Here is a 140716-nt window from a genome sequence, read left to right as displayed (position 1 = left end):
TGAATACCTGTTCCCAGCTGAGACTTCCAGGGTGATCGCAGGATGGGGGAGGGCCAGCTCCAACCCTAACAAAGCTCCAGCAGTCACTCCCACACCCCCAAAGTGACCACCATAGCTCTGGCCAGACCCCAGTTAAATATTCTGGAATTTTCTGGTTCACATATTTTGAATTTTTGGAATGAAGAGATGGAGAATGTACACTTAGAACATAGAGTGAGTTCATGTTGGGTGAGTCCTCTGCCCATTGAGAGGGCTTTTATGACAGAGTAATATTCCCCTTTATTAAATTAATACATAAAAGTTAGGGAGATGGAGATATAGAACAGTGGGTAGGGCAATTGCCTTACATGCAGCAGACCCCTGATCAATCCCCAGTACCCTATCCAGTCCCCCCGAATACCTCCAGGAGTGATCCTTGAGTGCAGAGCCAGGAATAAGCTCTGAGCACCATTGGGTGTGATCCTCAAAACAAAACAAATTATTGCCATATTCTAGAAGAAGTTTAAGAAACTAGAGATATTGTAAAGATTTTAAATTTGTGAGGGTGGGTACCCCAAAACCATGCTGATTAAGGTCTTTAAATGACTTACGGGTGAGAACAGAGCTTGGAGATTTCAAAGAATTGTAATTAATAGCCACATGGCAGTTCCAATTCTAGCTGCCAAATTCAATATTGACCTTATGGGTGGTTTTCAGTTTGTTATCAATAAGCAGAAGTCTCCAGAAGCTATTTGGTTCAACTTGGCAGTTGTATCTTCACTGACCCGCCTCTGAGTCACATCATGTCTAGCTTAGAACACAGTTTAGCCGACAGGGACCATGACCATCCACTCACAGGTGCTAGGATGTGCCTATGTGTTGAGAGACTGTTGGTGGTCCATGAGACCAACATTTTTATAAAGAAAATATAAAAAGTAAACAGACTAGCCTAACCATAGCAATAATAATGTGAATGTGAGCAGACTAAATCATCTAGTCAAAAAGCAGGAGTTGTTGCCCTGGGTGTGAAAACAACATCTTGTTTTTGGTCATTCGATTCAAATAGCCAAACAGATAAACAATAAAGGATGGGAAAAGATATATCGTACAAACAACCACAAAAAACTGGCTAAACCTAGGCAAAAATCCTTTATGTTTTAATAAATGTTTAACAGACATACTAGCTTTAAAGAGGAACATTTTATTATTAAAAATAGTAAATTGTCAGGAAGAAGTACTAAGTATAAACTTATATGCACCGAATACAGCACCAAGTACATCTAAGTTTGAGAGAAACAAAAATAGAGCACTAAGAGCAGGAGAGTTCAACACCCCGGTTTTAGTAATAATAGAACTGGAAAGAAAACAAGGAAACAAAGGACTTGAGCAACACTCTCAACTAGACGAACACTTAAAGTGTGCTCCATCCTCTCAGGGCACACCTTCTCAGGGGCATGCACAGCTCTCTCTAGGACAGAACATATGCTAGACCATAAAACAAACATCATTAGTAACAAGCAAAAAAAAAAAGCCATGTACTCCCCCTCAAAGCCAAAAGGGTCAAATAAATCAAGTGAGAAGAGGAAAAAAGTATATATGTATTTGGATTTGAAGGTACTGCATGAAGGTACCAGCAGAGGAACAAAAGCATGTGGGTCCCGGGGCTGAGATCTCCAAGCCTGCTTGGATCGGGGCTGAGCATCCTCCACCCAGATCCTCCATCTTCCAGTAGGCAGGGGTCACACCCACCAACTGCCCCCCCTGGTGCCGTGTAATCCCATCAATGGCCAAGACCCAGAGACTATAAAACCCAGCTCTCGGAAGCGCGCGGCCGCAAATGCGGCTGCGCGACATCTTATTATCTCATTCTTACTTTGGACCCGATGTGAAGTTCTTCAGCTGATCTTCTCGGTCCTATCTTGGCATTAAAATCACCCACAATGATCTTGTAGAAGGTGTGGTCTTCTTTATAGAACTTCTCGATTTCTCTTTCATCATAATGAGATGTTGGTGCGTAGACAACGAAGATAGAAACTGCAGGCAGTGAGCCACATCTATTCAAATGTAAACGTCCGATTCGGGTTGTTAGGCATTCGAATGAATCAATGCTCTTGGCCAAGTTTGTGTTGACAAGGACACCGACGCCTCCAACACCTCTTTTATCGCATGTTCCGAGGAACAATTCTTCTCCAGTGTCGAAAACGGCATGGTGAGATTCCTGTCTTCTTGTCTCGGTCAGACCAATGATGTCGTACTTGATCATTCGCGCTTGTACCATTAGGTCCTCGATGGATGCATCTGATGCTAGCGTACGTGCATTGAAAGTACAGACGATCATTTTTGTCTTCCTTCGTTGTGGCAGCCTAGGTCGGCCTTGAGATTTTGTCGGCCTCTCCTTTCTCATCCTTCTCAGTGCTGCCATGTCGGTGAAGCCTTCAGGGTCAGGTGAATGAGACCAGTTGTAGTTACTGGTTTTGGCATATCGAATACACAGCGGATAGCTTGCCAGGCTCTTCCGTGCGGGCGGAATACTCTCGGTAGCTTGCCAGTCTTTCCGAGAGGTATAGAGGCTTTTGGGGTGACCTCTAATCACCCTTGTAGGTGTTACCATATTTGAACCCTATCAAATATGGTACGACAATTCCAGAAGACGGGTATTTAGTGTCTTATGATGTGTCCGGAAAGCGTCCTGGAGTGTGGCGACGGCTGGGTAGTGGAAGTAGTGTCGAGAGTGGAAGTCTGCCAGTGGGATATTTATCTGGGTAGGGTGGGTCTCCTGTGCACAATTCGATCCCTGGGTGGTTGATGGAAGCAGACAGGGCAGGGTAGGGTGGGGCTCCTAATTAGAATCCCTTTGTCACCTGTGGTGGTGGGAGCAAGCAGAGAAGCTCTGTCCCTGGGTCCGCCGAGCCTGGAGTCCAAGGTCTCAGAGAGTTCCGCTTACCTTGTTCTGTGGGTCTTCAGTTGTGCGTGGGTCTCGGCCGGAGCTGCCGCGCGGGTCCGGAAAGCGTCCTGGAGTGTGGCGACGGCTGGGTAGTGGAAGTCACATCGGGACCCATGGCCTAGAATGGAACGAACAGGGTGAGAGACTGTCTGAGTTCATCATGTCGACCAAGACCATTCATGGTAACTCACAGTTCCAGAAGGCAGAATCTAAACGATGGACATGGGAGTCTCCCGGTGGACGATTCCACAACGAAATAGACCACATCATATTCAATCGACGGTTTTGCCTGACTGATGTCGCTGTTGTCCCAAAATTTCGAACGGGATCGGACCACCGTCTCCTTCGTGCAAAATTCTACTTCACAGAGCGGGGAGAAAGGGCTGCAAAGTTCAAAAAGAGAACTCCCAGAACGACCACCAACTGGGAACTCTTTGGTACTATTGCGGCAACATGGGAAGATGCCATTGTTGACAACATTGACGAGGAATACGATCGACTGGTTCAGCACCTCCATGAATGTGCGAGGAACGCCAAGAGAGAGATAGCCACAAAAAGTCGCCTATCTTCAAAAACTCTGGAGCTAATTCGCCAGCGTGGTTTGGCGCATGCCCCAGGCAACCGCAAGCTAACGTCCGAGCTTGCAAAGCAGTGCAGAGATGCGATCAAGGAAGACCTCAAAGAGAGAAGAGCAGAAGTACTGGTAGATGCGGCAGAAGCCGGGAAAAGTATTCGTAACGCCCGCCTGTCCTTCGCCAACTATAAGACCAAGATGACTGCCCTCCGACGTCCTGATGGATCCATCACATCCTCCAGAACGGCAATGGAGAAGATTATCCATGACTTCTACTCAAATCTCTTCGATAGCCATGTCCACTTGCCGACATACCAAATTCCACAGGATGGGTATGTCGTTCCCAACGTTCTCCCTTCCGAAATCCGACACGCCATTTCGTCAGTAAAGAAGCAAACAGCACCCGGCCCAGACAAGGTCAGACCTGAACACCTGAAGAACCTGCCGTCAGTACTCATCAATACACTGGCTCGGCTCTTCACTCGCTACCTGTCTGAATGCAAGGTTCCATCTCAATGGAAAACCAGCAGGACCGTACTACTGTTCAAGAAGGGAGACATCCATGACATTGGCAACTATCGCCCGATCTGCCTATTGTCTGTCATCTACAAGTTGTTCACTCGAGTCATCCTGAATAGGATTGGCAGAACACTAGATGAAGGACAACCATGTGAGCAAGCAGGGTTCCGCAAAGGATTCAGCACCATTGACCATATCCACACGATAACCAAACTCATTGAGGTTTCTCGGGAGTTCAAGATGCCGCTCTGCTTAACGTTCATTGATTTAAAGAAGGCCTTTGATTCTGTTGAGACGGAAGCGGTCATTGAAGCCCTAGCCAATCAGGGCATTCAAGCCCAATACATCAGGATCCTCCGTGAGCTGTATTGCGGATTCACTACCAGGATCTCACCATTCTACAAAGAAGTGATCGTTGATGTCAAGAGAGGGGTGCGGCAGGGTGATACCATTTCACCAAAACTCTTCAGTGCCACCCTCGAGAACATCATGCGACGACTGGAATGGGAAGGAATGGGAGTGAAGATAGATGGTCGGCAACTACACCACCTCCGCTTTGCTGATGACATTGTCTTAATAACACCAAACATCAGCCAAGCGGCACAAATGCTGGCCGACTTTGACCGTGAGTGTGGAAAGGTAGGACTACAGCTGAATCTTACGAAGACAATGTTTATGAGAAACAGCCTTGTTCCTGACGCCCCATTCGCTCTCAATGGAACGACCATCTCCGAATGCAACAGCTATGTGTACCTAGGTCGAGAGGTCAACATGAGAAATGACCTGGCACCCGAGCTGCGCAGGAGGAAGAGAGCGGCTTGGAACGCCTTCAAGAACGTCGAAGAAATAGCTAAGAGGACGAAGAACCTCCGGGTCCGGGCACATCTCTTTGATTCCACTGTTCTTCCTGCATTAACATATGCCTCAGAGACCTGGGCCCTACGCAAACAAGATGAGAACGCCATTCAGGTCTCCCAAAGAAGAATAGAAAGAGCTATGCTTGGAATATCACGTTTCACTCAAATGAGAGAACGAATCCGGAGTTCTGACATCCGTCGACGATCAAGGATCAGGGACGCTGTCTCATTTGCCAAGGTGTCGAAAATCAGATGGGCTGGTCACGTAATGAGATTTAAAGACGACCGTTGGACTAGAGCTGTTACTGATTGGATTCCACGGGATGTCAAGAGACCGCGTGGCCGCCCACCTACCAGATGGTCAGACTTCTTTGTCAAGGTCATGAACGATCGGTTTGAGGCCCTCCATGTTCCCGGAGCGAAGAGATGCCATTGGGCTACACTAGCACGCGACAGGGACAAATGGAGACGTTACTGGCGCCCGCTCGAGCAAATCGACGACTAACGGGAAGTTAAGTGATTAAGTGATTAAGTGACTTTGGACAACCTGGTAGACTACCGAATGTAACCTGCCCACACGACAGAGTCTGGCAGACTCCCCGTGGCATACCCAATATGTCAAATACCAGTAACAATGATGGGTCTCATTCTCCTAATTCTGAAAGAGCTTTGAATATGGCACTTTTTAAAATCTCAAGGCTAGGGCGAAGGAGATGATACTGGGTTCTGCTCGAGGCAATCGACGAACAACAGGATGATCGTGATCATAATTTGGATTTTGGGTCACACCTGGCGATACTCAGGAGCTCCTCCTGGTTTTTCTCTCAGAAATTACTCGTCAGTGCTCAGGGGACCATATGAGGTGTCAGGGAGTGAATTCACAGTGACTATGTGCAAAAGGCAAACAACCTACCCACTGTACCATCATCTCTCCAGCCCCATGAAAATATTTTTATATGAAGATAAAAAGTAATACAGAGTATATAAAAACATAGGAGATGTAGCTAAAATAGTGTGCCGGGAGGGAAATTGTTAGCTTTAAGAAAGAAGAAAATTCTCAAGTAACTTTTCACCTAAAGACACCCATATTAGAAGAGCACGCTAAACTTCGAGCAGGCAGAAGATGCAAATACTAAAAGCTACAGCAGAAGGTTAAGCATGAAGTTCGTGCATTTATGGCAAGTTCCTGATGGTGCTGATGCACTGGCCTAGGGAACCACCTGACAGGCGTCTCTCTGAGCTATGGAGCCATCAGCTGGAGCACGGTGGGAGCTGTCCCTTCCGGAGGAAGTGGGGGCTGCTCTTCCCAGCGGGATGCTGTAACACACAGGTAGGTCATCCCAGTGGCTGACAGCCTCCGGGTGCCTGCCCTGCCTCCTCACCTCCTGTCCCAGCCCCACAACCAGTTGGCTGAGACAGATCATTTGAGCCTGTTTCTAGTTGACTGGGGACGAGCTGATGGTGATTTTTGGTTTTTGTTTTAGTTTTGTTTTTAGGCGGGGTGGACAACTAACTCTGCTGGAAGAGGAGATGGACTAGAAGTTTGTGTGGATTCAGAGTCATTGGTTTTAACTGATTCTTTGGGGGGTGGGGGTGAGGAGGGAGAAGTTTGCTTAGCATGAAGGTGGAGGGAGTTGAGCTATTCAGAATTATTTTTTTCTTTTTGGGCCACACCACACGGGTTTCTCCTGGGTTTGTACTCAGGAATTACTCCTGGCGGTGTTCAGGGGACCATATGGGATGCTGGGAATTGAACCTGGGTTGGCCACATGTAAGGCAAACACCCTACCTACTGTACTATTGCTCCAGCCCTGAGCCATCAGAATTTTTTTTTAAATTGTTTTTTTGCTGGCGGGCCATATCTGGGGGTGTTCAGGGGTTTATCTTGACTCTGCACTCAGGAATCACTCCTGTTGGGCTTGGGGGACCATGTGAGGTGCCCAGGATTGAGCCCAAGGCAAGCGCCTACCCACTATACTATCATTTTGGCCTCCAGAATTATTTTTAAAAAGTACAGTTGAGCTCATGCTCAGCATAAGGGCCTCAACTCAGGAAAGACTCCATAAGCAAGCATCTAACGTGACCCCCAGTGGGGCATCCTAGGACCCTGTGCAGTGTCCCCTCCCCCCACCCAAACTTAGTCAATGTGCTCAGGGCCCGGACTTCAGACATGGAGGTTAAGAACCTGCCTAACCAAACAGATATGGCCTCACCCAGGGGAACCTGCTGTCCACCGAGGACGGGAGCTTGACTTTCCCATTGCATCCCCTGACCTCAAGGTGCCTCAGATTCTCTGCCTGCCTTTGGCACTCAGCAACAAGGTGGCCAGCTGGGAACAATGCTTTGTTCTTCCTGGAATACGTACTTGAACTTAGACTCCAGTTTTAAAGCAACTGTCCGGGGCCAGAGAGCTGGTCCCTCAGGTGGAGAGCTGGCCTTGCGTGTGGCTGGGCCCAGTCAGTCCCTGGTACCACACATGGTTCCCTAAGACCTCCCAGGAGTGATCCCGGAGCATCCCGGGGTGTGCTTCAATGGCCCCCACCACCCCCCGCAAAAAAAAAAAAAAAGAAATCAAAGTGAACGTGTTACCTGAATGTTAAAGGACAGAGAAGAGTCAACTAACTGCCTGTGAGAGAAAATAACCCCCCTCCTGCCCTCTCCCCCACAAATAAGCCCCCTCTGGGGCCCCCACACACCTTGTGGGTCTCTGAGCTCTCCACGGTTCCCCAACCAGAAGCTCAGGATGCCAGTTCCCAGACCCTGAGGTTAATGTCCTTTGTCTAAATTCTGGGCATCATCAGCTTATTTTGGAAGGACCTGCGAGTGGTGTGTGTTTGTGTGTGTGTGTGTGTGTGTGTGTGTGTGTGTGTGTGTGTGTGCCGGCTCCCCAAGGCGGGGCAGGAGAAGAGAGATCTCTGTCCCGCAGAGTCCTGGCCTTCCTCTCGGCCTCCTGGGGATCTGCCCAGGATCGCTGGGGCCAGCCTTAGACCAGGGTCTGACCAGGGCGTGGACAGTGTGATGCTGAGAGGCCGGGGGGCGGCTACCTGCCAGGCGCAGGCGTTGGGGGCGTCTTATTCTCAGATGGGGAGGAGGGCGGGTTCCTTCCCCGAGACTGGACAGGGCCCATCAGATTCTCCGAGACTGGACAGGGGCCATCAGACAAGCCGGGCCCGGCGCTCCAGGGCTGGCTGGCGGGAGAGTGGACACGGGCGAGGCGGGCCGGAAGCGGCTGGAACCCGAGGACGTCACGGCTGGCGTGGGAGTGGACGGCACAAAGGAGGTTCCGAGGCCCCCGCAGCCAGGCAGGGGGCGTAGCTCAGGGGAATGAGCGCTTGCCTGCGGGTCAAGAGGTCCCCAGCCCAAGTCGGGGTGCCCCCTGCCTGGTTTTTTTTTTTGACTGTTTTGCAGTCGTGCCGGACCCCAGAGACCCTGGGTCTCCGCTGCCCGCTCGAGGACGCTGTGCGTTATATTGGTTTTTAATTGCTGGATCTAGGAAGCCTCCGGCTCCACGCATCCCCCCCCCCCCCCCCCCCCGGCCTTGTTAGCTTCTTTTTCTTACCGGGGGTACAGTGGGGCCCCGACAGATCCCGTGGGGGTCTTCTCCTTGGGGGGGCCCCGTGCCTTTATGACACTTGCCTGCTCCCCGGGCCCCAGTGCTCTGCACCACATACTCTGGGCATCCCCTGGCCAGCAGGAGCCTGACCCCACTCGACGGGGCCGTCGGGTTGCAGGGGTCCCCGCTGTGCGAGGTCCGGGAGCAGGTGCCGGGCCGACCCCAGACCCCATCGGGGAAGGTGGGGTCTCTCCCACCGCCCCAGTCCTATTCACACCCCAAGGGCCAGAGCAGACCTGGGAGGCCGGTGGACGGGAGCGTCCTACGTGCGCGTGTGCAGGGCAGAGGCAAGAAGGGGGCGGCCCCAGGGGGGCTCACCAAGATCGGGGGCAGGAGGTAAGAGCCTGCAGGAGGCTTCTCCCCGGGCGGGGTCGGGGAGAGAAGCCCCCGCAGCTAGGCAACTGGCTCCAGCGCGCCCTCTACCGGCAAGCCTGGGTATCGCGCCCACTCGGGCGGGACCCCACCTGGTAGCAAAGGGCAGGGCAGAAGGATGAGCTTGATTGATGCTCAGGATACTGGTACCCGAGGACCGTCTAGCGCGGCAGGATGATGGTCGCCGTACTGCAGGCAGGCACGTAAGATCTGCTTGCCACCTGATTTGCCGTCTGACCCTTCCCTAGGTTGCTGCCAGAAGCTTCCTGAAGCAGCACCTCTTCAGCCCCCACCCCAGAATGAGCACACCCAGGCCAGCCAGAGGCAGGAGACTCGCGGCAGGCAGCCCAGACTCCACCCCTGCCCTGTCACTGTCTGCCACTGGTTTGGGACAGGCTCCTGACACCACACTGGTGTAAGACTGGAAAATTCTGTTGTCTGTACAGAAGAGAACGAGACTCTGATACCTCAAAGGCCAGAAGTGCACTGCATGGTTTCAGGATGTTGCAGTGAACTGGCAAGGAGCTGGTAAAATAGCGAGAAATCTAAAAAAAAAATTAAAAATAGATTTACACAGACATACTGAGAGAGTGAGAAAACAGTTACGAGGGCAGGAAAAATGGAGGCTCGTGATAGCCTGGCAGGTGCTGAGGATTTGGCGTGCGGCCACATAGGAAGCTGCCCCGGGTGCAGGCAAGGACTCCAGAGAATGGAGAGGGGACTCCTGCTGGGAAGGTCTCTGCTGTCTAGGTGAGTGGTTGTTTTCCCAGGCTGAGTAGGAGTGACCAGGAAAGACAATGCTGGAATCCATAGGTGTGGCAACCAAGATAAAAGAGGCTGAAGAGGAAGTTCTTCCATGCTTGGGGGTATAGCTCAGGGGTAGAGCATTTGACTGCAGATCAAGAGGTCCCTGGTTCAAATCCGGGTGCCCCCTCCTAACTTTTGCCCATTTGACTTGACCTTCCTGTTTACTACTTCCTGTACAATTCTCTTCCTGTTTACAGCTACTTCCTGTATAGTTCTCTTCCTGTTTGCTGTTACTTCCTGTACAGTTCTCTTCCTGTTCACTTCCTGTTGTCTTTTTCCTGGCACAGTGGTCTCACTCTGCATGTTTCCGTTTTGTGCGGAGATCCCCATGCAAGGTTACTCAGCAAGTCTATCCCAGAATCACTTACTGTTTATTAAACTGACAGATCAGCCCTAGAAATATGATTTTTGGGCTGAGGGGTGGCGGTGGAGGCTGGAGAGGCACACTCTTCTGCTTACCTGAGAAGTATCCTCAGTGGTTGTCCAGCCCTGTGTAACTCTCCCAACTTTCTGGGAGATTATTGGGGCTCACAGCCCTGTGTAATTCTCATAATCTCCCTGGGAAGTTATTTGGGATCACAGCTGTGTGTGATTCTCACAACATCCGGGGGGCAGATGGCAATGATTTCCATGGAGCTGCTGCCTGCAGCCAGGACCAAGGGGATTGGGGAGGCTTTGGATGTAGAGACCAGGGACGTCGATAAGGGAAATAGACCCTTGATCCCCCCAATGATGAGGGAAATAGGCCTCTGGTTTCCCACCTTCATCACCGACAGTCAAGGAGTCAGAGAAATAGGAACTACCAAAAACAGATGTTATTCCTGACTACGAGATGCTCACAGGACATGCTTGAGATACTCCTTCTCCTTTGGTCACAGAATGAGCTCAGAATTCCTTGGGGTGGTCCAGACTCTGCTTTATATACTAATGTGCTGGGGAATTTCTGCTTCTGTCCTCTCCTGCCAGCTGCCTGAAAATGCCCCGTATGTCAGTAGAAGATATTTGATAAAATGGAACTCTTCCTTTTCTTCGGGGCCCAGTCTTCGGAGCATGAGTTCAACTGGGTCTGTCCTGGGGCCAGAGAGACAGCACAGCGGGTAGGACATTTGCCTTGCACACCGGGGTCCATCCCCAGCATCCCATATAGTTCTGAACGCCACCAGGAGTAATTCCTGAGTGCAGAGCCAGGAGTCACTCCTGAGTGTTGAAGAGTGTGACCCACAAAACAAAAAGACAAACACAAAGAATGCATTGGGTCTGCGGTGACAGACAGTGCTCTCTCACTTCTCCAATGTGCAGCTTGGTTTTCGCGGACTCTGTGGAATTTCCACAACAAGGTGGGCATGGGCATTGTGACATTACAGGAATGGGGCCTGTGAGGTGGGGGTCCAGCCCACAAGTGCATCAAGCTCAGGTTCAGGAGAGACACTCATGGGGCCTGGGGCAGTGGCGGCTGACCTCAGAGGCCCTCTCCAGTGCAGAGGCCTCTGCCCACATGGAGTTTTGCTGCTGAATGTGGTAAATAGGTCTTGTGGCTCCAGTGTCCTCTGCTACACTTCCTGCCAGGGGAAGAAGGGGTGTCCCCAGAGTCCCTCAATCCTCCTGATCCTTGCTCTCCTTCCCATTTATTCCCCACCTCTTCTCTTCCTTGGCCTCTTGTGGCTATTTCCCTTATTTCCTCCGGCATATGACCTTGTTTCCGGTCACCACATATGGTCCCCTGGGGCTGCCAGGAGTGAACCTGAGAACTGCAGGGTGTGGCCTCCAAATCCAAAACAAACATTTGGGACTGAAACGATAAGACATCACGTAGGGCATTTGCTTTGCCCACAGCCAACCCAGCACTGCATAAGATCCCCCGAGCACCACCAGGAGTAATTCCTGAGTGCAGAGCCAGGAGGGACCTCTGTGAATCGTCAGGTGTGACCCCAAATGCAAAACAAACAGTTGCCCGACAGAACCCCCTCTCAGAGTCTGGGCAGCCTGGGGTGGTGGCTGCAGAGCTCAGGCAAGGACCACAGATTCCCCCGACAGCAGAACTGAGAGGAGAGGCATTGAGGTCCCGGGGAGGCCCTGTTTTGCATCGCAACACGGGACCACGATGGCCTGATGGCCTCGTCTTTCTCAGCGTACAGAAGCAGCTTCTGTTTCTTGGATAACACACATGGCTGACCCACCCTCCATGTGGGCTATGGGAAAAGGCTGCAGGCAAGGTGGTGGGTGTATAGGCTTGTTTTTTGGTCCCATTTGGGGCTAAAGACAGTGGAAATCCAGCTGATTCTTTGGGACCAAGGATCCCCAAGGCTCTGGATAGTGAGGTGGCCAAGAATCTGATTAGGGAGACTCAGTGGAGGCCCGGCATTGTGACGGAGCAGCTGCCTGTGCTGGGCTCCTTCCCTGCAGCCAGCATCTGTGCAGTAGCCCCGGGGACATGGTGCTGGCTCCCCTTTCGGAAGGATGTGTAGGGTAACATTACTTTGTCCTTCTTCCACAAGAAGCTTAGGTTTATCTGGTTACACCCATCAATCTGGTTACACCCATCACAGTGCTCCTGAAGCAGTTCCACTTCCATTGTGTTTATCTGTAAACAGTCTTCCCTATGCTCTCCTTCCCACCCAGTTAATCAGCTTTCCCCTTAATCAGACTTTGTTAATTTGTAAGATCAGTTTCCCAGAAATCTATGATTTTATATGTATGAGTGAAATATTGCCTTTCTCCTCTCCTTATGCCTTATGAACAGTTTACCTTAAAGTAATATCCTTTTTGTATAGATACAGGAAGACCGTTAACATCATGCTTTGTAACTTAGGATTTGATTGGCTTTGAATATTATTCACTCCCAGGCATCTGCTTTCTCGACTTAAGCCTCAGTTGCCCTTAGTTCCTAACACCCCAAAAGCAGGGTCCCGATGAGGGACTGAATGGACCCTCATTCAGGGTCCCTCATCGGGTGAGCTACCCTGGCAGCGAAATGGGCCAGGCAAAAGTGCCACGATTCTTTTTTTTTTTTTTTTATTTATTTATTGAATCACTGTGGGAAAGGTTACAAAGCTTTCAGGTTTATGTCTCAGTCATGCAAATATCAAACACATTTCCCTTTACCAATACTTATTTTTTCCCATGAAGAACCCCAATAAAACCCCACCCCCCACCCCTCCCCGTCCCTGTGAGGCAGATGAATTCTAGTTAACACTCTATCCGCTTTGATTAGATTGTTTCAATAAAAGATTCACCACTATTATTTAGAGTTTACCCCCCCCCCCCCAAATCAGACATGCTGAAAAAGCATTGTGAAGTGATTTGCTTTCTCCAGCTGGGTTCAAGAATTAAATGTTGGTTTTGGATTTCTGCTATTTTACCTATTGACCCTGGAAGTATGTCTACTGAAAGTCAGATAGTTAAGAAATTGGTTTCTGTGTTCTGGAGTCGTGGCCGTGCTGGAGAGCCGCTCGTGGGGGGCAACTGGTGGCCTCGGTAGGGCGTGAAGGGCGGAGCGAAACGCCCCCCTTCCCATGAGGTTTTAGTCGCCCCCACACTCCCGGCTCATACCTGCTGTCCACAAGGCTCCCATGTGGCCGCCATCTTTCTTTCCAGAGAGGAGAGGGCGAATGGGGCAACACCCTTTCCCCTCCGGCAGACTTGATGGGCTGGATCAACGCATAGTCCGTTCACTTTTCTGCTCCAAGCTGCTGGGTTCTGCATTAAGTCCTTGTGCTTCTGGGGCCATGGCCGTGCTGGAGAGCCGCTCGCGGGGGGCGACTGGTGACCTCGGTAGGGCGTGAAGGACGGACCGGAACGCCCCCCGACCCATGAGGTTTTAGTCGCCCCCACTCCCCCGGCTCATACCTGCTGTCCACAAGGCTCCCATGTGGCCGCCATCTTTCTTTCCAGAGAGGAGAGGGCGAATGGGGCAACACCCTTTCCCCTCCGAGTGCCACGATTCTTAACTATAGGAGTTTGATCATAGACAAATGCTGTCATGATCCAAAGGTAACGACGAGACTAGGATCCTGCTAGGGGTGGGAAAGACTATCTGGCCTGAGCATTGAAGTCTAAGATCGAGATGGCCCTAGGAGAGCAGTTCTATAAGTTTAAGATATTTCTTACTGTATCCATACAAAATGATTTATATTATATATTCTTATATGCTTGTTGGACAAGGAGAGGAGAGAGACACACCCTTGGGATTCCGCTCTAGGGTGGGTCCTCCTGAGAAAAGATCTGTCTTAGGAGCGGCTTTCCCTGAGGCTAAGATTTCTACTCCTATTGATTTCTACCCCTATTGATTGTGACCGCACCTATGTGTAATTGTTCCCCCAATTCCTTTTGGAGAGAGATATAATGAGTCTGTAGAAGGGGCATAGGGAAGCAGAGACAGACAAGAGAGACTGGTATAGATGGAGAGAGGAATGAAATAAACTGCTACTAATACCAACCAGCCTGGCCCTCGTTTCCTTCCTCCGCCTGACCATCGCCATCGACCTCCCAGGGTGGGAGAAGGGTGAGACTACCAAACGCGGGCGGCGGGAGAGATAGAGCCACTGCCACTGAGTGTGTGCCCCCATTTGTGTGAGTTTATACAGGATGCTCCTAATGGTATTAGGGACATGCTGGCAGGATCCAACAGGGCAAGAAGTAAACCAAAGCCTGACAACTTGGAAAATTCAAAGACAGAAAAGCACCCGGAAAGCCCAGGTGTCTGCATTCTCTTCCAACACTGGTGGAATGGGCCAAGTCCCTTAGGTCTGGTCTTCACTGGTGAGAACCACCAGTGGCTCACATACGGATATCCCATGGATAGCTGGTCTAAGAAATGACCATCATGGGTGTGGCGGGAAGGATGAGAAGCCATGGTAATAAGGTCATCTGCATGCAGGCGGCTTGAGGCCAGAGAACTAACAAGGAAGTATCTGGATATGATGACAGCCAGGTGTGGTCCCACAAGATCAGGTACTTATTACACACCTGGATGCAGGTGGGGGTATAGCTCAGGGGTAGAGCATTTGACTGCAGATCAAGAGGTCCCTGGTTCAAATCCAGGTGCCCCCTGCCCGCATTCATTTTTATTATTCATCATACCATTTCCAGCTCTCCCCACCCCTCTAAACCTAGAAGGGGGGAGAGAAGGCAGTGGGGTGTTCCCCCTAAACCCCCAGGTACCTGCAGCCTCTCACAGTCAAGTCTCTGCTCCTTGGGTCTGGGTCACTCTTTTTTCCATGCCATGCATGTGAACCCTCTTATGATGATAGCCAGGTGGACAATGGGGTTCTGTTTTAGGTAGCAGGGGAATGCCAGGTTATTTCTCCTGAGTGTCGGTATATTTTCCAGTGTTTTCTGGAGAAAATAGAACCAATCGGGTATTCTGATGAGTGGCCTGATGACAGAGCTACACAGCTGTGTGTAGAGATGCACACACAGAGGCACCTGTATCTGTGGAGATTAAGGGAGGGCTTCAGGAGATGTGGGAGAATGGCATGCCCTGATTTTCCAGAGCACCAGGCTGGAGACCAGGGAAGAATTGTTGCAGCTTGGGGGCAGAATTACCTCAGTTTCTTTTAAGGCCTTCAACTGATTGGATAAGGCCCACCCTCTATTCTAAGAGCTTTTCAATGTGTAAAATGCTTGTAGGCCATCCGCTTGACCCCGAGTTTGCTATTTACCTATGAATTACATCTCAGGAAATATCTCCAGAAGTGCCCCTGAATGGGCACTGCATTGAAATCTGGATCCTAGAGACTGATCAAGTTGACACAGTTAAGCAGCCCAGTTGGTAATACTATATGCCCATAGGTGAGACTGTGAAGCTGAGTCACAAGCTGAGTGGGCTGTGTGAGCCCACTCTGTATGGCAGGGGGCAGAGGCGTCTGGCCAGTGACTTCCACTGTGGTGGCAGGAAGCTCCCAGCTGGGACCCGCTGACATCATGCTTCCATAAGAGACTTTCATGAGGGACTTTCTTCAGGACCTTAAGCTCCTTAAAACCTGGTGCCTCCAGGGTTCCCATTAGCCCAGGACAAGGTCTTCTTTAATTGTTTCTCTTTGTGTGTGTGTGTGTGTTTGGGGGGGGGGGGTTGGTATTGAGTCACATCTGGCTGTATTCAAGGCTTAACCTTGGTTCTGTGCTCAGGGATCACTCCTGGCATTGTTCTGTGGGGACTTATGGGGTGGGGGCAGGGGTCTCCTCAGAGGACCTCCAGTTACTAAATCAGACTTGGGGAAAGGCGCCTGGACATGTGTGCATGACTCCAGGTATGATGCCTCTGAGAACCTACAGTCCATTGGAGTGACCCTGCACCTGCGGACCTGCCTCCATCAGAGGCTTCCAGAGATGCTCTCTTAGGCTGACTCCCCTTTCTGGGCTACTTCCCCCTCAAGGGCTCACTGTGGGCCCCCAGCAAGGAGACCCTCCAGCAGGGGTGGGGGGTGGGGGGCTCATGAGTCCTGCCCCCTGCTTCTTCTGAGATGCCATGTGCTGCCTTATGGGTGCAGAATGCAGGAAATGCCCCCTTTGGCAATGGACCAGCATTCCAGGTCAGCCTCCCACTCTGGGCTGCCTTGGCCACTGTGCTGGCCACCCTAGAAGGAGGGACCTCTGTTCCCAGCATGTCCAGAGCAGCATCCTCAAGGGGGGGCCCCTGTCCTGTGCAGGCTCTCGGTCGTGACAGGGCTGGATGTGGTCCCGGGCCTCTCCCATGTTTGCCCAGCCTCCTTGGGACTGACCTTTGCCAAAGGCCTCGCCTCTTGGGTTCCGGCTGCTGCTTCAGATCTGCCAGCAAGAAGCAGTTGTGTAAGATCTGGACGGAGGGGGGGAGGAGGAACCATTCTTCCTTCGCAGCAGGAGCTCTGTGTGTGTGTGGGGGGGTGTGTGGTTAGGAACATTGAGGCTGCTGGACCACGCCAGTTTCTGGCTTGGCCACCAGTTCTGTGGGTCTGGGGGTTCTGTAAGGCCCTTGGAGACCCCCTCCCCTCAGAGCACAGCTGTGCAGGGAGCATTGGAAAACCTGACAATACTCCAACTTCTTTCTTCCTGCCACACTTCTTCATGATTTTGTAAGCACCTCCTGATATTTTGTGATAAATTCTGTTTTCATAAAATTCCTCCTGTGGTTTTAGATTCCTGAAATTGAAGATTGGGTGATAGAGTAATTGTTAGCCAGAGAGATTTTAAGAGTTAGACTCTCAGTGGTGGGAATCAGGAACTGACTCAGCATCTTGACTCTTTAATAAATCATTTTTATTTATTATCGTTTAGGTAGCTACGACAGTATTACAGTTTATGGTATTGGTGTAGGAAGTTTTCACTTGAATGAATGTTGTCATGTGTCACTGAATAACCTCAGACTTAGTCTGAACCTTCCTTCAGTGACAGGGAAGGCACTTGTCACCAAGTTGGAGTCGTGTCCCCAGCCAGGGTGGTGCCTGACTCTGCTGAGTTTAGGCCAACTCAGCCAGCTGGGCTGAGTCCTGGTGTGTCAATACAGGTAATAAGAATTAATGACACCACTCAGTCAAGGGAGGGGGCATAGCTCAGGGGTAGAGCATTTGACTGCAGATCAAGAGGTCCCCGGTTCAAATCCGGGTGCCCCCTCATTTTGTCTCAATTCTAGTCTTGAAGTGGACTCTGTATTGCCTACTCCCTCCAGGCCAGAATTCCTAACCATCTCCCCCGCAGCCTGCACTCAGAGCTCCTCTAAAAGGGGTCTCTAGCCCCTGCCGCCCCTCTGCTTCTCACATCTACCTTTCACAGGAGATCAGATCTTCCCAGATGCCTAAGATCTCACAGCCAGCCACTGAGTCTCCATGTCCAGCTGTGTGCTCCTGGGAACCCTCTTGGCTGTGCCCCCCTCATGGGTCGACCAGGAGAGGCATATGTCCCTACACTGGGAGAACTGCTGGGCTGCATGTCAGAGGCACTGGACTTCGCCTCTGTCCGCCCAAGTCCCGAAGTTCCTTTGGAACAACCTGTCCCAGACTCGTGGACCTACCTGCCGCACCCAGACCAGGGAAGGGTGGGATTTGGTGGGACAAACACCAAGGAGGGAAGAGTGAGTAGGTGAGAGTGGAAGAAGTGGGCTGCAGTTCCAAGAAGACCAGCCTGGCCCTTTCTGCTGCTGCCTCTCCTCGGTGAAGAATATTGGGCTCCAGTGAGCAAGAGGAAACTGGGATCCCATTTCAAAGTCGAGGAGTGAGGGTAAGTGGTGGGAGCATCTGTCCTTAAAAGCTCATCTCACTGCCTTGACCTAAAGCGATGATTTCTGACCTTGGTGGTGACATCGGAACACTCAACTGTCCCCTTACTTCTGCTGCTGCGCCTGTTGGCGGCATCACTGCTGACTGACCCTCCTGCACAGCCCCCTGCCTACACCTCACTTCCAGAGCCCAGGACTTTCATGCAAAACCCATGTCTGAGCCCATGGAAGTTCTCTGGACTAAACCAGGGTCCCCCACCAGGCTGTCCAGCATAGGTTCTGCTGTGACGTGTGCTTGGGAGCAGAGGGATGTTCCATGGAAACAAAACTCCCAGGCTCCAGGCAGAACCTCCTCAGAGCTGCCAAGGGACTCTGCACTTAACAAGCTCTTCAGATGATCCCAATGAAAAGTTGAAATTGGGCCTCACCAATGCCGCCCCATCTCACGGGATTGGAAAGAGGCCTAATTAAGAGGCGAGCCCAAGCTTACTCGCCTGATTAATAACAGGTTAGGGCTGGATCCACGGGGCTGGTCTGGGACCCTCCCACTCACTCTGGGGTGAGGCACCACCTGGCCAGCTGCCTGCCTCCTCGGCTTCCATTGCCCACAGGTGAGTCTGTGCAGCCCTGACGGAGGATTCTCTTAAGAAATGACCAAGCTCTTACATTTACACAATGGAGTACTATGTAGCTGTTAGAAAAGACGAAGTCATGAAATTTACATACAAGTGGTACTACATGGAAAGTATCATGTTAAGCGAAATGACTCAGAAAGAAAGGGATAGACATAGAAAGATTGCATTCATCTGGGGAACATAAAGTAACAAAATAGGAAACTAACACCCAAGAATGGCCGAGATTAGTACCAGAAATTTTACTCAATGACCTGGAGGCCAACCACACATGTTAGGGGAAAAGGGAGCTCAGAAAGAGAAGGGAACACCAAATAAAGGATGTTGGGAAGATCCTCCCAGGATGGGAGAAGCATGCTGAAAGTAGACTATCGACCAAACATGATTGCCACTCAATGCCTCTTTTGCAAACCACAGCACTCAAAAGGAGAGAGAGGGAAATGCCCTGCCACAGAGTCAGGGTGGAATGGGGCCTGGGGGGTGGGAGGGATACTGGGATCCGTGGTGGTGGGAAATGCGCACTGGTGGAGGGATGGGTGTTTGATCATTGTATAATTGAAACCCAAGCACAAAAATGTGTAAGTCTGCAACTGTACCTCATGATGTCTCACTATTAAAAAATAATTAAAAAAAAAAAAGAAATGACCAAGCTCTGTCCACCCTCTGTCTGGACATCCCTGTGATCAGCTCATGAGGGCTGGACTCTGACCCATAGACCTGACCTCAGGTAGGACGGCAATACCAGCGTTGTAAAGAGCATCAAGGAGAGGAAGTGGACCAAAAGCAGCTTCTCATCCCAGTGGGCAGCCTGGAGTCCTGGACCAGTCCACCAAAGGCTGCAGCCACGCCCCTCATTGTGATAACTGGGAACATTGAGAGGCTCTCTGTGGCCCGTCAGGGTCCTCGTGCTTCAGGGTTAGAACCAGGATCTGTACTGTCTTCAGTGCAGTCCTGAGTTTCCTGTGTCCCATTTCTCTGAGGATCTGTGGCTTTCAGATCACTCCTGTGTCACGTCCAGCTGTCGTGGGAGTCCCCAGCCCCTGACAACCGTGGGCCATCAGGCTGTAAAGAGTCCCACCCCTAGGGTGAGCCAGGCTCCAGGAGCCTGGTGGCAGAGTCACGGCTGAGACCATCCCAGCCAACAGCCCCTGCCTCCCCCACCAGGAGGAATCCGTCTCCTGCCCCTGTGGAACCCTCTCTAGAGCCTTGAGCATGATTGTTCAGTGCAGCCAGTGCCTGTGTGAGAGTCTCAACTTCTGTGGGTCACTGGTTAGGGATGAAGGAACATTCACAAGAGATCCACTGAAACCAACCATGGGAGGGACAGGTGGGCAGTGCAGCCCCTTGGCAGTGTATAGACATGGGACACAGGCCCATGGAGCCTGGGATGGATTTTGTGCTGGGCAAGTAACCATCTCCACAGCCATGGCCAGGGAATGGACTACATCACTGAGGTCCAATCTTAGGATGGATTTGAGGCCAGAGGGAAAAATCAAATAGGTTCTGAGTACTGGGGCAAAGACTAAACAATTTAAATATTGGGTGAGAGAGAGAGAGTACAGTGGGCAGGGCTCTTGGCTGACCTAGATTTGGTCCCTGAAACCCTGTGTGGTTCCACATTCCCCATCAGAAGATCCTGACCAGAGTCAGAGGAATCCCTGAGCGGCGCCGAGGGTGGCCCCAAAACCAAAATAAAAAGAATTTTAAGTAAAAAAAAAAAGCAAATGACTTGACAGCTATAATGTGTGAACTAATTGGGATTTTAAAAAGCTTCTATGGGTGCTGGAGAGATAGTACAGCAGGAAGGGCACTTGCCTTGCACACAGCTGACCTGAGTTAGAAACCCAGCATCCCATATGGTTCCCTGAGCACCTCCAGGAGTAATATCTGAGTGCAGAGCCAGGAGTGATCCTGAGCATCACCAGGTGTGACCCAAAAACTTTATTAAAAAGCTACTGTAATTATTATTCATCCAAACAACTGGGCATATACACACATGCACACACAGAGAGATTTGTTTATATATGTGAAAACTATGGAACCATATCAAATGGTTCATAATGTGAACTTTAGAAGTTGAATACAACACAATATTGTTCAAGGATTGCTACAAGCTGGTGACAGGCTTGAACATATTGCTCTTTTAGCCTCTGCAAACTCAGCCTGTAGGAGTCACCCTAGCCTCAGATCCTGAGCTCTAGTGTGAAATAGGCCATTTCATCTCTCCCTGAGTGAATGCCTGGATCAAAAGGGGAAAATGAGGGTGACTGAGAGCACTATTTCTGGGAAACACTCTCAATACAAGGATGAGCAAGAGGCGGTGAGGACACGGGCTGGGCTGACAATCTGCTCTGCCACTTGGTCTAGGAAGCTTCTGGAAGCTCGGCTGAAGTTTGTTCTCACCTTAGCAATGAACTTGAAGTTGGGCAGTCACCCTTGCATAGATCAACCACAGTCTGATGAATCGTTCTGGGGTAGCAGCTGAGAAATGGCGCTTCAAGAGACCTTTCAGGTGATTCTTGGGAACATTTGGTATGCGAGGCATCAACTACCGCATCACACGTGGCTCTACCACCACCTGTTTCCAGGGAAACAAATCTGTGCTAGAGGTTCAATCAACAGTAAGAAGTTGAAAGCAGGACCAATTCAACTTGGACGAAAGGGTCACTGCTAGTGTTTCTGGAGTGAATGACACAGGTGATCGTACGAGAGAGACACAGGGCAGGCAAGGTTGCCTGAGCCACACAAACATTTCAACCAGGGGAAAGGTCTTCATGGTATGAGGGATAATGATGTTAAATCCCCGCTTTTAGTTCCATAGGAAGAATTTGAGACACTATAGGCATACAAGGGCTTTAATTTTTTTTTTATTAAATCACTGAGATAGACCATTACAAAGCTGTTCATGATTGGGAATTATGTTACTTTATATTGTGGAATATAAAGTAACATAATGGGAGACTAACACCTAAGGATAGTAGAGGTAAGGACCGGGAAGATCGCTCCATGGCTTGGAAGCCAGCTACACAGGCAGGGGGCAAAGACAGCTGAGATAGAGAAGGGACCACCAAGTAAAGGATGCTTGGAGAGCCCGCTCGGGATGGGAGATGTGCGCTGAAAGTAGACTATGGACTACACATGATGGCTGCTTACTACCAGTATTGCAAACTGTAACACCCAAAAGGAGAGAGAGTAAAAGAGAATGTGCCTGCCACAGAGGTGGGGTTGGGGGGAATGGGAGGGGTGGTGGGAGGGATACTGGGAACATTGGTGGTAGAGAATGGGTACTGGTGGAGGGATGGGTACTTGATCATTTTATGACTGAAATGTAATCACGAAAGTTTGTAAGTCTGTAACTGTACCTCATGGTGATTCATTAAAAATTAAAAAAATATTTTTTTTTAAAAAGGAGCATTACAGACTTGGAATCCACAAAAGCAGGGTTTCCTTATGGGGGAGAGTGAGGAGAAAGGTCGGACCCATATAGTTCCTATATATGTTTAGGATCAGGCGGCTGTGGGCTGTAGAGAACAAGACATGGAAATGGTAATGACCCGAGAGTCCCCTCCCTATGGAAAAGTGTATTAAAGTATTTATGGCCTCGTTAACGGTTGTGGGAAATCTTGAGTATTGAAAGAGAACGAAGTCATTGAAACATAAAGTGATGACTAATTTCAGGTAAAACATAAAAGGTCTTCTATAAGTCTTCGTTTTTAATTAGTGCTATTAATGCATGTTGAAATGATAATCTAAGAAACATTGAAATAGTTCAACCAAAGACTGAGATGGGGCAGAGTCACATGAGTTAAATGTTTTATTCTAGGGGCCAGAGTGATAGTAAAGCAGGAAGGGCTCTTGCCTTGAATGTGGCCAGCCTGGGCTTAATCTCTGGCATCCCATATGATCCTCTGAGCACCAGCAGGAGTAATTCCTGAGCCTGAGCATTTCTGGGTAGGTGACCCCCACAAAATATGTTCATTCTACAGAAAATGATAGAAAATAGTGAATATTACCCTGTCATGGTAACTTAGAGCAGGTTATGAGATATCATGTTATTTTAAATCATGGAGGCAAATAGATAAGAAGAAAGAAAACACGTTTATTTGAGGGGAACAGGAGCAAGAGACAGAGAACTGATTTTCTGTTAATAGCCTAAAAACTAGAGTTAAAAATTATTGTTAGGGGCTGGAGCGATAGCACAGCAAGTAGGGCATTTGCCTTGCACGCGGTCGACCCGGGTTCAATTCCCAGCATCCCATATGGTCCCCTGAGCACTGCCAGGAGTAATTCCTGAGTGCAGAGCCAGGAGTGACCCTTAGCTTCGCCGGGTGTGACCCAAAAAGTAAAAAAAAAAAATTATTGTTTGGCTGAAGGACTGCTCAAATGGCTACTTCAGAGGGTTTTCAGGGTGGAGGTCGAGGCTTAACTCCAACAGTGCATAGTTCCCAGAGCACGACCAGTGGGGAGCCAGGAGCTGTCAGCAGGAATATCCCCACAGCACAGCCTGGTGAGACCTGGGGGAGGAATTTGTGGAGAATCACTGCTGGGTCCTTCCAGCCTGGAGGGATGAGAGGGAATTTATTCTGAGTCTCAGGAATGTGGGGCTGATTGGAATAAAAGGTGCTCAATAGACTCCCATGCCAGGTGTGGGGGTATAGCTCAGGGGTAGAGCATTTGACTGCAGATCAAGAGGTCCCCGGTTCAAATCCGGGTGCCCCCTGCCAGATCAGTTTTTCCTTCTCAGAAAAATGCCTGGAGGGCAGATCTAGGAGTGAGACTAGCCTGGCTCCACATGGGGACAGTGCTTCTGGGCATCTCTGTGACCCCCACAGCTCACAGGTCTCACCTCGAGGTCTGCTCAGCTCCTCACAGGGAGACAAGGATGTGCAGTGTGGCCCCCACAAACCCCACTCCTGGAGCTTGGGGACTCTGAGGGACAGAGAAAGGACTGGGTGTACAGAGGAGTGTGGAGTTATTTTGGAGCCCTGGGAAGACCCAGGCTCAAACTAAAAAGGCAAGGGAAAAGAAGGGGCTCACTGGGTCTCTTCCCCAAGCTCTCCAGTTTTCCAGTAGCTTGGCACACACAAACTGTCCCTGGCGCTGTGTAATCTCATCAACAGCCAAGACCAAGCGACTATGAAATAAAGCTCCCAGAAGAGAGTGACACAGACCTCCTGGAGCACGTGGCCTCATTTGTGGCTGCGCGTCCTCTTACACTCTAGCCCACTGACTACCAAAAGTAGCACACATTTATTTGGTTTTAATATACGAGCTTGTAATCTCTTATATAAGGGCTTAGATGGCTCCAGGGTAAAATACAACAATCTTCACAATCTTCACACACTTTCCTCTTATGGTGGTGGGAAGGTGCACAGTTGTGGAATTGGTGTTTGAACATTATTTGTAATGAATTTTTTTTTTTTTTTGCTTTTTGGGCCACAGTCAGCGATGCACAGGGATTACTCCCGGCTTTGCATTCAGGAATTACTCCTGGCAGTGCTCAGGGGACATATGGATTGCCAGGGATCGAACCCAAGTAGACCGCATGCAAGGCAAGGCAAATGCCCTACCCACTGTACTATCACTCCAGGATCTATTGTGAACAACTTTATAAATTTTTTTTTTTTTTGCTTTTTGTGTCACAACTGGCGATGCACAGGGGTTACTCCTGGCTCTTCACTCAGGAGTTACTCCTGGAGGTGCTCGGGGGACCATATGGGATGCTGGGAATCGAACCCGGGTTGGCCATGTGCAAGGCAAATGCCCTACCCGCTGTGCTATCACTCCAGCCCCAACTTTATAAATTTTTATAAAAATAAAAATTAAATAAAATGAAAAAAGAAAAAGAGGAGGGGCACAGAGACCCTTTCTCTGCCCTCTGCTGACCCCACCGCTCTGAGGCCAGCATCAAGAAGGCTCCTAGGAGACAGGTCTGGCAGCTTCTGAGAGTGGGCAGGGGATCGGTCTGACTCACCCATGACAGGAACTCACAGGGAAAGGTGCTCATCAGGACACATGGGCATGCCGGGGGGCATAGCTCAGGGGTAGAGCATTTGACTGCAGATCAAGAGGTCCCCGGTTCAAATCCGGGTGCCCCCTCCTTTTAGGTCCTAAGTCTCTCACTTGAAGTTTAAGGGCCCCACTGATGGCCAAAGAGTCCAATTCATGGCCTGTGCCCCCCTCCCCCCCCGAGCCTCCCAGGCTGCAGCAGCTCCTGCTGTCCCTCTCTGTGGAAGTGTCACCTCTCACCCATCTGCAGTCACTGAGGCCCAGGACTGCCTACCTGCGTCCCTCTTAATAGTACCCCAAAGAGCAGGTCTCAGAACACTCAGCTCCAGGCCCTGCTACATCTGTGGCCCTTCCCCCCACTCCCAGCAGGACGGAGGTTGCCTGGTGCTGCTCTTGCAGCAGATTTGCCTGCTCAGGTGTGGGAGGAAGGCGAGTGAGATCAGCCCGCCAGCACCACAGACCCTCCCCCTCACAGCTCTGCACCCCACAGCTCAAGTCGCAGCAATAACAGCAGCTGTCACACCCTCCGAGACAGCCCCTCACACCCACACAACGCACAACCCACAGTGACCTGTGCTTCTATAGGTTAAGCATCCCTCAACCTCCTCTGGATACTCACCCTTCATGCAAATGAGGGTGTGTGGGAATAACCAACCAGGCCGCACAGGCCTATGCATGGGGGTGAGGGGGGGTGAGGAGAGCTGACTGTGGGTCCTGGGCTGGAGGCCATGTGCCTCTCTCTCTGCTCAACAAAAATACATCTCAGGCCAATGATGGGGACAGAACAGGGAGGAAGTGGACACCGGGAGGCTCTGGTCCTACCCAGCAGGTGTGGCAGCCTCACGGAGCTGTGATACAGCCAGTGACTCTCTGTCCATCCTCCTGGGTGCTGTGTCCCCCATACGCTGTCCCCACCCAGCTGAGTGCAGTGGGAGGGATTTTCTCTCATTCCATCCTGCCTTCTGTCCACTCAGTCACACACTGACCATCATTCTCTCGTGTCCTCCCTGAGGCTCTGTGGCTCAACGGACACTTGTGGGTCCAGCAGCAGTGACCCAGGTGGAGGGACCCCGGGTCTCATCTGAGCGTCTCTGCCAAAAGAACACACAGAAGAAAGGTCACATCTGGAGACATAAGAGATCCGACATCGAGGGCTGGACCGGGGGCTCCGGGCTGGGAGTGGCTTTGGTGCAGGAGGCTCTGTAGCAGTGTCCTCCCATTGTTCATTGATTTGCTCGAGCGGGCCCAGTAATGTCTCCATTTTGAGACTTTTCATTACTGTGTTTGGCATATCGAATATGTCACGGGTAGCTTGCCAGGCTTTCTTTGCCGTGCGGGTGAGATACTCTCGGTAGCTTGCCGGGCTCTCCGAGAGGGGTGGAGGAATCGAACTCGGGTCGGCAGTGTAGGCTGTGTGCAAGGCAAACGCCCTACCCGCTGTGCTATCACTCCAGCCCACCAGAATATGTAAATGCCATTATTTAAAATTTTTATTTTGACCCAGCAATACCACTCCTGGGAATATATCCCAGAGAGGAAAAAAAGTATAGTCGAAGTGACATCTGCATTTGTTTGTTCACTGCAGCACTCTTTACAATAGCCAGAAACTGGAAAAAACCTGAGTGCCCAAGAACAGATGACTGGTTAAAGAAATTTTGGTACATCTACACAATGGAGTACTATGTAGCTGTTAGAAAAGATGAAGTCATGAAATTTACATACAAGTGGTACAACATGGAAAGTATCATGCTAAGCGAAATGAGTCAGAAAGAGAGGGACAGACATAGAAAGACTGCATTCAACTGGGGAACATAAAGGAACAAAATAGGAGACTGACACCCAAGAATAGCTGAGATAAGTACCAGGAGGTTTACTCCATGGCTTGGAGGGCAGCCACACATGCTAGGGGAAAAGGCAGCTCAGATAGAGAAGGGAGCACCAAATAAAGGGTGTTGGGAGGATCCTCCCAGGATGGGAGAAACATGCTGAAAGTAGACTATAGACCGAACATGATTGCCACTCAATGCCTCTTTTGCAAACCACAGCACCCAAAAGGAGAGAGAGAGAACAGAGGGGAATGCCCTGCCACAGAGGCAAGGTGGGATGGGGGCAGATGGGGGGTGGGAGGGATACTGGGATCCGTAGTGGTGGAAAATGGGCACTGGTGGAGGGATGGGTACTTGATCATTGTATAACTGAAATCCAAGCACAAAAAATTGTAAGTCTACAACTGTACCTCATGGTGTTTCACTAATAAAAATTAAAAATATATATATAGGTATAAAAAAATTTTATTTTTCAGGCATCCAATTTTCCACACCAATCCCACCAGCAGTGTGACCTTCCTGCCACAGTGTCTCAGTATCCTTCCGACCCCACACGCCTGCGCCCTCAACAGGCACGAAACAAACTCGCTTCATATCAATTGTTACAACAAAATTACAAACGGAATGATCACAAAAGAAATAAATGTCAATGGTGATGACGGACTGCTTCATGATTTTAATCTATACAAATAAATTCAAGTCATTTAAAACTATATAACCTAATATCTATTCTCACTTAAATGAGTTTTTCAATTCTGGCATAAAAAAAGAGTGCTTTGGATTTTATTTTATACTTGGGTCTCATGGTGATAGTAATAATGTCTTCCTTGTCATAAATAAAACTTTATTTATTTACTTTGCTTTTTGGGTCACACCCGGCAATGCACAGGGTTACTTCTGGCTCTGCGCTCAGGAATTACCCCTGGCGGTGCTCAGGGGACCATATGGGATGCTGGGAATCGAATCCAGGTTGGCCGCGTGCAAGGCAAATGCCCTACCCTCTGTGCTATTGCTCCAGCCCTCTAAAACTTTATTTTTAATTCTTAGCCAATACACTTTGTAGTTTATAATGAAAATTTAGTAAGAGTGAAGAGAATTAAGAAAATTTTAAGGGAAAAACCTGAAGAGGCCAATTAAATATAATGTCTTATCCTAAGAAAGGGACTATTGGTTTTACATTAGAAAATATTATATATAGATATTCTTAAATACCTACACTAATAAATAATATATTGCAAAAAAATCTTTATGGATGTTTGGGGCCAGAATGATGTACACTAGGTAGGGTATTTGCCTTGTATGCGACTGGCTGAGTAATTCCTGAGTACAGAGCCAGGAATAGGCCCCGAGCACTGCTAGGTGTGGCCCAAAATTGAAAGGAAAAAAAAAAACCTCAAAGTACTCTATGGATGTAAAAATAACTGGTAAGACCTTGAATATTCAATATATAGAAGATCCTAATTCATTATTCAAAGTGTATAAAATCCCTCAGAGGCCGAGTATAAACATGCCTTTCTTTTTTTTTTTAAATTTTTTTTTATTAGTGAAACACCATGAGGTACAGTTGTAGATTTACAATTTTTTGGGCTTGGGTTTGATTATACAATGATCAGATACCCATCCCTCCACCAGTGCCCATTTTCCACCACCATGGATAATATCCCCCCCACCCCCATCCCCCCATCCCCCCCTGCCTCTGTGGCAAGGCAATCCCCTGTGTTCTCTCTCTCCTTTTGGGTGTTGTGGTCTGCAAAAGAGGCATTGAGTGGCAAACATGTTCAGTCCATAGTCCACTTTCGACATGCATCTCCCCTCCTGGGAGGGTCCTCCAAACACCCTTTATTTGGTGTTCCGTTCTCTATCTGAGCTGCCCTTTCCTCTAGAATGCCCAACTGGCCACTAAGCTATGGAGTAATCCTCCTGGTGCTGATCTCAGCTATTCTTGGGTATTAATCTCATACTTTGTTACTTTATATCCCCCAGATGAATGCAATCTTTCTATGTCTATCCCTCTCTTTCTGACTCATTTCGCTTAGCATGATACTTTCCATATTGTACCACTTGTATGTAAATTTCATGACTTCATCTTTTCTAACAGCTACATAGTACTCCATTGTGTAGATGTACCAAAGTTTCTTTAACCAGTCATCTGTTCTTGGGCACTCAGGTTTCTTCCAGATTCTGGCTATTGTAAAGAGTGCTGCAATGAACAAACAAGTGCAGATGTCACTTCGACTACACATTTTTGCCTCTCTGGGATATATTCCCAGGAGTGGTATTGCTGGGTCAAATGGGAGCTCAATTTCTAATTTTTTGAGAATCGTCCATACTGTTTTCCAGAAGGGCTGAACCAGTCGACATTCCTACCAACAGTGAAGGAGTGTCCCTTTCTCGCCACATCCACGCCAGCATCGGTTGCTTTTGTTCTTTTGAATGTGGGCCAGTCTCTGAGGTGTGAGATGGCATCTCATTGTGGTTTTGACCTGCATCTCCCTGATGATTAATGATGTAGAGCATTTTCTCATGTGCTTTTTTGCCATTCGGATTTCTTCTTTGAGAAAGTTTCTGTTCATTTCCTTGCCCCATTTTTGGATGGGGTTGGAAACATGCCTTTCTTAATCTAGTCGGGGGCAGCCCTCGGCACCTGGGGGAGGCAGACCTAGTGCTATGTGCTGGGAAGTCAGTCCTGTCATCAGAGAAGCTTGTTTGGAAACTGGTTTCAAGGCAATGAATTCCTTGAGCTGTTGCGTGTCCCTGACGCTTTTTATCATTCCTTCAAATCTGAATGATCTAGCGTGGTAGAGGACTCCTGGGGATGTTGATTTGTGGTGCTCGCGTACAGTATCCCCCATAACTGAGCTCAAGGACCAGGAAGATGAGTCCACTGACAGGGCAGAGGTCAGTAGTGGAGGCTGTTGGGTCCTGCCTTCTGGAGAGGCCTGCCCAGGGCCTTCAGTCCAGGGAGCTGGTGTACCTGAAGGGTGTGAAGGCTTGTTGAGGCACTTGTAAACTTCTTCAAGAGACAAAGGAGCTTTGCTTTGTGTCTCTAGCTTGATTGTGATCAGAACACTGTGGACAGAATGGGCTGACCAGGGAGTTGGACCAGCTTCTCGGGATGGAGAAAGCGCAGGAATGTGAGAGGTGACTTGCTCCATGAAAAATGGTTCTTTCTCCTTGTGCTTTCCTGCAACTCAGTGAAAGAGAAACAGCTTCTCTGTTTGCTTGCTTTTGGGCCACACCCAGTGATGATCAGGAGTGACTCTTGGCCCTGAACTCATGAATTACTCTTGGCAGTGCTCTAGAGACCATATAGGATGCCTCAGATTGAACCAGGGTTGGCTGAGAATAAGGCAAACTCCCTCCTTGCCTCACTCTGGGCCCTGGAAAAAGCCTCTTGTATCAAGTTGTGTCACACAAGGATGTTTTTGTTAAGTATAAATGTCTGTTGCATGAACCTGAAGAGTCCTGATGTTTCTTCATACGGTTGAGAGCAAGCTTATAAAGCTGACAGTGTGAGGGACGATTCCTGGGTGTGTCTCTGAGTCCCGTGCTGGGCCTCTGATCCACAGTGAATTCAAGATTATCTACAAAATGCTCACTTGTTTCCCAAACCAGGGAAACCATCACATTCTAGTTTTACCTGAAAAAAACCATCACTGGTCATCCTCAGAGGGGGACTTCAGAGTTGGGATGAGCATAGGTTGTTTGAGGAGTCACACAGATGGTATTACAGGAAATATTGCTGTGTCATCTCTGTGTATGCTCGGGGCCTGCAACTGTCCCTGAGCCTGGGAACCCGAGATTCCACTGAGCAGAAGATCAGTCCCACCTCAGCCCTGGGGACCCCTGGGTGAAAGGGGGTCACAAAAGAGCATGGTGCACTGACAGAACAATGTACCTGGGAGTGGCGGCTCAGGTCAAGTCCAAAGCTTCTCACAGGAAGGACCGAGACCATGGACACGGTGCTGGCTGACAGGCTCAGGGGCTTCCTGTGCTGGGAGCCTTCTGGAAGCTTTGCTGAAGCTGCACTCAATCTACTGCACATTTGACCATGGACGTTTGGCTACCTGGCTTAGCTCACATACTGAAAAATATTCTAGGTTGTGTCTGGGACAATGTTTATGAGAAACGGTCTTATTCCTGACATTCCATTCACTCACAACGGAATGAACATCTCTGTATGCAACAGTTATGTGTACCTGGGTCGAGAAGTCAACATGACGAATGACCTGGCACCTGGGTTGTGGAGGAGGAAGAGAGTGGCTTGGAACGCCTTCAAGAGCGTCAAAGAAATAGCTAAGAGGACAATGAACCTCTGACTCAGGACACATCTCTTTGATTCCAGTGTTCTTCCTGCATTAACATACGCCTCAGAGACCTGGGCCCTATGAAACCAGGATGAGAACTCTATTTGGGTCTCCCAAAGGGGAATCGAAAGGGCTATGCTTGGAGAATCACGCTTCACTCAAGTGAGAGAAAGAATCCGGAGTTCCAACCTCTGTCTATGGTCAAGAATCAGGGATGCTGTCTCGTTTGCCAAGGCATTGAAAATCCGATGGACTAGACACATAATGAGATTTGGAGATGACCGGTGGACTGGAGCTGTTACTGACTGGATTTCACAGGACGTCTAAAGGTCGCATGGCCGCCCATCTACGAGATGGTCAGACTTCTTTGTCAAGACCCTGAATGATCAGTTTGAGGCTCTTTGTGTTCTTAGAACGAGCAGACACCATTGAGCTACACTAGCACGAGACAGGGATGAATGTAGACGTTACTGGTGCCCGCTCGAGCAAATCGATGAGTAACGGGATGTCAAGTGGTCAAGTGTCTGGGTCAAATGGTGCTTTTCTGGACCCTTGCGATGATTCTAGCAGACATTCATGTAAAAACCACGAACTGCTATATCTCCACTTCTGATGTTCTAGAAAGCCGGGAATCTGTACTCGATGCCAGTGGACATCGGGAACTAGAAGTGCAGGGACAAAGCACAATATCAACGTGGGGGAAGATGAGGGGGCACTCGGATTTGAACCGGGGACCTCTTGATCTGCAGTCAAATACTCTACCCCTGAGCTATGCCCCCACACCTATTGGATGGGTCTCAAAGTCATCTTTACCCAGAGTCACCCCACATTCCCACAGCACAGGGCAAGATTCCAATCATCTCTCCATGCTGGAAAGACCAAGCAGTGACCCTCCCGCAACTCCCCCAACTCCTTCTGTGCACCTCCAGGACTCCACCACTCAGAGACAGCATCTGCCCCTCCCCACTTGTCACTGGCTTCAGCACCCACAGTGGCAGGGACACTGTTGGGAGGACCTTCATGATAAACGTGTCCTCTCTGCCTCTTTGATACAACACACAAGTGACCATCACACAGCTCTTGCCACTGTGACCTGCACCTGCACAGAGGGTGTCTCTCCCTTGGGACCATGGTCATGGGGGGCAAGGCCTAGGGGGATTGAGAAACTCCCTCTGTCCTGGATCAGGAAACCTCCCATGAAGCTCATGAGAAGCCCAGATCATGGGGTTCACGTCTCTGGGTCCAGCAGGGAACTAGGAGGTGCAGTGACAGCTCCTTGCCGAGCCGAACCTCTGTCCCCAGAACATGCATGGTCTAATGGGGAATATTCTCTTAATCCACATGTCCTTGGGATCTTTTGGAGGGTGTGACAGCTGCTGTTAGTCCTGCAACTTGAGTGGTGGGGTACGGCAAGACCCCACAAGGCTACCTCTGTCCTTCTGGGAGTGGGGGAAGGGCCAGGGACGTAGCAGGGGCCTAGAGCTGAGTGGTCCTGAGACCTACTCTGTCGGGGCAGTATTTTTTTTTTCTTTTTGGGTCACATCCAGTGATGCACAGGGGTTACTCCTGGCTCATGCACTCAGGAATTACTTCTGGCGGTGCTCGGGGGACCATATGGGATGCTGGGAATCAAACCCAGTTTGGCCACATGCAAGGCAAACACCTTACCTGCTGTGCTATTGCTCCAGCCCCTGTCGGGGCGCTATAAAGAGGGACCCCAGGCAGTCAGTCCTGGGCCTCAGTGATTGCAGATGGGTGAGAGGTGACCCTTCCACAGAGAGGGACAGCAGGAGCTGCTGCAGCCTGCGAGGCTCTGGGGACCCCCCCTCAGGCCATGAGTGGGGCTCTCTCACCACCAGTGCAGACCTTAAACTTCGAGTGGGGAACTTAGGTACCAAAAGGAGGGGGCACCCGGATTTGAACCGGGGACCTCTTGATCTGCAGTCAAATGCTCTACCCCTGAGCTATGCCCCCTGGCATGTCCATGTGTCCTGATGAGCACCTTTCCCTATGAGTCCCTGTCACTGGGTGAGTCAGGTCACTCCCCTGCCCACTCTCAGAAGCTGTCAGACCTGTCTCCTGGGAGCCTCCTTGATGCCCGGCCTCAGAGTGGTGGGGTCTGCAGAGGGCAGAGACCGGGTCTCTGTGGGTCTCCCTTCCCGTGGCCTCTTTGGTTTTGGCTCAGGTGCTTTCACGGGCTCCATAGTGACCCTAAGGTCCTACCTGTACCCCAATTATTCCCTCTGTCTTTCAGTTCGGATGAAAGAGTCCCAGATCTCCAAGAGTAGGGTTTCTGGGGACCACATGCTGTGCCCACCCTGAGCTCCCTGTGACAGGAGCTGAGCGAGTTGCCGGCTTTGAGTTGGGAGTTAGACTTGGAGCTGTGCGGGGCAGGGCAGCGTCCAGAACAAATATTCCCATGTGGCCAGAGACTTCTTGTCCATCCTGCTGGTACCACAGTCATTTTCTAGGGCAAACCCCTCATCTGAGGATGAAAAATTTCTTGATATCATGTGTCCCACAGTCTTTGCCTTTAGAACTTTGGAGATTTGGTTTCTGCACCTTCGCATTTCAACTTCTCAGTTTATCATTAACAAAATATTTCTCGTTTTTAGTGTATTCCTTAGTCTTTTTGATATATCTTTTACTTAAGTGACCCAACTTGACTTTTATCACTTTCTCTTGAATTTTTTACATTTTTATCCACTTTTTATTATACTTTTAAACTTTATTTAATCCATGGTTTACAAAGTTGCTCATAATACAGCTGTTTCGGGGATTTAACGTCCTAACCCCATTGTCTCCAGCAGAGTGAACTCCCTCCACCATTGTCCCTAGTTTCCCACTCACTCTCCCTAGAGCAGGCACAAAATAATTTAAGTTGCTTCTTACAACAAAATGGATAATGGAATTATTGAAAAATACTTAAGTTAAAGAAAATTCATCAAAATCGTGATATGGCACAATGAAATTATTTAAGTAGTTGTTGGGGTTTACTGAATCCTTTGTTGCTAGCTTCAGCAGTTTGGTTCATATGTCCGGAAATTTGGGGAATTTCTGAAGCTGGGTCCCTGCTGATATGGCAGCATCTGTGCGGATGGGTATGGCTGGCTGGGGCTTCCAGAAGCTTCCTGACCCACTCTGAGAAGACCCCAGAGTTTTTAACCTGAAATCTGTGTAACTGGGGGTTTCATTGGCTTGGTGTCTCTCTCCATCCACTTTTTAAAACGTATTTTCTTTTAGTCTAGTGAACTCTTTTTAGAACATCCTCTTCTGCTTCACAGATAGAACATTTTCTCACATCACTCAGGGAATCATTCGTGCCTGTGAGTCTCCTTGCCACTATCCAGTGACCCTCTTCCTGTGGCTCATGCCACACGGCCCAAACAACAAATAAGATATTTTGATGTTGAAGATAGTAGACGCAGAGTAGGAAGCAAGAGCAGAATGCAGGAGAGAGAGGGAGAGACATGGTTGTCTGCAGAAGACCTGAGTGTCCTGAGAGTTCTGATAGGAAGTCCTCTCACCAGGAGCCTGTGAGACGCCATAAACTGGCTCCTGACCAACTTCCTGACCTTTTGTGGGGCCCCTCAGCAGGTCTTGGGTTGCTTGGCATCATGAGACCTTATTGCTCTACTTTTTAATTGATTTTTCTCCTCAAAGACCTACAACTTCAAAATATTTCATGGCTACATCCTCTTTAATTCTTTTATTATAGCTTAGGTAATATGGTTACGGCAGTGTATAAGTTTACAAGTTCCAATATACAGGGATTCAGCACACCAACGACCCACCCAAATGCCCAAGAGCTTCCCAAGTTTTCCCTATAGAGCGTAGGATGGTGTCATTGACTGAGAATCAGATTCCCTTTACCCATCAAGGCAATGAGGGAATGATGAATATATAGTTCATCAGTGAGGGGGTCCCGGCAGGGTTTGGTTCCTGGGGCAACCTGGTTCTCCAAGATCTCTGAGGGGCCCTTCGTTTCCGTGGCACTGTGAGTGAAGGAAGTTCTGTATTCTCAGGCCTGGTCATTGAACTGACTCTCTCTGACTGAGAAGCTATTTGGTACAGGGACTGGGTTCCCTTCTAGAAAAATGGAATCAACCAGGAGGAGAGTGAGCTGAGGCAGTGGAGGAAAGGAAGTGGGACATGAGGGGTAAGTAGAAATGAGCAAGGGATATATGATTAGAAAAATGAAAATGGGAGGGGGCGCCTAGATTTTAATAGGGATCACTGGGTGTACAGTCAAGTGCTCTATCCCTGAGCTATACACCACACCTGTCAAATGGGTCTAACAATCACCTTCTCCTCAAGGTCACCCACACTCTCACAGCACAAAGTAAGTTTCCACTCACCTCTCCATGCTGGAAAGACCAACCGAGATCCTCTACCAACTCCCCCAACTCCACCTGTGCCATCCCAGGGTCCCCACCCCTCAGAGGCAGCATCTACCCCTCCCCACTTGTCACTGCTTCAGCTCCCACAGCGGCAGGGACATCCCTGCTGGGAGGACCTTCAGGATAAACGTGTCACTGGCTCTTTTGATCCAACACACAAATGACCATCATACAGCTCCTGCCCCTGATACCTGCACCTGCGCAGAAGGTGTCTCTCCACTGGGACTGATGTTCCAAGGGGCGGGGGGTAGGTGTGCAGGAGGCGTTAGGGGATCAATAAATTTCCTTCCTGTCCTGACTCATGGAGTCTCTAGGGAAGCTCATGGAACCTCCTTCAGCTCAAGGACTCTGCGTGACTTGGGTCTTTTGTCCTTCTTGAAGGGACAACCAGATTATCGGGGATGCTGGTAGGAGTATGGGGCCATTTTTTTGAACTTCATTTTATTTTAAATTTTATTTCCATAAAGTTGTTCATAATAATGGTTTACATTCAATATTACAACACCAATCCCGCCACCATTGTTTCCCCAACACTGCTTAAGCCTGCCCAACAGGCAGATGCTAGATCATTTATTTTGGATAGCATTCATTTAGCTATGAATAACATGAGATGTCTTGTGGCCACGTGCTCTGGCAATTCTAAAATTTTGAATAATTTGTGTGTGGAGAAATATCTGCAGCGAGCTGCTCAGTTCCGAGATTCATTTGTGAGTCTCTGGATCGCGGCCATTAATGTGCTTAAGTGGCACTGGAGGCAGCTTGTGGGTGTGACAGCCAAGACCCCGAAGGGGTGGGAAGATTGGAAGGACTGGCCTGTCCATGATCCCTTGAGTCCTGGAGATTGCAGTCACTGGTCCCGCATTCCTGGGCTTTTCATTCAGCTCTGGAAGTTTGTGGCTGCCGGGATTCATAGGGGGCATGTGGAGGGACGATGCCTGCTCCCATCTGATGCACCCCAGTGAAATCACCTGGTGCAAGGTTTGGAGGCATCCCTGCAGAGAGCTGCTTGGTTCTGAGATTCATTGGTGAGTCTCCAGATCATGTGGGGCCATTTTGTAGCTTAGCCAGCTGCTGGGCTAAACAAGAAGACAATAAAAGGGTTTGGGGTTCTGAGCCACCCCCCCCACCCTCTGCTTACCCCAGTGCCCTGAGGCCGCGCTGCAAGCTGCAAGGATGCTTCTAGAAGACAAGCAGGTCTGGTAGCTTCTGAGAGTGGGCAGGGGAGCAACCTGACTCACCCAGTGGCAGGGACTCACAGGGAAAGGTGCTCATCAGGACACATAGACATGCCAGGGGGCATAGCTCAGGGGTAGAGCATTTGACTGCAGATCAAGAGGTCCCCGGTTCAAATCCGGGTGCCCCCTCCTTTTGGGTCCTAAGTCACTCACTTGAAGTTTAGGACACCACTGATGGGTAAGAACTCCATTCATGGCCTGGGGGATTCCCCTCCAGAGTGCCAGCTCAGGCTGCAGCAACCCTCAAGTCCCTCTCTCTGAAGGGGCCCTGCTCACCCCACTATGGCCATTAGGCCCCAGGGCTGCCTGGAGTTCCCTCGATAGTTCCCGACCCCTGTAGAGTAGGTCTGGGGCCACTCAGCTCTTGTCCCTTCCATCTCAGCCACCCTCCCCACTCCTAGCAGACACGTGCTTGGCCAGGTGCTCTCCTGCAGTGGACTGAACCTCCTTCAGGCTCCTGTGCTGGTGAGGAAGAGCAGCACCCAGCCTGCAGGTCACAGCTCCCAGGGCAGCACCCCCAGGGTCTCAGCTGTGAGCCCCTGCTCTGTGACCACAGCAGTCCCACCTGAGCACAGGGACAAGGACTCTGCCAGGCTGGGAGCTGCTTATGGGATGAGCATCCCTTTCCTACACTGGGATCAGCTGTCCTTATGGAAATGAGGTGCTGGGATTGACCTACCAGGTTACATAGGCCCCATGAATATAAGACTATGCACTGTTCACAATAGCCAGAACCTGGAAATAACCCGCCTGCTGGAAAACAAATGACTGGTTGAAGAAACTATGGTACATCTATACAATGGAATACTACACAGCTGTTGGGGAAAAAATGAAGTCATGAAATTTTCCTGTAAATGCATGGACATGAAGAGTATCTCTCTAAGTAAAATAATTTAGAAGGAGAAGGACAGACATAGAATGACCACACTCATTTGTGGGATATAAAAAATAGTTTGAGACAAACATCCAAAGACAGTAGAAACAAGGGTCAGGACAAATGATCAATGGTTAGAAACCTGCCTCTCGGGCTAGGGGAGAGGGCAGTTAGAATAGAGAAGGGACCGTTCTGACTATGATGGTTGGAAGGATTCTCTCTGGATGGGAGATGTGTGCTGAATGTGAGCAAAGGACCCAACTTGATGGCCTCTAAATATGTGTTGCAGGGGCTGGAGCGATAGCACAGTGTAAGGTAGGGCATTGGCCTTGCATGCAGCCAACCGGGTTTGATTCCCAGCATCCCATATGGTTCCCCAAGCACCTCCAGGAGTAATTACTGAGTGCGGACCCAGGAGTAACCCCTGTGCATCGTCTAGTATGACTTAAAAAAGAAAAAAACATATATATGTAATGCAAAACATAATGCCCAAAATGAGAGAGAGAGAGAGAGAGAGAGAGAGAGAGAGAGAGAGAGAGAGAGAGAGAGAAGAAAAGTGCCTGTCACAGAGGCGGGCTGAGGTCCAGGGCGGCAGGAGAGATATGGGGGAATATTAGTGGTGGGAAACGTACACTAGTAGAGGGATGGGTGTTGGAACATTGTATGACTGGAAACCGGATTGTGAAAGCTTTGTGACTGTTTCTCATGCAGATTCAATTTAAAATAAAAAGTAAATTTAAAAAATGAAAAAGAAGAAAAGAAGGCTCTGTGTGAGCCAGTCAGAGGCGTATGTGAGTAAGGTGGAGCTGGCCCCTTTCTCGTTTCCAGGAGCCAGGACCTCAGTGAGGCCGTAAGTTGGAGTGAGGCTGAGACTCTCCGAGACTGTGCTCAGGGCCAGGCCAGTTTGAAGGAGGCTGGAAGGAGGTAGGAGGGCAGGGATACCCCCGGGACCTGTGCCATCGGGTGTCTCAGCCCAGTGAGAGACAAGCCCCCCGCACGCTGCAGACTGGGGTCCCCACACTCTCCGGGGTCTGCACGGGATGGCGTCAGAGCTGCTGGTTGTGCAGGACAGAGTCCTGGAGAAAGTGCTGCACCCACCCAGCCTATTTTCCTGACCTGCGCGTGGGGGTTTCGATCCCCAGTGGGGCCATGTGAGACTGTCCTGGAGGGTCAGGGCTGTCCCAGGGCAGTGCCCAGGTGGGGTCTGGTGCTGTCCAGGGCCACTCCAGGCTTGGGCTGGCTCCTGGTACTGATGGGGCCATTCTCTCCCCAGCACGTGTTTTTATTAAAACACTGTTATTTAAAAGTTGTTCATGGGGCTGGAGAGATAGCACAGCGGGTAGGGCGTTTGCCTTGCACGCGGCCAACCCGGGTTCGATTCCCAGCATCCGATATGGTCCTGAGCACCGCCAGGAGTAACTCCTGAGTGCAGAGCCAGGACTAACCCCTGTGCATTGCAAGGTGTGACTCCCCCCCCCCCCAAAAAATGTTGTTCATAATGCAATTTTTTTTTCAGGCATCCAATTTTCCACACCAATCCCACCATCAATGTGACCTTCCCACCACGGTGTGACCTCCCACCCCACACTCCGGCTCCCTCAGCAGGCACGGAACAAATTCGCTTCATATTAATTGTTACAACAAAATCACAAATGAAATGATCACAAAAAAGATAAATGTCAATTGTGATGATGGACTGCTTTATGATTTAAATCTATCTAAATAAATAAATTCAAATCATTTAAAACCATATAATCTAATAACTATTCTCATTTAAATCAGTTCTCAATTCTGGCATATAAAGTACCACTGTAGCACTGTCCTCCCGCTGTTCATCGATTTGCTCGAGTGGGCGCCAGTAACGTCTCCATTGTGAGACTTGTTGTTACTGTGTTTGGCATATTGAATATATGCGGTCGAGATACTCTCGGTAACTTGCCGGGCTCTCCGAGAGGGGCGGAGGAATCGAACCTGGGTTGGCCAGGCCGGCCGCGAGAAAGGCAAATGCCCTACCGCTGTGCTATCGCTCCATATAATATCACTTAATCACTTAACTTCCCGTTAGTCGTCAATTTGCTCGAGCGGGCGCCAGTAACATCTCCATTTGTCCCTGTCGCGTGCTAGTGTAGCCCAATGGCATCTGTTCGCTCTGGGAACATGAAGAGCCTCAAACCGATCGTTCATGATCTTGATGAAGAAGTCTGACCATCTGGTAGGTGGACGGCCACGCGGTCTTTTGACATCTGTGGAATCCAGTCAGTAACAGCTCTAGTCCAGCGGTTGTCTTTAAATCTCATTACGTGACCAGCCCATCTGATTTTCGACACCTTGGCAAATGAGACAGCGTCCCTGATCCTTGATCGTCGACGGATGTCAGAACTCCGGATTCTTTCTCTCACTTGAGTGAAACGTGATATTCCAAGCATGGCTCTTTCTATTCTTCTTTGGGAGACCTGGATGGCGTTCTCATCTTGTTTGCGTAGGGCCCAGGTCTCTGAGGCATATGTTAATGCAGGAAGAACAGTGGAATCAAAGAGATGTGACTGGAGCCGGAGGTTCTTCGTCCTCTTAGCTATTTCTTCGACGTTCTTGAAGGCGTTCCAAGCGTTCCATATTATATATACATATATAATATGTATATTATATATACATGAGACCAGTTGTAGTTGTATTTCGTCGGTAAAGAAACAAACAGCACCCGGCCCAGACAAGGTCAGACCTGAACACCTGAAGAACCTGCTGTCAGTACTCATCAATACACTGGCTCGGCTCTTCACTCGCTACCTGTCTGAATGCAAGGTTCCGTCCCAATGGAAAACCAGCAGGACCGTACTACTGTTCAAGAAGGGAGACATCCATGACATTGGCAACTATCGCCCGATCTGCCTATTGTCTGTCATCTACAAGTTGTTCACTCGAGTCATCCTGAATAGGATTGGCAGAACACTAGATGAAGGACAACCATGCGAGCAAGCAGGGTTCCACAAAGGATTCAGCACCATCGACCATATCCACACGGTAACCAAGCTCATTGAGGTTTCTCGGGAGTTCAAGATGCCGCTCTGCTTAACGTTCATTGATTTAAAGAAGGCCTTTGATTCTGTTGAGACGGAAGCGGTCATTGAAGCCCTAGCCAATCAGGGCATTCAAGCCCAATACATCAGGATCCTCCGTGAGCTGTATTGCGGATTCACTACCAGGATCTCACCATTCTACAAAGAAGTGATCGTTGATGTGAAGAGAGGGGTGCGGCAGGGTGATACCATTTCACCGAAACTCTTCAGTGCCACCCTCGAGAACATCATGCGACGACTGGAATGGGAAGAAATGGGAGTGAAGATAGATGGTCGGCAATTACACCACCTCCGCTTTGCTGATGATATTGTTTTAATAACACCAAACATCAGCCAAGCGGCACAAATGCTGGCCGACTTTGACCGTGAGTGTGGAAAGGTAGGACTACAGCTGAATCTTACGAAGACAATGTTTATGAGAAACAGCCTTGTTCCTGACGCCCCATTCGCTCTCAATGGAACGACCATCTCCAAATGCAACAGCTATGTCTACCTAGGTCGAGAGGTCAACATGACAAATGACCTGGCACCCGAGCTGCGCAGGAGGAAGAGAGCGGCTTGGAACGCCTTCAAGAACGTCGAAGAAATAGCTAAGAGGACGAAGAACCTCCGGCTCCAGGCACATCTCTTTGATTCCACTGTTCTTCCTGCATTAACATATGCCTCAGACACCTGGGCCCTACGCAAATAAGATGAGAACGCCATTCAGGTCTCCCAAAGAAGAATTGAAAGAGCTATGCTTGGAATATCACGTTTCACTCAATTGAGAGAAAGAATCCGGAGTTCTGACATCCGTCGACGATCAAGGATCAGGGACGCTGTCTCATTTGCCAAGGTGTCGAAAATCAGATGGGCTGGTCACGTAATGAGATTTAAAGACGACCGTTGGACTAGAGCTGTTACTGATTGGATTCCACGGGATGTCAAGAGACCGCGTGGCCGCCCACCTACCAGATGGTCAGACTTCTTCCTGAAGATCATGAACGATCGGTTTGAGGCCCTTCATGTTCCCGGAGCGAACAGATGCCATTGGGCTACACTAGCACGCGACAGGGACAAATGGAGACGTTACTGGCGCCCGCTCGAGCAAATCGACGACTAACGGGAAGTTAAGTGATTAAGTGATTATATATACATGTATAATATGTATATTATATATACATATATAATATGTATAATAAATATACATATATAATATGTATATTGCATATACATATTCTTAAATATCTGCACTAATAGATATTAGATTGCAATAAAAATCTCTATGGATGTTTGGGGCCTGAATGATAGTACGGCGGGAAGAGTGTTTGCCTTGCATGCGGCTGGCTGAGTTATTCCTGAGTACAGAGCCAGGAGTAGGCCCTGAGCACTGTTAGGTGTGGCCCAAAATTAAACAAACAAACAAACAAACAAAGTACTCTATAGATATAAAAATAACTGATAAGACCTTAAATATTCAATATATAGAAGACGCTAATTCATTATTCAAAGTGTATAAATCCCTCAGAGGCCGGGCGTAAACATGCCTTTCTTAATCTAGTTGGGGGCAGCCCTCGGCCCCTGGGGGAGGCAGACCCAGTGCTACGTGCTGGGAAGTCAGTCAGAGAAGCTCCTTCGGAAATTGGTTTCAGGGCAATGAATTTCCTGAGCAGTTGTGTGTCCCTGAAGCTTTTTATCATTCCTTCAAATCTGAATGATCTAGCGGGGTAGAGGACTCTTGGGGACATTGATTTGTGGTGCTCGCGTACAGTATCCCCCATAACTGAGCTCAAGGACCGGGAAGATGAGTCCACTGACAGGGCAGAGGTCAGTAGTGGAGGCTGTTGGGTCCTGCCTTCTGGAGAGGCCTGCCCAGGGCCTTCAGTCCAGGGAGCTGGTGTACCTGAAGGGTGTGAAGGCTTGTTGAGGCGCTTGTAAACTTCTTCAAGAGACAAAGGAGCTTTGCTTTGTGTCTCTAGATTGATTGTGATCAGAACACTGTGGACAGAGTGGGCTGGCCAGGGAGCTGGACCAGCTCCTCGGGATGGAGAAAGTGCAGGAATGTGAGAGGCGACTTGCTCCATGCAAAATGGTTTTTTCTCCTCGTCCTTTTCTGCAACTCAATGAAAGGGAAACAACTTCTTTGTTTGTGTACTTTTGGGCCACACCCAGTGATGATCAGGAGTGACTCCTGGCTCTGTATTTATGAATGACTCCTGGCAATGCTCTAGAGACCATAAAGGATGCCACGGATCAAACCAGAGTTGGCCAAGAAAAGGCAAATTCCCTCCCTGCCATACTATCGCTCTGGGCCCTAGAAAAAAACCTCTTGTATCAAATTGTGTTATACAAGGAAGTTTTGATTAGGTATCAATGTCTGTTGCATGAACCTGAAGAGTCCTGATGTTTCTTGATACAGCTGAAAGCAGGCTTATAAAGCTGACAATTGAGAGACAATTCCTGAGGCATGTCTCTGAGCCTCTGATCCACATTGAGTCCCAAACTAGGGAAACCGTCACATTCTAGTTTTACCTGAACATATAATTCACTGATCATCTTGAGAGGGGGACTTCAGAGTTGAAATGAGCATAGGTTGTTTGAAGAGTCACACAGCTGGTGATATTACAGGAAATATTGCTGTGTCATCCCTGTGTACGCTTGGGGCCTGCAACTGTCCCTGAGCCTGGGAACCCGAGATTCCACTGAGTAGAAGATCAGTCCCACCTCAGCCCTGGGGACCCCTGGGTGAAAGGGGGTCACAAAAGAGCATGGCGCACTGACAGAGCAACATCCCCGGGAGATGCTACTCAGGTCAAGTCCAAAGCTGCTCACAGGAAGGACCGAGACGACGGATACAGGTGCTGGCTGACAAGCTGAGGGGGCCCCTGTGCTAGGAGCCTTCTGAAAGCTCTGCTGAAGCTGCTCTCAGTCTACTGCACACTTGACCATGGACGTTTGGCTGCCTGGCTTAGCACACATACTGAGAATCTTCTGGGTTGTGTCTGGGTCCAATGGTGCTTTTCTGGACCCTTCAGATGATTCTAGCAGACGTTTGTATAAAAACCACCAACTGCTGTATCTCCACCTCTGCTGCCCAAGAAAGCCAGGAATCTGTACTCGATGCCAATGGACATCGGGAACTAGAAGTGCAGGGACAAAGCACAATATCAACGTGGGGGAAAATGAGGGGGCACCCGGATTTGAACCGGGGACCTCTTGATCTGCAGTCAAATGCTCTACCCCTGAGCTATGCCCCCACACCTGTTGGATGGGTCTCAAAGTCATCTTTACCCACACAGAGTCACCCCACACTCCCACAGGACAGGGCAAGATTCCACTCATCTCTCCATGCTGGAAAGACCAAGCAGTGACCCTCCCGCAACTCTCCCAACTCCTTCTGTGCATCCCCAGGACCCCACCCCTCAGAAGCAGCATCTACCTCTCCCCACTTGTCACTGGTTTCAGCACCCACAGTGGCAGAGACACTGCTAGGAGGACTTTCTCCAGGATAAACGTGTCCTCTCTGCTTCTTTGATACAACACACAAGTGACCATCACACTACTCTTGCCACTGTGACCTGCACCTGCACAGAGGTTGTCTCTCCCTTGGGACCATGGTCATGGGGGGCGGGCCATAGCGGGTTGAAAAACTCCCTCTGTCCCAGATCAGGTGTCCTCCCATGAAGACAGATCCCAGGGTTCACGGATCTGGGTCCAGCAGGGAACTAGGAGGTGCAGTGACAGCTCCTGGCCGAGCCGAACCTCTCTACCCAGAACAAGCGTGCTCTATTGGGGAATATTCTCTTAATCCACGTGTCCTTGGGATCTTTGGGAATGGAGCAACAGACTTTGGACCCACCCAGCAATGCTCAGGGTTACTGGTGCGAAGGAGAACATGAAGTTCTTCTGGGCATGTGAACTGTGAATTGTTCACATTTGTCCTGTGAACTGTCCCTCAGTCTTACCATAGATTTTACAGTCAATTTTCCAAAGGCTATAGCAGAAAACAATCTTTTCTGCCTTGTTCTTGTCCCAGTCAAACAACCACTTTGGGTTCTTTTTTAAAATTTATTTACTTACAGGATAAACTTGGTATCTCATAATATGCGCTCACTTATCAGGGTATGATATTATTGACATCTTTATATCATTTATATCATTTACAATAAACATTGCAAATCTCTTCCTCTGTCTTTTCTTGGTTTAGGTTGTGAGTAACCATGTTAATTAAATGTATTACCATGTCAATTAAAATGTATTAATAGTCGCAATTGAAACGATGAATTCTGGTAGACCTTTTTGTTTTTCCTGAAGTTAGTCATTGCCTCATGATTCAGTGGGTTCGTTCTCTTTCAATACTCAAAGTTTCTCACAACCTCTAATGAGTGCATAAATGTTTAGTAAAATTTTCCCAGGAGAGGACTCTCAGGGAACTAACTTGGCCCCGTCTTATTTCTATGGTGTCACTGCTATGGTCCTGGAAATGCTGTAGCAACTTCACAGGGATAGACTTTCTTCCCGGCACCCCCATTGCACTAAAATTCTGGAATATTCGTTCACTCCTAGTTCTCACAGAGGAGACCTCCTAATTGCTTTCTCTAAGAGTTAATGGAGGTGGCTTTTGTAAGAACGTTTAGATCTCTCGTGTCTCAATTGACCCACAGCCTGACTAGTACTTAAGTGACCGGTATTGTGGTGCCTCAGACATGGCACTAGCCTGCGATGAAGTGTCTGTTCTGCTGGGAAATCTCACGTCCCTGTACCTCTCTACTGTCATATCCCACATTATTCACTCTGGAAATGCTGGGAGTCACCCTTACTCCCGGGATCTGTAGTTACAGAACAATGTCCATCTGCGAGTGTAAGTTGTTTTTGTTTGTTTTTTTTTTTCATTTTTTATTTTGTGTTCTTGGCTCACACCCAGTGCTCAGGATTTATTCCTGGCTCTGCACTCAGGGATCACTCCTGGTGATTGGGACACCATATTGGGTGCCAGGGATTTACCTAGGTTGCCCCTGTGCAAGGCAAGCACCCTCTCTGCTGTAGTACTGCTATGCCACCACACGTGTCAGGATCTTTCTAGAAAAACTCTTATCAATAAGACTGGGAAATTTTCTCATGCAATGCCATTTCCAACAATTTTATTTTGGAAGCTTTGAAAAGTTATTTTTTCAACTTCTGGATTAAATTTTATTATTTTTTTGTCTATCTGAATGTCAATAAATTGTCTATTTTGTTTCATTCTCTGGAAATTGCCATTAACTTAATTTTTTAATGAAGAATGTGAAAAATGAAAAGCCTATGTGAGTGCAGGTCACTGTGGGTCAGTGTGCTTGGGTGCTCAGGGGCTGTCTCGGAAGCTGCTGTTAGTGCTGCGACTTGAGCTGTGGGTACAGAGCTATGAGGGGAAGGGTCTGTGGTGCTTGCAGGCTGATCTCACTCGCCTTCCTCTCGCACCCGAGCATGCAAATCTGCTGCAAGAGCAACATTAGGCAACCTTCTGTCCTGCTGGGAGTGGGGCAAGGGTCAGGGACCTACGGAGCCTGGATCTGAGTGTCTGGGCACTATTAAGAGGGACTCAGGCAGTCAGTCCTGGGCCTCAGTGACTCAGAGGGTCATCAGAAACTGCTGCAGCCTGGGAGGCTCTGGGGGCCCCCACAGGCCACGAATCGGGTTCTTTGGCCATCATTGGGGCCCTTAAACTTCAAGTGAGTGACTTAGGACCCAAAAGGAGGGGGCACCCGGATTTGAACCGGGGACCTCTTGATCTGCAGTCAAATGCTCTACCCCTGAGCTATGCCCCCTGGCATGCCCATGTGTCCTGATGAGCACCTTTCCCTGTAAGTCTCTGTCACTGGGTGAGTCAGGTCACTCCCTTGCCCACTCTCAGAAGCTGCCAGACCTGTCTCCTGGGAGCCTCCTTGATGTGCGGTCTCAGGGCAGTGGGGTCAGCAGAGGGTAGAGATGGGATCTCTGTGCCCCTCCCTTCTTGTGGCTTCTTTGATTTGGTTCAGGCGCTTTCAAGGGCTCCATTGTAACCTTAAATTCCTACCTGTCCTTCTCTCTGTCCTTCAGTGAGGATGGACAAGACCTGAATCCCAGAGTTTCAGATCTCCAGGTGCAGGGCTTGTGGGGAGAACACGCAGAACATGGAGAACATCCTGGGCTCCTGTAATAAGAGCTGAGGGAGTTGGTAGCTTTGACTTGGGAGTTAGACTCGGAGCTGTGTGGGCCACAGCAGTGCCCAGAAAAAATTATTCCCATGTGGCCAGAGAATTCTTGTCCACACTGCTGGTACCACAGTAATTTTCTAGGGCAAACCCCTCATCTCAGGACAAAAAAATTTTTGATATCATGTATCCAACAGTCTTTGCCTTTAGATCTTTGGAGATCTGGTTTCTGCACCTTTGCATTTCAACTTCTCAATTTATCATTAAAAAATATTTCTTATTTTTAGTGTATTCTTTAGTCTTTTCAGTATGTCTTTTACTTAATGAGAAAGTGACCCAATTTTACTTTTTCACTTTCTTTTGAGTTTTTCACATTTTCAATTCACTTTTTATTTTACTTTTAAACCTTATTTAACCATAGTTTAAATAAACCGTATTTCAACTTTTTTTGATAAACCTTATTAAACATAGTGTACAAAGTTGTTCGTAATACAGTTGTTTTGAAGATTTGATGTCCCAACCCCATCGTCTCCAGCAGAATGACCTCCCTCCACCATTGTCCCTAGTTTCCCATCCACTCTCCAAAATGCCCTTCAGCAGGCACAAAATGATTTATTTTAAATTGCTTGTTGCAACAAAATGGTTAATGGAATTATTAAAAAACACTTAAAGAAAAGTTATCAAAATTGTTAGATCACACAATGAGATTATGCAAGTAATTGTCCGGGACTTACTGATGGTTTGTTGCTAGTTTCAGCAGTTTGGTTCAAATCTCCTAAGATTTGGGGAATCTCTAAAGCTGAGTCCCTGCTGATATGGTAGTGTCCACGGAGATGGGTGTGGCTAGCTAGGGCTTCCAGAAGCTTCCTGAACCACTCTGAGAAGACCCCAGAGTTTTTAGCCTGAGTTTTGTATAACTGGGGGTTTCATTGGCTTGGTGTCTCTCTCCATCCACTTTTTAAAACGTATTTTTTTTCACGCTAGGTGAACTCTTTTTACAACATCCTTTTCTGCATCACAAGTAGAACATTTTCTCACACAACTCAGGGAATCATTGTGCCTGTGAGGCTCCTGGACACTAACTGGTGACCCTCTACCTGTGACTCATGCCACATGGCCCAAACAACAAATTAGATTTTCGGATGTTGAAGACAGTAGACTCAGAGCAGGAGGCAAAACCGAATGCAGAAGAGGGAGGGAGAGATCAGGTTGTCCACAGAAGACCTGAGTGTACTGAGACAGCTCTGACAGGAAGTCCTCTCACGAGGAGCCGGTGAGACTCTGTAAACTGGCCCCTGACCGGCTCTTCTGACCTCTTGTGGGGCCCCTCAGCAGGTCTTGGGTTGCTTGGCATCGTGACATCGTTGCTCTTCTTTCCGATTTATTTTTCTCCTCAAAGAGCTACAGCTTCAAAAATTTCATGGCTACACCCTCATTAATTCTTTTATTAGAGTTTAGGTAATATGGTTAAGGCAGAGTATAAGTTTGTAAGTTCTGATGTACAGGGATCCAACACACCACCCACCCACCCAAATGCCCAAGAGCTCCCCAAGTTTCACCTATAGAGCATAGGATGTCATGACTGAGAATCAAATTTCCTTTGACCATGAAGGCAATGAGGGAATGCTGAAAATGGAGTTCAGCGTGAGGGGGCTGGCAGGGTTTGGTTCCTGGGGCTACCTGGTTCTCCAAGATCTCTGAGGTGGCCCTTAGCTTCCGTGGCACTGTAAGTGAAGGCAGTTCTGAATTCTCAGTCCTGAACTGCCCCCCTTTTGGCTGAGAAGCTAGTTGGTACAGGGAGTGGGTTCCATCCTGGAAAAATGAAATCAACCAGGAGGAGGGTAAGCTGAGGCAGTGGAAGAAAGGATATGGAACATGAGAGCAAGTAGAAATGAGCAATGGATATATGATTGGAGAAAAGGAAACTTGGAGGGGTCACCTGGATTTTAACAGGGACCACTGGATCTACAGTCAAGTGCCCTATCCCTGAGCTATATGCCACACCTGTCAGATGGGCCTAATCACCACCTTCTCCCCAAGGTCGCCCACACTCCCACAGCACAGGGCAAGTTTCCACTCATCTCTCCATGCTCGAAAGACAAACCGAGATTCTGTACAAACTCCCCCAACTCCACCTGCGCCATCCCAGTTCATGGGTATGACAGCCCGGACCGGGGGGCTGGGGGGGGGGGGGGGGGAGATCGGAATGACTGGCCTGCCCCTGATCCCTTGAGGCCTGAAGTTTGCAGTCACTGGTCCCTTGTACCTGGGTTTTTCCCTTCAGTTCTGGAAGTTTGTGCCTGTCAGGTTTCATAAGGGGCAGGTGGAGGGATGATGCCTGCTCCCATTTGAGGCACCCCGGTGAAATCACCTGGTGCAAGGTCTGGACGCATTTCTGAAGCAAGCAACTTGGTTCCGAGATTCATTGGTGAGTCTCTGGATCATGTGAGGCCATTTTGTAAGCTTGGTCAGTAGTTGGGCTAAACAAGAAGGCAATAAGAAGGATTGGGGGTTCTGGGACTCGTCTCTGTCCTCTGCCCACTGCCCTGAGGTCGGGCATCAAGGAAGCTCCTAGGAGACAGGTCTGACAGCTTCTGAGAGTGGGCAGGGGAGTGGCCTGACTCACCCAGTGACAGGGACTCACAGGGAAAGGTACTCATCAGGACACATGGACATGCCAGGGGGCATAGCTCAGGGGCAGAGCATTTGACTGCAGATCAAGAGGTCCCCAGTTCAAATCCGGGTGCCCCCTCCTTTTGGGTCCTAAGTCACTCACTTGAAGCCTAGTGGCCCACTGATGGTGAGAGTGCTCATTCATGACCTGTGGGGCCACCTGGGGCCTCCTCGTGGGCTGCAGCAACACTCAAGTCCCTCTCTCTGAAAGGTCCCTTCATGCCTCACTATGGCCACTGAGGCCCCAGGGCTGCCTGGGGTTCCCCTTGATAGCCCCCACCCCCGCAGAGCAGGTCTGGGGCCACTCAGCACTTGTCCATCTGTCTCGGCCACCTTCCCCACTCCCTGCAGACAGTGCTCAACCAGGTGTGCTCCTGCATGGACTGAACCTCCTTCAGGCTCCTGTGCAGGTGAGGAAGAGCAGCACCCAGCCTACAGGTCACAGCTCCCCGGGCAGCATCCCCTGTGTCTCGGCATGAGCCCCTGCCTCTGTGACCACAGCAGTCCCACCTCAGCGCAGAGACAAGGACCCTGCCAGCCCGTGAGCAGCTCTATGGAATGAGCAACCCTTCCCTGCACTGGGGCCAGCTGTCCTTATGGAAATGAGGGTCCTGGGATTGACCTATGAGGTCATATAGGCCCCATGAAAATAAGACTAGGCACTGTTCACAATAGCCAGAATCTGGAAATAATCCGAGTGCCCGAAAACAAATGACTGGTTGAAGAAACTGTGGTACATCTATACAATGGAATACTATACAGCTGTTAGGGAAAAAAAGATGTCATGAAATTCTGTAATAAGTGCATGGACGTGGAGAGTATCTCTTTAAATGAAATAAGTTAGAAGGAGAAGGACAAACATAGAATGACTGTACTCATTTGTGGGATATAAAAAAAATAGTTTGAGACAAACACCCAAGGACAGTAGAAACAAGGGTCCGGAAAAATGGTCAACGGTTAAAACCTGCCTCTATGCCTAGGGGTGAGGGCAGTTAGAATAGAGAAAGGACTGTTATGACTATGATGGTTGGGAGGATTCTCTCTGGATGGGAGATGTGTGCTGAAAGTGAGCAAAGGACCCAACTTGATGGCCTCTAAATATCTGTACTGAAAACCATAATGCCGAGAGAGAGAGAGAGAGAGAGAGAGAGAGAGAGACAGAGAGAGAGAGAGAGAAACAGAGACAGAGACAGAGACAAGACAGAGACAGAGACAGAGGAGAGGAAGGAGAGATAAAGAGGGAGGGAAAGAGGAAAGAGAGAGGTAGAGAGAAAGAGGAAGGGAGGGAGAGAAGAAAAGTGCCTGTCATAGAGGCCGACTGGGGGCCAGAGGTGGCAGGAGAGATACGAGGAATTTTGGTGGCAGGAAATGTCCACTAATGGAGGGATGGGTGTTGACACTGGATCATGAAAGCTTTGTAACTGCAACTCCTGGTGATTCAATTAAAAATAAAAAATAAATTTAAAAAGAAAAAAGAAGAAAATAGGCTCTGTGTGAGCCAGTAGAGGCGTATGTGAGTAAGGTGGAGCTGGTCCCTCTCTCCTCGTTCCCTCTCGCCGTGCAGGGGTCCCAGTGCTGCTGCGTTTCCAGGATCAAGGACCTCAGTGAGGCTGAGACTCTCTGAGACTGTGCTCAGGGCAGGGCAGTTTGAAGGAGGCTGGAAGGTGGTAGGAGGGCAAGGAAACCCCCGGGACCTGTGCCATGGGGTGTCTCAGCTCAGTGTCTTTCTCAGTGGGAGAAAGTTGCCTGCACGCTGCAGACAGGGGTTCCCACACTCTCCGGGGTCTACACGGGATGGCGTCAGAGCTGCTGGTTGTGCAGGACAGAGTCCTGGAGAAGGTGCTGCACCCCCCCAGCCTCTGTTCCCGACCTGCGCGTGGGGGATTCGATCCCCAGTGGGAGCATGTGTGACTGTACAGGAGGGCCGGGGCTGCCCCGAGAGGGGCACCAGCCGGTCCCCAGAGCCCATTCTTGGGCTTCTGTCCATGGTGTTTCCTTCTGGGTCAGAGAGCTGCTCCCGCAAAGCCCCGTTTCTGTCCCCAACACCCTGAGTCTGCTCAGTGCCTGCAGGTGGACCCACTGCCCATCTCTGTCCTGACTCTAGACCAGGGGTCACCGACGCCCCTCAGCCACCTCAGGGGAGGGGAACAGGGGTCTAAGTCAGGACAAGAGGGGCTTCTCTGCAGAGAAAGTCAAGACTCTCAATCAGAAGACCCCCCCCATCTCGGGGTCAGGAGGAGACGGAAGGCCAGTGTCAGGGTGGTGGGGGTCTCCCTGTGACTGAGCAGGGTTGAGGGGAGCTGAGGACCTGCTCAGTTTGGGGCGTGGGCCGGGGTCCACGAGCCTCGCTCTCTCTGCTCAGCGAAAACACACCTAGTGCCCATGAGAGGGGACAGAAATGGGAGGAAGTGGACACCGGGAGGCTCTGGTGTTACCCAGCAGGTGTGGCAGCCTCACCGAGCTGTGATAAGGGCCAGTGACTCTCTGTCCACCCTCTTGGGTGCTGTGTCCCCCATGCGCTGTCCCCACCCATCTAGCAGGGCAGTGGGAGGGATTTTCCTCTCATTCCCTCCAGCCTCCATCCCGCCTCCCGTCCACTCACTGTCTATTGTTCAGTCGTGTCCTCCCTGAGACAATGTGGCTCAGTGGACACCCGTGGGTTCCAGCAGCAGTGACCAGCTGGAGGGATCCCGCTCTCATCTTAGAGAGTCTCATCCCACAATGTCCATGAGAGACAGCACACAGAAGAAAGAAGTCACATCGAGGAGTCAGAAAAAGATTTGACATCGAGGGCTGGACCGGGAGCTGTTGGGAGCAGCTTTGGGTGCAGGAGGCTTGAGGCAGCCCCTGGCTCACAGGCACCCCCCAGTACAGGGCTGCGGGCAACCAGTATACAGCACTGAGTGCGGGCAAATGCATGGAGGAGGGGCCAGAATCTATAAACCAGAGTCAGCGGTTTACTCTGCCATCACGTGTAAATGCCGTATCAGAGAGACAAAGAGCTTTGCTTTACGGCTCTAACTTGATTCTGCTCAGAAAACTGAGGCTGCAGAGAACAGCTGAGCAGGAGCTGGACCCAGTACCCTGTGTCCGCTTCTCAGATCGGGAAGGGCAGGAACGAGAGCTGTTGTGCACATCGGTAGGTGGCTGTTTCTGCTCTCGTTTTTCTGCCACTCACAATGAAAGAGAAGCAATCTCTTATATCAAATTGTGTTATGCAAGCATGACTTGATGGGTAAAGGATAAAATTATATTGCATAAATAACGATCATGGGCCAGAGCAATAGTACAGCAGGTAATGTGTATGCTCTGCACCTGGCCAACCTGGGTTCGATCCCGGCATCCCGTATGGTCCCAAGCACTGCCAGGAGTGATTCCTGAGTGCAGAGCCAGGAGTAACCTCTGAGCATCGCTCAGTGTAACCCAAAAAGCCAAAAAAAAAAAAAAATGTAAAGGATCATGATATTTTGTGATGTGGTCAGGAGCTAGCTCATAAAGCTGACCTTGGTGAGGGACAATAAAATGCTGACTTGTGTTGCTGAGTCCCGCGCTGGCCCCCGACCAACGGTGAATTCGTGACTGTCAGTGTAGGAGTCCTTCCTGGCAGTGCTCCCTAACCATCTCGGCTGCTGGACCTGTGCGGAGAAACTCCAAGTCCCAGTCTTGAGGGTCGAATACCAGGGGATCAGTTATTCCCCGATGGTTACTATGGCTCCCTGGCCTTGCAATTCCCCATGACTTGAGTTGAAATCGGAGAAGCCCACACCTGCAGTGTCTAAAGCTCATTGTTCCCCTCTGCTTTGGCTTACAGAGAGCTTGTGACCTCGTGACTCTCTGTCCCATCTAGCCCATGTGATCATAGATGTCCCCTCCTCTTCCCGTCTCATGATCCTCATGGAATGCATCGCTTTCTGCCTCTCTGTAACCACTGTCCTCCCCAATAAACTGTCACATAACCATCAGTCTGTGACACACGTGGGTGGCGTCTCCAGCTTAACATCGATGGCGTGCCCATCTCTGAGCCATCAGCTGTACATTGCATCATAGTCTCTGTGTTCCCAGGTCTCGTAACTGTACCGACAGCTACAGTCTACAAAACTCTCTCAGTTGTTCGCCAAAAGAGGAAACCATCACATTCTAGTTTTACCTGAGGAATATAATTCATTATTAGTTCTGAGGGACTCCGCGCCAGGCTGTTCTCACTTGGGGCGCCCCAGTGAGGGGCGGGTGAGAGCTCTCCCCGCCCCAAGGGACCCAGTCCTGACAGCCGACCTCCACTACCCAACCGCTGCCACGGACCAGGCCACTTTCCGGACTGTGCAGCTGCATGACGCATTATAGGACATGTTCTACCCATTTTCCATAATTGCCACAGCATATTTGATGGGTTTGAGACATTAGGCAATAAATCATAGAGAAATATATAAATCTATGCCTCTCAGAGAACCCAGCAAGCTATTGAGACTATCCCCCCTGCACGGGCAGAGCCTGGCAGGCTCCCCATGGCATATTCGATATGCCAAAACCAGTAACAACAACAGGTCTCATTGCCCTGACCCTGAAAGAGCCTCCAATTGTTAGGAAAAGACGAGTAAGAAGAGGCTGCTAAAATCTCAGGACTGGGAGGAATTACTGGAGCCTGCTCGAGTAAATCAACGAACAAGGGAATGACAGTGACACAGTGATTAGTTCTGAGAGGTGGTTTTATGTGTTTATTATTTGTTTGGGGTTTTTTTGAGTCACACCCAGCAGTGCTCAGGACTTACTCTTGGTTAACACTCGAGATCATTATGAGTGGGGCTCAGAAGACCATATGGTGTGCTGGAGATCAAACTCAGGTCAGCCACGTGCAAGACAAGTGACTAGCACTGTGGCTTACCTCTGACACTGCACATAGTAATCACTCCTGGCAGTGCTTTAGGAACCATTTGGGATACCGGGGATCAACCTGTGACTGCCACATGCAAGGCAAGTGCTCTACCTGCAGTACTTTTGCTTGGATCAGACAAGTATTTTGTTTGTTTGTTTGTTTTTGGTTTGGACACACCCAAGCAATTTTGCTCCTGGCTCTGCACTCAGGAGTCTCTCCTGGTGGTGCTCTGGGGACTATATAAAAGGCTGAAATTCAAACACAGTCAGAATGGCAAGCCCCTAGCTGCTGTGTCAGACATGTGGATTTAAAGTGTGGACAAGCAGATTGTTTGAAGAGCTGGTGATATTAAAGAAAATGTTGCTGTGTCATCCCTGTGTACGCTTGGGGCCTGCAGGACTGTCCCTGAGCCTTAGAACCTGTGATTTCACTGAACAGAAAATCAATCCCAGCTCAGCCCTGGGGACCCCTGGTGAAAGGGGATCATGGAAGAGCATGGCGCACTGACAGAGCAATGTACCTGGGAGACGCTACTCAGGCCAAGTCCAAAGCTGCTCACAGGAAGGACCGAGACGATGGACACAGGTGCTGCCTGACAGGCTGAGGGGGCCCCTGTGCTAGGAGGCTTCTGGAAGCTCTGCTGAAGCTGCTCTCACTCTATTGCACATTTGGCCACGGACATTTGGCTGCCTGGCTTAGCCCATATTCTGAGAAATCTTCTGGTTTGTGTCTGGGTCCAAAGGTGCTTTTCTGGACCCTTCAGATGATTCTAGCAGACGTTTGTATAAAAACCACCAACTGCTGTATCTCCACCTCTGACGTCCTAGAAAGCCAGGAATCTGTACTCGATGCCAATGGACATTGGGAACTAGAAGTGCAGGGACAAAGCACAATATCAACGTGGGGGAAAATGAGGGGGCACCCGGATTTGAACCGGGGACCTCTTGATCTGCAGTCAAATGCTCTACCCCTGAGCTATGCCCCCATACCTGTTGGATGGGTCTCATAGTCACCTTTACCCAGAGTCACGCCACACTCCCACAGCACGGGCAAGATTCCTCTCATCTCTCCATGCTGGAAAGACCAAGCAGTGACCCTTCTCCAAATCCCCCAACTCCTTCTGTGCACCCCCAGGGCCCAACCCCTCAGAGGCAACATCTGACCCTGACAACTTGTCACTGTCTTCAGCTCCCACAGTTGGCAGGGACATTATTTCTGGTGGATCTTCAAGATAAACGTGTCTCTGCCTTTGATACAACACACAAGTGAGCATCACACAGCTTGTGCCACCTGTGACCTGCACCTGCACAGAAGGTGTCTCTCCTTTGGGACTGACATCCTCATCAGGGCAAAAAGCTTTAGGGGGGAGGTTGATGAACTTCTTTCTGTCCTGATTCACAAAGTCTCCTGGGAAGCTCACGGGGACCTCCTCCAGTTCAAGGACTCTGTGTGACTTGAGTCTTCTGTCCTTCCGGAAGGGACAGCCAGAATATCTGGGATCCTGGTAGGAGTATGAGGTCATTTTGTAAGTTTGATCAGCTGATGGGCTATACAAGAAGGCAAGGGGAAGGGAGGGGCACAGAGACCCCATCTCTGACCTCTGCTGAGTCCCCACTGCCCTGAGGCCAGGCTGCAGACTGCATGGAGGCTCCTAGGAGACAGGTCTGGCAGCTTCTGAGAGTGGGCAAGGGAGTGGCCTGACTCACCCAGTGGCAGGGACTCACAGGGAAAGGTGTTCATCAGGACACATGGACATGCCAGGGGGCATAGCTCAGGGGTAGAGCATTTGACTGCAGATCAAGAGGTCCTCGGTTCAAATCCGGGTGCCCCCTCCTTTTGGGTTCTAAGTCACTCACTTGAAGTTTAGGAGACCACTGATGGGCCAGAGCTCCATTCATGGCCTGGGGGGTTCCCCTCCAGAGTGCCAGCTTAGGCTGCAGCAACCCTCATGTCCCTCTCTCTGAAGGGGCCCTGCTCACCCCACTATGGCCACTGAAGACCCAGGGCTGCCTGGGGTTCCCCTCGATAGCCCCCACCCCTGCAGAGTAGGTCTTGGGCCACTCAGCTCTTGTCCCTTCCATCTCAGCCACCCTTCCCACTCCCAGCAGACACGTGCTTGGCCAGGTGCTCTCCTGCAGTGGACTGAACCTCCTTCAGGCTCCTGTGCTGGTGAGGAAGAGCAGCAACCAGCCTGCAGGTCACAGCTCCCAGCGTCTCAGCTGTGAGCCCCTGCTCTGTGACCACAGCTGTCCCACCTGAGCGCAGGGACAAGGACCCTGCCAGGCTGGGAGCTGCTTATGGGATGAGCATCCCTTCCCTGCACTGGGATCAGCTGTCCTTATGGAAATGAGGTGCTGGGATTGACCTATCAGGTCACAAGGAAGGCTACCCAGGGCAACCAATCAGAGCGCGTATGTAAATAAGGGGCTGGCAGGCAGTTGCAGTACTCGGCCCCTCCCTCGGGGCTTAAGGCTGCATTTCTAGAATGTCCTATTAGGTTAGTTTTCCGACATAGTTTCCTGGTTGCTGCCTGCTCCTCCCTGGCCCGTTTCCCTCTCAGGCTGTGACTCCCTCTCTGTGTCACATGCACGGGCTCTGAGCTGCTTCAGGGGCTGTCCTGTGTCCTTTGAGCTTAGTTAGCCCTGGGTGGCCCCCCTCAACGCAGCAGCGTCTGAGCTCCAGACCTGCCCCTGAGCTGAGTGTCGTGTCCCCATGTCCCTGCTCCCTGGGTGCTGTGGTCACCCTGGGACACACCGAAGGGCACAGAGCAGCCGTGTGGGGTCCCCACTGTCAGACAGACCCAGCCAGAGCCTGTGCTCGGCCCCCAATCACAGTCCCTCTCCTCTCCCGCTCTGAGACCTGCTGAACCCCTCAGAGGACTCTTCAGTTGTATCCTGGTGCTCTGTGGGCTGAGGTTCCCACCTGCTAGGACCCTCTGGCTCCATACTCTTGGGGTCCCTTGAGACGGGGGCTTGGGTCCCCTGTGGACTATCCGTGCAATTTCAGGGCCTGACCCCATCCTGCGGCAGTGGCTGGAAAGTCTGTGTTGGGACTCCTCCTTCTGTTCTGGTGCTCCTCAAATCCTCCTTCAGGGCTGGTCCCTGTCTGTATTCCAAGCGGGGAGACAGGAAGTCACCCCAGGAATTGTCTGCATCTGCCTCGTCACCCTGTACCGCTGCCTCACACCCGATGCAGATCCCAGGGAAGCCACCCCTGTCCCTCCCTGCCCCAGTGCTGGGGCCTGCCCTGGGTTTGGCATCCTCACAGGCTCCTCTCCACCCCTGCCTCCTCCAACATCTCAGACCACTCCGCCTGCACCCACAGTCTCCAGAGAAACTTGGTCGTGGTGGGAGACTGTAGAAATCAGGTGCCGCAGACCCTTGCTCCTGAGAATGGTAAGGAGGCAGCAGAGGATGAAGACACGGCCAGGCAGCGAAAGTGTGCAGACGGCCACGGCTGCAGCTGCTGGGAACAGCACTCGGCCAGACACAGGCACCATCAGGACCCTCTCACACCTGCTCACGATCCATCAGGCCTGAGCTACATGAGGCAAATGTTGGCGTTTGACATGACCCAGCCGCAACTTCTCATGGTAAAACTCGTGGTCTAGCTCACAGGGAGATCCGTTCTGTGCCTGAAACAAGCCGGCTGGTCATGCAGCAGCCAGGCTAGGCCCATGTGTCCCCTCTGTGACACTTCCTCCAGCCCTGCAAGTTGACAGGGTGCTCTCGGACCCCCCTGAGGGGAAATATTCTGCCCTCTTGAGGGTATGCAAGACGGATGGTGCCTGTGGGTGCCTCTCTCCCCTCCTGGTCTTCTGTTCAGTTCACTGATGTATCCGGAAATCTCCTACTGCTCATCTCTTCCCCACAGAACCCTCTTCGGGCTCAGAGTTTGGATTCAGCCTTATTCCCAGAGCTCCTCTCTAACCCGTGGAGATGCCCAGGTCACTCCCACCCGGCTCCCTCCTGGCCATCTCCAAGCTCTCCCTGTTCTCTGAGCAACCTGAGGTACCTCAGTCTCACCCCAAACCTGATCTCAACTGAGTCTCTCTGGCTGGAAATGCAGTAACTCTTGGCCCCCAGCGCTCCAGACTGCCTGCTGGGACTTGGGTTTGTTGGGGTGGGGGTGGGGGTGAAGGCAGTTGTGAGCTATGGGGGGGCTAGAACTGAGTGGTCCTGAAACCTACTCCGCGGGGGCAATACTGGGAGAGACCCCAGGCAGGCAGCCCTGGGACTCAAGTGGTCATAGTGGGGTTAGAGGTGACCCTCCGCTGAGAGGGACATCAGAACTGCTGCAGCCTGAGAAAGAGTTGGAGGACCGCACAGGCCACGAATGAACTCTCTGACCACCATTGGGACCCCAAGCTGCTAGTGAGTGACTTAGGACCCAAAAGAAGGGGGCACCCGGATTTGAACCGGGGACCTCTTGATCTGCAGTCAAATGCTCTACCCCTGAGCTATGCCCCCTGGCATGTCCATGTGTCCTGATGAGCACCTTTCCCTGTGAGTCCCTGCCACTGGGTGAGTCAGGCCGCTCTCCTGCCCACTCTCAGAAGCTGCCAGACCTGTCTCCTGGGAGCCTCTTTGATGCCCCGCCTCCGGGTGGTGGGGTCAGCAGAGGGCAGAGATGGGGTCTCGGAGCTCTTCCCTTCCCATGGCTTCTTTGTTTTAGCACATAGCTTAGGGGCTTCCTAGGGCCCCCAAAGGACCTCCAATTCCTACCTGCATTCCAGAGCTGTCTCCTTCCCTCAGTGAAGGTAGAAATGAACCGGGACCACTGCAGCTCCAGAGTAGCGTCTGTGGGGGCCACATGCACAACCTCGTCTGCCGGGCAGGAGCTGGGCAGGCGACTGGGCTTGGAGTTGGCCTGGGCATGAGTTCTGGGGGAGCCCCTGGAGTGTCAACCGTGTGGTTCTGAGACTACTTGAGCATCATGCTGGTACCCGTCTCATCTACCCGTGAAGGGGAGTTCCGAGACCTACCTTCCTTCCTTCCTTCCTTCCTTCCTTCCTTCCTTCCTTCCTTCCTTCCTTCCTTCCTTCCTTCCTTCCCTCCTTCCTCCTGCCTGCTTACTTTCTCTCTCTCTTTCTCTCTCTCTCTCTCTCTCTCTCTCTCTCTGTTTTTGGCTTTATGGCTGTTTGGGTCACACTCGGCGATGCTCAGAGGTTACTCCTGACTCTTCAGTCAGTAATTACTCCTGGCTGTGCTCCATGGACTATAAGGGATACTGAGGACCAAACCCAGGCCGACCGCATGCAAGGCAAATGCTGTCCCCTCTGTCCTATTACTCCAGCCCCCAGGATTAAAATCTTCTGTTATATTATCTCCAACATTTTATTTTCCCCTTTTTAGACTTTTAAGAGTCAATTTTTTGCACCTCCCAGCTCTAACTGGTAATTTTATCATTTTATTCTCCAAGCGATTTCTTATTCTTTCTTGTTGTGTCTTTGACTTCATAGAAGTGACTCAACTTGTTTTTCTCTCTTTCATGTTGCCATTTCTTTTATCCACCTTTTAAGATTTAGATGTCCTCTGGTTGTGTGGCCACTCCAAAAAGGTCACTCCTTTTTTTTTTTTTTTTAACTTTTTGGGTCACACCTGGCGATGCACAGAATTACTCCTGGCTCTGCACTCAGGAGTTACTCCTGGCGGTACTCAGGGGACCAGATGGGATGCTGGGAATTGAACTCAGGTTGGCCACGTGCAAGGCAAATGCCCTATCTGCTGTGCTATCACTCCAGCCCCAAGGCCACTCCTTTTTGGCATCATCTTGTAGCTTCACAGATGAAATACTTTCTCACGTAGCTCAGAGTAGGAGACTATCCCTTGTGGCTCCTGGCCAAGAGCTAATGTCCAGCCCCCTCTGTTGAGTTCCCACAGCTGTCACAGCTGTCAGCTTTTCTCATTCTGTTACGGTGGACAAGTCCTTACTGCTTGTCTCAGAGGATTAGGTGACTGAGCTGGAGAGATAGTACAGCGGGTGAGACACTTGCCTTGCAATAAGCTGACCTGGGCTGGAACCCAGCACCCATGGGTCCCCTGATCACTGCTACGAGTGATCCTAGAGTACAGGAGTAAGCCCTGAGCAACACTAGGTGTGGCCCCAAACAAAAGACCACAAAAAAGAAGATTGAGTGTTACACTGGTCAAGTGTAGATTGAAACGCTTTTTGAAGGCAAAAGCTAGCAGAGCTTGAGAAATCATCCCAAGGAAACGAAGGGTCTCCAAGCGGGGTTCCAGCGAGGCTCCTCTGCCCCCCTCTGTACTTCTCCCATTAAAGGAGATGAACAAATAATTTTTCTGTTTCCTTTGGCGCATTCGGCAGCAGCTGCTCCTGTCTGTCAACCTCCGTGCTGTGCCCTCAGATCTAATCCGTGACACGCTGTTCTCTGACTCTCGACGGAAGCTACTCCTGGAAGTGTTATGATTCACAATATTACTGAGGTCACCACATGTTCTTTTTTTTTTGTAGGGGAAGGCATTTATTTATTTATTTTAATTTTTATTAGTGAGACACCATGAGGTACAGTTGTAGACTTACAAATTTTTGTGCTTGGGTTTCAATTATACAATGATCAAACACCCATCCCTCCACCAGTGCCCATTTCCCACCACCACGGATCCCAGTATCCCTCCCACCCCCACCCCCGCCATTCCACTCTGCCTCTGTAGCGAAATGACTTAGAAAGAAAGGGATAGACATAGAAAGATTGCATTCATCTGGGGAACATAACGTAACAAAATAGGAGACTAATGCCCAAGAGTGGCCGAGATTAGTACCAGAATTTTGCTCCATGGCTTGGAGGCCAGCTGCACACTCTAGGGGCAAAGGCAGCTCAGATAGAGAAGAAAGCACCAAAGGGTGCTGGGAGGATCCTCCCAGGATGGGAGAAGCATGCTGAAAGTGGACTATAGACCAAACATGATTGCCACTCAATGCCTCTCTTGCAAACCACAACACCCAATAGGAGAGAGAGACCATGGTTTTTTATGCATTTTTGTTTGTTTTGGGACCACACCTGATGATGCTCAGGGGTTCTCCGCGTGAGCAAGGCAAGCACCTTATGCACTGTACTATCACTCTGGCTCCTGTTTTTTTCTCCTTTTTTTCTTTTTTTACTTTTTTTTTTTTTAATTAGAGCGATAGCACAGCGGGTAGGGCGTTTGCCTTGCACGTGACTGACCCGGGTTCAATTCTTTCATCCCTCTTGGAGAGCCCGGCAAGCTACCAAGAGTATCCTGCCTGCACAGCAGAGTCTGGCAAGCTCCTTGTGATGTATTCAATATGCCAAAAACAGTAACAACAAGTCTCACAATAGAGACATCAGTGGTGCCCGCTCGAGCAAATCCATGAACAACGGGAGGACAGTGCTACAGTGCTACAGAGTTAATTGTTGTTTTTAGAGCTCCTGGAGGGGCTCAGAACTGGCAAGCGCCTTACTGGCTGCACAATGTCTGCAGCCCCAGAAGGCCTTGTTAGGAGCTGCAGAGCCCTGCCACCAACCCTCCACCAGTGTTTCAAGGTCCCGCCCTTACCTCTCAGAGCCCCTTTCCTTCACTTTCCTTAATTCTCAGTTTTCAATTCTCAGGGATATTGGGGAGTCGAACTGAGTTGACTGTGTGCCAGGCAAGCACCTTACCCACTGTACTATCTCTCTGGCCCTCAATAGCACCTTTTTTTCCCCTATTTTGGGTCACACCCAAAAGTGATGCTCAGAGGTTACTCCTGGCTCTGCACTCAGAAATCACTCCTGGCGGTGTGCGGGGGATCCTTTGGGAAACCAGGGATTGAACCTGGGTTGGCTGCGTGCAAGTAAGCACCCTCCCCAGTGTACTATTGCTCCAGTCCCAATACCGCCCCCCCTTTTTGTTTGCTTTTTTGGGTCACACCCGACAAGGCTACCGCCCCCCCCCCCCTTTTTTTTGCTTTTTTGGGTCACACCCGACAAGGCACAGGGGTTACTCCTGGTCTGCACTTAGGAATCACTCCTGATGGTGCTCAGGGGACCATATGGGATGCTGGGAATCGAACTTGGGTCGGCCGCACGCATGGCAAACGCCCTATCCACTGTGCTATCACTCCAATCCCAATCGCGCCCTTTTTATGCCCCACACTGCACAACTTCTTTTTAGGAAGGGGACCTTCACCACCTCAAATAGACTAGAACTCTCCTCCCCGTTCTCCACTGGACCTGTTTAGTGGTCAGACATCTCACATCGACATGAAAACACCTACTGAAGTGAAGTCGAGCTTTCTCTCCTCCTTCGCAAACACAGTACTAGAAGTTGACTTTTACCAAACGTGACCAGTCATTTTGTATAAGCACAGTAAGGACTGGGATAACAATGCAGAGCTCTTCCATATATGACATTACATCTACTTAAATTAGAGCGAGGTGGCATTGTCTAGGAGCGTCTTGTCATTTTTCCCAAACTATAGGCCTTGTAACAATTTTGGTTTTTTGGGGGTTTTTTTTTGTTTGTTCGCTTGCTTGATTTATTCTCTTAACCCCAGAGCGTCCTTTGGGTCTTGGAGCAGAGAGGAGACCGTCTCTGAAAGACACTGTCCTTATTCCAGCAGAACTTTGGAGCCCTGTGGCGCTCCCATGCCGTAGCCAGAATGGTATGACACTTGGCTCCAGGCCTATCATGGCCACGGGGGACTCCGTGGGCATTAAGGAGTGATGCAGGTCAGGATTTTAAGGCCTAAGTTAGGCCAAGATGACAAACCCCCAGGGTACTGTGAGGTCTACCTGGCACATGTCTTTTGCCCTTCATCAAATGTTTGAGGTTTAAAAGCAGTGGCTACCTGTCACCCCATTAGCAGATGGAAACCCTTTACAAAGTTCTAGTGATATAAGCAGTTTTTTCTTTCCATAGACAAGGCAGTGCCTTAAAATATTCATTCATTTGTTTGGGGGCCACACCTGGCAGTGGTCAGGGCTTACTTCTGGGTCTGACTGAGCTCAGGCGTCCCTCCTGGCGGGACTCAGAGGAACAGTGGGGTGCTGGGAACCGAGCTGATTGAGTGAAGTTGAATGAGTCCCAGGCAAGTGCCTTACCTGCTGTCGGATCTCTCCATCCTGTACCAGGAAATATTTTTTAAAAATCATATTAAAGGCACCACTGGAGAGAGAAAAGCAAATGCAATACTTTTCTTCATGATAAGATGCAGTTTATCCATTTTCTTTAAGTCAAATAGAAGAGTTGTTAAAATCTGCAGAGAGAAAACATGAAACTTAAATAGCAAGAATTATATGCTTAATCAACTCAGTCCCATGTTGAAAGCATTGATTTTCTGTAATTTTCATGACAAGTTTGCACTCTGCAGAACTTGTTAAATGTTTTTTCTATAGAGAGTCCTGGACATAAGGCATTTGAACAATTCGATAGCTGGCAAAAGGTTTAGAATGCTCACCACCGAAGAATAATTGGCACAATTGGAAAGTAATTCTGTTAAACTATGATATAAAATTTCCTGAAATACTCAGAATTATTCAAAACATATGAAAGTGCCAGGAGCCAAAATGTCAGTCCAGCTTGACCTGCGATTTAAGAACTAATCTCTTCTTGGAAAAATGTTAAAGTACATTGTGTAAGTTTCTGAGCTATGCTCGGGATACGTGCCATGAGCCCACCCTTAGGGCTCACACCATGATTTATTGAAAATCTGCATGCTTTATTGATTCCCCATTTTGCCCACTTCCTCATGTAATCAATTATATAAGGCTAGCTTGGGAGAAATAAATTTGGAGCTTGATCAGAGTCTTGACTAGCTCCCATTCTTCTGTCTCTCTCTTTTTCCCACTGCCGCATCCTCTCCTGGTTATCCCCATTGACTAGTCCCCTGGGTCGGGGTGTGAGAGTCCCTTGGATTCCCAATTAATTTTAGGATAATTCCCCAATACTATTCACATCCATGTCAAGGTTAAACATTTCTTATATCACAATATGCTTCTCGAAAAGTCTCAGTGTATTGAATATCTGATTTATTTACACATATAAGTTATAATATAACATATAAATAGGAGGGATATTTATTATAGAACATATCAGGAACTCTTCTAAAACCTTTTGTATTCACCATTTCTTCAACGAGGTCTATCCTAGAATTTTTATTTCTGCAAAGTCTGTCTTACAGGGATTAAAAGGCAAAAAAAACACACAAAGGGGCTGGAGCTATAGCACAGTGGGTAGGGCATTTGCCTTGCATGTGGCCGACACGGGTTCGAATCCCAGCATCCCATATGGTTCCCCAAGCACCGCCAGGAGTAATTCCTGAGTGCAGAGCCAGGAGTAACCCCTGAGCATCATCAAGTGTGACCCAAAAAGAAAAAAAACCCCCACAAAACCCTCTCATTCACTTGCTCATTTAAATATCATAGCAAATAATAAAAAAATTAGGTTTTTTCCTGAAATGAAGGCAAAGTTTACTTAAAAATATGGTCATAAAACTGTTATGAAATAATCTCACTAACACTTGCCAGCAAATGGTCCAGGCAGACCAATTAAACAAAAATTTTAGTTTAAAAACATACATCAGCCTTCCCATACTTTTTGTCCTTTTAGCAAAGAAAAGTTAAATTCTGGTCTTATTCATACTGAAGATATGAATCAAATCCTTTTAATAATAAGGATTTAAGATCCTATAACAATCCAGTTTGACAGTACAATTTTTCTAAAACATAATCCTCAGAGCTTTCTCACATTCCTTTATATTTCCCTTACACAGTTTTGCTTTAAGACAGAATTATCAAGTTGGAGTCATGATTGAATTAATCTAGTATCATTATCCTATCTGATAATAATAATCAAGGTAGGATAAAAATTTTGTATCCAAGTTGGATCCCAGTGACCCTCATGTTCAAACAAAACCATTACATTTTCAACCAGTCCTTATTTATCACAAACATTTTGACCAGATATTCTAACAATTCCATCTGGAAGCAAAACAAAATTAGGGCACCCTGGAACACTAACCTTCATTCAGGTAAGAAGAGCTTTTTCCAGTTTTTATTCAAATTTCAGCTATTTATACAACAAACTAGTTGAGCTACTTATATTTGTAAAAACACAATACCTTTCTTTGATTTAATTTCAACGATTTAATTTCAATAGTTCTACATATTTTTATTATAACTCCGTGATTTGCCAAGTTGTTTATAACACCGTTGATTCAGCCATTAAATATTCTGACACTGGGGGGCTGGAGTGATATAGCACAGTGGGTAGGGTGTTTGCCTTGCACGTGGTGAACCCGGGTTCAATCCCCAGCATCCCATATGGTCCCCCAAGCACTGCCAGGAGTAATTCTTGAGTGCAGAGCCAGGAGGAACCCCTGTGCATCATTGGGTGTGACCCAAAAGGCCAAATATATATATATATGTGTGTGTGTGTGTGTGTGTGTGCGTGCGCGCGCGCGTGTGTGTATTCTAACACCAATCCCACCACCAATGCAACCTTCCTTCCACCAGTGTCCCCAGTCTCATATCCACCACCCCATCCTGCCACCAAAGCAGGCATAAAAGAATTTATTTCATATGTTTGTTATAACACAAAGACAAATGGAACCATCACGACTTAGACTGATAAAAGTTTGTTTGTGATCATTGTTTTGTCTCATAACGGAGTCCCTGAAGTCCCAGAGGACCAGCCATGTCACTGTTTAGGTGCAGTGAGCTCGGTGGCCTCTAAGTAACTTTCCCAGCAGCTTTGCTGTGATCTGTACTTCATGATAGTCCTGGGAAGTAGAACTGGGATGAATTGGTGGTTTGACCATTCACTGAGGTTCAGCTGTGGAGCTGCACGATTTTTTAAAAAATATTTTTTAATGAATCACCATGAGATGCGGTTACAGACTTACAAACTTTTGTGATTACGTTTCAGTCATACAATGACCGAGTACCCATCCCTCCACCAGTGCCCTAATGTTCCCAGTATCCCTCCTGCCACCCCCACCCCATCACCCTCTTCCTCTGTGGCAGACACATTCCCTCTTTCTCTCTCCTTCTGGGTGTTATGGTGTGCAATTCAGGTACTAAATGGCCATCATGTTTGGTCTGTAGTCTACTTTTGTGAATATAAAGTCACAGAATGGGAGACTAACACCCAAGGATAGTAGAGATAAGGGCCAGGAGGATCTCTCCATGGCTTGGAAGCCAGCATCACATGCTGAGGGGAAAGGCAGTTGGGATGGAGAAGGGTCCACTATGCTGAATGGTCTCTATGTCAGCGGATGCCTGTGACTGTGGACCATGGGGCAGTGGGGTCGTGGGGAAGAGAGGGGAAATCTCTCGGCCCCCTGGCAGAGAAGGCCCCCAAATTGTCAGCCCGGACCAGTCGTCCTAGGAATGTTGACCCGTGTCAGTTTCTTCTGAAGCTTAGCTGTGGCACGGAGCCTTTCTCTGTTGGCAAGATGCTGGGTGCCAACAGTGCTATATTTCTGCTTCAAGTTTGCTTCTCAGAACTGCTGAAATCACGGGACCAGAGCCCTAGGCTCGCTTTGCACACAGCCAGCCTGGGTTCAATCCCCAGATGGGCCCTAAGTCCTGCCAGGATGGAGCTCTGAGCACAAAGCTAGGAGTAAGCCCTGAGCACTGCCAGGTATGAGTTAAAAAAAAAAACTGCTGAAATCAACTTGCAGCTTCAGGGCATTTGACACAGAAATGGGGTCTCATGGGAGCAGCATTTTGACCCCGAAGGAAACTCCATGGATGGAAGCTCATAATGTCTTTCCTGGGGATCAGCTTGCAACACCTCACAGAGCTGAGAAAGACGACCTGGGTCCACGCTGGAGCCCTGATCTGGAGCTGTTCAGAGGCGGGTGCTGGGTACGGGGCAGGGAGGGCACAAGCCCTATCACTAGTATGGACTGAATCCCAACCAGAGGCCTGTGACAGCTCAGACCTGCAGCTGGTGACACCCCGTCTCCAGCGTCCCCTGTACGTGCCCTGACTTCCCAGCTGATGACAGAGGCCTGATGGCGGAGGGGCCCAGCCATGCCCCTGCCTCTGGCCTTCTTCCAGGCTATCTCCAAGCGTTCTCTGGAAGTCCTGGGGCCTCGGTGGCCACAGTGGGGGAATAGGTGACCCCTCCACAGAGGGGGACAGCAGGGGCTGCTGTAGCCTGAGAGAGAGATGGGGATGTGTGCCCCATAAGCCATGAATAAGCTCTCTGACCATCAATGGGATGACTTAGGTACCAAAAGGAGGGGGCACCCGGATTTGAACCGGGGACCTCTTGATCTGCAGTCAAATGCTCTACCCCTGAGCTATGCCCCCTGGCATGTCCATGTGGCCTGATGAGCACCTTTGCTTGTGAATCCCTGTCACTGGGTGAGTCAGGTCACTCCCCTGCCCACTCTCAGAAGATGCCAGACCTGTCTCCTGGGAACCTCCTGAATGCCAGGCCTCAGGGCAGTGGGGTCAGCAGAGGGCAGAGATGGGGTCTCTGAAGCGTCCCCCTTCCCAGGGCTTCTGTTGCTTATATGAGGGTCTTCCCAGGCCTTCTAACTGACCCCACACTCCTACTTGCACCCAGCCCTACTTCCGTTCCTAAAGGAGGACAGAAATGACTCAGATTCGAGTCCCGAGCTCAAGGAGTGGGGTGTGGGGTCCACACGCACAGGAGATAAGCAGGCTGGTGGCCTTCGAGCTGGGGGGACGCAGCAGTGCCCAGCAACACCGTGCCCAGGTCGGGCCAAGGCTACATCCAGGTCTGCTGGGCCCGCCCTGGCACCCACGTCTCTGTGTGTGCAGGAGGCTGAGGGGGACTTGGGGGGCTACTGTCCCCACAGCTCGCTTTCTGCTTGCCCTGTAGGGGCCCGAGTGAGCACCCCGCTCCCGGCTTCTCCGTCCTGAGAGGACTCAGTGCACAGGAGAGGGAAGTCAGATATTGGGGGGCTGAGGGGGAGGGTTCAGAGTCTCAGGGTGGCAGGGGGCTGTGAGCTCAATTGCTGCCGTGCAGGGCTAAGAGCCTCAGATCAGGCGGGAATGTCCTGTGATTACAGAAGAAAGAAGTGGCAGGCGGCTGGTGGACACCAGCCACATTTAAGTGGGCGGGAAAACCAATACGATAGGGGGCACCCGGATTTGAACCGGGGACCTCTTGATCTGCAGTCAAATGCTCTACCCCTGAGCTATGCCCCCACACCTGTATGGGACTCTCATGAGCACCTTTCACCCCAGAGTCACTCCCAAACTCCTACAGTTCAGAGCAAGTTTCTACTCTTCTCTCCAGGCTGGAAGCACCTTCCCAGGACTCCTGAATGGTCCTCCACCAGCTGCCCTGGGGTTGCCATGGTTGTCCCATCCCTCACGGAAACAGCCCCTCCCACCTGCTTCTGGCCTAGCTCTCACGTGGCTGTGCTCCGGGAACCAGACCCAGGCCTCCACCATGCAAAGCCCGGGGCTTGCTCGTTGAGAAATCTCCCTGGTCCTCCCATTGCTTATTAAAGTCTAAGTTTAAAAGATCATAACAAAAACTCTGCTCTGTCTTGCTCCTGGTCCCTGAATCAGACAGGTGAGGTTTTTTTTGTCTGTTTGTTTGTTCTTATTTATTTTTTGCTTTTTGGGTCATGCCCGGCAAATGCACAGGGGTTATTCCTGGCTCTGCACTCAGGAATTACTCCTGGCGGCGCTCAGGGGACCATATGGGATGCTGGGAATCGAACTCAGGTCAGCCGCGTGCAAGGCAAATGCCCTCCCCGCTGTGCTATTGCTCCAGCCCCTGTTTGTTTTTAATCAAGCAAATTTCCTCTCAGGGAGTTTATTCATGACACTATTTTATTTCCTTCCTAAAACATGGATTGTTCCATCAGTCTAACACAGCCCAGGATTTCCGTCTTCACAATAAAAGATGAAGCTTAGAACTGGGTCAATTGTCCCTTTCTCTTTTTCTCGCCTCCCAGTTCAAAATGCTCACATCTCTTGATGGCCAGCATTCTCTTAGATCTGCAGTTGGGCTCGACACATTCAAGTCTCAACACAATCTTCTTTGTAGTTTTAGCCTTTTTCTGGAAAATAGGCTTAGTTTGACCACTCTGCTTAGTTTGACCGTAACCACTCTGCTTCCTGTCATAACGACGTTTTCCCTGGGCATACAGAGAATCCTTGCCCTTCTTGTACTGTGTGACTTTGTGGGGCTGATGTTTGCCACATTTCTTACAAAAAATCCGGCGGGTTTTCTTCAGTACGTTCAACATGCTTGCAGCAATGGTGTCCGTGAGGAAACTTTTATTTTTAATGTAGGAGTATTGCTATTTATTCGGCCATTGATTAAGCTGACTGAAGCAGGCATAAACTTCACATTACTTTTAAAAAAATTTTTTTAAATTCAGTATTCGTGAGATAGACCATTACAAAGCTGTCCACGATTGGGTTTCAGTCACACAATGATCCAGCACCCATCCCTCCCTCAGCGTACATTTCCCACCATCAATGACTCCTGTTTCCTTCCCACCAACCCCCAACACCCCCCACCCCAGTTTCCTTCTATGGGAGGCACTTTCCTTCTTGCTCTCTCTCTCTCTCCTTTTCCTTTTGTGCATTATGGTTTGCAATACAGGTGCTGAGAGGTCATGGTGTTTGTTCAGGTCACTCAGTATTTTTATCAGGACAGTAAGACTGGAGTGGCTTTTTAACTGGGTGGCAGCTTTGGGGTGTGGATGTGACTTTAGAGGCTTCCAGAAGTACAGGGAGATGTGGGGAGGTAGCCTATGCCTATCCCGAGAAAGCCTGGAGATTTCAGTCACAAAACCCGCATACCCGAACTTTCAGCTGATTATGTCTCGGTGAGGTTCGTCCTGAGACTGTAGAGTCAGGCCAGGAGTATGGCAGTGATTTTGGATTGTGGGAGCTAGCAGTTGCCGCGGGGCTTTGCTTGGGTGGGCACCAGGCTGATCTGCCCCCTACCCTGATTTACCCAGATCTGTTCATCCATGCAGGGGTCCAAGATTAACTGCTGCATTTGATCTCTTTTTGTTTGTTTGTTTGTGGGTCTCAGAGATAAGGCAGATAAATGAGCTTGTATAGCTGAGCCAGTGGTGGTTTGTGGGCACATAACTAACTTTTGGGCATTTAATTTCTTGGTAAACTTGGTCCTAAGTTGTTGGGGTCTGCCAAAGGCACAGCAGCAATTTTGGGGTGTCAGGAAGCCTGAGGCAGCATCAGCCTGCTGATACACTCACCCCACAGGTACAGGTTGACCTATGGTGCCACCATACCCCTGTTGGGTTCTTTCTTGTAATCTATTTGCCCCCATGATTTCAGATAACTTCACCTCTTACAATCTGCTCTAGCTAATCACTCTTCACTTTTTTAAAAACATTATTTAATTCATAATAAGCGTCATAAAGTAGGGATCTTTCCCTGCCTCCATCTTTATTAAATCGTTCTCTATGTTTCTTGGATATGCATTAATAGGCATTGACAACACTATTTAAAATTCACCCCTGAAGTTAGTGATCATCTCAGGTCCTAACTGCTTTGTTCATTGACTATGCAAGACTTCCCACAACATTTAACGAGTGCATAAAAAGAAAGAAGCAGGTCGGGGGATTTGGGGTCACACCCAGCGATGCTCAGGGCTTACTCTTGGCTCTGTGCGCAGGGATCACTCGTGGCCAGGCTCAGGGGAAGTATATTTATGCCGGGAATAAAACCCAGGTCAGCCATGTGCAGGGCGACCCCCTCCCTGATGTGCTACCTCGCTAGCCCTAAGTGCAAAGTGTTTGTAAAATAATTTTCCCAGGGAGATGACTCTCGGGGATCGGACATGCCCATCCTTGTTTTCTGTGATGTCACAGCTGCTGGCTCTGGAAATGCCGTAGCAATTTCACAGTGATAGACTTTCTTCCTTCCCTCCCGCTGTCCTGGATTTCCAGTCTGGAATGTGTCTCACAAAGGAAGCCTGTCAAATGAATTGCTTTCTTTAACAAAAAAAAAAATTTTTTTAATCCGTTTTTGAGCCACACCGGTGGTGCTCAGGGCTTGCTCCTGGCTCTGCACTTAGGAGTCACTTCTGGTAGTGCTCAGGGGACCATACAGGGTGTCAGCAATTAAACTGAGGGTGGCTGTGTGCAAGGAGAGCACCCTACCCACTGGACTCTCTCTGTCTCTCTGTCTCTATCTCTGTCTCTGTCTCTCTGTCTCTCTCTCTCTCTCTCTCTCTCTCTCTCTCTCTCTCTCTCTCTCTCTCTCGCACCTCAGCTGCTTTTTCTAAGAGTTATAAGAACTTTTATGTCTGTGGTGTCTCAAATGACCCGCAGCCCTGAATAACAGTTGAATGACCATATCAGGTGCCTCAGACCAGGGGACTAGCCCGCAGTTTGACGTGTCTCGCCTGCCCTGTGCCTCTCGCCTGCCCTGTGCCTCTCGCCTGACCACCTGACTCATTCACTCCGGAAACATTAGGAGTCCCCTCGGTCCCGGGATCTGGAACCACAGGCCAATGTCCTCGGCAGGGGCCACCTTTTACCCTTCATGCTGGTACTTGCAGGATTTTTCTAGAGCAAACCATGTCCATCGAGGTGGAAAACTTTCCAGTATCCTGTCACCTCCAACATTTCTCTCTCTCTCTGGGACTTTCAGAGCTGGCTTTTGCACTTCCTATTTTCAATTTTATCGTGTGTACGTCTCTGAGTGTCTAGACTATGCTTCTTTTGTTTGTTTCATAGTCTGGAAAGCTGCCTCAAACGCTGCTCTCAAAGGATGACAGAAGCTGTCTGTCTTTTTTTTTTAATTTTAATTATTTTTTAGAGCGTTACAAAGCCATTCATGATTGAATTACAGTCATACAGTGTTCCAACACCCATCCCTCCACCAGTGCACATTTCCCAGCACCAGTGTCCCCAGGTTCCCTCCCATCACCCCCCACCCTCACCCCTTGCCTGTCTCTATGGCAGGAACTTTTCCCTTTCACTCTCTCTCTCTCTCTCTCTCTCTTCTCTCTTTCTCTCTCTCTCCCCCCATGTATCCCTGTCTCCCTCTCCCTCTCCCCTTTTGAGCATTGTAACATGCTTCAGAAAATCAACTTAACTAAGGAGGTAAAGGACCTGTACAAAGAAAACGACAAAGCGCTACTTCAAGAAATGAAAGAGGACAAATGGAAACACATCCCCTGCTCATGGGTTAGGAGAATTAACATTTATTTCTTTTTAACGAGGAAGTTTGCTGTTCGATGATCCTTTTTCATCATATCTTCTTCCTACTGCACACCAGGCCGAACTTCATGTCCATCACAGGACCTGCATGCATGCTTACTTGGGGAAACTGAGGCATTGCCACACAGCCTGGGTGGCTCCCCCCAACCTCCCCCGAGGCCTGCATCCTCTTGCCTGCAGTTCAGAGTGGGACCACCGGGGGACACTGTGACACAGGGTTGGGTTCTGTGCTCATCCCAGGAGCCTCAGGTCCAGACTCGCCCTTGCTGATGTGTCTGTGTAGACCCTGCAGAAGGCCCTGGTCAGGCACACACGTGCTCCGGGCTTCCGGGAACGGTGCTCCCAACTCCCTTCAGTGGACACGGATGGAGGGTCCCCAGAAGCGTCTGCAGACTCAACCTGTGCTGAGTAACTCAGAGACAGAGATCAATAAGCAATCTGGGAGATGCACCCCAGGCAGAGACTATGCTGGAGATGAAAAAATAATCAGAAAATTCCCACTCTGAACGTGCTGCTTTGCACTAGAGAGATGCAGCCAGTCGCACCAGGGCAAAAAACAGCCCCGAATCATGGGGCAAATTATTCTGAGCACTGCCATGTCCCCACAGCTCACACCTGACGCAAAGGCCACCAGCCCACTCTGCTTCTGTCACAGATGGAATGTTCCTGTGGCCCCACAAAACCCGCTCCTGCGGCTGTGACTCTCATTCAGGTCACTTCCAGTCTCACGGAGGAACAGAGGTAGGACTGGGGTTCATGTTAAGCCCTGAGCAAAACCAAAGAGGCCATGGAAAAGGAGGGGGTTGAGATCTCTCCTCTACCTTCTGCTGACCGCCCCCCCCCCCGCCCCCAGTGCATCAAGGAGGCTCCCAGGAGACGGGTCTGGCAGCTTCTGAGAGTGGGCAGGGGAGCGACCTGACTCACCCAGTGACAGGGACTCACAGGGAAAGGTGCTCATCAGGACACATGGACATGCCAGGGGGCATAGCTCAGGGGTAGAGCATTTGACTGCAGATCAAGAGGTCCCCGGTTCAAATCCGGGTGCCCCCTCCTTTTGGGTCCTAAGTCACTCACTTGAAATTTAAGGGCCCCACTGATGGCCAAAGCGCTCCATTCATGGCCTGTGGCCCCCCCTCCCCCGAGTTCCCTCTCAGGCTACAGAGGCCCCTGCTGTCTCTCTCTGAGGGCTCACCTACCCCACTATGGCCACTGAGAACCCAGAGCTGCTTGGGACATCTTGGACGTGGGCTGGGAGGAGATGAACTGGATAGCAGGGCTATCCCTAGGCACCTATGCCCTGGGGAGTCTGCCACTAACAGGGAAGTTGCTGTGGGAGTTAGGCTGAATCCACCCCCTGAGCCTGGGGAGGGTCTCATGGGGAGGGGATGAGCAGTAGGTGATTCCTTGAGACATCATGGACCAAAGGAAAAGAAGACACAGTATGGGAAAGAGTGGCTTTGCAGGGGCCAGAGAGATAGTGCAGTGGGCAGGGAACTGCCTTGCACTTGGCAGACCCACGTTCAGTATTTGGCATCCCATAGAGTTCCCCAAGACCAAGCCTACCAAGCATGGTCCCTGAGCACAGAGCATGGAGTACGTCTCGGGCACCACCAGGTATGGCCCAAATAAACAAGAAAACCCCACCCCAAAAAGTCACTTGGCTGGCACCATCCATCTTGCTTAAACTCTAGTGAGCAGATTGTTTCCTTTGGGGGCAGGGCAGGGGTGTCCATGAGCACCCTGTCAACTTGCGGGGCTGGAGGAAGTGTCACAGAGGGGACACGTGGGCCAGCCTGGCTGCTGCACGACCATCTCTGGCCTGTTTCAGGCACAGAACGGATCTCCTTGTCAGCGAGGAGCTTTATCACAAGAAGCTGCAGCTGGGTCATGTCAAACGCCAACGTCTGCCACATGGACTCAGGGCCTGATGGATCCTGAGCAGGTGTGGAGGGTCCTGACGGTGCCTGTGTCTGGCTGAGTGCTGTTCCCAGCAGCTGCAGCTGTGGCCGTCTGCACACTTTTGCTGCCTGGCCGTGTCTCCATCCTCTGCTGCCTCCTTATCCTTCTCAGGAGTGGGGCTCTGAGGCACCTGGTTTCTACACTGTTTCCCTCCACGCCCGAGTTTCTCTGGGGACTGTGGGTGCAGGCGGGGTGGCCTGAGGTGTTGGAGGAGGCAGGGGCTGAGGGGAGCCTGTGAGGATGCCAAGCCCAGGACAGGCCCCAGCACTGCGGCAGGGAGGGACGGGGCGGGAGGCTGGCTTCCCTGGGATCTGCACTGGGAGTGCGGCAGCAGTACCGGATGAAGAGGCAGATGCAGACAATTTCTGGGGTGTGCTCCTGCCTCCCCGCATGGAATACAGACAGGAACTAGCCCTGAGAAGGAGGATTTGGGGAGCACCAGCTCCTGGGGAGGGAATGGGACAGAAGGAGGAGTCCCAACAGCGACTTTCCAACCACTGCTGCAGGCTGGGGTCAGGCCTTGAGCTTGCACTGATGGTCCACTGGGGACCAGAACCCTGGTCTCAGGAGGCCTCAGGAGTGTGGAGCCAGAGAGTCCTGGAAGGTGGGAACCTCAGTCCACAGGAGCACCAGGACACAACTGAAGAGTCCTCTGAGGGGTCCAGCAGGTCTCAGAGCGGGGGGAGGGGCTGTGATTGGAGACAGAGCAAAGGCTCTGACTCGGTCTGTCTGACAGTGGGGACCCCACAAGGCTGCTCTGTGCCCCTCGGTGTGTCCCAGGGTGACCGCAGCACCCAGGGAGCAGGGACGCGGGGTTCAGGGGCAGGTCTGGAGCTCAGGCGCTGCTGCGTTGAGGGGCCCACCCAGGGCCAAGCTCACAGGACGCAGGGCAGCCCCTGCAGTGGCTCAGAGCCCGCGTGCGACACGGAGAGGGAGTCACAGCCTGAGAGGGAAACGGGCCAGGGAGGAGCAGGCAGCAACCAGGAAACTATGTTGGAAAACTCACCTAATAGGACATTCTAGAAATGCAGCCTTAAGCCCCGAGGGAGGGGCCGAGTACTGCAACTGCTTGCCAGGCCCTTATTTACATACGCGCTCTGATTGGTTGTCCTGGGTAGCCTTCCTTGTGACCTGATAGGTCAATCCCAGCACCTCATTTCCATAAGGAGAGCTGATCCCAGTGCAGGGAAGGGATGCTCATCCCATACAGCAGCTCCCAGCCTGGCAGGGTCCTTGTCCCTGCACTCAGGTGGGACTGCTGTGGTTACAGAGAAGGGGCTCACAGCCAAGACGCTGGGGGTGCTGCCCTGGGAGCTGTGACCTGCAGGCTGGGTGCTGCTCTTCCTCACCTGCAAAGGGCCCCAGAGGAGGTTCAGTCCATGCAGGAGAGCACCTGGCCAAGCACGTGTCTGCTAGGAGTGGGGAGGGTGGCTGAGATGGAAGGGACAAGAGCTGAGTGGCCCCAGACCTACTCTGCAGGTGGGGGCTATTGAGGGGAACACCAGGCAGCCCTGGGTCTACAGTGGCCATAGTGGAGTGAGCAGGGCCCCTTCAGAGAGAGGGATATGAGGGTTGCTGCAGCCTGAGCAGGTACTCTGGAGGGGAACCCCACAGGCCATGAGTGGAGCTCTTGACCATCAGTTGTCTCCTAAACTTCAAGTGAGTGACTTAGGACCCAAAAGGAGGGGGCACCCGGATTTGAACCGGGGACCTCTTGATCTGCAGTCAAATGCTCTACCCCTGAGCTATGCCCCCTGGCATGTCCATGTGTCCTGATGAGTACCTTTCCCTGTAAGTCCCTGTCATGGGTGAGTCAGGTCGCTCCCCTGCCCACTCTCAGGAGCTGCCAGACCTGTCTCCTAAGAGCCTCCATGCAGCCTGCAGCCCAGCCTCAGGGCAGTGGGGACTCAGCAGAGGTCAAAGATGGGGTCTCTGTGCCCCTCCTTTCCCCTTGCTTTATTGTATAGCCCAGCAGATGATCAAACTTACAAAATGACCTCATACTCCTACCAGGATCCCAGATATTCTGGCTGTCCCTTCAGGAAGAACAGAAGACTCAAGTCACACAGAGTCCTTGAACTGGAGGAGGTCCCCGTGAGCTTCCCAGGAGACTTTGTGAATCAGGACAGAAAGAAGTTCATCAACCTCCCCCCTAAAGCCTTTTGCCCTGCTGAGGATGTCAGTCCCAAAGGAGAGACACCTTCTGTGCAGGTGCAGGTCACAGGTGGCACAAGCTCTGCGATGCTCACTTGTGTGTTGTATCAAAGGCAGAGACACGTTTATCTTGAAGATCCACCAGAAATAATGTCCCTGCCAAGTGTGGGTGCTGAAGACAGTGACAAGTTGTCAGGGCCAGATGCCGCCTCTGAGGGGTGGGGGCCCTGGGGGTGCACAGAAGGAGTTGGGGGAGTTGCGGAAGGGTCACTGCTTGGTCTTTCCAGCATGGAGAGATGAGAGGAATCTTGCCCTGTCCTGTGGGAGTGTGGGGTGACTCTGGGTAAAGATGACTTTGAGACCCATCCAACAGGTGTGGGGGCATAGCTCAGGGGTAGAGCATTTGACTGCAGATCAAGAGGTCCCCGGTTCAAATCCGGGTGCCCCCTCATTTTCCCCCACGTTGATATTGTGCTTTGTCCCTGCACTTCTAGTTCCCGATGTCCATTGGCATCGAGTACAGATTCCTGGCTTTCTAGGACAGCAGAGGTGGAGATACAGCAGTTGGTGGTTTTTTTCACAGATGTCTGCTAGAACCATCTGAAGGGTCTTGAAAAGCACCATTGGGCCCAGACACATCCCAGAAGATTTCTCTGTATGTGGGCTAAGCCAGGCAGCCAAACGTTCATGGTCAAGTGTGTAGTAGAGTGAGAGCAGCTTCAGCAGAGCTTCCAGAAGGTTCACAGCACAGGGCCCCCTCAGCCTGTCAGCCAGCACCTGTGTCCATCATCTTGGTCCATCCCATAAGCAGCTTTGGACTTGACCTGAGCAGAGTCTCCTGGAAACTTTGCTCTGACAGTACACTATGCTCTTCTGTGATCCGTTTCACCAAGGGGCTCCCCAGGGATGAGGTGGGACTGATCTGCTCAGTGGAATGACAGGTTCTCAGGCTCAAGGACAGTTGCAGGTCCAGAAGGTATGCAGGGATGACACAGCAATATTTCCTGTAATATCACCAGCTGTGTGAGTTTTCAAACAATCTCTACTTATCCACACTTTAAAGCCACATGTGTGATTCAGCAGCTAGGGGTCTGCCATCCTGAGGCCGACTGTGTTTGAATCCAGCATTCTATATAGTCCCCAGAGCACCACTAGGAGAGAATCCTGAGTGCAGAGCCAGGAGTAAATGCTGAACATTGATGGGTGTGGCCTCAAACCAAAATCAAACAAATAAAAACAAAAAAATAACACTTGTCTGATCCAAGCAATAGTATGGCAGGTAGAGCACTTGCCTTGCATATGGCATACACATATTCAATCCCCCTTATCTGAAATGATTCCGTGCAGAATGATTCCTTCTTCCAGGAATGATTCCTATGTGCCGAGCCAGGTGTAAGCCAGAGTGCCGGTACAGTGCTAGTCACTTGCCTTGTATGAGGCTGACCTGAGTTTGACCTCTGGTGCCCCATACAGTCCCCTTAGCCCACCCAGAATGATCTCTGATTGCTAACCAGGAGTAAGTCCTGAGCACTGCTGGGTGTGTCACAAAAAGACAAATAATAAATTATAGGTCGACATCTGGCTAGAGCAATAGCACAGCGGCTAGGGCATTTGCCTTGCATTTGGCCGACATGGCCGACCTGAGTTGGATTCTTCTGCCCCTCTCGGAGAGCCCGGCAAGCTACTGATAGTATCTCGCCTGCCTGGCAAAGCCTAGCAAGCTACCCGTGGCGTATTCAATATGCAAACACAGTAACAAGTCTCACAATGTTACTGGCCTGCTCAAGCAAATCGATGCACAACGGGAGGACAGTGACAGTGACAGTGACAGGTCAATACCACTGATGAACACAGATGCAAAGATCCTTAACAAAATATTAGCAGATAGAATCCAATGACATATCGAAAAGTTCATACACCACAACCAAGTGCCATTTATCCTTGTATGCAAGGATGATTTAACATTCATAAGTCAATCAACATAAATCCATGATATCAATAAAAGAAAAGATAAAAAAACATATGATCATATCAGCAGATGCAGAAAAAGCATTTGACAAAATCCAGCACCCGTTTATGATGAAAACTCTCAGCAAAATGGGAATTTAAGGAACTTTCCTCAATATAGTCAAAGCCATCTACCACAAGCCCACAGCAAACATTATTCATATTCACACAGCAAGCATAATCAATGGAGAAAAACTAAAACCTTCCCTCTAAGATCAGGGACAAGACAAGGATGCCCACACTTGCCACTTCTATTCAATATAGTACTGGAAGTACCTGCCATAGCAATTAGGCAAGAAAAAGATATTAAGGGCATCCAGACAGGAAATGAGGAAATCAAGCTTTCACTATTTGCAGATGACATGATACTATACTTAGAGAACCCTAAACTCTCTACTAAGAAGCTCCTAGAAACAATAGACTTGTATAATAAATTTTCAGGCTATAAAATCAATACCCAAAAGTTCAAGGCTTTCCTATATGCAAATAATGAAAGAGAAGAAAGTGATATAAGAAAACCAATCCTGTTCACAATCATACCACAGAAAATTGAGTACCTCAGAATGAGCTTAATTAAGGAGGTGAAGGACCTATACAAAGAAAACTGCAAAACACCACTTCAAGAAATAAAACAGGACACAAGGAAATGGAAACACATCCTTGCTCATGAATTTGGAGAATTAACATTGTCAAAATGGCAATACTGCCCAAAGCATTATACAGATTCAATGCGATCCCTATAAGGATACCCATGGTATTCTTCAGAGAAATTGATCAAACACTTCTGAAATTCATATGGAACTATAAACCCCCATAAAAAGCTAAAGCAATTCTTGGGGGGAAAATGAGGACGCATCACCTTCCCCAAACTCAAACTGTATTACAAAGCGGTAATAATTAAAACAGCATAGTATTGGAACAAAGACAGATCCACAGACCAATGGAATAGGGTTGAATATCCTTACACACACCCTCAAATGTATGATCATCTAATCTTTGATAAGGGAGCAAGATATATAAACTGGAGCAAGGAAAGCCTCGTTAACAAATGGTGCTGGCAAAACTGGACAGCTACATGCAAAAAAAATGGGTACAGACCTCTGCCTAACACCATAAATAAAAGTCAGATCAAAAAGGATTAAAGACCTCAACATCAGACCAGAATCCATAAGGTGCATTGAAGAAAAGGTCGACAAAACCCTCCATGACGTTGAAACTACAGGTGTCTTTAAAGATGACTTGCCACTGACCAGGCAAATGGAAACAGATAAACAAATGGGACGATCTTAAACTAAGATGCTTCTTTACCTCAAAAGAAACAGTGACCTGTGTAAACTCACACAAGAGCACACACACAGCGGTGGTGGCTCTATCTCTCCTGCTGCCCACGTTCGGTAGTCTCACCCTTCTCCCACCCCAGGGAGGTCGATGGCAATGGTCAGGCGGAGGAAGGAAATGAGGCCGAATGGTTAACACCCTACAGTGACCAGAATATAAAGCCAACTTACAGAATGGGAAAGGATAGTCACCGAATACCCATCTGATAAAGGGTTGATATCAATAATATACAAGGCACTGGTTGAAATCCACAAGAAGAAAACATCCAATCCCATCAGAAAATGGGGTGATGAAATGAACAGTAACTTTCTCAAGAAACCTGAATGGCCAAGAGGCACATGAAAAAATTCTCTTCATCACTAATCATCAGGGAGATGCAGATCAAAACAACAATGAGATATCTCACACCACAGAGACTGGCACACATCCAAAAGGACAAAAGCAACTGCTGTTGGTGTGGATGTGGGGAGAAAGGGACTCTCCTTCACTGCTGGTGGGAATGCTGCCGACTGGTTCAGCCTTTTTGGAAACAATATGAATGTTTCTCAAAAAAAAAAAAACAACTAGAAATTGAGCTCACATCTTTGAAGATACCTTCATCTTTGAAGATACCTCCCAGCAATACCATTTCTGGGAATATATCTCAGAGATTCAAAAAAGTAGAGTAGAAATGACATTTGTACTTGTATGTATATTGCAGCACTATTTACAATTGCAAGAATGTGGAAAAACCCGAGTGCCTGAGAACAGATGACTGGTTAAAGAAACTTTGAACTCCACAGGAAGAAAACATCCAACCCCATCAAAAAATGGGGCGAAGAAACGAACAGAAACTTTCTCAAAGAAGAAATCCAAATGGCATAAAGGCACATGAGAAATTGCTCTACATCATTAATCATCAGGGAGATGCAGATCAAAACCACAATGAGATACCATCTCACACCACAGACTGGCCCACATCCAAAAGAACAAAAGCAACTGGTGTTGGTGCAGATGTGGCGAGAAAGGGACCTTCCTCCACTGTTGGTGGGAATGCCGACTGGTTCAGCCCTTTTGGAAAACACTATGGACGATTCTCAAAAAATTAGAAATTGAGCTCCCATTTTACCCAGCAATACCACTCCTGGAAATATATCCCAGAGAGGCAAAAAAGTACAGTCGAAGTGACATCTGCACTTGTTTGTTCATTGTTTGTTCATTGCAGCACTCTTTAAAATAGCCAGAATCTGGAAAAAAAAAACCTGAGTGCCTGAAAACAGATGACTGGTTAAAGAAACTTTGGTACATCTACACAATGGAGTACTATGTAGCTTTTAGAAAAGATAAAGTCATGAAATTTACATACAAATGGTACTACTTGGAAAGTATCATGCTAAGAGAAATGAGTCAGAAAGAGAGGGACAGACAGAAATATTGAATTCATCTGGGGATATTGAATTCATCTGGGGAACATAAAGTAACAAAATAGGAGTCTAACACCCAAGAATAGCTGAGGTAAGTACCAGGAGTTTCACTCCATGTGTCGGAGGCCAGCCGCACATGCTAGGTGAAAAGGCAGCTCAGATAGAGAAGGAAGCACCAAATAAAGGGTGCTGGGAGGATCCTCCCAGGATGGGAGATGCATGCTGAAAGTAGACTATAGACCGAACATGATTGCCACTCAGTGCCTCTTTTGCAAACCACAGCATCCAAAAGGAGAGAGAGAACAAAAGGGAATGCCCTGCCACAGAGGCAGGGTGGGATGGGGGGAAGGGGAGTGGGTGGGATACTGGGATCAGTGATGGTGGAAAATGGGCACTGGTGGAGGGATGGGTACTCAAACATTGTATAATTGAAACCCACACACAACAATTTGTAAGTCTACAACTGTACCTCATCGTGTTTCACTAATAAAAATTTAAAAAGAAAAGAAACTTTGGTATATCTACACAATGGAATACTATGCAGCTGTTAGATACAGTGAAATCATGAAATTTGCATATAAGTGGATGGACATGGAGAGTGTCATGCTAAGTGAAGTGATTCAGAGAGAGAGGGACAGACATATAATGACTACACTAGTTTGTGGAGTATAAAGTAAAAGAATGAGAGACAAACAAATAGCGAGAGTAGAGATAAGGGCCAGGAGGATCGCTCCACGGTTTGGAAGCTGATCTCACAGACTGGGGGAAAAGGCAGCTGGAATAGAGAAGAGACCACTAAGTAAATGGTGGTTGGACGGCTCGCTCGGGATGGAGATGCGTGCTGAAAATAGACTATGGACCAAACATGATGGCTGCCTAGTACCTGCAGTGCAAATCATAACATCCAAAAGGAGAGAGAAAGAGGGAATGTGCCTGTCACAGAGGCATGGGGTGGGAAGGGGTGGGAGTGGCTACTGGGAACATTGGTGGTGGCGAATGGGCACTGGTGGAGGGATGGGTACTCATCATTGTATAACTGAAACAATATCACTAAAGTTTGTAAGTCTATAACCATATCTCATGGTGATTCGTTACCAAAAAAAAGACAAATAATAAATAAATAAAATTCAGCTCTCAGAACTAATAGTGAATTATTATTTCTCAGGTAAAACGAGAATGTGATACTTTCATCTTTTGGCGAACACCTGAGAGAGTTTTGTAGACTGTAGGTGTCGGTACAGTTGCGGGACTTGTGAACAAGGAGACTATGACGCAATCTAGGGCTGATGGCTCAGAGATGGGCACAAGATAATTATGCTGGGAGACGCCACCCACACATGGCACAGAGTGTGACAGTTTATTGGGAAGGACAATGGTTAAGGAGAGCCGGAAAGCGATGCATTCCGTGCGGATCATGAGATGGGAAGAGGAAAGTGGAATCTATGATCACATGGGCTAGATGGAACAGAATGTCAGGAGATGTCACGGACTCTCTATGAGCCAAAGCAGAGGGAACAGTTAGTTTTACAGACACTGCAGATGTGGGCTCCTCCTCTCTCTACCCCAGCCACGGGGAACTGCAAGGTCACGGAGCCATGATAATCAGGGAATACCCGCTCCCCCTATATTCACTCTCCTCAAGATGAGGACTCAGGATTTCCCCACATGGGTCCTGCAGAAGAGATGGTCAGGGAGCATTGCCAGGAAGAGCTCCTACACAGTCACTAACTCAGTGTTCTCACAGTTAGTCAGGGGCCGGTGCGGGACTCAGCAGCACGATTCAGGATTTTATTGTCTCTCGCCATGGTCAGCTTTATGAACTAGCTCCTGACCATATCACAAAATATCATGATCCTTCACATTTATGCAATTAAATTTTATCCCTTATCCATAAGCTCATCCTTGCATAACACAAGATGACATAAGAGGTTGCTTCTCTTTCCTCGGGTGGCAGAATAATGAAAGCAGAAACAGCCACTTGCCATGCGGGCACACACAGCTCTCGTGCTCCTGCCCTTCCGCATCTGAGAAGCGGACACAGGGCACTGGGGCCAGCTCCTGCTCAGCTGTACTCTGCAGCCTCGGTTTTCTGGGTAGAATCAAGTTAGAGCCCTAAAGCAAAGCTCTTTGTCTCTCTGATACGGCATTTACACGTGATGGCAGAGTAAACCGCTGACTCTCTGGTTTGTAGATTCTGGCCCCTCCTGCATGCATCTGCTCACACTCAATGCTGTATAGTCGGTACCCCCAGCTCTGTACTGGGGGGACCTGTGGGCCGGGGCTGCCCTGAGCTTCCTGCGCCCAAAGCCGCTCGCAGCCCGGAGCTCCAGCCCTCGATGTCGAATCTTTTTCTGCCTCCTAGATGTGACTTCTTTCTTCTGTGTGCTGTCTCTCATGGACATGCTGGGATGAGACTCTCTAAGGTGAGAGCGGGATCCCTCCAGCTGGTCTCTGCTGCTGGAACCCACGGGTGTCCACTGAGCCTCAGAGCCTCAGGGAGGACACACCTGAACGATGGTCAGTGAGTGGACAGGAGGTGGCATGGAGTCTGGAGGCTGGAGGCTCTGAGGGGTTGAGCAGGTCTCAGAGCAGGGGAGGGGCGGGACAGTGATTGGGGGCACAGCACAGGCTCTGGCTGGGTCTGTCTGACAGTGGGGACCCCACACGGCTGCTCTGTGCCCTTCGGTGTGTCCCAGGGTGACCGCAGCACCCAGGGAGCAGGGACATGGGGACGCAACACTCAGCTCAGGGGCAGGCCAGGAGTTCAGGCACTGCTGCGTTGAGGGGGGCCACCCAGGGCTAACAGCTCAAAAGACGCAGGACAGCCCCTGCAGCAGCTCAGAGCCCGCGCATGTGACACAGAGAGGGAGTCACAGCCTGAGAGGGAAACGGGCCAGGGAGGAGCAGGCAGCAATCAGGAAACTATGTTGGAAAACTCACCTAATAGGACATTCTAGAAATGCAGCCTTAAGCCCCGAGGGAGGGGCCGAGTACTGCAACTGCCTGCCAGCCCCTTATTTACATACGCGCTCTGATTGGTTGCCCTGGGTAGCCTTCCTTGTGACCTGATAGGTCAATCCCAGCACCTCATTTCCATAAGGACAGCTGATCCCAGTGCAGGGAAGGGATGCTCATCCCATACAGCAGCTCCCAGCCTGGCAGAGTCCTTGTCCCTGCGCTCAGGTGGGACTGCTGTCGTCACAGAGCAGGGGCTCACAGCTGAGACGCTGGGAGCTGTGACCTGCAGGCTGGTTGCTGCTCTTCCTCACCAGCACAGGAGCCTGAAGGAGGTTCAGTCCACTGCAGGAGAGCACCTGGCCAAGCACGTGTCTGCTGGGAGTGGGGAGGGTGGCCAAGACAGATGGGACAAGAGCTGAGTGGCCCCAGACCTACTCTGCAGGGGTGGGGGCTATTGAGGGGAACCCCAGGAAGCCCTGGGTCTTCAGTGGCCATAGTGGGGTGAGCAGGGCCCCTTCAGAGAGAGGGACATGAGGGTTGCTGCAGCCTAAGCTGGCACTCTGGAGGGGAACCCCCCAGGCCATGAATGGAGCTCTAGCCCATCAGTGGTCTCCTAAACTTCAAGTGAGTGACTTAGGACCCAAAAGGAGGGGGCACCCGGATTTGAACCGAGGACCTCTTGATCTGCAGTCAAATGCTCTACCCCTGAGCTATGCCCCCTGGCATGTCCATGTGTCCTGATGAGCACCTTTCCCTGTGAGTCCCTGTCACTGGGTGAGTCAGGTCGCTCCCCTGCCCACTCTCAGAAGCTGTTAGACCTGTCTCCTAGGAGCCTCCTTACAGCCTGCAATCCGGCCTCAGGGCAGTGGGGACTCAGCAGAGGTCAGAAGGTCCCCTTGCCTTCTTGTGTAGCCCAGCAGCTGCTCAAACTTACAAAATGACCTCATACTCCTACCAGGATCCCAGATATTCTGGCTGTCCCTTCAGGAATGACAGAAGACTCAAGTTACACAGAATCCTTGAACTGGAGGAGGTCCTCATGAGTTTCCCTGGAGACCTTGTGAATCAGAACAGGAAGAAGTTCATCAACCTTACCCCCTAAAGCCTTTTGCCCTGCTGAGGATGTCAGTTCCAAAGAAGAGACACCTTCTGTGCAGGTGCAGGTCACAGGTGGCACAAGCTGTGTGATGCTCACTTGTGTGTTGTATCAAAAGCAGAGACACGTTTATCTTGAAGGTCCACCAGAAATAATGTCCCTGCCAAGTGTGGGTGCTGAAGACAGTGACAAGTTGTCAGGGTCAGATGTTGCCTCTGAGGGGTTGGGCCCTGGGGGTGCACAGAAGGAGTTGGGGGAGTTGCGGAAGGGTCACTGCTTGGTCTTTCCAGCATGGAGAGATGAGTGGAATCTTGCCCTGTGTTGTGAGAGTGTGGGGTGACTCTGGGTAAAGATGACTTTGAGACCCATCCAACAGGTGTGGGGGCATAGCTCAGGGGTAGAGCATTTGACTGCAGATCAAGAGGTCCCCGGTTCAAATCCGGGTGCCCCCTCATTTTCCCCCACGTTGATATTGTGCTTTGTCCCTGCACTTCTAGTTCCCGATGTCCATTGGCATCGAGTACAGATTCCTGGCTTTCTAGGGTGGCAGAGATGGAGATACAGCAGTTGGTGGGTCTTGCACAGATGTCTGCTAGAATCATCTGAAGAGTCCAGAAAAGCACCATTTGACCCAGACACATCCCAGATTTCTCAGTATGTGGGCTAAGCCAGGCAGCCAAACGTCCATGGTCAAGTGTGTAGTAGAGTAAGAGCAGCTTCAGCAGAGCTTCCAGAAGGTTCACAGCACAGGGACCCCTCAGCCTATCAGCCAGCACCTGTGTCCATCATCTTAGTCTATCCGTGAGCAGTCCAAGTTTGGACTTGACCTGAGCAGAGTCTCCCGGAAACGTTCTGTCAGTACACCATGGTCTTCTGTGACCCCTTTCACCAAGGGGCTCCCCAGGGCTGAGGTGCCACTGATCTTCCGCTCAGTGGAATCACAGGTTCTCAGGCTCAGGGACAGTTGCAGGCCCAGAAGGTATGCAGGGATGACACAGCAATATTTCCTGTAATATCACCAGCTGTGTGAGTCTTCAAACAATCTCTACTTATCCACACTTTAAAGCCACTTCTGTGATTCAGCAGCTAGGGGTCTGCCATCCTGAGGCCGACTGTGTTTGAATCCAGCATTCTATATAGTCCCCAGAGCACCACTAGGAGAGAATCCTGAGTGCAGAGCCAGGAGTAAATGCTGAACATTGATGGGTGTGGCCTCAAACCAAAAACAAACAAAGAAAAACAAAAAAAAATAACACTTGTCTGATCCAAGCAATAGTACTGCAGGTAGAGCACTTGCCTTGCTTGAGGCTGACCTGAGTTTGACCTCTGGTGCCCCATACAGTCCCCTTAGCCCACCCAGAATGATCTCTGATTGCTAACCAGGAGTAAGTCCTGAGCATTGCTGGGTGTGGCACAAAGGGACAAATAATAAATTATAGGTCGATATCTGGCTAGAGCGATAGCACAGCGGCTAGGGCGTTTGCCTTGCATTTGGCCGACATGGCCGACCCGAGTTCGATTCTTCTGCCCCTCTCGGAGAGCCCGGCAAGCTACTAAGAGTATCTCACCTGCCTGGCAAAGCCTGGCAAGCTACCCGTGGCGTATTCGATATGCCAAACACAGTAACAAGTCTCACAATGTTACTGGCCCGCTCAAGCAAATCGATGAACAACGGGAGGACAGTGACAGTGACAGTGACAGGTCAATACCACTGATGAGCACAGATGCAAAGATCCTCAACAAAATATTAGCAGATAGAATCCAATGACATATCAAAAAGTTCATACACCAGAACCAAGTGCCATTTATCCCAGTATGCAAGGATGATTTAACATTCATAAGTCAATCAACATAAATCCATGATATCAATAAAAGAAAAAATAAAAAACATATGATCATATCAGTAGATGCAGAAAAAGCATTCAACAAGATCCAGCACCTGTTCATGATGAAAACTCTCAGCAAAATGGGAATTTAAGGAATTTTCCTCAATATAGTCAAAGCCATCTACCACAAGCCCACAGCAAACTTTATAGTCAATGGGTAAAAACTAAAACCTTGGAGCGATAGCACAGCGGGTAGGGCGTCTGCCTTGCACGCAGCCAACATGGCCGACCCGAGTTCGATTCCTCCGCCCCTCTCGGAGAGCCCGGCAAGCTACCGAGAGTATTTGATATGCCAGACACAGTAACACCAAAGTCTCCAATGGAGACGTTACTGGGCCCGCTCGAGCAAATCGACGATCAACGGGAGGGCCTTTACTTTACTTACTTTACTTTCCCTCTAAGATCACAATACAAGGATGCCACACTTGCCACTTCTATTCAATATAGTACTGGAAGTACTGCCATAGCAGTTAGGCAAGAAAAGATATTAAGGGCATCCAGACAGGAAAGGAGGAAATCAAGCTTTCACTATTTGCAGATGACATGATACTATACTTAGAGAAAGCTAAAGCCTCTACTAAGAGACTCCTAGAAATAACAGACTTGTTTAGTAATGTTGCACCCTATAAAATCAATACCCAAAAGTCAAGGCTTTCCTATATCCAAATAATTAAAGAGAAGAAAAGATACGAAAAAACCAATCCCGTTCACAATCATACCACAGAAAATCAAGTATCTTGGAATCAGCTTAACTAAGGAGGTGAAGGACCTATACAAAGAAAACTACAAAACACTACTTCAAGAAATAAAAAAGGACACAAGGAAATGGAAACACATCCCTGCTCATGAATTTGGAGAATTAACTTTGTCAAAATGGCAATACTGCCCAAAGCATTATACAGATTCAATGCGATCCCTATAAGGATACCCATGATATTCTTCAGAGAAATTGATCAAATATTTCTGAAATTCATATGGAACAACAAACCCCCATAAAGAGCTAAAGCAATTCTTGGGGGGAAAACGATTTGACGCATCACCTTCCCCAAACTCAAACTGTACTACAAAGTGGTAATAATTAAAACAGCATAGTATTGGAACAAAGACAGATCCACAGACCAATGGAATAGGGTTGAATATCCTTACACACACCCTCAAATGTATGATCATCTAATCTTTGATAAGAGAGCAAGAAATATAAACTGGAGCAAGGAAAGCCTCGTTAACAAATGGTGCTGGCAAAACTGGACAGCTACCATCCTTCACGCCCTACCGAGGTCACGAGTTGCCCCCCACGAGCGGCTCTCCGGCACGGCCATGGCTCCAGAAGCACAAGGACTTAATGCAGAGCCCGGCAGCTTGTGGCAGAAAAGTGATTGGACTGTGAGTTAATCCATACCACCATGCCTGCCCGGAAGGGAAGGGGTGTTGCTCCCTTCCGCCTTTTTTCCTCTTGACAGCAAGATGGCGGCTGCCCCGGAGCTTTTTGTTAAGCCAGGTATGAGCTGGGCATGACAGGGCAACAAAAACCTCATGGGAAGGGGGTCGTTCCCGGCTCGTCCTTCAGGCCCTACCGAGGTCACAAGTTGCCCCCCACGAGCGGCTCTCTGGCAGGGCCATGGCTCTAGAGCCACAGAAACCAATCTTATAATTATCAGACTCTCGGCAGAAATACTTCCAGGCTTAATAAAGTAAAATATCAGAAATCCAAAATCGCGTGGCAGCAACCAGGAAACTATGTTGGAAAACTCACCTAATTCACATTCTAGAAATGCAGCCTTAAGCCCTCAGGGAGGGAGGGGCCGAGTACTGCAACTGCCTGCCAGCCCCTTATTTACATACGTGCTCTGATTGGTTGTCCTGGGTAGCCTTCCTTGTGACCTGATAGGTCAATCCCAGCACCTCATTTCCATAAGGACAGCTGATCCCAGTGCAGGGAAGGGATGCTCATCCCATAAGCAGCTCCCAGCCTGGCAGGGTCCTTGTCCCTGCGCTCAGGTGGGACTGCTGTGGTTACAGAGAAGGGGCTCACAGCTGAGACCCTGGGGGTGCTGCCCCAGGAACTGTGACCTGCAGGCTGGGTGCTGCTCTTCCTCACCTGCACAGGAGCCTGAAGGAGGTTCAGTCCACTGCAGTAGAGCACCTGGCCAAGCACGTGTCTTCTGGGAGTGGGGAGGGTGGCCAAGACAGATGGGACAAGAGCTGAGTGGCCCCAGACCTACTCTGCAGCGGTGGGGGCTATTGAGGGGAACCCCAGGCAGCCCTGGGTCTTCAGTGGCCATAGTGGGGTGAGCAGGGCCCCTTCAGAGAGAGGGACATGAGGGTTGCTGCAGCCTAAGCTGGCAGTCTGGAGGGGAACCCCCCAGGCCATGAATGGAGCTCTAGCCCATCAGTGGTCTCCTAAACTTCAAGTGAGTGACTTAGGACCCAAAAGGAGGGGGCACCCGGATTTGAACCGGGGACCTCTTGATCTGCAGTCAAATGCTCTACCCCTGAGCTATGCCCCCTGGCATGTCCATGTGTCCTGATGAGCACCTTTCCCTGTGAGTCCCTGCCACTGGGTGAGTCAGGCCACTCCCCTGCCCACTCTCAGAAGCTGTTAGACCTGTCTCCTAGGAGCCTCCTTACAGCCTGCAATCCGGCCTCAGGGCAGTGGGGACTCAGCAGAGGTCAGAGGTGGGGTCTCTGTGCCCCTCCCTTCCCCTTGCCTTCTTGTGTAGCCCAGCAGCTGATCAAACTTACAAAATGACCTCATACTCCTACCAGGATCCCAGATAGTCTGTCTGTCCCTTCAGGACGGACAGAAGACTCAAGTCACACAGAGTCCTTTAACTGGAGGAGGTCCTCATGAGTTTCCCTGGAGACCTTGTGAATCAGAACAGGAAGAAGTTCATCAACCTCCCCCCTAAAGCCTTTTGCCCTGCTGAGGATGTCAGTCCCAAAGGAGAGACACCTTCTGTGCAGGTGCAGGTCACAGGTGGCACAAGCTCTGCGATGCTCACTTGTGTGTTGTATCAAAGGCAGAGACACGTTTATCTTGAAGATCCACCAGAAATAATGTCCCTGCCAAGTGTGGGTGCTGAAGACAGTGACAAGTTGTCAGGGCCAGATGCTGCCTCTGAGGGGTGGGGGCCCTGGGGGTGCACAGTAGGAGTTGGGGGAGTTGCGGAAGGGTCACTGCTTTGAATTTCCAGCATGGAGAGATGAGTGGAATCTTGCCCTGTGTTGTGGGAGTGTGGGGTGACTCTGGGTAAAGATGACTTTGAGACCCATCCAACAGGTGTGGGGGCATAGCTCAGGGGTAAAGCATTTGACTGCAGATCAAGAGGTCCCCGGTTCAAATCCGGGTGCCCCCTCATTTTTCCCCCACGTTGATATTGTGCTTTGTCCCTGCACTTCTAGTTCCCGATGTCCATTGGCATCGAGTACAGATTCCTGGCTTTCTTGGGCGGCAGAGGTGGAGATACAGCAGTTGGTGGTTTTTGCACAGATGTCTGCTAGAACCATCTGAAGGGTCCAAAAAAGCACCATTAGACCCAGACACATCTCAGAAGATTTCTCAGAATATGTGGTGAGCCAGGCAGCCAAACGTCCATGGTCAAATGTGCAGTAGAGTGAGGCCATCTTCAGCAGAGCTTCCAAAAGTTTCCCAGCACAGGGGCCCCCTCAGCCTGTCATCCAGCACCTGTGTCCATCGTCTCAGTCCTTCCTGTGAGCAGCTTTAAACTTGACCTGAGCAGCATCTTCCGGGAACGTTGCCCTGTCAGTGCACCATGCTCTTCCATGAACCCCTTTCACCCAAGGGTTCCCAGGGCTGAGGTGGGACTGATCTTCTGCTCAGTGGAATCATAGGTTCCCTGGCTCAGAGACAGTCCTGCAGGTCCCAAGCATCCTACAAAGATGACACAGCAACATTTTCTGTAATATCACCAGCTCTTCAAGCAAACTCTGCTTGTCCACATTTTAAATCCACATGTCTGACACAGCAGCTAGGGGCTTGCCGTTCTGAGGCCGACCGTGTTTGAATTTCAGCATTCTATATAGTCCCCAGAGCACCACCAGGAGAGACTCTTGAGTGCAGAGCCAGGAGTAAATCCTGAACATTGCTGGGTGTGCCCAAACCAAAATCAAACAAACAAACAAACAAAATACTTGTCTGATCCAAGCAAAAGTACTGCAGGTAGAGCTCTTGCCTTGCATGTGGCAGTCACAGGTTGATCCCCGGTATCCCAAATGGTTCCTAAAGCACTGCCAGGAGTGATTCTTCTTCTTTTTTAATTTTTATTAGTGAAACACCATGAGGTACAGTTGTAGACTTACAAATTTTTGCGCTTGGGTTTCGGTTATACAGTGATCAAACACCCATCACTCCACCAGTGCCCATTCTCCACCACCATTGATCCCAGTATCCCTCCCACACTCCATCCACCCTGTCCCACCCTGCCTCTGTGGCAGGGCATTCCCCTCTGTTCTCTCTCTCCTTTGGGGTGTTGTGGTTTGCAAAAGAGGCATTGAGTGGCAATCATGTTTGGTCTATAGTCTACTTTCAGCATGCTTCTCCCATCCTGGGAGGATCCTCCCAACACCCTTTATTTGGTGCTCCTTTCTCTATCTGCGATCCCTTTTCCCCTAGAATGTGTGGCTGGCCTCCAAGCCATGGAGCAAAACTCCAGGAGTGATTCTTATGTGCAGAGCCAGAGGTAAGCCAGAGTGCTGGCACAGATGTAGTCACTTGTCTTGCATGTGGCTGACCTGACTTTGATCTCCGGCACCCCATATGGTCTTCTGAGCCCCACTCAGAATGATCTCTGAGTGCTAACCAGAAGTAAGTCCTGAGTGCTGCTGGGTGTGACTCAAAAAAACCCCAAACAAATAATAAACACATAAAACCACCTCTCAGAACTAATCATTGTGTCACTGTCATTCCTATAATGCGTCATGCAGCTGCACAGTCCGGAAAGTGGCCTGGTCCGTGGCAGCGGTTGGGTGGTGGAGGTCGGCTGCCAGGGCTGGGTCCCTTGGGGCGGGGAGAGCTCTCACCCACCCCTCACTGGGGCGCACAGAGTGAGAACAGCCTGGCGCGGAGTCCCTCAGAACTAATAATGAATTATATTCCTCAGGTAAAACTAGAATGTGATGGTTTCCTCTTTTGGCGAACAACTGAGAGAGTTTTGTAGACTGTAGCTGTCGGTACAGTTACGAGACCTGGGAACACAGAGACTATGGACTATGATGCAATGTACAGCTGATGGCCCAGAGATGGGCACGCCATAGGTAAGCTGGAGACGCCACCCACGTGTGTCACAGACTGATGGTTATGTGACAGTTTATTGGGGAGGACAGTAGTTACAGAGAGGCAGACAGCAATGCATTCCATGAGGATCACGAGACGGGAAGAGGAGGGAACATCTATGGTCACATGGGCTAGATGGGACAGAGAGTCACGAGGTCACAAGCTCTCTGTGAGCCAAAGCAGAAGGGAACAATGAGCTTTAGACACTGCAGGTGTGGGCTTCTCCGATCTCAACTCAAGTCATGGGGAATTGCAAGGCCAGGGAGCCATAGTAACCATTGGGGAATAACTGATCCCCTGGTATTCGACCTTCAAGACTGGGACTTGGGGTTTCCCCGCACAGGTCCAGCAGCCGAGATGGTCAGGGAGCACTGCCAGGAAGGACTCCTACACTGACAGTCACGAATTCACCGTTGGTCGGGGGCCAGCGCGGGACTCAGCAACACAAGTCAGCGTTTTATTGTCCCTCACCAAGGTCAGCTTTATGAGCTAGCTCCTGACCACATCACAAAATATCATGATCCTTTACATTATTTTTTTTTTGGCTTTTTGGGTTACACTGAGCGATGCTCAGAGGTTACTCCTGGCTCTGCACTCAGGAATCACTCCTGGCAGTGCTTGGGACCATATGGGATGCCGGGATCGAACCCAGGTTGGCCGGGTGCAGAGCATACACATTACCTGCTGTACTATCACTCTGGTCCATGATAGTTATTTATGCAATATAATTTTATCCTTTACCCATCCAGTCATGCTTGCATGACACAATTTGATATAAGAGATTGCTTCCCTTTCATTGAGTGGCAGAAAAACGAAAGCAGAAACGGCCCCTGCCGATGTGCACAACAGCTCTCGTTCCTGCCCTTCCCCATCTGAGAAGAGAACACAGGGCACTGGGTCCAGCTCCTGCTCAGCTGTTCTCTGCAGCCTCGGTTTTCTGAGCAGAATCAAGTTAGACCCGCAAAGCAAAGCTCTTTGTCTCTCTGATACGGCATTTAAACGTGATGGCAGAGTAAACTGCTGACTCTCTGGTTTATAGATTCACAGCCCGGAGCTCCCAGTCCAGCCCTCGATGTCGAATCTTTTTCTGCCTCCTAGATGTGACTTCTTTCTTCTGTGTGCTCTCTCATGGACATGCTGGGATGAGACTCTCTAAGGTGAGAGCGGGATCCCTCCACCTGGTCACTGCTGCTGGAACCTACGGGTGTCCACTGAGCCTCAGAACCTCAGAGAGGACATGCCTGAACGATGGTCAGTGAGTGGATGGGAGGCGGGATGGAGACTGGAGGAAAAGGGAGGAAAATCCCTCCCACTGTCCTGCTAGCTGTGTGGGGACAGCGTATGGGGAACACAGCACCCAAGAGGGTGGACAGAGAGTCACTGGCCTTTATCACAGCTCGGTGACGCTGCCACACCTGCTGGGTAACACCAGAGCCTCCCGGTGTCCACTTCCTCCCATTTCTGTCCCCTCTCATGGGCACTAGGTGTGTTTTTGCTGAGCACAGAGAGCGAGGCTCGTGGACCCCGGCCCACGCCCCAAACTGAGCAGGTCCTCAGCTCCCCTCAACCCTGCTCAGTCACAGGGAGACCCCCACCACCCTGACACTGGCCTTCCGTCTCCTCCTGACCCCGAGATGAGGGTGGCGTCTTCTGATTGAGTCTTGACTTTCTCTGCAGAGAAGCCCCTCTTGTCCTGACTTAGACCCCTGTTCCCCTCCCCTGAGGTGGCTGAGGGGCGTCGGTGACCCCTGGTCTAGAGTCAGGACAGAGATGGGCAGTGGGTCCACCTGCAGGCACTGAGCAGACTCAGGGTGTTGGGGACAGAAACGGGGCTTTGTGGGAGCAGCTCTCTGACCCAGAAGGAAACACCATGGACAGAAGCCCAGGAACGGGCTCTGGGGATCAGCTGGTGCCCCTCTTGAAGTCTTGCTCAAGAAGGGGTGCCTGGGACCCCCTGATCCTGGTGCGGAGCTGCCGGTGCTGGGGAGAGAATGGTGCCATCAGTACCAGGACCCAGCCCAAGCCTGGAGAGGCCCTGGACAGCACCAGACCCCACCTGGGCACTGCCCCGGGACAGCCCTGGCCCTCCAGTACAGTCACCCATGCTCCCACTGGGGATCGAAAACCCCACTCGCAGGTCGGGAACAGAGGCTGGGGGGGGGGGGGTGCAGCACCTTCTCCAGGACTCTGTCCTGCACAACCAGCAGCTCTGACGCCATCCCGTGCAGACCCCGGAGAGTGTGGGGACTCCTGTCTGCAGCGTGCAGGCAACTTTCTCCCACTGAGAAAGACACTGAGCTGAGACACCCGATGGCACAGGTCCCGGGGGTTTCCCTGCCCTCCTACCACCTTCCAGCCTCCTTCAAACTGCCCTGCCCTGAGCACAGTCTCAGAGAGTCTCAGCCTCACTGAGGTCCTTAATCCTGGAAACGCAGCAGCACTGGGACCCCTGCATGGCGAGAGGAAACGAGGAGAGAGGGACCAGCTCCACCTTACTCACATACGCCTCTACTGGCTCACACAGAGCCTATTTTCTTCTTTTTTCTTTTTAAATTTATTTTTTATTTTTAATTGAATCACCAGGAGTTGCAGTTACAAAGCTTTCATGATCCAGTGTCAACACCCATCCCTCCATTAGTGGACATTTCCTGCCACCAAAATTCCTCGTATCTCTCCTGCCACCTCTGGCCCCCAGTCGGCCTCTATGACAGGCACTTTTCTTCTCTCCCTCCCTTCCTCTTTCTCTCTACCTCTCTCTTTCCTCTTTCCCTCCCTCTTTATCTCTCCTTCCTCTCCTCTGTCTCTGTCTTGTCTCTGTCTCTGTCTCTGTTTCTCTCTCTCTCTCTCTCTCTCTCTCTCTCTCTCTCTCTCTCTCTCTCTCTGTCTTTGGGCATTATGGTTTTCAGTACAGATATTTAGAGGTCATCAAGTTGGGTCATTTGCTCACTTTCAGCACACATCTCCCATCCAGAGAGAATCCTTCCAACCATCATAGTCAGAACGGTCCCTTCTCTATTCTAACTGCCCTCTCCCCTAGCCCGAGAGGCAGGTTTTTAACCGTTGACCCGTTGACCATTTGTCCGGACCCTTGTTTCTACTGTCCTTGGGTGTTTGTCTCATAGTATTTTTTTATATCTCACAAACGAGTGCAGTCATTCTAAGTCTGTCCTTCTCCTTCTAACTTATTTCACTTAGAGAGATACTCTCCAAATCCATGCACTTATAAGAGAATTTCATGACATCTTTTTTTCTAACAGCTGCATAGTATTCCATTGTATAGATGTACCAACAGTTTCTTCAACCAGTCATTTGTTTTCGGGCACTCGGATTATTTCCAGATTCTGGCTATTGTGAACAGTGCATAGTCTTATTTTCATGGGGCCTATATGACCTCATAGGTCAATCCCAGGACCCTCATTTCCATAAGGACAGCTGACCCCAGTGCAGGAAAGGGATGCTCAGCCCATAGAGCTGCTCACGGCCTGGCAGGGCCCTTGTCCCTGCGCTCAGGTGGGACTGCTGTGGTCACAGAGCAGGGGCTCACAGCTGAGTCGCTGGGGGTGCTTCCCCGAGAGCTGTGACCTGCAGGCTGGGTGCTGCTCTTCCTCACCTGCACAGGAGCCTGAAGGAGGTTCTGTCCACTGCAGGAGAGCACCTGGTTGAGCACTGTCTGCAGGGAGTGGGGAAGGTGGCCTAGAAGGACGGGACAAGAGCTGAGTGGCCCCAAACCTGCTCTGCTGGGGTGGGGGCTATCAAGAAGAACCCCAGGCAGCCCTGGGGCCTCAGTGGCCATAGTGAGGCATGAAGGGACCTTTCAGAGAGAGGGACTTGAGTGTTGCTGCAGCCCAAGAGGAGGCCCCAGGTGGCCCCACAGGTCATGAATGAGCTCTCTCACCATCAGTGGGCCCCTGAGCTTCAAATGAGTGACTTGGGACCCAAAAGGAGGGGGCACCCGGATTTGAACCGGGGACCTCTTGATCTGCAGTCAAATGCTCTACCCCTGAGCTATGCCCCCTGGCATGTCCATGTGTCCTGATGAGCACCTTTCCCTGTGAGTCCCTGTCACTGGGTGAGTCAGGCCACTCCCCTGCCCACTCTCAGAAGCTGTCAGACCTGTCTCCTAGGAGCTTTCTTGATGCCCGACCTCAGGGCAGTGGGCAGAGGACAGAGACGGAGTCCCAGAACCCCCCATTCTTCTTATTGACTTCTTGTTTAGCCCAGCTATTGACCAAGCTCACAAAATGGCCTCACATGATCCAGAGACTCACCAAGAAATCTCGGAACCGAGTAGCTTGCTTCAGAAATGCCTCCAGACCTTGTACCAGGTGATTTCACCAGGGTGCCTAGATAGGAGCAGGAATCGTCCTTCCACCTGACCCTTATGAATCCTGGTGGGCACAAACTTCCAGAACTGAATAAAATACCAAGGTACACGGGACCAGTGACTGCAAACTCCAGGCCTCAAGGTATCAGGGGCAGGCCAGTCATTCCGATCTATGCCGCCCCCCACGCCCCTGCCCCGTGGGTCCGGGCTATCATGCCCATGAACTGGGATGGCGCAGGTGGAGTTGGGGGGGAGTTTGTACAGAATCTCGGTTTTTCTTTGCAGCATGGAGAGATGAGTGGAAACTTGCCCTGTGCTGTGGGAGTGTGGGCGACCTTGGGGAGAAGGTGGTGATTAGGCCCATCTGACAGGTGTGGCATATAGCTCAGGGGTAGAACATCTGACTGTAGATCTAGTGGTCCCTGTTAAAATCCAGGTGACCCCTCCAAGTTTCCTTTTTCCAATCATATATCCATTGCTCATTTCTACCTGCTCTCATGTTCCATATCCTTTCTTCCACTGCCTCAGCTTACCCTCCTCCTGGTTGATTTCATTTTTCCAGGATGGAACCCACTCCCTGTACCAACTATCTTCTCAGCCAAAAGGGGGGCAGTTCAGGACTGAGAATTCAGAACTGCCTTCACTTACAGTGCCACGGAATCTAAGGGCCACCTCAGAGATCTTGGAGAACCAGGTAGTCCCAGGAACCAAACCCTGCCAGCCCCCTCATGCTGAACTCTATTTTCAGCATTCCCTCATTGCCTTCACGGGCAAAGGAAATCTGATTCTCAGTCATGGCCATCCTATGCTCTATAGGTGAAACTTGGGAAGCTCTTGGGCATTTGGGTGGGTGGGTGGTGTGTTGGATCCCTGTACATCAGAACTTACAAACTTATACTCTGCCGTAACCATATTCCCTAAACTATAATGAAAGAATTAATGAGGGTGTAGCCATGAAATTTTTGAAGTTGTAGCTTTTTGAGGAGAAAAATAAATTGAAAAGAAGAGCAACAAAGTCACAATGCCAAGTAATCCAAGACCTGCTGAGGGCTGCCCCAAGAGGTCAGGAAGCTGGTCAGGGGAAAGTGGCTTCTCACAGGCTCCTGGTGACAGAACTTCCTGTCAGAGCTGTCTCAGTATAATCAGGTCTTGTGTGGACAACCTATTCTCTCCCTCCCTCTTCTGCATTCGGTCTTGCCTCCTGCTCTGAGTCTACTGTCTTCAACATCCGAAAATCTGTTTTGTTTTTTGGGCCGTGTGGCATGAACCACAGGAACAGGGTCACCAGTTAGTGACCAGGAGCCTCACAGGCACGAATGATTCCCTGAGTGATGTGAGAAAATGTTCTATCTGTGAAGCAGAAAAGGATGTTCTAAAAAGAGTTCACTAGACTGAAAGAAAATACATTTTAAAAAGTAGGTTGAGAGAGACACCAAGCCAATGAAACCCCCCAGTTGCACAGACTTCAGGCTAAAAACTCTGGGGTCTTCTCCGAGTGTGTCAGGAAGCTCCTGGAAGCCCCAGACAGCCACACCCATCTCCGCAGACAATACCCTATCAGCAGGGACCTCGCTTCAGAGATTCCCCAAATCTCAGGAGATTCGCACCAAACTGTTGAAACCAGCAACAAACCGTCAGTAAGCCCCAGACAATTACTTGCATAATCCCATTGTGCGATATAAAGATTTTGATAACTTTTCTTTAAGTTCCGTGTTTTTCAATAATTCCATTAACCATTTTGTTGTAACAAGCAATTTAAAATAAATTATTTTGGGGCTGGAGAGGTAGCACAGCGGGTAGGGCGTTTGCCTTGCACGAGGCTGACCCGGGTTCCATTCCCAGCATCTCATAGGGTCCCCTGGGCACCACCAAGAGTAACTCTTGAGTGCAGAGCCAGGAGTAACTCTTGAATACCAGCAGGATGGACAAGAAGTCCCTGTACATCGCCAGATGTGACCCAAAAAGCAATAAATAAATAAATAAATAAATAAATAAAAATATAAAAATAAAATAAATTATTTTGTGCCTGCTGAAGGGCATTTTGGAGAGTGGATGGGAAACTAGGGACAATGGTGGAGGGAGGTCACTCTGCTGGAGACGATGGGGTTGGGACATCAAATCTTCAAAACAACTGTATTACGAGCAACTTTGTACACTATGGTTTTAATTAAGTTTATTAAAGTTGAAATAAGGTTTATTTAAACTATGGTTAAATAAGGTTTAAAAGTAAAATAAAAAGTGGATTGAAAATGTGAAAAACTCAAAAGAAAGTGAAAAATTAAACTTGGGTCACTTTCCCATTAAGTAAATGACATATCAAAAAGACTAAGGAATACACTAAAAATAAGAAATATTTTTTAATGATAAATTGAGAAGTTGAAATGCAAAGGTGCAGAAATCAAATCTCCAAAGTTCTAAAGGCAAAGACTGTTGGACACGTGATATCAAAAAATTTTTCATCCTGAGATGAGGGGTTTGCCCTATAAAATTACTGTGGTACCAGCAGGATGGACAAGAAGTCTCTGGCCACATGGGAATATTTTTTTCTGGGCACTGCTGTGGCCCACACAGCTCCGAGTCTAACTCCCAAGTCAAAGCTACCAACTCCCTCAGCTCTTGTTACAGGAGCCCAGGATGTTCTCCATGTTCTGCATGTTCTCCCCACAAGCCCTGCACCTGGAGATCTGAAACTCTGGGATTCAAGACATGTCCATCCTCACTGAAGGACAGAGAGAAGGACAGGTAGGAATTTAGGGTTACTATGGAGCCCTTGAAAGCGCCTGAACCAAATCAAAGAAGCCACGAGAAGGGAGGGGCACAGAGACCCCATCTCTACCCTCTGCTGACCCCACTGCCCTGAGGCCGGGCATCAAGGAGGCTCTTAGGAGACGGGTCTGGCAGCTTCTGAGAGTGGGCAAGGGAGCGGCCTGACTCACCCAGTGACAGGGACTCACAGGGAAAGGTGCTCATCAGGACACATGGGCATGCCAGGGGGCATAGCTCAGGGGTAGAGCATTTGACTGCAGATCAAGAGGTCCCCGGTTCAAATCCGGGTGCCCCCTCCTTTTGGGTCCTAAGTCTCTCACGTGAAGTTTAAGGGTCCCACTGATGGCCAAAGAGCCCCATTCATGGTCTTTAGGGGCCCCCAGAGCCTCCCAGGCTGCAGCAGCTCCTGATGACACCTTCTCTGGGAAGGGTCACCTCTCACTCATCTGGAGTCACTGAGGCCCAGAACTGCCTGCCTGGGTCCCTCTTAATAGCACCCCAACAGAGCAGGTCTCAGGGCCACTCAACTCTTAGCTCCGTACACACAGCTCAAGTCGCAGCACTAACAGCAGCTGTCACACCCTCTGAGACAGCCCCTCAGCACCCAAGCACACTGACCCACAGTGACCTGCACTCACATAGGCTTTTCATTTTTCACGTTCTTCATTGAAAAATTAGTGGCAATTTCCAGAGAATGAAGCAAAATAGACAATTTATTGAAATTCAGATAGACAAAAAATAATAAAATTTAATCCAGAAATTGAAAAAACAACTTTCCAAAGCTTCCAAAATAAAATTGTTGGAAATGGCATTGCATGAGAAAATTTCCCAGTCTGATTGATAAGAGTTTTTCTAGAAAGATCCTGACACTTGTGGGGGCATAGCAGTACTACAGCAGAGAGGGTGCTTGCCTTGCACAGGGGCAACCTGGGTAAATCACCGGCACCCAATATGGTGCCCCAATCACCAGGAGTGATCCCTGAGTGCAGAGCCAGGAATAAATCCTGAGCACAGGGTGTGAGCCAAGAACACAAAACAAAAAATGAAAAAAAAAAAAACTTACACTTGTGGATGGACATTGTTCTGTAACTACAGATCCCGGGAGTAAGGGTGACTCCCAGCGTTTCTGGAGTGAATGACGTGGGAGATGGCAGGAGAGAGGCACAGGGACGTGAGATTTCCCAGCAGAATAGACACTTCATCGCGGGCTAGTGCCGTGTCTGAGGCACCACGATATGGTCATTCAAGTACTAATCAGGCTGTGGGTCAGTTGAGACACCACAAATCTAAACATTCTTACAAAAGGCACCTCCATTAACTCTTAGAGAAAGCAATTAGGAGGTCTCCTCTGTGAGAATTAGGAGTGAAGGAATATTCCAGAATGCAGGGCAGTGGGGGCGCGGGGAAGAAATTCTATCCCTGTGAAGTTGCTACAGCATTTCTAGGACCAGAACTGTGAAACCACAGAAACAAGACGGGGCCAAGTTAGTTCCCTGAGAGTCCTCTCCTGGGAAAATTTTACTAAACGTTTATGCACTCATTAGAGGTTGTGAGAAACTTTGAGTATTGAAAGAGAACTAACCCATTGAATCACGAGGCAATCACTAACTTCAGGAAAAACAAAAAGGTCTACCAGAATTCATCGTTTCAATTGCGACTATTAATACATTTTAATTGACATGGTAATACATTTAATTAACATGGTTACTCACAACCTAAACCAAGAAAAGACAGAGGAAGAGATTTGCAATGTTTATTATAAATGATATAAATGATATAAAGATGTCAATAATATTATACCGTAATAAGTGAGAGCATATTATGAGATACCAAGTTTATCCTGTAAGTAAATAAATTTTAAAAAAGAACCCAAAGTGGTTGTTTGACTGGGACAAGAACAAGGCAGAAAAGATTGTTTTCTGCTATAGCCTTTGGAAAATTGACTGTAAAATTTATGGTAAGACTGAGGGACAGTTCACAGGGCAAATGTGAACAATTCACAGTTCACATGCCCAGAAGAACTTCATGTTCTCCTGCGCACCAGTAACCCTGGGCATTGCTGCATGGGTCCAAAGTCTGTTGCTTCCTCCCAAAGATCCCAAGGACACATGGATTAAGAGAATATTCCCCATTAGAGCACGCATGTTGTGGGGAGAGAGGTTCGACTCGGCAAGGAGCTGTCACTGCACCTCTTAGTTCACTGCTGGACCCAGAGCCGTGAGCCCCGTGATCTAGGCTTCTCATGAGCTTCATGGGAGGATGCCTGATCCAGGACAGAGGGAGTTTCTCAATCCACTAGGCCCCGACCCCATGACCATGGTCCCAAGGGAGAGACACCTTTGCAGGTGCAAGTCACAGTGTAAGAGCTGTGTGATGGTCACTTGTGTGTTGTATCAAGGAAGCAGAGAGGACAGGTTTATCCTGAAAGTCCTCCTAGCAGTGTCTCTGCCACTGTGGGTGCTGAAACCAGTGACAAGTGGGGAGGGGCATATACTGCTTCTGAGGGGTGGGGTCCTGGGGATGCACAGAAGGAGTTGGGGGAGTTGCGGAAGGGTCACTGCTTGGTCTTTCCAGCATGGCAGGATGAGTGGAATCTTGCCCTGTGCTGTGGGAGTGTGGCGTGACTCTGGGTAAAGATGACTTTGAGACCCATCCAACAGGTGTGGGGGCATAGCTCAGGGGTAGAGCATTTGACTGCAGATCAAGAGGTCCCCGGTTCAAATCCGGGTGCCCCCTCATTTTCCCCCACGTTGATATTGTGCTTTGTCCCTGCATTTCTAGTTCCCAATGTCTATTGGCATCGAGTACAGATTCCTGGCTTTCTAGAACATCAGAGGTGGAGATACAGCAGTTGGTGGTTTTTACACAGATGCCTGCTAGAACCATCTGAAGCATCCAGAAAAGCACCATTGGACCCAGACACAACCCAGAAGATTTCTCAGTATGTGGGCTAAGCCAGGCAGCCAAACGTCCATGGTCAAGTGTGCAGTAGAGTGAGGCCATCTTCAGCAGAGCTTCCAGAAGGCTCCTAGCACAGGGGCCCCCTCAGCCTGTCAGCCAGCACCTGTATCCGTCGTCTCGGTCCTTCCTGTGAGCAGCTTTGGACTTGACCTGAGTAGCATCTCCCGGGGATGTTGCTCTGTCAGTGCGCCATGCTCTTCCGCGACCCCCTTTCACCCAGGGGTCCCCAGGGCTGAGGTGGGACTGATCTTCTGCCCAGTGGAATCTCGGGTTCCCAGGCATAGGGACAGTTGCAGGCCCCAAGCGTATACAGGGATGACACAGCAATATTTCCTGTAATACCATCTGTGTGACTCCTCAAACAACCTATGCTCATCCCAACTCTGAAATCCTCCTCTCAGGATGACCAGTGATGGTTTTTTCAGTTGAAACTAGAATGTGATGGTTTCCCTGGTTAGGGAAACAAGTGAGCATTTTGTAGATGCTCCTGGATTCACTGTGGATCAGAGGCCCAGCACGGGACTCAGAGACACACCCAGGAATCGTCCCTCACACTGTCAGCTTTACAAGCTTGCTCTCAACCGTATGAAGAAACATCAGGACTCTTCAGGTTCATGCAACAGACATTTATACTTAACAAAAACATCCTTGTGTGACACAACTTGATACAAGAGGTTTTTTCCAGGGCCCAGAGTGAGGCAAGGAGGGAGTTTGCCTTATTCTCAGCCAACCCTGGTTCAATCTGAGGCATCCTATATGGTCTCTAGAGCACTGCCAAGAGTAATTCATGAGTTCAGGGCCAAGAGTCACTCCTGATCATCACCGGGTGTGGCCCAAAAGCAAGCAAACAAAATTGTTTCTCTTTCACTGAGTTGCAGAAGAGCACAAGGAGAAACAACATTTTGCATGGAGCAAGTCACCTCTCACATTCCTGCACTTTCTCCATCCAGAGGAGCTGGTCCAGCTCCCTGGCCAGCCCATTCTGTCCACAGTGTTCTGATCACAATCAAGCTAGAGACACAAAGCAAAGCTCCTTTGTCTCTTAAATAAGTTTACAAGCACCTCAACAAGCCGTCACACCCTTCAGCTCCCTGGGCTGATGGCTCTGGGCAGACCTTTCCAGAAGGCAGGACCTGACAGCCTCCACTGCTGACCTCTGCCCTGTCAATGGACTCACCTTCCCGGTCCCTCAGCTCAGTTCTGAGCGGTACGGTACACGACCTCCACAAATAGCATCCTCAAGAGTCCTCTACCCCGCTAGATCATTCAGATTTGAAGGAATGATAAAAAGCTTCAGGGACACACAACTGCTCAGGAAATTCATTGCCTTGAAACCAATTTCCGAAGGAGCTTCTCTGACGACAGGACTGACTCCCCAGCACATAGTGCTGGGTCTGTCTCCCCCAGGGGCCGAGGGCTTCCCCTGACTAGATTAAGAAAGGCATGTTTACGCCCGGCCTCTGAGGGATTTATACACTTTGAATAATGAATTAGGATCTTCTATATATTGAATATTTAAGGTCTTATCAGTTATTTTTATATCTATAGAGTACTTTGGTTTTTTTTTTTTAATTTTGGGCCACACCTAGCAGTGCTCAGGAACTACTCCTGGCTCTGTACTCTGGAATAACTCAGCCAGCCGCATGCAAGGCAAACACCCTTCCCAGTTTACTATCATTCGGGCCCCAAACATCCATAGAGATTTTTATTGCAATCTAATATCTATTAGTGTAGATATTTAAGAATATCTACATATAATATTTTCTAATGTAAAACCAAAAGTCCCGGGGCTGGAGAGATAGCACAGCCGGTAGGGCGTTTGCCTCGCACGCGGCCGACCCGGATTCTATTCCCAGCATCCCATATGGTCCCTTGAGCACTGCCAGGGGTAACTCCTGAGTGCAGAACCAGTAGTAATCCCTGTGCATTGCCGGGTGTGACCCAAAAAGCAAAAAAAACAAAACCAATAGTCCCTTTCTTAGGATAAAACATTATGCTTAATGGGCCTCTTCAGGTTTTTCCCTTTAAATTTTCTTAAGTCTTGTGGAGTTCATGCCCAATTCAATCAGCTAATCAGTGGCTGAATAAATAACAGTACTCCTACAAAAATCACAAAATCACAAATTACAAATCATCCTGTTATCCGTCGATTGCCTCGAGCAGGCCCCAGTAACGTCTCCTTTATCCTAGCCCTGAGATTATATTCAAGGCTCTTTAGGAGAATGAGACCCATCATTGTTACTGGTATTTGGCCTATTGGCTACGCCACGGGGAGTTTGCCAGACTCTGCCGTGTCCCTACAAAAATAAAATAAAATAAAAATAAAAAATAATAATAAATTTTCTTAATTCTCTTCACTCTTACTAAATTCTCCCCTGTAAACTATAAAGTGTATTAGCTAAGAATTAAAAATAAAGTTTTATTAATGACAGGGAAGATATCATTGCTATCATCTTGAGACCCAAGTATAAAATAAAATTCAATGCACTATTTTTCATGCCAAGTTGGCGTGATAGCACAGCAGGTAGGGCGTTTGCCTTGTTTGAGGTCGACCCGGGTTCAATTCCTCTGCCCCTCTCAGAGAGCCCGGCAAGCCACCGAGAGTATCCTGCCCGAATGGCAGAGCCCAACAAGCTCCCCATGGCGTATTCGATATGCTAAAAACAGTAATAACAAGTCTCACAAAGGAGATGTTACTGGTGCCCGCTCGAGCAATCAATGAACAGTGGGAGGACAGTGCTACAGTGCTGTTTTTTATGCCAGAATTGAAAATTGATTTAAGTGAGAATAGATATTAGATTATATCGTTTTAAATGATTTGAATTCATTTATTTAGATAGATTTAAATCATAAAGCAGTCCATCATCACAATTGACATTTATTTCTTTTGTGATCATTTCATTTGTGATTTTGTTGTAACAATTAATTTAAAGCGAATTTGTTCCATGCCTGCTGAGGGAGCCGGAGTTTGGGGTGGGAGGCCACACTGTGGTGGGATTGGTGTGGAAAATTGGATGCCTGAAAGAAAAATAACTGTATTTTGAACAACTTCTAAATCACTGTGTTTTTTTTTTCTTCTGGGTCACACCCAGCGATGCTCAGGGGTTACTCCTGGCTCTGCACTCAGGAATTACTCCTGGCAGTGCTTGGGGGACCATATGGGATGCCGGGGATCGAACCCGGGTCGGCTGCTTGCAAGACAAACGCCTTACCCACTGTATTGTCACTCCCACCCCAAATCACAATGTTTTAATAAAAACTTAAAATGTGTCATTTACGTATTCTGGCAGGAGTTAAACCTCTGACTCCCTGGTTTATAGATTCTGGCCCCTCCTCCTCCATGCATTTGCTCACACCCAGTGCTGTATACTGGTTGCCCCCAGCCCTGTACTGGGGGGGCCTGTGGGCTGGGGGCTGCCCCGAGCCTCCTGCGCCCACAGCCGCTCCCAGCCCGGAGCTCCTGGTCCAGCCCTCTATGTCGGATCTCTTATGTCTCCAGATGTGACCTCCTTTCTTCTGTGTGTTCTTTTGGCAGAGACGCTCAGATGAGACCTGGGGTCCCTCCACCTGGGTCACTGCTGCTGGACCCACGAGTGTCCGTTGAGCCACAGAGACTCAGGGAGGACACGAGAGAATGATGGTCAGTGTGTGACTGAGTGGACAGAAGGCAGGATGGAATGAGAGAAAATCCCTCCCACTGCACTCAGCTGGGTGGGGACAGCGTATGGGGGACACAGCACCCAGGAGGGTGGACAGAGTCACTGGCTGTATCACAGCTCCGTGAGGCTGCCACACCCGCTGGGTAGGACCAGAGCCTCCCAGTGTCCACTTCCTCCCATTTCTGTCCCCCATCATTGACTCTAGAAGTATTTTTGTTGAGCAGAGAACGAGGCACACTGGACCTCAGCCCAGGCTCCTACACTCAGCTCTCCTCGCCCCGCTTCACCCCCATGCATAGGCCTGTGCGGTCTGGTTGGTTATTCCCACACACCCTCATTTGCATGAAGGGTGAGTATCCAGAGGAGGTTGAGGGATGCTTAACCTATAGAAGCACAGGTCACTGTGGGTTGTGCGTTGTGTGGGTGTGAGGGGCTGTCTCGGAGGGTGTGACAGCTGCTGTTATTGCTGCGACTTGAGCTGTGGGGTGCAGAGCTGTGAGGAGGGGAGTCTGTGGTGCTGGTGGGCTGATCTCACTCGCCTTCCTCCCGCACCTGAGCAGGCAAATCTGCTGCAAGAGCAGCACCAGGCAACCCCCATCCTGCTGGGAGTGGGGGAAGGGCCACAGATGTAGCAGGGCCTGGAGCTGAGTGTTCTGAGAACTGCTCTGTTGGGGTACTATTAAGAGGGACGCAGGCAGGCAGTCCTGGGCCTCAGTGACTGCAGATGGGTGAGAGGTGACACTTCCACAGAGAGGGACAGCAGGAGCTGCTGCAGCCAGGGAGGCTCTGGAGGCCCCTACAGGTTATGAGCGGGGTTCTCTGAACACAGTGGGACCCTTAAACTTCAAGGGAGAGACTTAGGACCCAAAAGGAGGGGGCACCCGGATTTGAACCGGGGACCTCTTGATCTGCAGTCAAATGCTCTACCCCTGAGCTATGCCCCCTGGCATGTCTATGTGGCCTGATGAGCACCTTTCCCTGTGAGTTTCTGTCACTGTATGAGTCAGGCCGCTCCCCTGCCCACTCTCAGAAGCAGCCAGACCTGTCTCCTAGGAGCCTCCATGCAGCCTGCAGCCTGGTCTCAGGGCAGTGGGGACTCAGCAGAGGGCAGAGAGGGGGTCTCTGAATCCCTTCCTATGGCCTCTGTGCTTTAGCCCGGGGATGCCTAGGGCTCCAAAGTGTCGCCCAGCTCCTGCCCACACCCAGTCCTCCCTCTGTCCTCAGGGGAGATGAAAATGACCGAATCAAATACCCAAGAATAGATGAGATCAGTATCAGGAGGATTACTCCATGGTTTAGAGGCCAGCCGAGCATTTTAGGGGAAAGGGCAGCTCAGATAGAGAAGGGAGCACCAAATAAAGGGTGTTTGGAGGATCCTCCCAGGAGGGGAGATGCATGTCGAAAGTAGACTATGGACCGAACATGATTGCCACTCAATGCCTCTTTTGCTGACCACAACACCCAAAAGGAGAGAGAGAACAAAGGGGAATGCCCTGCCACAGAGGCAGGGTGGGATGGGGGGGATGGGAGGTAGGAGGGATACTGTGACCCATGGTGGTGGGAAATGGGCACTAGTGGAGGGATGGGTATTTGATCACTGTATAACTGAAACCCAAGCACAAAAATTTGTAAGTCTACAACTGTACCTCATGGTGTCTCACTAATAAAAATTAAAAAATAAATAAATAAATAAATATTCCAGAAGGAGGAGGAGGAGGAGGAGGAGGAGGAGGAGGAGGATGGGGAGGAGGAGGAGGAGGACGAGGAGGACGAGGAGGAGGACGAGGAGGAGGACGAGGAGGAGGAGAAGGAGAAGGAGAAGGAGAAGGAGAAGAAGAAGAAGAAGAACAAGAACAAGAACAAGAACAAGAACAAGAACAAGAACAAGAACAAGAACAAGAACAAGAACAAGAACAAGATGATGGAATCAGAGTCCCAAACTCCAAAAGTGGAGTCTGAGGGGGACACATGCATATCCTCGTCTCCCTGTGACAGGAGCCAGAGAGTTTGGTGGCCTTCAACGTGGGTGTGAGCTCGCGGAGACCCAGCAGCAATGTCCTCACGTGGGTCAAAGCTAGACTCACTCCTGTCAGCTCCGCCCTCCACAGCCCAATGTCTTTGTGTGTGAAGGAGGGTGAGTGTGGCTGGGAGGTGTCTGGTGGCCAGTGCGGCCGGAACTGCTGTGCTCTGGTCACTCTGGATAAGCCCTGGAGTCTGACTCCTGCTCCCGGCTTCTTCCTGAGGATGATGCCGACACCCTGTGAGAGGCTGGATGCACAGGTGGGGCAGGCGGATGTTGGGGGGAGGGACAGTCTCCCTGGGAAGCAGGAGGAGGCTGTGAGCGCAGGGGGCTGAGGAGCAAGGCTGAAGGCAGCCAATCAGGGTGCGGTGTCCCTGTCATTATGCCAGGAAGGAAATGGAACATCAAGGAGAAGTTGGAAGAGCAACAGAACCAGGGGCACCCGGGTTTGAACTGGTACTTCTTGATCTGCAGTCGAATGCTCTCCCCCTGAGCTATGCTGTCCGTGGGCCTAATAATCGCCTTCACCCCGAGTCACCCCCACACGCCCACACACGGGGCAAGTTTCCACTCATCTCTCCATGCTGGAAAAACCGACCTCAATCCTCCCCCAACTCCGTCTCTGCATCCCCAGGGCCCCGCCCCTCACAGGCGGCATCTGTCTCTTCTCAGTGTCACTGTTTCGGCACCCACAGCAGCAGGGACGTCACTGCTGGGAAGCCCTTCAGGGTAAACGTGTCTCTGCCTCTTTGATTCAACACACAAGTGACCATCACACAGCTTGTGCCAGCCGTGTCCTGCACAGAAGGTGTCTCTCCATTGGGACCGTCACCATCCTTGGAGGTGGGGATTTCAGGGGGCTAATGAACTTCCTTCCCATCCTGTATCAGAGTCCTAAGAGTCCGGCTCATGGGGACCCAGGTGTCCTGGATCCTGCAGGGGACGATGAGCTCTAATGACAGGTTCCTGCTTAGCCCAGACTATAGCCCCTGGACATGTGGGTCTAATGTTGTGGAATTTTGTGTTTCTCAAAGTCTCCTGTGGAACTATTATTCAAATGAAATGCTGTTTTTAAAGCTTACGAAGGGCTGGAGTGATAGCACAGCAGGTAATGTTTGCCTTGCATGCAGCCAACCTGGGTTCAATTCCGGGCATCCCATATGGATGAGCCACCAGGAGTGATTCCTAGATGCAGAGCCAGGAGTAAACCCTGAACATCGTCAGGTGTGATCCAAAAAGCCAAAAAACAAAATACTTATGTAGAATCTGAGTTCTCTGTCTCTCTGTCTCTGTCTCTCTCTACCTTTGTCTCTTTCTGTCTCTCTGTCTCTCTCTGTCTCTCTATCTCTGTCTCTGTCTCTGTCTCTCTCTCTCTCTCCTCCCACTCCCCAACCAGAAAAGCCAAACTTTGGGCTATTCCTAGTCTGATTGCTTCAACAATATCAAGTAACAGAATATCTCATGATGTGATTCTCTGACTTAGAGGTACGGATGTCCACTACCCACGTTTTAGGAAGAATGTTTTATCTCAACTTTAATACTTCACTATTAATAATCATAAAATGTTTTCTATTTCAATCTAATGCATTTAGCATTTTAATTAAGAGTCCTCAAAATGTTCATGGAAATGAATAATTCTCTGGAAATTCTTGTTTTTGCTGAAGTTAGTAGTTGCCTTACTTTCAATACCTTTGTTCTCTTTCTTTTTAAAAATATTTTCTCATCTTTTTAAAAATTTAATCAGGTTGGGGCTGGAGCGATAGCCCAGCAGGTAGGGCATTTGCCTTGTACGCAGCTGACCCCGGTTCGATTCCCAGCATCCCAAATGGTCCCCCGAGCACTGCCAAGAATAATTCCTGAATGCATGAGCCAAAAGTAACCCCTGTGCATCGACAGGTGTGACCCAAAAAGAAAAATCACTTAATCACTTAATCACTTAACTTCCCCTTAGTCGTCGAGTTGCTCGAGCGGGCGCCAGTAACGTCTCCATTTGTCCCTGTCGCGTGCTAGTGTAGCCCAATGGTATCTGTTCTCTCCGGGAACATGAAGGGCCTCAAACCGATCATTCATGATCTTGACGAAGAAGTCTGACCATCTGGTAGGTGGGCGGCCACGCGGTCTTTTGACATCCCGTGGAATCCAATCAGTAACAGCTCTAGTCCAACAGTCGTCTTTAAATCTCATTACGTGACCAGCCCATCTGATTTTCGACACCTTGGCAAATGAGACAGCGTCCCTGATCCTTGATCGTCGACGGATGTCAGAACTCCGGATTCGTTCTCTCACTTGAGTGAAACGTGATATTCCAAGCATAGCTCTTTCTATTCTTCTTTGGGAGACCTGAATAGCGTTCTCATCTTGTTTGCATAGGGCCCAGGTCTCTGAGGCATATGTTAATGCAGGAAGAACAGTGGAATCAAAGAGATGTGCCCGGAGCCGGAGGTTCTTCGTCCTCTTAGCTATTTCTTTGACGTTCTTGAAGGCGTTCCAAGCCGCTCTCTTCCTCCTGCGCAGCTCGGGTGCCAGGTCATTTGTCATGTTGACCTCTCGACCTAGGTACACATAGCTGTTGCATTCGGAGATGGTCATTCCATTGAGAGCGAATGGGGCGTCAGGAACAAGGCTGTTTCTCATAAACATTGTCTTCGTAAGATTCAGCTGTAGTCCTACCTTTCCACTCACGGTCAAAGTTGGCCAGCAATTGTGCCACTTGGCTGATGTTTGGTGTTATTAAAACAATGTCATCAGCAAAGCGGAGGTGGTGTAGTTGCCGACCATCTATCTTCACTCCCATTCCTTCCCATTCCAGTCGTCGCATGATGTTCTCGAGGGTGGCACTGAAGAGTTTCGGTGAAATGGTATCACCCTGCCGCACCCCTCTCTTGACATCAACGATCACTTCTTTGTAGAATGGTGAGATCCTGGTAGTGAATCCGCAATACAGCTCACGGAGGATCCTGATGTATTGGGCTTGAATGCCCTGATTGGCTAGGGCTTCAATGACCGCTTCCGTCTCAACAGAATCAAAGGCCTCCTTTAAATCAATGAACGTTAAGCAGAGCGGCATTTTGAACTCCCGAGAAACCTCAATGAGCTTGGTTATCGTGTGGATATGGTCAATGGTGCTGAATCCTTTGTGGAACCCTGCTTGCTCGCATGGTTGTCCTTCATCTAGTGTTCTGCCAATCCTATTTAGGATGACTCGAGTGAACAACTTGTAGATGACAGACAATAGGCAGATCGGGCGATAGTTGCCAATGTCATGGATGTCTCCCTTCTTGAACAGTAGTACGGTCCTGCTGGTTTTCCATTGGGACGGAACCTTGCATTCAGACAGGTAGCGAGTGAAGAGCCGAGCCAGTGTATTGATGAGTACTGACGGCAGGTTCTTCAGGTGTTCAGGTCTGACCTTGTCTGGGCCGGGTGCTGTTTGTTTCTTTACCGACGAAATGGCGTGTTGGATTTTGGAAGGGAGAACGTTGGGAACGACATACCCATCCTGTGGAATTTGGTATGTCGGCAAGTGGACATGGCTATCGAAGAGATTTGAGTAGAAGTCATGGATAATCTTCTCCATTGCCGTTCTGGAGGATGTGATGGATCCATCAGGACGTCGGAGGGCAGTCATCTTAGTCTTATAGTTGGCGAAGGACAGGCGGGCATTACGAATACTTTTCCTGGTTTCTGCCGCATCTACCAGTACTTCTGCTCTTCTCTCTTTGAGGTCTTCCTTGATCGCATCTCTGCACTGCTTTGTGAGCTCGGACGTTAGCTTGTGGTTGCCTGAGGCATGCGCCAAACCACACTGGCGAATTAGCTCAAGAGTTTTTGAAGATAGGCGATTTTTTGTGGCTATCTCTCTCTTGGCGTTCCTCGCACATTCATGGAGGTGCTGAACCAGGGCTGACACTACTTCCACTACCCAGCCATCGCCACACTCCAGGACACTTTCCAGACCCGCACGGCCGCAAGCGGCCGCGCAACACATCATAAGACACTAAATACCCATCTTCTGGAATTGTCGTACCATATTTGATAGGGTTCAAATATGGTAACACCTACAAGGGTGATTAGAGGTCACCCCAAAAGCCTCTATCCCTCTCAGAAAGACTGGCAAGCTACCGAGAGTATTCCGCCCGCACGGAAGAGCCTGGCAAGCTATCCGCTGTGTATTCGATATGCCAAAACCAGTAACTACAACTGGTCTCATTCACCTGACCCTGAAGGCTTCACCGACATGGCAGCACTGAGAAGGATGAGAAAGGAGAGGCCGACAAAATCTCAAGGCCGACCTAGGCTGCCACAACGAAGGAAGACAAAAATGATCATCTGTACTTTCAATGCACGTACGCTAGCATCAGATGCATCCATCAAAAAGAAAAAAAAAAGATGAAAATTTAATCAGGCGAATTACAAAGTTACAAAGATATTTATTATTGAGTTTCAGGTGTATGTTATTCCAACACCAACCCTTCGCCAGGGTCCACTCCCCTCTGCCGGCCAGTTTCCCTCCGGCCCCAAAGCCTGCCTCTGTGGCAGACACTCCCCTCCCCCACCGTCCCAGTGGCCCCTGGCCCCTGCCCCAGGTCCAGGCTTCCTGCTGAAGCCCAGCTCTGCTCTTCCTTCCTACTGTCACTGGGCAATTGATATTCATTCCCCACGAGGTTTTCTCATACCCGGCATCTAGGAGGGTCATTCTGACTCCGCTATCCCTCTGACTGATTTCACTCACGACGATACTTGAAGTCCACCCACAATGCAGCCAACTGCATGACTTCATCTCTTCTTAAGGCTGGGTCTTACTCCATTGCGTACATGTACCACAGTTCCTTTGTCCAGTCACCCATTTTCTCTCTCATTATCTAAGACTGTCTTCAGTTTCAGTGACCCCATCAATGCCTTTTAAAGCATCTTTCCACACTCCATGTGCTCCCAGAACATTTCCAGTTTGCTTCCTGGGGCCTCCCCATTTCTGGTTCTGCCCTTGCTTCCCTGGAAATACGGGGCATCCCCCAGAGGCAGTCTTTCCGCCCTGTCCTGTGGGGGGGCCCTGCTTTCTTGTTATCAGGTCTGTAATATTTCAATTTTTAGTTTGGGGGTTTTTTTTGTTCATTTGTTTTGGGGCCACACTGGCACTGCTCAGGGGCAACTCCTGGCTCTGCATTCAGAACTCACTCTGGAGGTCTTGGTTGGGGGGGGGTGGTGTTGGAAGAGAGGGGTGGGCATATGGGATGCCAGGGACCACAGGCAAGGCAAACGCCCTGCCCAGGGTGCTATTGCTCTGACCCTTCAGGTCTGTAATGTTAATAATTTATTTCCTAGTTTGAAGAGAGAAAGTTAAAAGTTAAGTTGATTCACTTTCCCATAAAGCAAACACCACCTGAAGAACAATACTAAACTAGAACACGACTAAAGAACAGATCGTAAGAGAGATGAAAGAATAATATATTAATTTATTAATTATATTAATTTCAGTTGCCTTCTATGAAATCTGGGTGTTGGTCAAAACAAAACAACAATGCATTTCTGCAAATAACCCACAGCTCTGGTCAGTAGCTGATTGACCATACCTCAGCCCCTCAGACCATGGAACTAGCCCGGGGTTTGAAGCTTCCATTCTGCAGGCCTTGTGCCTCTCTCCTGTGACCACACATGTCACTCGTTCCCAAAAACACTAGGAGTCACCTTGAAACCCGGGATCTGTAAACAGGATGATGTCCCTGACGAGGGTCACTCTTATCTATTATTCTGGCACCTGCAGGATCTTTCTAGAGCAAGTCCATCTCCTTCAGGATGGGGAAATTTCTTATATTATGTCATCTCCAATCATATTTTTCTGCCTGAACTTAGAAGAGTTGGTTTTTGCACCTACTGGCTTCAACTTAGAATCACTATTATTCTTTAATCTCTTGTATGATCTGTCCTTTAGTCTTGTTCTAGTTTAGTGCCTGGGAGGTGGTGTTTGCTTTATGGGAAAGCAAGTCAACCTGACTTTTTTTTTATAATTAGTGAAACACCATGAGGTACAGTTGTAGACTTACAAACTTTCATGCTTGGGTTTCAGTTATGCAATGATGGAGTACCCATCCATCCACCAGTGCCCATTCTCCACCACCAATGAGCCTAGTAACCCTCCCACCCCCACCCCACCCCGTCTCTGTAGCAGGGAATTCCCTTTTGCTCACTCTTTTCTTTAGGGTGTTGTAGTTTGCAATAGAGGTATTGAGTGGTCATAGTGTTCGGTCTATAGTCTACTTTCAGCATGCATCTCGCATCCCGAGCGAGTCCTCCAAACATCCTTTACTTGGTGTCGACTTGATTTTTTTAAACTTTCCATTGACTTTCTTTTTCCTCTATACTTTTAAATAAAGGTTAAGTGTTTTCTTGCAGAACTGACCTTTTACCTGGCATCCTTTTCTCGTTTCTTGGATGGAATCCTTTCTCGTGTCATTCAAGGTATGGAACAACAGTTCAATCATCTAGCACCACAGTTCAATCAACTGATGATACAATTCAATCACCTGATGGTCACCCATGTGCTTGAACTGCAGGTCCTGCTCGGGAGCCTGGGGTGCACCCTTCCGTCCCGCGGAAAGAACGTCACCCAGGTGGCCACTTTGGCCGAGAGATCTGTGCAGGGAAGCCTCATCTTTGCTCAGACTTTCTTATATTTCTCCAGGAAACAAAGAAATCATTTCAGAACCTGGATCCTCAGAGCTCTGAACATCCGAGCCTCCCATTTGTGGTCCAGATTCCCTGTCAGTCAACTTGGAGAGACAACAACAATGCTGGCCCCAGAAATAGAAAAGGGGGCTGGATGGGGCTAGAGCGATAGCACAGCGGGTATGGCATTTGCCTTGCACGCGGCTGACCCAGGTTCGATTCCCGAGCACCGCCAGGAGTAATTCCTGAGTGCATGAGCCAGGAGCAGCCCCTGTGCCTTGCTGGGTGTGACCCAGAAACCAAAAAATAAATAAAAATAAAATAAAGGTTTTTTTTTAAAAAAAAAAAAAAAGGAAAAAAGAAAGAAAAGGGGCCTGGATTCTGGCACGGGAGCCAGGAACTCCCTGGTGTCCAGCCTCCTTCCAGGGCCCTGTCAAGCTCCCCCTTACCTGTGAGCACGGCCTCGGGCCCCTCAGCCTCACCCCAACCTTCACCCAGGGGCTTCACAACTGCAGTAGCATGCAGACCCAGCAGCACCAGGCTGAGCACTGATGCCTGCTGGGAGGGGGAGGGTCGGGGCTGGTGCGAGGAGGTTGTGCAGCGTAGATGGGAGGAAGGGTAGAGGTGAGTGGCCCTGAGACCGACCCTGTGTGTGTGTCGGGGGGAGTCTGTTGAGGGAATCCCTGGGGCCTCCGTGGCCATGTGGCGCAGAGAGGCACATCATGGATGCTGCAGCCGAGGAGAGAGATGGGAGTGGGTCTGAGGCTTCACAGGAGCTCGCAGACCTCAGCGGGGCCCCTAAGCTACAAGTGAAGAACTTAGGTACCCAAAAAAGGGGGCACCCGGATTTGAACCGGGGACCTCTTGATCTGCAGTCAAATGCTCTACCCCTGAGCTATGCCCCCTGGCATGTCCATGAGCCCTGATGAGCACCTTTCCCTGTGAGTCTCCGTCACCGGATGAGTCAGGCCGCTCCCCTGCCCACTCTCAGAAGCTGCCAGACCTGTCTTCTAGGAACCTCTTTGATGCCCGGCCTCAGGGCGGTGGGGTCAGCAGAGGGCAGAGATGGGGTCTCTATGCCCTTCTCATGGCCTTTATGGTTTAATCTAGAAGCTTCCCAGGGCTCCAAAATGAACTTAACTCCTACCTGCATCCCGGTTCTTTCTCTGCCCCCCAGTGAGAACAGAAATGGACTCAAATCAGACAGTCCCCAAATTCCAAGGGCAGGGCCTGTGGGGACCACACTGAGCATCCCTGTCTCCCTGTGACAGGAGCTGAGTAGACTGGTAGCCTTTGAGAAGTGGGGGTGAAAAGAGAGGACCCCAAAATAGGAATAGCACTCCCATACAGACCAGTGAAACCACTACTTGGCACCTATCTCCAAAACATGAAAACATCCATTTGAAAGGATATACACACACCTGTGTTCACTGCCGCACTTGGAAACAACTCAAACGCCCAACTACAGATGAGTGGATTTAGAATTTGTAGTATAACACACACCAGAACACTATGCAGCTCGAAGAAAGAACAAAACCATGCCAGTTGCAGCAACGCAGATAGAGCTGAGGGAAGTTGGCAGAAAGCAAGGTGTAATAATTCTGTGCCACTAATCTGGGAATTTCAAAGGAAACAGATGCATTCTTCACATCATACAATCTCCCAAATTGGAATCAGGAGAAAGAATAAAAGCTGAATAGATCAATAGTAAGGAAACTGTAATTTAAAATTCCCTCAGAAAACAGAAGCCCAGGCAGACTGGTTGATTAGTGAGTTCGTCCAAACCTTCAGAGAATTAATAGCCTCTATGACTCAAGCTCTTCCAAAGTATCAAAGAAACAGGACTCCTTCCTAATGGTTTCTATGAAGCTAAATTGCCCTAATAAAACTCCCTACACATCATTATTGGGAAATATAAGCAGTCACGAGGAATGAAGAAATATTCCATGTTCATGGATTGGAAGAGCTACATTGTCAAAAGCATCATGCAGCTTTAACTCCATCCCCCATTCCGCACGTTCATGGAACAATCTCTACTAAAAATTCGTACAGAATTATAAAGCTTCCGAACAGCTCAAGCGTTGTGAGAAAAAAAGAAGACGGATGGTGTTGCTTTTCCTGACTTTGAATTATTCTATAAAGCTCCAATCATCAAAATGGTGTGGCTTACTGGGACCATTGGTGGTGGAGAATGGGCACTGGTGGAGGGATGGGTACTCGATCATTGTATAACTGAAACGCAAGCACGAAATTTTCTAAGTCTACAACTGTACCTCATGGTGTTTCACTAATTAAAAAAAATGGTGTGGCTTTGCAACAAAGAAACCCTCAGACCAAAGGAACAGAGTTGAGAATCCAGAGCTGTCCCCCTCAGATTTATGAACAGTGACCCGATCACAAAAGAGCTGGATTAATTAGGTGGAGCAAGAAAAGCCTCTTCAACAAAACCCAAAAGGGGGAGAGAGAGAGAGAGAGAGAGAGAGAGAGAGAGAGAGAGAGAGAGAGAGAGAGAGAGAACAAAAGGGAATGCCCTGCCACAGAGGCAGGGTGGGATGGGGGGGTGGGGGATGGGAGGGATACTGGGACCTGTAGTGGTAGGAAATGGGCACTGGTGGAGGGATGGGTGTTTGATCATTGTATAACTGAAACCCAAGCACAACAATTTGTAAGTCTACAACTCTACCTCGTGGTGTTTCACTAATAAATAAATAAATAAAAAGAAAAGCCTCTTCAACAGATGGTGCTGGACAAATTGCTATGGATCTCGAAGGTTAGAAATGGATGGTTATTAACAGACAATACAAAATATATTATTTCAGTTGTGCTCTGGGATGGGGCCTGGGCTTGGGATGGAAACATCCCAAATATGATTATGGGAAGGTATAATTAATGGTGGTGGATTGGGGTTTGAATATTGAATGCAATCAAATATTGCGAACTACCTTATAAAATAAAATAAAAGAGAAAGAAAAGGATGGTTATTTGACAGCATCACAAGGAGCAGACCCTAATCCTCCAAAGAGCCATTAACTACTTAAGCACTGAAGCCAGCACCAGCAGCGTTGAGACTGACTTCCCCACACGCCTTTCTGCTCTTCCCACGCCCACAAACCTTCCCCACTTACTCTCCCCACCAGCCCTCCAGAAACTCCAGGCCCCAACCTGAGAGAAAGATGGACTTTTTGAGGACAGAAGTGCACCTCCTTCTCAGGTTGAAAGCACCTGAATAAACCTTTTCCTCTCCTGCCAGCCCTTGTCTCTGAACCGTGGCTTCTGTTTGGTGGGCACCTGAACTTGTTCTCCCTGTAATTACTCCCTGAAATACTCCCTGACCTGGGAGTCTCCTGGGAGGCTCACAGGAAGCCCATGCCTGAGGCCCTCTCTGGACCCCGCAGGGAGCTGCAGTGATCTCTTCCTGCTGAACTACACCTCCACTGCCACCACACACATATTTGGATGTTGTGGAATTTTGTGTGTATCAAAATATCTCGTGCCAGGGCTGGAGCGATAGCACAGCAGGTAGGGTGCTTGCCTTGCACTCGGTCAACCCAGGTTTGATCCCCAGCATCCCATATGGTCCCCTGAGCACTGCCAGGAGTAATTCCTGAGTGCAGAACCAGGAGTAACCCCTGAGCATCACCGGGTGTGATCCAAAAAGCAAAAAAAAAAATCTCGTGGCATTTATTAAAGTCAAATACTATTGTCATGGGCTGGAGCGATAGTACAGCGGTAGGGTGTTTGCCTTACGTTTGACCAGCCCGGCTGAGCCGGGTTCAATTCCTCCGCCCCTCTGGGAGAGTCTGGCAAGCTGCCGAGAGTATCTCGCCCGCACAGCAAAGCCTGGCAAGCTACCCGTGACATATTCGATATGCCAAACACAGCAACAAGTCTCACCATGAAGACGTTACTGGGCCCGCTCAAGCAAATCGATGAACAACGGGAGGACAGTGCTACAGTGCCACTATTGTCAAAGTGTGTGATAAAATGCCACAAATGCCTGCTAGTGCTTCTTCCCACCAGAAACCACTACGGTGGGTTCTCTTCTCGAGTCTGTTTACCTTCATGATTCAAAGACATAAATGTCTCGCGATAGTCTCTAATCTAGCAGGTATGGACATCCACTAACTTAACTTTCTGATGAGAATCATAGACCTTTTGTCTTTTCTCTGTCTTGTCCATGGTTAAATATTTTTAGTACTTTTTTTTACTTTATTAAAATGCTGTTTATTCCATGTGTTTATTCCAGTCTCCCTGCCATTCCCGTTTGTCTCGCCACCACCACTCCCATGTCCTATCACAACATTCCACACATACTTCACGCCACGCAAAGGGTGGGGGCCATCTCTAATACCTACACAGGCCGCTGGACAAACATTCTTGGCAGTGGTACCCGAAACAGCACGCATCACACATGTCAGGGAGGAACTCACTCTTCATTATAAAAGGAACGTCCAGGGGGCTGGAGAGATTGCAAGATAGTCCAGCGGGGATGGCACTTGCCTTGAGGGCAGCAGACATAGGTTGGATCCCCGACATCCCACATGGTTCCCCTGAACCCCTGAGCAAAGAGCACTACTGAGTGTGGTGCTCCCAAAACTGTCACTGTCCTCCCGTTGTTCATCAATTTGCTCTAGCAGGCCCAGTAACGTCTCCACTTGTTACTGTGTTTGGCATATCGAATACATCACGGGTACCTTGCCAGGCTTTGCCGTGCGGGCAAGATACTCTTGGTAGCTTGCCGGGCTCTTCAAGAAGGGCAGAGGAATTGAACTCAGGTCAGCCATGTTGGTCATTTGCAAGGCAAACGCCCTACCCGCTGTGCTATCGCTCCAGCCCGCTCCCAAAACAATATATATATATATATATATATACAAATAAAAGAATCAGTCAGATATCAGCTGTTAAAGAAATAAAATAATGGGGCTGGAGCAATAGCACATCAGGTAGGGAATTTGCCTTGCAAGCGGCCAACCCGGGTTCGATTCCCAGCATCCCATATGATCCCCTGAGCACTGCCAAGAGTAATTCTTGAGTGCAGAGCCAGGAGTAACCTCTGTGCATTACCAGGTGTGACCCAATAAATAAATAAAAATAAGACCAAAAAAGTTGCCAAAGTGTTTAAGCCATTTGCCTTTCTTCTTTTCCTGTTTTGTTTCTCTCTTTCTCTTTCTCTGTCTCTCTCTGTCTCTCTGTCTCTGTCTCTGTCTCTCTCTTTCTCTCCTTTTGGCTGCTCCAGGCAATGCTGAGGGATTACTTCTGGCGCTGCACTCAGAAATCCAAAATCACTCCTGGCAGGCTTGGGGGACCATATGGAGTGTCAGGGATCATATCCAGGTTGGCCTCATGAAAGCAAACGCCTTACACTCTGTACTATTGCTCTGGTCCCTAGGCTCTTTGTTTTTCATTTTTCATTTTTCATTCTTGCATTTAATTTTTTTTAATTTCTTAATGTATCACCGTGAGATACAATTACAGATTTACATACTTTCATGATTACGTTTGTGATCACATTTCAGTCAAACAATGATGCAGTACCCATTCTCCATCACCAATGTTCCCAGTATCCCTTAAGCTCTTTTCTTTTTTTTATTAAAAAAATTTTTTAATAGTGAGACATCATGAGGTACAGTTGCAGACTTACACATTTTTGTGCTTGGGTTTCAATTATACAATGATCAAACACCCATCCCTCCACCAGTGCCCATTTTCCACCACCACGGATCTCAGTATCCCTCCCACACCCATCCCCCCCATCCCACCCTGCCTCTGTGGCAGGGCATTCCCCTCTGCTCTCTCTCTCCTTTTGGGTGTTGTGGTTTGCAAAAGAAACATTGAGTGGCAATCATGTTTGGTCTATAGTCTACCTTCCACATGCTTCTCCCATCCTGGGAGGGTCCTCCCAACACCTTTCTTTGGTGCTCCTTTCTCTATCTGAGCTCCCTTTCCCCCTGGCGTGTGTGGTTGGCCTCCAAGTCATGGAGTCAAATTCCTGGTACTAATCTCGGCCATTCTTGGGTGTTAGTTTCCTATTTTGTTACTTTTTATGTTCCCCAGATGAATGCAATCTTTCTATGTCTATCCCTTTCTTTCTGAGTCATTTCGTTAAGCTCTTTTCTTAAAGAGGTTTTATCCACTGCCAGAGATCTGCAATAACTTCCTAGTCAGTCACTGGGAAATAATGCTTCACATAAGTAAAGAATTCGGCTTCCAGGCCTGGAGCAATTGTACAGTGGGTAGGGCATTTTCCTAGCACATGGCTGGCCCGGGTTCAATCCCCAATATCCCATATGGTCCCCTGAGCACCTCCAGGAGTAATTCCTGAGTGCAAAGCCAGGAGTAACTCGCCAGGTATGACCCAAAAAGCCAAAAAAAAATTTGGCTTCCTCTTTGGGAAAAGAACCTCCCTTTTCTATACTTGCTTGCATCTTTGCTTTTGCATCTTTTTACAGAACTAGGTCCTTCTGAAGGGGGTTTCAAAGAATGTTTTGAAGAATATGAAGCAGGCATGTAGACTGTCAGAGTTAGGGAGCTGACAAGGAGTTCTTGGGAAACAGCAAACTCAAGAGCAGATTTGAAGATGTCACTAGCCCTAAAGCAGCTAGAATCACTATGGCTGAACCCACTGGGTGGACACAGGAACTGAGCCCTGCAGAAACTTTAACTGGAGCCAGCACAAGCCCACGTGGAAGGTTGGACTTCCTCCACCGAAGTTGGTTTGTTTGTTTGTTTGGCCACACCTGGTGGTGCCCAGAGCTTACTCCTGGCTCTGCACTCAGGAATCACTCCTGGCAGGGCTTGGAGACCATCCGGGGTACTAGGGATCCAGCCCAGTTCTGCTTCTTGCAGGGTAAGCTCCTGATCCTCTGTACCATCTTTCCAGACAGTAACCCCAGTGGGAGCACGGGGTTGTGATAAGGACATGAAAATGTTGAGCGTTTCACATTCTTCTCCTTGCCAATAACACGGCAGTGGAGCCTGATCTGGGTAGAAACCCTGAGAGGGGGCAGCTTGGGATAAACCTGTAAACCAATTCTGCAAAGCACTGCCGGTGCTATTGCTCCATCAGTCACCTTCACCTGGGGGCCACCAGCCTCCCAGAAGATGCAGAAGCCGGTCCCAAAGGTTATAAGAAGTTTGATGACCTTCTTGGCCACTGATGCCTGTGTGACTCAGCGCTATGCCCTGGCTGCCCTGGGCAGGGTGGGGAGACGTGCTGCTCCTGTCGCAATTATTCTCCACATTCCATTCGCTCTCAACGGAACGACCATCTCCGAATGCAACAGCTATGTGTACCTAGGTCGAGAGGTCAACATGACAAATGACCTGGCACCCGAGCTGCGCAGGAGGAAGAGAGCGGCTTGGAAAGCCTTCAAGAACGTCAAAGAAATAGCTAAGAGGACGAAGAACCTCCGGCTCCGGGCACATCTCTTTGATTCCACTGTTCTTCCTGCATTAACATATGCCTCAGAGACCTGGGTCCTATGCAAACAGGATGAGAACGCTATTCGGGTCTCCCAAAGAGGAATTCAAAGAGCTGTGCTTGGAGTATCACGCTTCACTCAAATGAGAGAAAGAATCCGGAGTTCCAACCTCCGTCAATACTCAAGAATCAGGGAGACTATCTCGTTTGCCAAGGCGTCAAAAATAGATGGGCTGGACACGTAATGAGACTTGGAAATGTCCGCTGGACTAGAGCCATTACCGACTGGATTCCACGGGACGTCAAAAGATCGCGTGGTTGCACACCTACAAGATGGTCATACTTCACCGTCAAGAACCTGAATGATCGGTTTGAGGCTCTTCGTGTTCCTAGAACGAACAGACACCGTTGGGCTACACTAATACGCGACAGGGATGAATGGAGACATTACTGGTGCCCGCTCGAGCAAATCGATGATTAAAGGGAAGGCAAGTGATCAAGTGATCCCCTCCTTCCCAGTCGTCCCCCTATTCCCAGACATCCTCAGCTGCCCACCTTCCAGGGAACTGAAAGGAGCAGCAGAATGCCAGGTCGCTCCTGAAGGTTTTCTTTCTTTTTCTTTTTCTCTTTTTTGCTTTTATTTATTTATTTTTCTTTTGCTTTTTTGGGTCACACCCAGTGATGCTCAGGGGTTGCTCCTGGCTCTGCACTCAGGAATTACTCCTGGCGGTGCTCAGGGGACCATATGGGATGCCGAGGATCGAACTTGGGTTGCCCTCATGCAAAGCAAACCTTCTGTCCTATCACTCCAGCCCCACTGAACATTTTCAAGGGCGATTCCTGTTGAGAATTTTGGGGGACAGGAGTGTGGAACTTTCGGTGTGGACGCAAGGGCTGGAGAAGGAGCAACGCACGGCAGAGACTCACCCAACGGGTTCCAGAACCAGGGCCACGCTGAGGTGGACCTGGTCACCTTGATGGTCTTAGTACCTATAACTTTTCATTGTCATGTTTGTAATTATTGTACTTGTGTGTGTGTTCACAAGAGAGTCAATCCTGCCTGTCCAATCCCTTGTTTTATGACTGAGGAATCACCTGTAACTGTCCTTACAGGAACTCTATGTATTCCCATTTCTCCCCTATTACGTGCCATTGCTGTTGCATATTTTTCTTTAATACACCTTCTAATTCCCACACATTGTTGTGGTTTTTTTCCAAGCCACACCAAGGGAAGGTGCTCAGGGCTTAATCCTAGCTTTGTGCTCAGGAGTCCCTCTGGGTGGGGCTCAGGGGACCCCTTTGTGGTACTGTGGATCAAACCTGGGTTGGCGCGGGCAAGACAAGCACCCTTCACTCAACATACTGTTATATTTTTAAGTAGTCAGCTCTGGGTAGAGACGATTTAGTGATGAGAGTCACCCATGTGTGCCCTCCTGGCCCCCATCCGGCCTTCCCCGTGTGGACCCGCATGGCGATCGGCGTTCTTTTTCTTCCAGCTGCAGGGATTTCTCTTTTTTTTTAATTTTTATTAGTGAAACACCATGAGGTGCAGTTGTAGACTTGCAATTTTTTGTGTTTGGGTTTCAGTTATACAATGATTGAGTACCCATCCCTCCATCAGTGCCCATTCTCCGCCTCCAGTGCTCCCAGTATCCCTCCCACCCACCCCCATCCTCCCCATCCCACCCCACCCCTGTGGCGGGGCATTCCCTTTTGTTCTCTCTCTCCTTTTGGGTGCTGTGGTTTGAAAAAGAGGCATTGAGTGGCAATCATGTTTGGTCTATACTCTACTTTCAGCATGCTCCTCCCATCCTGGGAGGATCCTCCCAACACTCTTTACTTGGTGCTCCCTTCTCTATCTGAGCCCCCTTTTCCCCTAGCATGTGTGGCTGGCCTCCAAGCCATGGAGCAAACCTCCTGGTACTAATCTCGGCCACTCTTGGGTGTTAGTCTCCTGTTTTGTTACTTTATGTTCCCCAGATGAATGCAATCTTTCTATGTCAGTCCCTCTCTTTCTGACTCATTTCTCTTAGCATGATGCTTTCCATGTAGTACCACTTGTATGTAAATTTCATGACTTCATCTTTTCTAACAGCTGAATAGTATTCCATTGTGTAGATATACCAAAGTTTCCTTAACCAGTCATCTGTTCTTGGGCACTCGGGTTTTTTCCAGATTTTGGCTATTATGAATAGCAGCTGCAGAGATTTCTAATTATAAATACTTCCCTCCATTGGGCGGGAGTGATAGCTCAGCAGGTAGGACATTTGCCTTGCATGCGGCCAAATCAGCCAACACAGGTTTGATTCCTTCGCCCCTCTCGGAGAGCCCGGCAAGCTACCGAGAGTATCTCGCCTGCACGGCAGAGCCTGGCAAGCTGCCCGTGGCGTATTCGATATGCCAAACACAGTAACAGAAGTCTCACAATGGAGACGTTACTGGGCCCGTGCGAGCAAATCGATGAACAACGGGAGGACAGTGCTACAGTGCTACAGAGCTACTTCCGTCCATTGGGGATGCGGTTACCCAGGGCAGAGCATCAGGCCCTCCAGCTCTTCCCCGAAACCCCGCCAGCATTGTGCCCCCTGCCGCCTCCCCCCCACCCCCCGCCCGCTGCAGGCTGGCCTGCGCCCAGGGCTGCACACGGCACCCAGGTGCCTCGCTGGTTTGCTCCTTCCCTGGCGTCCCAGCCTCACTGCCTGGGAAGCCACCGATTCAGACACGTCTACACATTCTTGTTATTTTAGGGAAGAGGATGAATCGAGTCCTGCTGGGGGTAACTCTTGGCCTGATGCAGAAGTTCAGGCTTATTTGTTGTTTCTTACAAATCTGAAGTGGCACCAAATGGTCCTACTGGGTGTCCCCATGGGAAGTCCCGGTCTCCCCAACCCAATAGGAACCACGCCAGGTGCCCGTGCCCTGCCCACCCTCTCTTCCTCCCCCTGGCACTCTTGCTGCCAGGGGGTCCCTGAGCCCCCCAGCACTCTCCTGCCCTCCAGCCTCTGTCTGACAGCTCTGAACCTTCCCTCTCTCCTTGCATCCACACTCGCGGCCCTGCGGCCCTCGGCATCTCCTGTGAGGGGTGGGGGGCCGCTTGCACAACGCTGACCGGGCTGGCCATTGCTGCTCTCCCAGAATCCTCGGAGGAATCACAGGTTCTAGAGGTCCAAAGTAGAGAAGGAGGGAAACGGTGGGCATCACTGGCTGAGGCCTGTGGGAGGATGTAGAAACCATCAGACCCAAATGGACAGACCCCGGCTGTCGGCTGTTCCACCTTGGGTCCAGTTTTTCTTCCTGACTCGGCACGACCCAGCAATGGAAGCTACCACCAGGTACAAGCGGAGGTCCTCCAAAAAGAAAGAGACAGCAGGGAGAACCAGTTCCACCCATGCCACAGCCCAGCGTCCCCTAAGCATCCCTGAACACAGCTAGGAGAAAGCCCCAATTACCGCCAGGTATGGCGCCAAACCAAAGCAGCAACCAAAGAGATGAAGAAAAAACCCCAGAAGGGATGCTGAGCTGGTGCAAGACTCTCCATCAGCCTGTTGGCTGCCCCCTCCCCCCGGGGTCCCCAGCCAAGGTCAGAGGCCATAGATCAGAGACTTCCCTGCAGGCTCTGATTCTTCCACTCCCCCCCTCAACACACACACACACACACACACACACACACACACACACCCCGCCCCCAGGTCTCCCCAGGCTCATGGGAGTCTGGTTTTTGGTCCTCCAGCTCCCCCTCCTGGGCTCTTTCTTCTCCCAACTCATCTCGTGTCCTCTGTGACTTCTAGAATTCCTGACTCTAGGGTTCACGCCCAAGTGGCCTTCCAGGTTAAGCCCATGTTGCGCTGGGTTTACATCCATTCTGCCGGAAGCAGGCAAAATGCACAAATCATACATGTCTTGGCTTCGTGAGTAATGAAAATAATAATATACCCGTGAAACTGTCTGTCTAGATGGAGAACCAGGTCAGGGATGGAAAGGCTCCCAGGGCTTTGGGCAAGGCTGGGAATGACCCTTCTTTAGCGCATATTTTTCTGGAAGCTCAACTTTTAAATCACTCAGTGTTCTAGATCTTAAAAAAAATCCACAAGTACAAGTAAACCTAAACATAATATAAAGCTATTGGGCAGGAGAAATAGAAGGGTTAAAGCATTTACCTTGCACGCTCTGAGACGGGTTCAATCCCCAACACCAGAGGTCAAACAAACCCCAGTAGGTGTGATCCCTGAGCACTGGGCCAGGAGTAAGCTCCAGGCCCACCATTGGGCATTCTCCAGTGGAAATGGCTTTGACAGCACTTTGGCCTAATTTTGAACTTCCCTTTCCTTTATCCTAGTCCTGTGCTTGTGAAATTCAGCCATGCTTTTTTGTATGTAAGAGCAATTGTTCGTGTTGGTCACTGGGTAATCTTTTGTTTGTTTGTTTTGGGGTCACACCCGGGAGTACTCAGGGGTTACTCCTGGATTTATGCTTAAGAATCACTGATGGTGAGCTCAAGGGAGCAGAGAGGATGCCAGGGATCGAACCCGGGTTGGCCGCATACAAGGCAAATGCCCTGCCTGCTGTGCTTCCGGTCTGGCCCTAATCAGCTTCCGTTTTTGAAGTGACAGGGACAGGTGTGCCAGCTGAGAGGCCATTTGGCTATCATCTTAGGTGAAGGGTCTGATGGCCATCAGGAACAACCGAGAGGTGCTCAGAACTGGGGCCCAGAGCACCCATAGCAAGTGCTCCAGCCCTCGGAGCTGCTTTAGTTTTGATTTTTTTTGTCTTCTTGATGCTTCATTCTTTGACGAAATCAGATGCTTCATTGCAAAGATCTGGTTGGTCAATCTTTCCTTTATGTTCAACACTTAGGGTGCTCCTCCTGGTAAAATTTCCCCTTTTTACCAGATACCACCAGGGTTTTTTTTTTTCTAGAAGCATGCTGTTGGTGTTGTTATTCTTTTTTTTAATATTATTTTATTTTATTTTTGGTCTTGGGGTCACACCTGGCGATGCACAGGGGTTACTCCTGGCTCTGCACTCAGGAGTTACTCCTGGCAGTGCTCAGGGGACCACATGGGATGCTGGGAATCGAACCTGGGTTGGCCGCATGCAAGGCAAACGCCCTACCCGCTGTGCTATCTCTCCAGCCCCGGTGTTGTTATTTTTTTTTGTTTGTTTGTTTTTGGGTCACACCTGGCGATGCACAGGGGTTACTCCTGGCTCTGCACTCAGGAGTTACTCCTGGCAGTGCTCAGGGGATCATATGGGATGCTGGGAATCGAACCCGGGTCAGCCGCGTGCAAGGCAAACGCCCTACCCGCTGTGCTATCTCTCCAGCCCCCGGTGTTGTTATTCTTAATTAAATTCAGAGCTACAAGTTAACCAGGAATTGGTCCTGGGGAAAGGACAGAGTCAAGATCTCTTTCCAGAGTGTTTATCCAGCTGACCAGTATCACACATTAAACGACCTTTCGCTGGTCCCCTGGTCAGTAGCACTAAGTAGGATATAAAGCAAACACCCAAATGACTAGAGAGCTGTCTCTGGAATTTCTAGCCCTTCTGTTGGTGAAACTGTTTCTCCCATTCACACACTACCCATCATATCTCTGGTAGTTCAAGTCCCCTAAATGTGTTTCCTTCTTCCTAAAGGGTTTATGATGGCCAGAAATCATTTTAAATCCATGTGTAAAATTCTCCCCCCAAATGGTGTGACTTTGGTGTGATTGTTCTGAATTAACAGCTGAAGGTTAAGGACGAATAGATGGTGTTCTATTTCTTCTTTCATTCCATTAACTTGATACATCTCATCATTTTTTTTCAGCCTTAATTTTCCTCAATGATGTTTTATAGTTTTCTGTTCAGGGACCATATAATTTTCTCTCTCTGCCCCACACATTTTATTTAAACACTGTGGTTTACAACGTTGTTCACGACGATTTATTACAGGCATTCAATATTCCAACACCAATCCTACCACCACTGTCACCTTCCCTCCACAATTGTCCCCAATGTTCCCAGTCACCCCTCAAGCCCGCCACCCCCCCCCCCGCAGTCCCACAATAATTTATTTTATATCGTGTGGTGCCTGCTCGAGTAGATCGATGAATAACGGGATGACAGTGACAGTGTGTTATCAATAAATTGCTAACGGAATGGTCAAAAATATTTCTTTAGAAAAAATTTAGTGCAGGGGCTGGAGAGATAGCACAGCGGGTAGGGCGTTTGCCTTGCATGCAGCCGACCCGGGTTCAATTCCCAGCATCCCATATGGTCCCCTGAGCACTGCCAGGAGTAACTTCTGAGTACAGAGCCAGAAGTAACCCCTGTGCATCTCCAGGTGTAACCCAAAAAGCAAAAAAAAGAAAAAATTAGTGTAAATTGTATCTCACCATGGAGACAGTAAATCCTTGTATGAGGGATTACTAAGCTGTTGCTATGAGTTAAGCCTTTGTGTTAATGTTTGTGTTAGTTGAGACTGGCTGGCTTCCACATTACATCACATCAATCAGGGGGACTACTATTGAATTATCAGTGTTGTAGAGTTTGGGGATGTTGCGTGGTCGCAAATGTGACCACCCACTCTGGGAAATCCATAATTTTTAACTGAATCGTACAGCTGGAGTTAAATTTTTAACTGGGCGGCAGCTTTAGGGTGTGGTCATGACTGCTGGGCCTTCCGGAAGTACAAGGAGGCAAGGGGGAGGTAACCCATCCCTACTCCAAGAAAGTGGTGATTTCAGTCACAGGGACTCATGACCTGGGTTTTGAGCAGGTTAATTTCTCTGTGAGCCTCTGTCTCAGGAACATAGTCTGACTGAGGCTTGGCAGCGACTGTGGAATGTGGGATTGAGCAGCTGCTGGGCTCTGTCTGTGAGGGTGCTGGCCCACCCCTCCAAAGTGCCCCGAATGTCTCAACCAGGAATGGGTGATTGAGGAATTTTTGCAGCTAGTCGATCTCTTTCGAGATTTATTTAATGAAGATCTGGAGCAAGGCCAGTAGATGAGTTTACATGGCACTGGCAACCATATGGTTTTCTGCATAGAGATCTTTTATTTAAAAAAAATTGCTTCTTTGCTTCACTAGTTGATTTTTATTTTGAATGAATTAGTTGGAATTGTTAAAGCATTTGTCACAAGGAAAGATAAAGATAAAATGCCATTTGTTTGGGGGAGGGTGCTTTTCAGCCACACCCAGAAGAATTCAGGGCTTACTCCTGACTTTGCACTTAGGAATCACTCCTGGAATGCTGGGGATTGAACCCATGTCAGTCATATGCAAGGCAAGGGCCCTACCCATGGTACTGTGTCTCTGGCCTCTGATAAGTGATATATATTAATAATGTTGTCTTAACATGGAAAGTATCAAGCTAAGCGAAATGAGTCAGAAAGAGAGGGATAGACATAGAAAGATTGCATTTCATCTGGGGAATATAAAGAAACAAAATATGAGATTAATACCCAAGAATAGCTGAGATCAACACCAGGAGGATTACTCCATAGCTTAGAGGCCAGCCAGGCATTCTAGGGGAAAGGGCAGCTCAGATAGAGAAGGGAGCACCAAATAAAGGGTGTTTGGAGGATCCTCCCAGGAGGGGAGATGCATGTTGAAAGTAGACTATGGACTGAACATGTTTGCCACTCAAAGCCTCTTTTGCAGACCACAACACTCAAAAGGAGAGAGACAACACAAGGGATTGCCCTGCCACAGAGGCAGGGTGAGATGGGAGGGATGGGGGTGGGAGGGATATTATCCATGGTGGTGGAAAATGGGCACTGGTGAGGGATGGGTATTTGATCATTGTATAATCGAAACCCAAGCACAAAAAATTGTAAATCTACAACTGTACCTCATGGTGTTTCACTAAAAAATTTTTTTTAAATTAAAAAAAAATGTTGTCTTATTATTAATAATGTTGTCTTATTATTACTAATAAAGACACACGGGTTCCGGGGCCGAGATCTCCAAGCCTACTTGGACTGGAGTCGAGCATCTTCCACCCAGATCCTCCAAATCCCAGTAGGCGGGGGTCACACCCACCACCTGGCCCCCTGGCGCAGTGTAATCCCATCAGTGGCCAAGACTCAGAGACTATAAAATCCAGCTCCCGGAACCGCGCGGCCGCGAATCAGGACATCTTTTTATGACATCTTATTATCTCATTCCTACTTTGGACAAACTTGCAGGCTATCGAATGTAGCCTGCCCACAGGGCAGAGTCTGGCAAACTCCCCGTGGCGTACCCAATATGCCAAATACCAGTAACAAGGATGGGTCTCATTCTCCTAAAGCGCCTTGAATGTAATCTCAGGGCTAGGATGAAAGAGACGTTACTGGGGCCTGCTTGAGGCAATCGACGAATAACAGGATGATGAAATGAAAAAATGAAAAATGTTGTCTTATACTCAGTGATACTAACTTCAACAGTTGGTCTGTATATTCTTTTGGACGTTCTACACGCATGACAATATATCTGGAAGTAAGGAACGTCTTCTTTTTTCCTTTCTTCTCATCTCTGTCTTTAGTTTTCCTTTCTCTTCCTATTGCATTGGCAGGAAGCTTGGAAATAGAGATGAAAAGAAGGAGAAGCTCAGGGAACCTGCTTTCCCAGTCACTAACCCACAACTTCCTCTGTCTCCTCCGCAGCAGTGATGCTAACAGTGTCTTCTAGTCCTCTTTATCAGATTCATAACATTACTGTCAATCAAGGCTGAATATTGATCCCCACAGATATCAAGTCCTAATCCATGGAAACTGCAACTAGCGTAATTCTATGGGAAGGGGGGTCTCCTCAGACGTGGTTAGGTTAAAGGGGGGAGAGAAGCACGGGGTGCTCTGGGGCTTGCCCTGCGTGAGTCTGACCCCGGTTCGATCCCCAGCACTGCCAGGAGAGGCCCCTGAGACAGAACCAGGAGAAGCCCTGGACACCATCATGTGTGATTTGTTTCCCCACCCACAAAAGAGAATCTTGAGATGGGTGGGAGAATAAATCTCACATGATAGTGTTCAGGGCTTCTCCTGCCGTCTGGGATTAGGTCTTAAATACCAATAGAAATTAAAGAATTGGGGGGGCTGGAGCGATAGCACAGCGGGTAGGGCGTTTGCCTCGCACACAGTCAATCCGGGTTCAATTCCCAGCATCCCATATGGTCCCCTGAGCACCGCCAAGAGTAATTCCTGAGTGCATGAGCCAGGAGTGACCCCTCTGCATTGCCAGGTGTGACCCAAAAAAGCACTGTAGCACTGTCCTCCCATTGTTCATTGATTTGCTCGAGCGGGCCCAGTAATGTCTCCATTGTGAGACTTATTGTTACTGTGTTTGGCATATCGAATATGGCACGGGTAGCTTGCCAGGCTTTGCCGTGAGTGTGAGATACTCTGAGTATCTTGCTGGGCTCTCTGAGAGGTGCGGAGGAATTGAACTCGGGTCAGCTGGGTCGGCCGTGTGCAAGGCAAACACCCTACCCACTGTGCTATCTCTCTAGTCTGGGTTCAAGAATCAGGTGGAAAATTTAAATCACTAAGACAAAAATGAAACAAAACTCTCTCTCCCTCTCTCTGATACCTCATTCCCCTTAACTTCAGCTTTTGATGGGTTTTCCAATGAAGAAAGCAGGGCCCTTCCTGAAGGGAACAGGAACAACCTCCTGCCCCAGAGGTGAGTGCTGGGATAATCACCCCTTGCCCGGGAGGTGAGTGCTTAATAACCAAAAAAATAATAATAATAAATTAAGAATTGTATGTTTTTGATGAATTGTGTGGTGTGAGTGGACTGTTGTATCATTATAAAATTTCTCTCCCGGGGCTAGACGAATAGTACAGTGGGGAGGGCATTTGGCTGCACACAGTTGACCCAGGTTCAATCCCCAGCACCCCATACGGGCCTCCAAACCCCGCCAAGAGTAATTCCTCAGTGTAGAGCTTCAGGAATAACCCCTGAGCATCATCTGGTATGATCCAAAAAGCCAAAAAATAAATACATACATAAATAAAAATAATAAAATTTCCCTCTGATCTCTAGCCATGCTTCTTTTTTAAACTATAACTAGATGGATGATAGTAATTTCATTCACAAGACATTCGTCATCCTGTTATTCGTCGATTGCCTTGAGCAGGCCCCAGTAACGTCTCTTTCATCCTAGCCCTGAGATTATATTCAAGGCTCTTTAGGAGAATGAGACCCATCATTGTTACTGGTATTTGGCATATTGGGTACGCCACGGGGAGTTTGCCAGACTCTGCCCTGTGGGCAGGCTACAGTCGATAGCCTGCAAGTTTGTCCAAAGTAGGAATGAGATAAGATGTTATAATAAGATGTCCGGGATCTGATTTTTATAGTCTCTGAGTCTTGGCCGCTGATGGGATTACACGGCGCCAGGGGGCCAGGTGGTGGGTGTGACCCCCGCCTACTGGAATTTGGAGGATCTGGGTGGAAGATGCTCGACTCCAATTCGAGTAGGCGTGGAGGTCTCGGCCCCGGAACCCGCGTGGCTTTGTCCCTCTGCCAGTACCTTCATGTGTGCGGAGAGTGGTCTCAGCATGGTGGTGGCTGGTCCTGGAGGTCTTCGGCTGCCGTCGCCCTGGTCGGGGCGGGGAGGAAAGCTCAACCCGCTCCCCTCCAAGGGACTCCGGGAAGGAACACCCAGGCGCGGGGGCAGAGACTGCACTGTTCTCGTCCGGGATCTGGATTTTATAGTCTCTGAGTCTTGGCCGCTGATGGGATTACACGGCGCCAGGGGGCCAGGTGGTGGGTGTGACCCCCGCCTACTGGAATTTGGAGGATCTGGGTGGAGGATGCTCATCCTCCACCCAGATCACAAGACATATGTGTGTGTGTATATATATATATACATATATATGTGTACATACATATATATATATTTCTCATCCTTTTATATTCTACATACTCAAGGCCTGGTTTTTATAGTTTCATTGTTAGAGGTTCTGTTGTAACTTTAAAAATTTGAGGCCGGGGTTGAAGCAATAGTACAGCAGGTAAGGCGTTTTCCTTGCACGTGGCCGACCCAGGTTCTATTCCCAACATCCCATATGGTCCCTCGAGCACCACCAGGAGTTAATTCCTGAGTGCAAAAGCCAGGAGTAACCCCTGTGCATCGCTGGGTGACCCAAAAAGAAAATTAATTAATTAATTTTTTAAAAAAATAAAAATTTGAGAGTCAGAGTGACAGTTCAGTGGGTTGGGCATTTGCCTTGCATGCAGCTGACCCGAATTCTATCCCCGACATCCTATATGATCCCCCAAGCACTTCCAGGAGTAATTCCTGAGTGCGGAGACAGGAGTAACCCCTGAGCGTCACTGGGTTTGGCCAAAAACAGTCAAAAAACTTTTAAGGTTTTTTTGTTTATTTGTTTTTGTTTTTTTGTGGGGGTGAGGTCACACCCAGCGATGCTCAGGGGTTACTCCTGGCTCTGCACTTGGGAATTACCCCTGGCAGTGCTCAGGGGACCATATGGGATGCTAGAGAATGAACCTGGATCAAGTGTGTGCAAGATAAGTATCCTGCCCGCTATAGTCTCTGTACCTCCCCACCCCCTCCAATTTTGGAGTTTAAATCCTTTCCCTCATTTCCACTTCAAATAGGTATTTTCCGGTTATCTGTCTCCTCAGTGTCTCAGATGTCTGTGATTTTTCCTTACTTTTTCGTCCTCTCGATTATTATAGTGGGTTGATAGCATTGCCAAAATCCATGCCACCCAGAACCTCATAATATGACCTTATTTGGTGATATCCACAGCTGTGGATCAGCTCTTTTACACATTTGGAAAATTATTGGTCATTATCCCTTTACAGATTGGCTCTGCCTTTTCCTCTTCCTCGTGTCCTGGGAGGGGGGGTCCCAATATATTGGACCACTCACCATGACTCCCCAGTTCCCTCTTATTTTGCCTTGTCTTTGTTGTTTGGTTTGGTTTGTTTTTAGGTCACACCCAGCAGTGCCCAGGGCTCACTCCTGGCAGGGCTTGGGGACCATATGGGATGCCAGGAATCAAAGCCAGGCCAGCGCGTGCAAGGCCAACACCTCACCTCCTGCTTCCTGTGTGTCCTCCTCTCTGCGTGGTCACCCATCCCTCACGCCCAGGACACTCTCATTCCCGTCTGGAATGTTCCTCACCCTCTGTGCTTGCCTAACAGATTAGTACTGGAGTCTTGGCTCTTTTCAGTTCAGGGTGTTTGAGACACCCTCGCTGACGCCCAGGCAGGCCCCCCGAGATCTGCTGGCTGGCACCGTCCCCTGCTCCCCAGGGCCTGGATGGCTCCTTCCTCTCTGTGCGGATCCCAGAGGCTTTGGTTGAACAGATGATCCTGCTTGCTTGTTCCCTGGGGCTGCTATAGTTTCAGAATCTCTCTCTCTCTCTCTCTCTCTCTCTCTCTCTCTCTCTCTCCCCTCCCTCCCCCCATGGTTGTGGGGGCCACACCCCACAGTGCGTGGAAGTTTGGAGTTTGCAGAATAGAATAACAACTGTCAGTGCTTGTAGGGGTTGGGGCAGAGGGTGCTGAGATCAAATCCAAGGCCTCGCACATATTTGAACTATATTCCCAACCCTGATCATCTTTCATCCAAATCAATCTATAAATTGTTCTAAAACCTTCTACTTTGGGTGATCCAAATGCATGCAGCTCAAATGATCTCTCCTACCAGTGAGAAATATAAAAATGCTTTGCCATAGTAAAAACACTGTGTCAGGGAGGAACAGGTTGTATAAAGATATGATCACGGGCCGGAGCGATAGTACAGCGGGTAGGGCATTTGCCTTGCATGAGGCTGACCCAGGTTCGATCCCCGGCATCCCATATGGTCCTACAAGCCCCACTAGGAGTAATTCCTGAGTGCAGAGCAAGTAACCTCTGAGCATTTCCGGGTGTGACCCAAAAAGAAAAAAAAAAAAAAAAGATATGGTCATCACCTAGCCAAGAAGGCGGTACCAAGGGCTCTACCTATGCCTTGCACGCAGAAGACCAGAGTTTGATCCCTGGCACTGCAGAATCCCCTGAGAACTGCATGGCGTCGCCCTGGTAGCATCTAAGCACAGCTGGGGTGGTCTTGGTGGTCCCTGGAACCACTTGGCCCAAGCACTGAACTGTCCAGCCCTCCTGGCTGGGCTGAGGACACTGGGCTGGCCTCTGGGTTCACAGGCTTGAGACGTGGAAGCTCGGTGCTGGCCGGTAGTCTGAGTCCTGCGGATGGTTTTACCTGACCTCCCAGTGGGGACTTGGCGTCACTGTAAACTATTTCTCCTTTCGCCTGCCCGGCCGCTGAGGTGACTCCTCCGGAAAGCCACGCTGCAGCCTGTTCTCACGACCAGGTCACCCAAAACTGACAGCTCACAGGGCAGTCTTGTAAAACTCCAAAATCGCCTGTGAACATGACTCAGCCCCTGGGTGATGAGTGTATTTCTGGGACTAACAGAGTCGCTGCTGGCAGGCCCGTGCTCTTCCCGGCAAGTGTACTTAACGTACCTGGAGAGAAATCTCTTTTTTTGTAACTAATAGTTTCAGAGGCTGTGGGAAAATTTAAGAACTAGTCATCTTTAAATTTGGGGCTGGAGAGATAGTGGGGGATTAAGACATATACATTGCGATAACCTCTCAGTATCTGTATTGCAAACCATGATGCCCAAAAGGGCAGAGAGAGAGAGAGAGAGAGAGAGAGAGAGAGAGAGAGAGAGAGAGAGAGAGAGAAATGGTCTACCATGGAGGCAGGGGGAGGGTGGGAAAGGGGAAGATACTGGGGACATTGGTGGTGCACAGGTGGAGGGATGGGTATTTGATCATTGTCAGACTGAAACTCAAACATGAAAGCTTGTAACTGTATCTCATGGTGATTCAATTAAAAAATAAAAAATTAAAATTAAAAAATAAAGGACATATCTGTTGCATGTGCCCGACCCTGGTTCAATCCTAGCATGATTCATGGTCCCGAGCATCACTGGGTACAGCCCCGGGGGTTCCCAGGTCTTCTGGCACTGCCAGACCATGGGGCCCCAGCAATACCACACCCTTGGGCTCTCGCACTGAGCAGCCAACCCCATTACCTAAGAATGGCCAGGAGTGAGCCCTAGGCCTCCTCACCAGTGCTTAGGAGCCCTCGCCAAAAAAAAAGTAAATGAAAAACAAACTTTGGCTGCAGCACACCTTCCAGGTGAGATGAACCTCCAGCCTCCATGCCCAACGTCAATCACTGCAACAGGCCCCATCCACAGCTCCTGAAGGGACTCAAACTCCTCAGCAATTTCCCAGTGCTCACAGGTATACGTTTCCTCTCACGAGGTGAAGATAAACTGGGAAGGGAAAGAGCTATTCCCAGACTACAACAACTCACCCTCAGCAAAGCGGGGCCACAGCAACCCCGACCACGAGCCATGTGCCAAAACACAGAAGGACCAACCAGCGCCTACCAGCTCAGCAAATCCTCAGTTTACTGACAGCACGGTGAGGCTGTTGAACGAGCTCAAAGGAATGACAGCACAGGGACCACAACGCACAAGAAAGTCTGCGAGCCAAAACAAACACACTACAAGCAGAAATGAAGAGGACGGCAGGTGACTGGAAAAGCTCTTCAGCTCCAAGCAGCAGAACAAAAGCAGCCGAGGAAAAGACGAAGGTGGGTCAAGCTGAGAGGAGGAAACTGCTAGAAAATAGTAGAAGGTAGAAAAAAGTTTGAAAGGGGCTAGAGCGATAGCACAGTGGGGAGGGCGTTTGCCTTGCATGCGGCCGAACCGGGTTCGAACCCCAGCATCCCATATGGTCCCCTGAGCACCGCCTGGAGTCATTGCTGAGTGCAGAGCTAGGAAGAACCCCTGAGCATCTCCAGGTGTGACCCAAAAACAAAACAAAAAAAAGTTTGAAAGGAATGAGCAACATCCTCGAGAGCGGTGGGATGAATTCAAGAGGGACAATGTGAAAATCAACAGGGGATCGTAGCAATAGTACAGTGGGAAGAGTGTTTGCCTTGTATGCGGCTCACCCAGGTTCTATCCCTATCACCTCTTATGGTCCTCTGAGCTCTGCCAGAAGCGATCCCTGTATGCAGAGCCAGGAGTAACCCCTGAGCATCAAAAACAAAACAACAATTTTTAAAATTGTTCTTTGGGTCACGGTGATGCTCAGGGGTTACTCTTTTTTTTTTTTTAGCTTTTTGGGTCACACCCAGCTATGCTCAGGGATTATTCCTGTCTCTGCACTCAGGAATTACTCCTGACGGTGCTCGGGGGACCATATGGGATGCCAGGGATCGAACCCAGGTCGGCTGCGTGCAAGGCAAACGCCCTACCCGCTGTGCTATCGCTCCGGCCCTCAGGGGTTACACTTGGCTTTGCACTCAGGAATTACTCCTGGCAGTGCTCAAGGGATCTTATGGAATGCTAAGGATTGAACTTGAGTTGGTCGATGCAGGGCAAATGTCCTACCTGCTGTACTATTGCTCCGGCCCCCCAAATATTTTTCTTAACTCTCCTCACTCTTACTAAAATTTACATTCGCAGGATTTATCTAGTTCATGTAAATCTTAAAATGGATTGGGAAAGAATTATTCATAATATTAATTTCAAATTTATATACCTGTGGGCTGGAGCGATAGCACAGCGGGTAGGGCGTTCGCCTTACAAGCGGCCAACATGGCTGACCCGAGTTCGATTCCTCCGCCCCTCTCGGAGAGCCCGGCAAGCTACCGAGAGTATTCGATATGCCAGACACAGTAACAACAAAGTCTCCAATGGAGACGTTACTGGGCCCGCTCGAGCAAATCGACGATCAACGGGAGGGCCTTTACCTTAGGGCTGGAGCGATAGCACAGCGGGTAGGGCGTTCGCTTTGCACGCAGCCAACATGGCCGACCCGAGTTCGATTCCTCCGCCCCTCTCGGAGAGCCCGGCAAGCTACCGAGAGTATTCGATATGCCAGACACAGTAACAACAAAGTCTCCAATGGAGACGTTACTGGGCCCGCTCGAGCAAATTGACGATCAACGGGAGGGCCTTTATTTTATTTTATTATTATATACCTGTAAAAAGATAAGATTTAAACAAAAATATTTATTTTATCTATTTTTCATTGATTTACAATTTGTGGGATTCCAAGAGATTGGCTCTAATCATCTATGTGTATCATCAGCACAACAAAAAGAGAGAGAGAGAGCGAGAAAGAGATGCCAAACACTGTCACTGTCACTGTCCTCCCGTTGTTCATCGATTTGCTCGAGCAGGCCCAGTAACATCTCCATTGGAGACTTTGTTGTAACTGTGTTTGGCATATCGAATACATCACGGGTAGTTTACCAGGCTCTGCCGTGCGGGCGAGATACTCTCGGTAGCTTGCCAGGCTCTCCAGAGGGGCAGAGAAATCAAACTCAGGTCAGCCATGTCGGCTGCGTGCAAGGCAAACGCCCTACCGCTGTGCTATCGCTCCAACCCACCTCATCCATGAGTGAATCTGCTGAAAAACTCAGGTATCTGGCTGGGTTTTGTGACCAAAATCTCCAGGCTCTAACGAAATTGGGGATGGGCAGCCTCCCCCCATCTCCATTTTTTTGAGAGCCTGGCAGTCACACCCACAAACTGCCTCTGGCGCCATATAAGCTCATTAACGGCCACGATCCAGAGACTCACAAATACATCTCGGAAGAGAGCAACAGGCTTTAGAGATGCCTCCGGACCCCAAAGTCACCATCCAGGTAAAAATTTAACTCCAGCTGTACCAACCTAGTTAAAACTTTAGAATCCCTGGAGCGCACAGCTGCGTGGCCACACAACGTCTCATGCTCCACGCCACTGATATCCCAGGAGTATCACACCATGCAGGAACAGGTGGAAAGTAAAAGGCTACTGATCTCGCTTACCTATAAACACGAGCCTCAACCTGCAACAGCATGTTAGTAAATCACTGATACAAGGACTTAATGGCTCCAGGCTGAGATACAACAATCTTCACACTTTCTTCTAAGGAAACATTTTTGATCATTTTTCGCCAGTTCTTCATAACAAGCAATACAAAATAAATTATTTAGGGCCTGCTGTTGGGGCAGGCTTGGGTGGTGGTTGGGAAAAGTTGAAATATTGGTGCTGGGAAAATGCAATGGTGGTGGGATTGGTGTTGAAATGTTGAATGCAATAAATTATTGTGAACAGTTTTATAAAAGTAAAATTAAAATTAGAAAAGGAAAATATCAATTGATAATCAAGTCTCACAGTGGAGACATTACTGGTCCCGCTCGAGCAAAATCGATGAACAACGGGAGGACAGTGCTACGGTGCTACAAGTGATAATAAAGTTTGGATATTGAAATATAATAGAGAAAGGAAGAAAGGAAGGAAGGAGGGAAGGAAGGAAGGGAGGGAGAAAGAGAGGAAGAAAGAAAAGAAGAAAGAGAGAAAGAAAGAAAGAAAGAAAGAGGAGGGAGGGAGGGAGGGAGGAAGGAAGGAAGGAAGGAAGGAAGGAAGGAAGGGAGAGAAGAAAGAAAGAAAGAAAGAAAGAAAGAAAGAAAGAAAGAAAGAAAGAAAGGGAGAGAAAGGAAGGAAGGAAGGAAGGGAGGGAGGGAGGGAGGAAGAGAAGAAAGAAAGAAAGAAAGAAAGAAAGAAAGAAAGAAAGAAAGAAAGAAAGAAAGAGAGGGAGAGAAAGGAAGGAAGGAAGGGAGGGAGGGAGGGAGGAAGAGAAGAAAGAAAGAAAGAAAGAAAGAAAGAAAGAAAGAAAGAAAGAAACGCAGCATGGGAACAACAAAAGGCCACAGCCATCAGAAATGAAGATTTTGCCTGTGGAACTGAGCTTACGGGGCAGGAGGGAGCTGGAAGGGGCCTTGGAACCCTGGGGGAGAAATGATGTATCTGTGAAGTCGGCACTGTGTTGACTTTGAATGATGTAGCAGGACGAGCATGAGTAACAACAGTGTAAATCCTGGTACATCAATAAAAGTTGACCAGAGACTCTTCTATAAATAAACGCTTGTGGGAATGCTTGTCGGGGCCACGGGGCGGGAGGCTGTGGGCATAAACTTGGGGGCCGAGTTCCTTGCCCACAGTGGACAAGAAGCTGTGGTGTGGGCCAAGGGCCTCACTGATGCCCTGTGAGCCTCCCTGCATTGGAGCAGCCCTGGGGGGCAGGGAAGAGGAGTCGCACCCTCCAGAAATGTGAGGGCTGAGATCCGGAAGTACCATGGAGCGGCAGCCAGATCAAAAGTGACTGGGGGGCCAGAGAGATAGTACAGTGGGTAGGGCACTGGCTCTGCACCGGCCAGCCCGGATTCAATCCCCCACATCCCGTTACGGTACCCTGAGCACCACCAGGAGTGAGTCCTGAGTGCAGAGCCAGGAGTCATCCCTGAGCACCCAGGAGGAACCCCTGGGTGTGGCCCCAAAACAGACTAACAAAGTGGCTGGGGTTTGGCCAAGCCACTTTGCCTTGGACTGGATCAGAATGGAAGAAATGGGCTATGAGTAGATCAGGGAGAAAGGGTCTGGGATGTGAGAAGGAGGAGGAGGAGCAGGAGGAGGAGGAGGAGGAGGAGGAGGAGGAAGGTGAGGGACGCATGTCCTAGATGCTTCAGTGGCCCCCAGTCAGCCATCACCTCTGTGGCCTAACGCTGGAGCCGAGCCAAGGCTGGACCACACATAGAAAGGGAATCCGTTGCTCTTTTTGGCAAGTGGGAGCTGGGGCCAGCTACCAAGGATGCTTGCAACGGAGCCTTGTCTCCGGGAGAAGTCGGCGGGAGCATCTCCCAGCCGCAGCTGTGCCCCATGTCAGAGCCTCACC

General features: G+C 49.5%; 1 protein-coding gene and 28 non-coding genes across 29 annotated transcripts; 14 read left to right on the top strand and 15 right to left on the bottom strand.

Moving 5' to 3' along the window:
- The first annotated feature begins 9720 nt into the window (after positions 1 to 9720).
- Positions 9721 to 9792, top strand: TRNAC-GCA (transfer RNA cysteine (anticodon GCA)). The gene has a single exon. It is a non-coding gene; the product is annotated as a tRNA-Cys (tRNA).
- A 4850-nt stretch (positions 9793 to 14642) lies between these two features.
- On the top strand, positions 14643 to 14714 carry TRNAC-GCA (transfer RNA cysteine (anticodon GCA)). The gene has a single exon. It is a non-coding gene; the product is annotated as a tRNA-Cys (tRNA).
- A 2466-nt stretch (positions 14715 to 17180) lies between these two features.
- Positions 17181 to 17252, top strand: TRNAC-GCA (transfer RNA cysteine (anticodon GCA)). The gene has a single exon. It is a non-coding gene; the product is annotated as a tRNA-Cys (tRNA).
- Positions 17253 to 23133: 5881 nt separating this feature from the next.
- Positions 23134 to 23205, top strand: TRNAC-GCA (transfer RNA cysteine (anticodon GCA)). Its single transcript has one exon. It is a non-coding gene; the product is annotated as a tRNA-Cys (tRNA).
- Positions 23206 to 24512: 1307 nt separating this feature from the next.
- TRNAC-GCA (transfer RNA cysteine (anticodon GCA)) lies at positions 24513 to 24584 on the top strand. The gene has a single exon. It is a non-coding gene; the product is annotated as a tRNA-Cys (tRNA).
- A 6750-nt stretch (positions 24585 to 31334) lies between these two features.
- Positions 31335 to 31406, bottom strand: TRNAC-GCA (transfer RNA cysteine (anticodon GCA)). The gene has a single exon. It is a non-coding gene; the product is annotated as a tRNA-Cys (tRNA).
- Positions 31407 to 32529: 1123 nt separating this feature from the next.
- TRNAC-GCA (transfer RNA cysteine (anticodon GCA)) lies at positions 32530 to 32601 on the bottom strand. The gene has a single exon. It is a non-coding gene; the product is annotated as a tRNA-Cys (tRNA).
- A 3718-nt stretch (positions 32602 to 36319) lies between these two features.
- Positions 36320 to 36391, top strand: TRNAC-GCA (transfer RNA cysteine (anticodon GCA)). The gene has a single exon. It is a non-coding gene; the product is annotated as a tRNA-Cys (tRNA).
- Positions 36392 to 43374: 6983 nt separating this feature from the next.
- On the bottom strand, positions 43375 to 43446 carry TRNAC-GCA (transfer RNA cysteine (anticodon GCA)). Its single transcript has one exon. It is a non-coding gene; the product is annotated as a tRNA-Cys (tRNA).
- A 2475-nt stretch (positions 43447 to 45921) lies between these two features.
- Positions 45922 to 45993, bottom strand: TRNAC-GCA (transfer RNA cysteine (anticodon GCA)). Its single transcript has one exon. It is a non-coding gene; the product is annotated as a tRNA-Cys (tRNA).
- Positions 45994 to 49039: 3046 nt separating this feature from the next.
- Positions 49040 to 49111, top strand: TRNAC-GCA (transfer RNA cysteine (anticodon GCA)). The gene has a single exon. It is a non-coding gene; the product is annotated as a tRNA-Cys (tRNA).
- Positions 49112 to 54815: 5704 nt separating this feature from the next.
- Positions 54816 to 54887, bottom strand: TRNAC-GCA (transfer RNA cysteine (anticodon GCA)). Its single transcript has one exon. It is a non-coding gene; the product is annotated as a tRNA-Cys (tRNA).
- Positions 54888 to 55662: 775 nt separating this feature from the next.
- TRNAC-GCA (transfer RNA cysteine (anticodon GCA)) lies at positions 55663 to 55734 on the top strand. The gene has a single exon. It is a non-coding gene; the product is annotated as a tRNA-Cys (tRNA).
- Positions 55735 to 58299: 2565 nt separating this feature from the next.
- Positions 58300 to 58371, bottom strand: TRNAC-GCA (transfer RNA cysteine (anticodon GCA)). Its single transcript has one exon. It is a non-coding gene; the product is annotated as a tRNA-Cys (tRNA).
- An 8741-nt stretch (positions 58372 to 67112) lies between these two features.
- Positions 67113 to 67184, bottom strand: TRNAC-GCA (transfer RNA cysteine (anticodon GCA)). Its single transcript has one exon. It is a non-coding gene; the product is annotated as a tRNA-Cys (tRNA).
- A 795-nt stretch (positions 67185 to 67979) lies between these two features.
- Positions 67980 to 68051, bottom strand: TRNAC-GCA (transfer RNA cysteine (anticodon GCA)). Its single transcript has one exon. It is a non-coding gene; the product is annotated as a tRNA-Cys (tRNA).
- Positions 68052 to 68767: 716 nt separating this feature from the next.
- On the bottom strand, positions 68768 to 69106 carry LOC130016039 (60S ribosomal protein L36a-like). Its single transcript, XM_056106793.1, has one exon. It carries the CDS (start codon positions 69104 to 69106, stop codon positions 68768 to 68770), a length of 339 nt encoding a protein of 112 aa, XP_055962768.1.
- Positions 69107 to 73042: 3936 nt separating this feature from the next.
- TRNAC-GCA (transfer RNA cysteine (anticodon GCA)) lies at positions 73043 to 73114 on the top strand. Its single transcript has one exon. It is a non-coding gene; the product is annotated as a tRNA-Cys (tRNA).
- A 2592-nt stretch (positions 73115 to 75706) lies between these two features.
- On the bottom strand, positions 75707 to 75778 carry TRNAC-GCA (transfer RNA cysteine (anticodon GCA)). The gene has a single exon. It is a non-coding gene; the product is annotated as a tRNA-Cys (tRNA).
- A 776-nt stretch (positions 75779 to 76554) lies between these two features.
- Positions 76555 to 76626, top strand: TRNAC-GCA (transfer RNA cysteine (anticodon GCA)). Its single transcript has one exon. It is a non-coding gene; the product is annotated as a tRNA-Cys (tRNA).
- Positions 76627 to 84531: 7905 nt separating this feature from the next.
- Positions 84532 to 84603, bottom strand: TRNAC-GCA (transfer RNA cysteine (anticodon GCA)). The gene has a single exon. It is a non-coding gene; the product is annotated as a tRNA-Cys (tRNA).
- Positions 84604 to 85359: 756 nt separating this feature from the next.
- TRNAC-GCA (transfer RNA cysteine (anticodon GCA)) lies at positions 85360 to 85431 on the top strand. The gene has a single exon. It is a non-coding gene; the product is annotated as a tRNA-Cys (tRNA).
- Positions 85432 to 89300: 3869 nt separating this feature from the next.
- On the bottom strand, positions 89301 to 89372 carry TRNAC-GCA (transfer RNA cysteine (anticodon GCA)). The gene has a single exon. It is a non-coding gene; the product is annotated as a tRNA-Cys (tRNA).
- Positions 89373 to 90149: 777 nt separating this feature from the next.
- TRNAC-GCA (transfer RNA cysteine (anticodon GCA)) lies at positions 90150 to 90221 on the top strand. Its single transcript has one exon. It is a non-coding gene; the product is annotated as a tRNA-Cys (tRNA).
- A 5880-nt stretch (positions 90222 to 96101) lies between these two features.
- TRNAC-GCA (transfer RNA cysteine (anticodon GCA)) lies at positions 96102 to 96173 on the bottom strand. Its single transcript has one exon. It is a non-coding gene; the product is annotated as a tRNA-Cys (tRNA).
- A 3299-nt stretch (positions 96174 to 99472) lies between these two features.
- TRNAC-GCA (transfer RNA cysteine (anticodon GCA)) lies at positions 99473 to 99544 on the top strand. Its single transcript has one exon. It is a non-coding gene; the product is annotated as a tRNA-Cys (tRNA).
- A 2368-nt stretch (positions 99545 to 101912) lies between these two features.
- Positions 101913 to 101984, top strand: TRNAC-GCA (transfer RNA cysteine (anticodon GCA)). Its single transcript has one exon. It is a non-coding gene; the product is annotated as a tRNA-Cys (tRNA).
- Positions 101985 to 106740: 4756 nt separating this feature from the next.
- TRNAC-GCA (transfer RNA cysteine (anticodon GCA)) lies at positions 106741 to 106812 on the bottom strand. The gene has a single exon. It is a non-coding gene; the product is annotated as a tRNA-Cys (tRNA).
- Positions 106813 to 115384: 8572 nt separating this feature from the next.
- TRNAC-GCA (transfer RNA cysteine (anticodon GCA)) lies at positions 115385 to 115456 on the bottom strand. The gene has a single exon. It is a non-coding gene; the product is annotated as a tRNA-Cys (tRNA).
- Positions 115457 to 140716: the final 25260 nt, after the last annotated feature.

Source organism: Sorex fumeus, unplaced genomic scaffold (genome assembly GCF_029834395.1).
Source record: "Sorex fumeus unplaced genomic scaffold, SorFum_2.1 ptg000143l, whole genome shotgun sequence".
NCBI classification, from domain to species: Eukaryota; Metazoa; Chordata; class Mammalia; order Eulipotyphla; family Soricidae; genus Sorex; species Sorex fumeus.
The sequence above is the reverse complement of the archived record's forward strand: the minus strand, read 5'-3'. Positions and strand labels throughout refer to the sequence as shown.

Excerpts from the sequence above, each read along its gene's own strand:
- LOC130016039 (XM_056106793.1), bottom strand. The coding sequence starts at position 69,106 with ATGTTGAACGTACTGAAGAAAACCCGCCGGATTTTTTGTAAGAAATGT.